The sequence below is a fragment of the Manis pentadactyla genome, chromosome 3 (genome assembly GCF_030020395.1).
Source record: "Manis pentadactyla isolate mManPen7 chromosome 3, mManPen7.hap1, whole genome shotgun sequence".
Lineage (NCBI taxonomy): Eukaryota > Metazoa > Chordata > Mammalia > Pholidota > Manidae > Manis > Manis pentadactyla.
Window position 1 is genome coordinate 148,450,046 of NC_080021.1, and position 144,179 is coordinate 148,594,224.

At 40.1% G+C, this 144,179-nt stretch overlaps 2 long non-coding RNA genes across 3 annotated transcripts; one reads left to right on the forward strand and one right to left on the reverse strand.

Moving 5' to 3' along the window:
* Positions 1-10,863: 10,863 nt before the first annotated feature.
* Positions 10,864-72,953, reverse strand: LOC130682980 (uncharacterized). Of its 2 annotated transcripts, XR_008996500.1 has the most exons (3): positions 72,122-72,953; positions 59,534-59,662; positions 10,864-13,141 (listed from the first exon to the last, which is right to left on the reverse strand). It is a non-coding gene; the product is annotated as an uncharacterized LOC130682980 (long non-coding RNA). The 2 variants fall into 2 exon arrangements; XR_008996499.1 differs by lacking the exon at positions 10,864-13,141 and having other exon boundaries at positions 59,416-59,662.
* Positions 72,954-73,728: 775 nt separating this feature from the next.
* LOC118916472 (uncharacterized) lies at positions 73,729-94,136 on the forward strand. Its single transcript, XR_008996501.1, has 4 exons — positions 73,729-74,075; positions 85,700-85,909; positions 89,223-89,356; positions 93,904-94,136. It is a non-coding gene; the product is annotated as an uncharacterized LOC118916472 (long non-coding RNA).
* Positions 94,137-144,179: the final 50,043 nt, after the last annotated feature.

Sequence of the window (144,179 nt, forward strand, 5' to 3'; positions counted from 1 at the left end):
TTTCCTGAACACATCTCTTCAGGCATGAAACAAAAGCAAAACTGAACAAATGGGACTACATCAAACTTAAAAGCTTCTGTATAGCAAAGGACACCATCAGTAGAAGAATAAAACATCCTACACACCTGATCATCTACATTTGCCCTCTTACAGCACTAAACTATGTTTTCTATCTTTATCTTGCATCTACCTACCACTTCATCATTTTATTAAAATAATAATAATAATAATAATAACAATAATAAGGGAGAATTGTGGGATTCACATATAAATCAAGTATAAAAATCGAATGAATAATCATATTTGACCTGATTGTTTATAGTTCATGATGCGTGATCAAAACCGAAAGTTTCTGTGATATGACTGCCCTTGCACTGTTCACCATATAGGAACTTATTCACTATGTAAAACTTGTTTACCATGTAAGAATTTGTTTGTTATGCTTTAGAAGATTGGAGACTGTTGAGAATTAGGCTTGGGGTTGATTAATGATTGTGCATTGAGTCCCCTATACAGAATTTTATTGTTGTTAACAACCATCTGATCAATAAATATGAGAGATGTCCTCTCAAAAAAAAAAAATCCTACAGTTTGGGAGAATATATTCACAAACAACATATCCGACAAGGGGTTAACATCCAAAATATGTGAAGAACTCACATGCCTCAACACCCAAAAAGCAAATAACCCAAATAAAAAATGGGTGGAGTATATGAAGAGACAGTTCTCCAAAGAAGAAATTCAGATGGCCTACAGGTACATGGAAAGATGCTCCACATCATTAATTATCAGGGAAGCGCAAATTAAAACCACAAATTAAAACCTCACACCAGTTAGGATGGCCAGCATCAAAAAGACGAAGAACAACAAATGCTGGTGAGGATGCAGATAAAGGGGAACCCTCCTACACTGCTGGTGAGAATGTAATCTAGTTCAACCATTGTGGAAAGCAATATGGAGGTTCCTCAAAAAACTAAAACTAGAAATACCATTTGACTGAGGAATTCCACTCTTAGGAATTTACTCAAAGAAAACAAGATCCCAGATTCAAAAAGATATATGCACCCTATGTTTATTGTAGCACTATTTACAATAGCCAAGACATGGAAGCAACCTAAGTGTCCTTCAGTAGATGAATGGATAAAGAAGATGTGGTACATACACACAGTGGAATAGTATTCAGCCATAAGAAGAAAACAAATCCTACAATTTGCAACAACATGGATGGAGTTAGAGGTATTACGCTCAATGAAATAAGCTAGGCAGAGAAAGACAAGTCCCAAATAATTTCCCTCATTTGTGGAGTTTAACAAGGAAGCAAAACTGAAGGAACAAAACAGCAGTAGACTCACATACTCCAAAAAGGGACTAGCGGATACCAAAGGAAAGGGGTGGAAGAGGATGGATAGGGAGGGAGAGAGAAGGGAATTGAGGGATATTATGATTAGTACACATAATGTGGGGGGTCATGGGGCAGACAGTGTAGCACAGAGAAGACAAGTAGTATCTCTGTGGCATCTTACTATGCTGATGGACAGTGACTACAATGGGGCATGGGGGGCACTTAATAATATGGGTGAATGTGAGAAACCACAATGTTTTTCATGTGAAACCTTCATAAGAGTGTATATGAATGATACCTTAAAAATAATAAGATAAAGCATCCTGGTTATAAGGAAGCTCACCCCACTCCTGCGAGTCTCTGGCTGCTCACAGGCACTCCAGTGACAGTCTCACCCAGGGGCTAATGGCTCAGGTAGGGAAATGCAGGAAGCTGCTCAACCTTTAGGGCACTCCTCCTGGCTTTACCCCTTCTCCCCACCAAGGGATTCCCAAACACAGGACTCTGGCCTTGGCTGGCCCAATCTAGACCACTGGGACACTTCAGGGAGGTTTACATGACCAAAAACACTTAGATCTTGTCATCTCATAATTGTGACCAAGCAGGCACCATGCAGATCCAGTTTCAGATCAGGACCTGCTTTTTCGCCCCAGCTCTACCCTTGCCTACTAATGGGAACTCAGACAATCACTCTGTCTCTTTGAACATTTCTTCTGTAAATTGGTAATGATACCACCAGTCTTGTCTACCTTATAAGGCTAAGATGCATTCCAGAAAAGTATTTTTTGTGATTCTATCTAACAGAAGAGCCTCTGGACATTCTTTGAAGCACAGGACATCCTTTGAAGTCTTCAATGCCATGTCTTCAATGACATCGTCCCAAGTTCTCCAGGCAGAATTCCTCTCCTTCCTGTGCACTCCCAAAGCATGTTAGTAGTGCTTCTAACACACACCATATCATACTCTAATGCATGGCATGTGGTGTCCCTCACTGAGGTCCTCAAAGTTCATAAGTCCAACATCTTCCATCTTTGAATCCCCAGGACCTGGCACTGACCCTGAACACAGGGTTTGCCAAGAAATACTCGGATGGACAAAAGCAAGCATTCTCAGACAGCGGTTTTATTCTGCACTTCCTTCTTGCCTATAGAACATCTAGGAGACAGGACCCCTTTTAGAAGCTTGGTAAAAGCTGGGTCTGAGACACCAGAAGGTAAACACAAGAATATTAGCATAGGATAGGGATAGCCGATTGCCATGTGGGTAATTTATGTTCAGTCTTTGTCCTCAGGGGTCTAAGGCAACAATGTCCTTATAAGCTTTTTCTTCTATCTTAGAACTGTGTCCTAAACATATCCCTAATAGAAACACTAGAATGAGGAATTAGACCACATAGGCATATTGATAGGTCCACTGCAGAAGAAATGTCAATCCATTACTCAATGGTACCACACTATTCCTTGTTCAAGCTCCATTAAATCTACCCAGAGATGCCAAGAGACATAAACAAGATAACTTCCAGTGTAAAGCAGAGGAATGTGAAGAAGCTAAACCAAAAATTTCACTAAAGTTTTTCCCCCTTCCTCAGTGTGATTTCAAGACAGAATGCAATCCAGCAGTTGAGAATGGAACGATTTAAGAGTGTTTGCTTCCAAAGTATGAAACATGCAAAAATGCAGACTGAACAATGTTGAACTGGGCTGGCAGTGAGATTCCCCAGCCATTCTTGGGTACTTTCTAAAGGGAAGTATTACAGAGATTCAACTGAACTAGGCAAAGTCCCAATCATATTAATATCACTTGCTCCATTGCTTTTTGCAGTAAGAAGAACACGACATAATAGTTGGCAATCATACTGCCAAATGTTGTGTCTAAAGACATGGTTTATTAAGGAGGAGATGGCCACTGATGTGTTTCTCTTGTACTAAAGCACTGATAACCAAAAACCACCAGAGCAAACAGAATATTAAAAATGATTCTGAATGCTATAGAGAGTTAAAACAAATTGGATATCTGTGCCTCCAGTTGGATTGACATTCTTTGTAATAAAATTGTCTCCTAAGAGGAATCCATGCTCTTTGAGGTTAGGAAGACATGCCTTTAAGCTTCTGCTCAACAAATCAGAATTCTTTTTTACCATGTTCAGTTGCCCCATTTCAAGAAATAACTTACGGCACCACTACAGAGAGGCAAGGTCTCCATTGTTGAGCACTTCGACTATGCTAACTTGCTATATATGCCTCATTTAATCTGTTCAACAATCTTATTATCAGAGACTATTATGTCCATTTTATTAATGAGTAAAATTGAGATTTAAAGAGGTTATGTAACTGCCTCAATGCCGCACAACTAGTAAGTAGCATAACTAATACCCTAACTCAGGTTCAATTAACTCCAAGTCCACCACACCCATTTTATGGATAAAGCACCAAGGCTGACAGAGTTTAATAACTAGACCACAACTAGTTGCACTGCAGAGCTGGGAAGCAAAGTCAAATGTGTTTGACTCCAAAGCCAAGTGCTTTCCCAGTCACGTGATCATGCTGCTTCGTGCATTTACCTGCATTTTCATAAGACCCTTTGGGTGCGTAGATGCAGATTGGTACCTCTCAGCTTTCTCCAAGCTTCAGCCTCTTGGGATACTTAGTGCCCTGTAAGCAGTTCAGCAGATCCTAACTGCTGAAAGAAGAGAGCCTCTGTCATTGCCGCAGAGCCATCCAGATGTGCCTCCGCTGGGGTCAAGGCCTTACTGCCTCCGCAAATTAGAGACAGCTTGAGTAAGTCTGCCCATTTTCAGTCACATGAATCTCACCAGTTAAGTCCATGACTGAGCCCTTACAGAGGGCTAAACTGTGACCTTCTCCCAAGTATTTAATAAAAATGTTTTGGCAGCTTCCTCTCTGCCAGCACGGAGGCAGGTTCTAGAGTATGTCATAAACCATAAAAAGGTATGGTCCTTGCCCTCAAGTATAAAATAATAGCTAACATTTGTTGAGCACCTAGTATGTGCAGGCTAGTGCTGCATCTGCATTAACTCATTTACTCCACACCACACACCACAAGGTCAGTATATCTCATGGTCCCATTTTATAGATTAGGACACTGAGGCTCCGGGAACTGGAGTGTAGCCTTCCCATCATCTAGTACGGGGCACAGGCCAGCCCTGCCGACCCAGTACATTAAATGCTGTGCCTGAGGGATCGCAGGCTGATGCGGGCTCCCACCTAGCCCGGGTTAGGAAAAGCTTCCCAGAGACAACGGGGTGAGCTGGAGCTGGCCAGTGAAGAGGTCAGGCAGGAGCACTTGGCAGAGAAGGGACAGTATGTGTGGATGGGAGGACAAGGCTCCTTCAAGTCCTGGAAAAGTTTACTGTGCCTGAAGCATAGGAAGGACAGAAGATGAAGCCAGAGAGGTGAACACAAAGGCCTTTTATGTCATCTGGCTCATTGCCAGGGGCCTGAAATCCTTTTCAAATGATCAGAACCAGAGACTCTTCAAAGTCACGAACATAATCTAGACGGCGGCAAATCAAACGTAGGAAAGCATGGTTAATGTCATGTTTCTCCACCATATTGTTTTTAAAGTGTGGCTTATTTTTTCTCCCTTCAACTCAGGGTCTTATTTTAACCTCCAGCTCTGATGATGAGAAGTTCTGGGGAAAATAATATTATTGTCTCCCTAAACACCATCCACGTAAGCTTCTCATGCAAGGCGGGACCCACCAGCCTCACCCCGGGCAGAAATGCCAAGTGGCACACACCTGCCCTCATGCATTAACCCCCAGCCCCACAGCCAAGAACTGGGGCTCGGAAAGGGAAAGTGGCCAAACCACTGTCTCCTGCTCACACAACAAGTCCCCCAGCTCTCTTCCTAAAAGGGGAAAGTAAAATATTATTACAAGATCATATGTACTTCATTTTTTAAAAGATACAGTGACCCACAAAGACATAGTCATTGAAAATTCAGAGTAAGAAAATCATGGCTTGATCTTTGGAATTCAACTATTTCAAGGCATTTGAAAACCAGCACTATTGCTTTATTATTTGCAGCAGCCAAGACACAGAAACAGCCTAAGTGTCCATCAACAGATGAATGAATAAAAAAAACGTGGTGTCTATATACAGTGGGATATTACTCAGCCATACAAAAGAAGAACATTTTGCCATTTGTGACAACATGGATGGGCCTTGAGAGCATTATGCTCGGTGTGACCTCATTTATATTTGGAATCTTAAAACACACATGTTCATAGATACACAGAGTAGTGGTTGCCCGAGTTGAAAGGATCAGGGTTGTGAGGAGGAGGGGGTCAGCAAAATGGGTGAAGGTGGGCAAAGGGCATGAACCTTAATAAGTCCTGGGGATGTAAATGTATAGCATGTTGACTGAAGTTAACCATACTGTATGGTACATTTGAAAGCTGCTAAGAGAGTAAATTTTAAGTCTCATAACAAGAAAAAGTTTTTTAAGTATGTGAGGTGATGGATGTTAACTAACCTTATATTGTGGTTATCATTTTGCAATACATGGATTTATCAAATCATCCTGTTGTACACCTAAAACTAATACAATGTTGCATGTCAATCACATCTCAATAAAACTGAAAAAAATTTTGAATAAAAGGTAAAAAGAAAAAGAATACTGGCACTGGGTGATGACAGCCACATGCAAATCAATGTGGCTTAAGGGACTGAACCAAACTCAGTCGTGTCCCTGGCCCTGGCTTTCCTTCCTTTGATTTGCTGCTGTCTAGATCATGTTCATGCCTTTGAAAAGTCTGGCTCTGCTCATCTGCAGAGGATTTCGGTTCCCGGTAACAAGCCACATGACATAAAAGGCCCTCAGCTCTTATTTCTCTGACTTCCTCTTGTGCCCTCTCTGCTTCTGACCCATAATCCTGCTTCACTGTCCTTGAGGAGGCCCAGAAGGACCTCTATAATTTCTCCTGACACAATAGTCCACTGTGCAAATAGTTAAGGCTCTGGTTTTTGCCCCCAAATAAGGACTAAAGTGTGAGGGAATAGGCAAGATAACAGCTATTTAGGGAGCCCTCCCAAAGGGACATCTCAAACATTCACCTCTGGTCACTTCATTCTAAGAACCCACTCTTTCCTCCAAATTTGAGGCTCATGGAGGAGGGCAACGGCTGTATGTGAGAGGACAGATGAAGGACAGTAGTGAATACTAAAAACCAAATAATTCCCACATTAAACTCCAAAGATCATTTTACTGGGTAAGTCCAAAATATAAATGGAAGCTGAATGAAGCTTTTAAGAAATAGTGAAATATTTTGAAGTCTCTTCCCACTTCCTCAATTCCTCAAAGCCATTATTCAGTAAAATCAAGTCAGTAAGTCAAATGGTTTTCAGAGCTTTATCCCCAAGGCCCCCCTCATTCCCCTCACATTTTCATTCAGCAGGTATCAGTTGAGCACCCACTGAGCACCAGCTGGTGTCCTAGGAGCTCCAAAGAAGGCATGGCTCTGTTCTCCGCCACTAGGAAGACCTCAGCCGTCTGGTATCGATCTGCTCTGGAGGCAGATACTAAAGCCAGCACCAAGGGTAGTGTGCGCAGGAGCCCCAGACACCCCTAATGAGCAGGGCCTTCTTCACTCATCCTCTAGATGAGGATGTTAGAAGGTAGAAACCTCAGAAGGAAACACAACGTGAGATTTGCTGAGTCAGAGATGTTTCCTTTGGTGCTTAACCTACATTCATTCCCAGGTATGTGTCCCCTACGCCAGTTCCTTACATTTGGATTTTCTCAGTCCCAAACTTGCTAAGAGTTGTTTCTTCTCCACTTTTTAAAATAAGATCTGAAAACAGCTGGCTTCACAAGTCCCCCTCATGACTGAATAATGCCTGTGACTGTGGTCCAAGGATCTTACAGCATACTGTTCTAAGAATGTCCTAGGGGAACTATTTCATTGTAAATAACTACCTCTGGAAAACAACCTGTGGTGCTCTATTATTTTCTAAGCATATCTCCTCTATACCTTCAATCTCTTATCTTTTCCTGTCTGATAGGTATTTCTGAAAATTTAGGGGAAAAAAAAACACAAAACAGTGCTTCTGCAGGCGTAAGAGTTTTTTAACCATGAAGACAACCTCAGCTGCAATTCATACTGTCTGCTTCTATGAACACCTCAAAAAATGGCTGAGGTGGACAGAATTCTTCAGAATCTAGGCCCCCTGAATCGTGGAGGGGACAGAGGAGGAAAGGGATTCCTTTCTCCTTTTATAACCTCAGACAGTTGAACACTGCCAGTGGAATTCTTGCAAGCTAGTTTCAGAGTTTGACCTCAGGCTGTTACAGAAACAATGTTTTCCATGAGGAGCTCTTGGTGGAGAAATTTCCTCTCACTCTGCTCAGCCAACAAAGCTTGGGTTATAAACCTCAGCCTCGGCTCCAACAGGCAAGGCTGGGCCAGCCAAGCCGGCAAGGATGATAATTTCCCAGTAGTTCTGCGCACTGTGCGCAGCTGTCAGTTTATAGTTGGGGGATCTTTGTTTTAAATAAAAATTACGCTTGGGTGAGAAGATGCTGCAAATTCCCTTTGGAGCACCCCGACAAGCTGTGGGGAAGGAATAGCTCGGAGGCATCAGAAGGCGTGTGTGAGGGAGCTCTCTCCATAAGGGGGAGGAGGAAGATGTGCCCGCTCTTTAAAAGAACTTTGAAAGAGGCTCCTGGTTCTTTTCTTGTTTACTCCCCGTCTGTCATTTTCTCCTGATGAGTTGAACTGCTGACTGGATATGACTGTTCCATCCCTAAGAAGAACCAAGAGAGGTCTCCATTCCTGGGCTGTTTTCAGAAGCAGCTGGGAAGCAGAGGGAGGGAAGGAAGAAAATGAGCAAGAAAAAGAAAAAATGTACAAGTACCTGGGTATAGAGATACACCTGTAAATAAAAGGTTCTAGCTCTGTCCCTAAAGACAAAAATCATTTGCTAAATCTGTGTTCACTGAAGAGCCATGTATTAAATTATAAAACAAGAGGGCATCCATCTGTTCATGAGGCTTTTCATTAAGAAGCATTCTATAACTGCACAATGCAATATCCTGATGAATCTGCAGCAAATAAATAACATGTACTATTTCAAGAAGTAATCACTGTGTCCCTTCCTTCCTGGTGCATTGAGCAGCTAAACTGAGAACCTGTCATATTCTTCCACGTGCCCTGCCAACTACAACTCAGACAGGCGTCACTACCTTCTGTTTAAGCACTTGTAGCTTTTTTTGACATATGCGGCGATCCCACCACCCACCTCAGGTCTGCTTTCCCAGGGCCAGTGTGCTGAGCCTTCAGGCCTTACCTGCTGCCAGTGTGAAGCCCTCAGTAGGAGCAGCTCTGGCTCCACGGGTGTTTATTATGCTATGGGGGATCTGACTCGGGCTGTCCTGGGTGTCCCCCTCAACTCAGGGCCAGAGGTTAACACCTGCTTTTCCCACCCACCGCCCGCCTCTGGTTTTGCTGTGGTGGTGGATCACCCATAACAACAGACTCCTGGGAAAATCCATCCTAGTTTGTACCTCACTGCTTACTGCCTTTTCCTGTGGATGCACCCACAGGATATGTCACACATGGGAAGTGTCCGCACAGGCCGAAGGCAGGGCTGCAGGAGGTGGAATCCGCCTTACTGGGCCAGTTAGCTCAGACAAGCTTTCCTTCTCCTCACAAAACTGAAGAATGCACTGTATTAGAAGGGCAAGTGGGGGTAAAACCCAACTGATCTTTTCTTAGTTTTTGTGTCTTTTCAAGCTTGAGGCACAGTGGAGGAAAGAAAGGCCTTGAGAAAAAGAGGTTGATCAATAATGATGATAGTAAACCTTCATTCAAAGCTGGTAAGTTTATCCAAGAAAGGTGAATAATTTGAAAACAGTCTAGAAGGTCCTACTGAAACAGCCCTGTTTCATGAGCCCAGTAAGGCGCCAGGCCTCCCTCTCAGCCTCTCTCTTCCCTGATAAGGCTGGAGAGCCCTTATGAAACCAAAAATCACTTTGTCAAAGCCACCTGGAATGGGTTTTTTTTTCCTCTTTGTTACTTGTGTGGGCTTTTTAGCCCCAGGATCTTTTAATCTGATACAACTCATTTAAAATAGATCAGAATGTTCTATCACCCATCTAATGCCTTTGGGAATAGAAGGGAGCTGTCATAACTGCAAACTGTATGATGAATACCAAAAGTTGTCACACACTGTTTGCATAGCCTGGGCTAGCCAGGATGAGGCGTGCATACAGTTCCCACATGCAGATGGTGCATGTAGACTAAAGAGCAAAAAGGCATGTTGGGGCCCACCAGGCCTGTCCTAGGAGACCCTCAGCAAGGCCCCAAGTTGAATCACTGCAGTGAAATCCAAATGCTCCCATCTAAGAATCTTCTCTGTTGAGTCATGACTCTGCTTCTGTTTTTTGGTCTCCTTGTCACTGGTGCTGTGTGTTCACTACCTACCGTTCTGCTCAGGTTCTGACCTGCCTGGCACTACCCCAGCTTTCCTGAATGTTTATCTGGGTTCCTCTTCTGCATTTAGAACACACAGATTTCCTAGTCCTGCCCTATGTGCCAGGTCTTTTCCTATATAAGCTTGCTCCTGAAGAACTGGCTATCCTGGTGTTTGACAACTTGCCTGGTTTTATCCCATTTCTTGGTCCCATAAGATATGTGACATAAGTCTGGACCGCTTATCTTATTTTTGACCTCAAGATCCACACAAACACCTGATGTGAGTACCTACTATTTGAGTACTTCCAAGGTAAATGGAACAACTATCTTTCCTATTTTTACAAGTCTTACAATCCAGTGATTAAGAAAGATACTAGTCCTAAATCCAAATAAACATATAATTACAAATTATGGTAAGTACCATGAAAAGAACAAATACTCTGAAATAGACTAACAGGAAAGGCCTTTCTGAGAAAGTGACATTTAAGCTAAAACATGAAACATTACTAGGAGTCAAACAAACAGCTTTCCAGGCAAGGAAAACAACATGCCTGAAGATCTGGCAGGAAAGAGGTTGGCAAACTCAAAGAAATTACAGTAAGTTAAAGTGACTGGAGAGTAGTGGGAAAAGGGGAGAGTGAAATGACAGAATTAGAAGGGACATGACAACACAAGGCCTTTCCAGTTGTAGTTAAGAATTCAGTGCTCTGACCTACGGTGATGGAGGCCATGCAAGATTTTAAGCAGGAGAATCATTGTGATTCCATTTATATTATTCAAAGCCCACGGGCAAGACCTGAAGCAAGGGAGCCAGCAAGAAAATTTTGTCACAGACTACGAGAACATTGGCTTCAACCCACTGGGAACCCATTGGTTCAGTTTGCTCCTGAGGAACCCTTCAGTCCTGAACTGCAGTCCTAAACTGCTCTTCTGGCTGTGCATCTTCTACTATGCTCAGGTCCTCTGGAAGCTCAAATGTCCCCATGGTTTGCCCTTCTTCAAAAGAAAAAGACAACTAGAGAAGAGATCAAGGCAACCACATATCACTTTGGGAAGGAATTACTTTATTTTCAACAATTGTTCTTTGGTCATAAGAAGGACTTTGGGGAGGGGGGGTCAGTCATTTTGTCTCTTTTTAACTGCCCACCCCTACCACCAATGCAGGGGCAGAAATTAGAAGAGCAAATATCTGGTCTTACTTCAGAGATTGCCCTGGTCATAGAGGTGACATAAACTTAAATGAAACATAGGATGAACACTATCAAAACTGACTACAAAAAAAGTAGTAATTGATTTTTGACAAAATGCAGAGATAGAATGTTTCCAATCCAGGCGCTATGTCAAAGGATAGAAATGTAAACCTCTGAGAGGTCAAATCCAGGCTTTGATCCAAGGGAATAAATTCTCAAATAGAGCAGAAAAACCAAATGACCTGAACTTCAGCACACCTATGAGAGATAATCCTAGGACAAGGTCTCTCATGAATTACTACCAACTCCTCCCAGATACCAGAAGGTCCTTGGGGTCGGAGGTGGTGAAAAGGAAACATTTATTTATTACAATTCCAGGTTTATGGAGGGGAAATTTCGTGGAAATCTTTTTCCACGGTAAGGAAATTGAATAGTGTTGGAATCAGAGTCAGAAGGCAAAGATTTTGAATAGAGGCCAGAGTAGTCTTGCAAGAAGCCCCGGGGCCCATTGGTAGTAAATATTGATAGAAGCCCATAGTGAATGTTGCTGAATTGTGTGGATGACATTTTACTGCCCATATGTCCCCTTAGTGTGCTGGGGGAGAGAAGAGGGGCTAACTAATAAAACATGTTTTGTGTGTGAATGTGTGTGTGCATATGTGTATCGAATCAAAAACATGCATGTTTGATTTCTCTGAAAGAAGGACAATAATATGCTTCAAAGCACAGAAAAGATATTTCGGAGTGACACCCCTTCCAAAACACTGCAATAACCACCTTAGAAACAGACAGATTCATTTTTTCATGCTGGAAGCCAATACATAATACTGGTTTAATTCATTTTGCAAGCTGGTTGTAAAAGCAGTTGAGTGTCTGGATATAATGGCAGTGAGGTGCTCACAGTAAGTTCCCCTTTTATGATCACTTAAACAAAGTTAAACCTAAGGGAGGAAAGAGACATCTTTATCTTCATGTTACCAATTCCTCTGTTTAATTCTTTGGTGGCATATCATGGATTGACTCTAAATCTGAATTCTTCTTGACTCCAGCAGGAAACTGGAAGAAAAGTGTTGAGGTTTCTGTAGGTGCTATGTTTAGCTCTGATATCAGGAAGGCATGATAAAATGAAAGCCCGGTGTTACCACCCTGAACCTAGGAGAAGCGAGAATGGAGCAAGGAAAGGCAGACTGGGCGAGTAGCATAGCTCAACCTGAGGCATGGCCTTGGTCCCAGAGTCCAGGGCATCTACTCAAAACTGAAAATAATTAATCATGAGACAGACCAGAAAAATGTTTCCAGCTCATCCCAGACAAGGACTTCATGCCTCAGCTTTATTATTCTCTTGTGATATGGTGGCTCCCCACAGTCAGACATGCCCATGGTAGCCATAAAAAAATGCCTTGTCATGCAAATAAGAATAATATATGATTCACCCATATGGTTATCACTTCATTACCCACAAAATTAAGACCAGTGTATTTACAAAGACATGTGGCAAACACCATTTGAGAGCTGAAATTACATCCAGGAAGGTGATCAGTTTGTTCCTTTATATGCTTGGCCTCGATGGCTCTGGTAGTTATCACATCATGAAACAGATTCAGAGTTCACTAAATGTCTCTCCTTTGAAGTTGCTATTCCCATTTTTTAAAAAGTTGATTTCCCAGTTAAGTATGATTGTGCTTCTTTTCTTAAGGTCAGGATAGCAAAAAAGTTATTAAATGGAAATTGCAGTGATAGGGTCCCTGGTCCTAGCCTAGCTCTGGTGGTAAGTGGCTTTATGACCTTGGGCATGTCACCAACTCAAGTCTCAGTCACATCATCTACAAATGGCGGGTGGCAGTCAGAGATCAAGTGATCAGATTTGAGAGCAGCCTCTGTCACTTAATTGAATGAAAACATGGAAAATCCTTGTGGTGATACCTGGCACATAGTAAGTGCTCAATAAATGTCAAACATGTGAGCATCACCACTTGTGTAACTTCAGGCAAATAACTGAACCTCCCTTGACCTTCAGCTTTACTTATTTATAAACTGAGTTAAGCAGTTATATAGATAGCAAATGAGAGAACACTTGTGAAGGAGTCAGGCACAGTGACAAGCAAATAACAAGTACACAGGAAATGTCTTCTTTCTTCTCCAAAGTTGCAGGGGATCTTTCCATAGCAAGATCTTTGGGGAAAGAAAAAGCAGTTACAGTACCCAGCTCACTGTTTTGTCTATTCATTTAAAAAATCCTTTTTTACCTGAACCAACTAAATTTCAAGAAGAAGCCAAAAAAACTTCAGAACTACCATCTCTCTTAGCAAGCTTTTGAATTGTGGTAAAAAACTCATAACCTGAAACCTACCATCTTAGCCATTTCTAAGTGCATAGTTAAGTACCGTTATGTCCACACACTGATGTGCAACCAAGCTCCAGGACTTCATCTTAAAAAGCTGAAATTCTATAGCCACTAAACAGTACCTCCTCATTCTTACTGCCCTCAGCCCATGACCACCTCCACTCTCCTTTCTGTCTCTGGGAATCTGACTACTCTAGAGACCTCATGTAAGTGGAATCATACAGTATTCACCTTTTTGTACTGGCTGATTTCACTTAGCATAAGATTCATCCATGTTGTCACATGTGTCGGGGTTTCCTTCCTTTCTAAGGCTGGATAATAGTCCATTGTATGCATATGCCACAGTCTCTTTATCCATTCATCCAGTTCTCTTAGGAGTTTTATCCAAAATCTTTTTTAAAAGTAAAACTTTCAGGTAGCAACAACTGTACCACGTTTTCCTCTCCCCCACCTCAATTTAGCAAATCTGGTTTGCTAAAAGGAATCAAAATGATGGTGAAATGACAGCTGGTTTGTGTCCCCTCTCCCAGTCTCACTTGTATGGATCACACATTGGCCAACAAGTTTCCCCAAACCTCAGCAGGCTCTCCCTCCTCAGCTCAACCCACACAGACTGAAATAATAAAACTCCCAGTTCCATTTCTTCACCGGCCAGATGAGTATTTCTGTACTCCACTCTCCCTACACACTCTTAGCCCTTCTTGGCCCCTGACCTTTTTTTCTGTATCAGAGGTTGGGGAGTGAGGGGAGATACAACAGTGATTCCTGCAGAAGGAGTTTACCAAAGGAGAGGAGGTGCAGAGATTGGGAGTCGTGGACACCCAACATCAGATTCCTCTTGGATCCATATTCTCTGTTGTCCGTCTGGTTGGCATTTCTTTGGGCTGTGCTCAAATAAAGCTTGGCCGTCATTAATGATTGCCTTCACATTGCGCAGAGGAAGAAGAAACTAAGCACCCAGACTACTAGCTCTATTCTTTTCTGAATATTTAAATCCTGTTCACCAAAAGGTCTGCTTAGCAGAGAGGGGAGTGTAAGAAATAAAAGAGGTCAGAGTCCTGGTCCGCCTCATCTTTCAACTTGTGTGTGTTACTCATTGCCAAAATGACTCCTATTCAGATGTATAAGCCCAAACTATTTTCTAAAAGAATTTCAAGTTCCTTAACTTATTAAATGGGTAATAGGGTTGTTATTTATAATTTCAGAGTAAACTAAATCTTCCTTTTCTTTTTTATTAAACCACAACATGGCATCCCAAACGTCCAGCTGCGAGCTCCTTTGAAAGTGTGTGGCGTCACCCTTGCTGGGTTGGAAGCAGCAAGACACTGTTTCTCGTAGATCCTTCTAACTCCCACAGCCTGGCCCTGGTGCACAGTCGGGAGCACTGCGTGGGTTGCATGGTCTCTTTTCCCTCTTAGCCCCTTCCCCCTCCCCCTTGCGGCCCCTTTCCATGATTATAACTCCTCCATAGTTGGCACTTGTCCTATGCCCTCTGTTTTGCCCTCTGTGATCAGTGCTGAAATCCTTAGAATGGGGGGCTCTGTGTGCTTCTCTCCAGGGACTACCAGAAAGATGATCCATGCTGCTACTAGTCTTGCAGGGAGCTAAGTGGCCCGGTGGAGGAGAAAAGCCAGGAAGGTCTGGGACAAAGAAATAACTCTGGAGGCTTAAACACGGAGCCTCCAGAGCTGTGCTGTCCCATATAGTAGCCACTAGTCACATGCAGCCATTATATTTAAAGTGAAATGAATGAATCCCATTAAAATTTTTAAATTAAATTTTAAATTCTGTTCCTCTGTCACACTAGCCACATTTCAACATTGCTTAGTAGCCCCATGCAGCTAGTGGATACAGTATTAGACAGCACAGGTTTAGAGCATTTCCATCATTGCAGAAAGTTCTACTGGACACACTTCTCTAGAGACTTCCAGATGAAGGTCTAGCTAGAAACTCTTATGAGAGGGATGAGTATGTATAATCCACATTATGGCAATATTGCCTAGTGTCCAAACAGAAACACTTTTGAGAGAGAAAAGAGGCATTAATAATTATCCTGGGACTAAAGAGAGTGCAAAGGGACACTATGAAAAATTATGCTGGGATGTATTCGTCAAGATTCTCCAGAGAAACAGAACCAATAGGCTATATATATAGATATATATGAGGAGATTTATTATAGGAATTGGTTCATGTGGTATTAGAGGCTGAAAAAGTCCTGGGATCTGCCATTTGCAAGCTGGAGAACGAGGTGAGCAGTGGTGTAATTCAGTCCAAGTCTGAAAGCCTGAGACTGGCGGAGCGAACGATGGTGTAAGTCCCAGTCTCAGAAAGAAAGCAGGAGAAGCAGGAGTGCCCACGGCTGCCGTCCAGAAGATGGACGTCTCAGTGGAAGCAGAGAGAGAGAATTCACCCTTCTTCTCCCTTTTTGTTCTACTCAGACCCTCAGTGGAATAATAGATGATGTCCACCTGCTTTGGTGAGGCTGAAGTTTATTCAGTCTGCTAATTCAAATGCTAATTCCAGACACACCCTTATCAGCACATCCAAAAATAATATGCTACCAGCTCTCTGGGCATCCCCCAGCCCAGTCAAGGTGACACAGCAGCCTAACCATCCCCAGGTTACAGGCAAACCTGGAAGCACTGTCACCCTGATCTATCTGAGCAGGGACCCTGGAGCTGCACAAGGGTGTCTATGGCTTTTATAGATAAAATTAGAACTCGAACTGAATTTTGAAAGGGCCATCACCTAGAAAAGTGGCCTTTTCCCAGAAATAGGCCCATTTATAGAATGAGCTGAATTCACTCACTCGCTCCCATATTCAGGTCTGTGCTCTCCCTGGGTCAGGCCTAGATGAGACTCGTCTCGTCCAAAGTGAGCTGAGAGCTGGAAAAATAGGATTGTTCTTCAGCGGTTTCTCTGACGTGAGAGACTGATATTAACAACTGTCACAAAGTCACTTTTTCTACCCCAGGCCACACACTCTTTGTAACATCAAATAGTGCTGCTGGAGGGGAAGGCATCGGAGTGGAAGTCCTGGAGAACTCTGGTTGCCTGATGGGAGAATCACTTTTCTGCTTCATTGCTTTTTGTACAGGACCCAAGAACACTGAAAAATCTTCATTTTTGAAGTATTACCAAAGGGTACTCAAACAGATATATCAAAACCTGTTGAAAGTCAAAGCAAAATCACAGGGCCTTGTGCCCACTTTGAATTCTCACACAGTCCCCTTGCCTGGAGTGAAGTGCTGAGGCCCCAGTTTGGGTCCTGCTCCGGGACAGACATAACCATGAAGGCTGGCCTTCTCCCTTGCCCAGGAGCAAGGCAGGCAGCCCAGTGGGATGGAATCTTTCTTCTCCAACAGCCATCAAAGAGAACTGAGCATTGTCACTGACCTTACAGTATACCCCTCCTAAAAACCATGATTTCCAAGATGCATCACAGTTATAGGATCAACCCTGGGAAACTAGGAAAGGAGATAATTTTGCTGCTCCAAGCCTTCCCGCTTTGGGTTGATAGACTTTTGTGTGGTGCAAACAGCGCCAGCATCATCATGGATTCAAAGATCTCACCATCTCGCCTACCCTCTCTGGGCTGGTTCTACTTCCAGTGGGCTTAAACATTTGAAAGGATTAGCTTATTTTCATTAATTGACACCCAGCACAGAAGCCACATAGGTCAAAGCCTGCCCTGTTTAGGGAGTGTGATCAGAGCCCTTGTTTAAGTCCACTGCTTGGCACTACAGAAATTAACCCGGCACCTACAATGTGTCAACACCTCTTATGGGCACAGGGGATACAGCTGTGCACAAGACAGGGAAGAGGTAGATAATAAACATTCATAATGGAATAAAGGTGGGTTCATCTTTTCATTTCAGTTGGTGCCTATAGAGGAATAAGGCAGCAGACAGGGAGTGGCTGCAGTGACCTGGGGGACACACGGTGGTCCTGTCGGTTAAAGCTTCTGAAAGAGAGGCCTTTGGACCCATGACCTGAAGATGAAGAAGGAAGCATCCAGGCAATAGAAGAGGAATGAAGAGCTTGAGGCCTCAAAGGGGAACAAAGAGCCCTACCTCCCAAGCGCAGCCTGGGCCAAGCCAGAGGGCCTGAGTCCTGTGAAAAAAGAGGAAGGGGCAGGAGATGACTAACTGGAAGTCAGCAGTGGGCAAGGACACAAGGCCTTGCAGGCACGGGAAAGCATCTGACTGGGTTTTAAGTACAGTGGGAAGACACTCAAAGCGTTTTAAGAAAGAAAATGACATGATCTCATTTATATGCCTAAAGATTACTCAGGATGCTGTGTGCAAATGGACTGGAGCAGTGGTTCTCATAGTGGGGGCCCCAGACCAGCAACAGTATCACCAGGAAACTAGTTATAAATGCAAATTCTAGGCCCCACCCAGAACTCCTGGATCAAAACTTGGGACCAGTAATCTGTGTTTTAACAAGCCTTCTAGGGGACTATGACCCACACTCATGTTTGAGGACCACTGGGCTAGATGAAGATGGGCATAGAGGACAATGGTTCTCTCCCTGCCCTGCTAACAGTGTCCAAGGAGGCTAAGAACATGGGTTTGCAAGACCTCTTTACAACTAGCCCCAAACAAATGGAAAGAAGAGGAAAACAGAAGCACCCAAACTTTAAGACTCAGAGGCCCACTTGATAACCTGCAGAAGCTCCAAAAGACTGTTTTCTGTCTCCCATCAATGGGACGGATTTTGTGGAGTTCTAAAAAAACCTTGGGCTACCCAGAGGTCAAAATTACACAAACTAAAACAACAACAAAAAGAAACAAAGTTTCTGTGACTTAACCAAACTCATGTAACAAGTTAGGGCAGCATCCCTGACCTTTCTGAGTCAACATCGAGTCTGTGCTTTTCCCAAACGGCATGACTGGGCCAGCCTAGCACACAGGACACAACGTTCCTCTTTGAAAAAATTGCACTTGGAAAGGGAGACTATCTTTAGAAGTTCTTACTGTGCTCCTGGGACCAAACACTGTATCACTGATTTGAAAATGCTTACTTTTCAGAAACAACTGCAAAATAGCATCATTCATGATGCCCCTCAGCAGCAGACTACCCCTGTCTTGCCACACTTGCAACTGGTATTTTATTGGTGGGGAGACATTCTCCCTCCTGTTGCCAGCCAACATTATTTGTAGCCTAATAATTTATTCACAAAATAACCCTACTTATTTGTGTTTCAGATATATCTTTCCTAGGAGACTCAATATTTTTAATGATAGCCCTGCAAATATGCCCAAGAAGATAGTGCAATTTGCAACTTAATAGAAAAAAGTATGTTAACAATACAATATTGTTTCCTTCCCCGTGAAGCACAAAAGAATTTCCTCCAAGCGTATTGGCCTTGAGACACAGGAGGGAGAGCGGCAAGACCCAGCTGCTCATCTGTCCACAAAGGTAATTTCCCAGCAAAAGTTGAGGGTACAGGTCATAACCCACGACCAGCACTGGTGCAGGGCAAGAAAAACTGACAGTAATAACATGTCCTGCTTCCCTCATCTGATCTGACTGCCAGACAGGCCAGAAAAATATTTTTTTCTTCCGGAAAATAAGAAGAACACAGACCAAAAACAAAACAAAACGGAACAATGTAACCTGAAATATGGGGCAAAAGGGAGAAAGAAGCAAACACTCACACAAATCCACATGACTGAAACGAGAGGCTGCACACTTTTAAAGTACAATTAGTATCACACACCTTTTCTGTTTTCCCTAAAGAAATCTGTCTTGAGACCCCGACGCCCAATTAGTAGAATATCTGCCTTTCTCCTTCTGTCACCCTCTTTAAAACCTCCCAAAGCCCTAGGAGATAGGTGAGGTGATTCTGACCTCCTCCTCTGAAGGAAAATGTCCCTGGAATCTGATGGACCCATAACCAACTCTGCTTTGCACCAGGACGTGGTGCTGGGCCTGTATTGTCACCCTGGCCTGCTGCTGAGCTGAGTCCCTATTGAGATCACACTGGATCTTCATACGGAAATGATCCTGCACCTTCAAAACCACTTTTGATCCAGAATGCTGTGTGTTCCCAGAATCATAGCTCGAGTGCTAAGCTTTTCCCTGCACAGCCAGCCCCTATTCCTAGCACCGTCAGACTGGTTCAAACTTCAGCCTAAAGAGAGCTCCTTGTGGGATCAGAGCTACTATCTCCTTTCCTTTTCTGGGATTCACTGTTTCTTTCCTCCCTAAGATCAGGCAGCTTTCCCCATTAATCCCCGAAACCAAAGCCTCAAATGTGTAAGCATGGTTACTCTCAAATAGTTACTCTCCAATATGTGTTATTAGTTCTTGCTCCATAAATTTTGTGCAAATGAGTAAGTAGGAAATGAAAACTGAAAATCAACATCCATATTGAAATGTGCTGGGCATTCAGTAGATGACTGTGCTTTCATGTACATCTACACCATTTATTTGAAGCCTCACCATAACCTTGTAAGATGTACTTTATTTTTAAAACAGTTTTATTGGAACAAAGTTGATATACAATATTATATTGGTTTCAGATGAACAACATAGAAACCTGATAATTATACACATTACTAGATGCATGCCATGGTAAGTGTAGTTCCTCCTGGTACCATAACAAGATTATTAAACTTATTTTGCTGATAAGAGAACTAAAGTGCAAACAGGTTGAAAAAACTCAGTATCAAATAGCAACTTGTGAAGCCAGAACTTGAATTCTCAGCTTCCTTTTCACTCCATATTCTGATGCTTGCAAAGGAGTCAAGAATGGCTTGGTTTCCTAGCTTCTAAAATAGGAGGGTCATACTGAGTTGGAAGAAAAAAATTTAGAAACATTTTTTTTTCTTAAGATTGCTGTGGAACGAGTTAACTTCCTCTGTACTAGGTCCCACAGTACCCTCTGGGGAGGATCCTGAGTACCGATCTGCCACCTCTAGACACTGTGCAGAAGTCCAGACCCTCTGTAACAAGTTGCTGCAGGAATCCCAAGATGAGGCAGAAGGCCACTTGTGCAAGAGAACATGCATCATGTCAACAGATCCATCCTGGGGTGATAGTCACAGGGGTAAACAGTAGGATTGCAGCCAGGAGGTAAGGATACATCTGCATGAAGAACTGATTTGTTGACGGGAAGAAAAATAAAAAGGATTCAAAGACTTCCCAGAATCTACTCCAACTTGAGAGCGTCTCATGATCTGGTTGTATGAGGCTACAAACAGAAGGATGCCCTGGCCCCAGAGGGAGCATCTGGCCTGGAAAACAAACGATGCTCCACTATCCAGGACTCTGCTGCTCCTCACTCCCTCCCCAACCCCAGCACCTGAACTCAGCTGCTGGAGGTAGAGAAAAACAGGCCACCAGAGTGGAAAATCCTAAATGCAAACAATGCTCAGAGGCCTGGCTTTCTTTGCTTGTCAAAGTCTACCTCACATTTGATTTTTGATTTCAATGTGCTACCCCCATCTTGTAAAAGAAGAAACTAAGATACAAAAAAGCTGAGTGACTGGTCCATGTGATGGGTAGTTATTGGGTTTCAGCACTAGAAATTAGCTCCCCTAATTCTCAGCTTTGTATTTCTGTTGGACAAATAGAGGAGAATAAAGAGGAAACTTCCTTCTTCAGAGAATTTTTTGTTTTACCTTCTCATCCTTACTGCCACACACACACACACACACACACACACACACACACACACACACACACACAATTATATAGGTACTTAAAGCAATGGTTCTGTAAAAAGAAATAAGAGCTGCTGGGAGGGGCCTGGAGTAAGGACATGGACAGTGTGGTGAACACTCACAGTGAAATTGGGTTGGTACCAGAGTCAACTGCATTCTAGAAGAACTCCTGGTCTTCTGTTACATTTTTTACCCAAGGGACAGATAAAGGGGAAATTCAGTCTGCTAACACCTTGGCCAATTAAAAGAGAAGGAAGTACCTGGAATCGTTCTGAAATTAAAGTATGAGAAAAGCATGTAATCTCTGTTATTATCTCTCTACTACTGCCATTCTATAACAAGAGACTAATGTGGTGGTATCCAGACCTTGGCCAGAGGCATCACTTTTTGGGTCTAATCCACTCAGGCATGCTCGTGTGATTTTTCTGTGTGGCTTCCCTACACATTGGTAATGGGTGATAGCTCCTAAAAACAAACTCTGTAGTTTCTCCAGTACCTCCCTTAAATCCAGAAAAATGGGGTCCTTGCCAGGGGCCATGTGCTTTAGAGGACCCTAAAGTCTGGACACCTGCAGGGCAAGAAAAAGGATCCATGGAGCCAAGGGTTTTGCTCATCTGGAACCCCTGCCCCTGATTCTAAGTCCAGCTCTGGGTACCTGGGACCTGGAATTCCCAAACAAATAGCCCAGAATACATCTGGGGGCTTGCACATACTCCTGTAAGTGAGCATCTTTCCAAGCACTTACAGTGTAGCCCATGTTCCCCCAGTCTAGCCATGACCAAGAATTAGCTGTTTGTGGGATGGGGAGGGGAAGAGAGATGGAGCTTGGACATGTGGCTATAGTCTTGTGAGTACAGGAGATGGGAAGGAAAGCAGGCAGGCCTTGGCAGAGTGGGCTCTTGGGAGTGGAGAGGGGCTCTCCATTCATAGGACTGCTCCAGGCCCTGCAAATGAAATGCTTGTTGGTGGGAGAGTGGTTCTATCACCTCCCAGGTGCAAAGCCTCATAACTAGAACCCATTGCCTCCTTCTTCGGTCTCAATTCATCCTGCACACTGAGACCAGGGTCTTCCTTTAAAACACAGATGTGATCTTATCAAGTCTCTGATTGAAAATACTTCATGGCTTCAGCTGCTTACAATATCATAACCAAACTCTGGGTTCTCAAAGGCCGTTATGACCTGGCTAGTCCCTAACTCATTGTTACTCCCACAAACCCCACCACCACTACTTGCTGTTGCTTATGCATGGACCACCTTTTGATCTTTAGCACAACCTGTTCACCCAAGCCCACACGCCCTTAATCTCCATGCTCCCTTTGTCTGGCTGGTATATAGAAAGTACAAAATGCATTTTTGTTGAATTGAAATTCACTGACTTACTGAGATGACAGACAATTTCTGGAGGTGTCTTATATGTGTTTGGCGTCCTTGTAAATGCAGAGCTGTCCCCCAACCCCCCTTCCTAAGCAGGTCACCAGCCCTTTGGTCATTACCTTGGGGATGTTTTTCAGTGTGAAAAACTTAGGCTGCTTTTTCAACTTAAAAGTTTTCTCATCTATAATAAAAGCCTAAACTCTCTCTAGAGATACGCTCCAGAGGGGAAGGATGCTCCAGTGGTGGCCATGGGAAGGTGCTTTTGTGGAGAGAAATATAGAGAAAAGACAAGAGATTGCCAGAGACCAAGAGGTAGTAAGTTCACACTGCCCTTTAGTCAATGGAAACATGCTAGAATGATATAACAGGCACTCCTGCTCAGAAAATGGGTGTGTAGCTCTAACAGTGAGGGTTATTTCTAGCCACTTTCACCAAACTGATGTGCTCCCTGGTCCCCACATTACCTAACGGAGGTTGAATGGCATTTCCTCAGGCTATGTCTATGAAGGAAATGTTTTCCTTTTGTATTACTCTGTTCCTTCATCCCATAGCCTTTGTTTTTCTACACAACTGATAGTGTGTGGCCGATAATGAAAAGTGAGCCCAGTAATTTCCCCAGAGCTGCTTCCACTGGATTAATGGAAGACATTCTCCGGTGGATACAAGCAAGAGCAACCTACCCCAAGGGCCACCCCCACCTAAATACCTCAGTGTCAGAAGTTCAAGAAGGTCTTATGTAGTTAGGATGAATGAGCATGGCTGTAGAGAACTATACTGTAGGTTTCCCAAAGACATGCAGCTTGAACACTAGAAATCAGTACAAAGGATGAGTGACTACAACCCAGTACAGGCATCTTCTGTCTTCTCCCGGGTCATTTTAAGTCTCCCAGGTTCTGCTGTTTTATCTTCATTGTCAAAAGCAGCTTACAGGTGTTGCAAAATGGGCATATCAGAAAGCAGCACAAGCTCTAAAACCCAACACATTATATCAGGACAGTTGCCTTGAACTCCTCCCTTGGGCACCTGAAGTCAGCTCAGAACAAGGTGAGCTGAAACTTGAGATCCACCTTCCTTTCTTCCCCACTTCAGATATTTAATTGAATTGGAGCATTTTGGCCTAACTGACAAACTGAGTCTGTCTGGATAGTCCACCAAATATCATTTTGGCACACACAAAAGAGATCTTCTTCCAATACACAGTAATATCCTGGAAGGCAGAAAAAGTTTGAAGGAAAGTTTAATGAAAGAGTAGGAAGGTTTAATAAAAGAGTCGGAAAGGTTAGAAGATTCTAGTATGAACATTAATGCTGATTTATAACTCATGGGTCTGTTACTCACCAAAGTGTCCCATGAACAATCTATATATTCAACCTTAGACACTTAGAAGAGAGCCAATGATAGGTAAACAGGTCCTTGGGCCATAAAATCAAAAGCGCTTAGCTGCTACCACTCCCTAGATGAATGCATATGTCACACCTAGAGTAGAGACCTGCATCAAAATTTCTCGGAGCTTCCTGTCTCAGCTTGAAACTGCATGAACACCAGTGGAGCTATCCATGCCACCTTGAGTCATCCTCTCTCCCTTCCTGGGAGGCCAGAACATGCCGCTTCCACTAGCATTCATCCTTGAGACAGACAGGTCCGAAATAATCAGCTACTTGGTAGGCTCCCCAATCCCTTGTCTCTGTTTTGGATTCCTCCTCAGCAAGAATCTGCCTCTCCTGCTCCAGCTCTTAAGCCTTCCATCTGCAAGGAGGCTCATTTAAATGCAAATCAAAATCAAATCACTTCTCCCAGACTGAAATGCTTACAGTTTAGTCAGAGGTACATTGTCCTATTGTGGCAAAGCTGAAACCATTCTTTTCAACTCAGTGAGTTCAGAAAATGTTATAAATGTTATAAACAGAAATATTGGAGAGAAATTAACATTTTAATACTATTTTGAAGTTTTGCCTATGTTGTTTCAGGTTCTTGTACAGTTTCTGGAAAGAGTCGTGCAGAATCCTCTACATCCAGCAGGGAAACTCAAATGTTTTTATTTAACTTTGAAAACTGTTGAACACTCTAAGAATTTGGTGTTTCTCCTGCATATGAGAAACTAACTGATGAGAGTCTCACTTTTGAGAACCTTGAAAAGTTATGAAACTCTTCTTTTATATATGTTTTTTAAGTGACTCTTTGGATAACCTGCTTTCCTAAATCATCTGTCTGTTGTTTTTCCAGGACTTGTCCAAACCATGGCAGATAAACAAGTTCCCCTATCTTTTGCAGGAGAGGAAGATTTGCCATTTGCAAGTTCAACAGCAAAGATAAGAATAAAAATGTGACAGACTGGACCTTCTGTATTTCAAGAAGTGCTGGACCATGTTGATATCTGTAAGTCAACCCTGAGAGCCAGATTATAGAATGTTTTTCATTTATGTAAGGAAATATGAGCCCAACTATTCTAGAAGGGAGGAAGGCTGTGGGGACATCGAGAGGGCCTGTGAGGACATGGAAGTTGGCCTTAGGTGCCCCTGTTGCGTGGAGCTTGCAGAGTGGACAAGTAGTAGGAACTTGGAGATACGTGACAGCCTCAGAGTGCTTGCCCCAGCTCACCTTGACAGAGTTGCCCCAGAGGGTCATCATCTGTATCTCCCATGCCACTGAGGGCTGCCACCTGTCTCTCAGGTTAGAAGAATCTCTAACTTGGATTATTTCAGCTTGGATAATATCACCCCTAGATTTCCCTCTCTCTGCTACTTTCTGCATGTTATTCCCACTTCCTAGAAAGTCCTCTATTATCATTACCTTAAAAGAAACCTATACATCCTGCCAGTCATTTCCTTCCTGAAGCATATCTCCACTCCAGATGAGACTCGGTCTGCTTCTGAATTGCCACCCACCCTACAGCTTCAACACCCATCACACATTAGCATTAATTAATTGAGTTGATCCCTTGTCTTGATTGTACACTTTTTTGCCCTTTCACCCACACTCCTCCAACAGCCAGCTCAGTACCTTGTACACATCAGCTGGCCAATAAATACTGAGTGGATGAATAAATACTTTAATAAATAAATACTTTAAAGACTCCCCAGAAGCCTGGGTTGATCTCAGAAAGAAATAATGAATGGCTTCAAGGAGGATTCAGCAAGTGAGGTGGTTATATTCAGCCCCAGCTCCAGAAGTTCCAATTAGGGAGGCAACTTTACAATGAGAATGTAAAATGGTATAATTTGTCACTAATAGGCCGCTTCTGCAGTAGCCCTTCTCCTCCCAGTGGGCATCTCTCTAACTAGCGAGGAGGAAAAAGATGCCCGCACAACTAGTTCTTGATACTAAAGAGGAGAACTGGATTATTCAGGCAGTTTGAACTTTCATGCTTTAGGAAGTCAAGAAGTAAAATGAAACATTTGTAGATCTTGGAAAAGGGGCTCATGAGTGTTCTAAAACTTTATGCAGTTTTTCATATTTAAATTTCTTTTCCTATAACTACATCAAAATCTCCCTAGAAAATGTAGACTTTATGTAGGGGGATGAAGGAGCAGGACATGTTTTTCCTCAGTATCCATTCTACTCTTTTTCCTTAATTTTGCTGGACACGTGGTTGCCCAGCTGAAGCCTAACTTCCCCAGCCTCCCAGTGACTTGTAGGCAGGTGACACGGTTCTGTACCAGGGGATGTGAGAAGTTACCTGTGCAACTTCCAGGTCAGGTTCTTGGATACAAACTGTGTCATCCACTTTCTCTCTGCCCTTCCCTCTCTGGCTTAGGCACAGACACAGACAGATGGTAGGGAGAAACATCTTCAGCCCACACTGATGAAGACAATTCCCTGAGGCATGCTAGACTCACAAAACAGAAAGGACTCCGGGTCCCTGAATAACCTTGCCCAGGGCTGCCCTTCCTCTGGACTCCCTGCCAACCTGGACTTTAACATATGAAAGAAAGAGACTTCTATCTGGTTTAAACCACTGTTATTATGTTTTCTGTTAAAGCAGCCAAACCCGTATCCTGACTAATAAAGCATGTCAACAAGGTACTATGTGGCATCTTTATTTTTAGAACATGGAAGTGAATTTAAGTGGAGTGTGTGTGTGTGCATGTGTGTGTGTGTGTGTGTGTGTGTGTGTGTGTGTGTGTGTGTGTGTGTGCCTAGTGACAACACAAGTCATGCAAACCATCAAAGCATTTGTTAAAGGCCCACTAGGTCTCTCGACTATCAGGAATCTTCATACCAAATTTTTACCTAACTGAAATCCAAGTCAAAGACACAAATGAGTAGGAAAATAAAAAATGGTCAAGGGTCATTGTTTGTCTTTTCTTTTTAATGTCTAGCGCCTCAAATAATTCTGGCACATTTTAAGTAGTTTATCAAGTAAATGGATGGGTGAATTCCTAAGTATACCCGTAACATATTGTAATATGTGCTAAATAGACATTTTCTTTAAAGAGTTTAAATTCAGATAGCATGAAATAAAACACTTCCTTGATCCATTATTAAAATGACAGCTAATTAAAGTGCTATATTCACTGTGACTTCTTTCTCACTTGGAAACCAAAGATAAGGTAAAGATGGGGTTTGTCCATCTTACTTGAGTTTTACAATATTTCAGACCAGAAACAAGTATGATGGTCATCACATAAAAATCCATCATGAAACCTGGAGTCAAATGATGTCATTATTAAACCTTGCACCTAAGGCTGAACTAATGTCTTTGGAGCCATAAAATCATCTACAGTAAATGCAATGAGACAGATTACAATGGGTATTTTATAAGTTTTGCTTAAATTGTCTGATGAATTGAGAATTTCAGAATTAAGTATATTAAATGGGCATAAGAAAAAGGAATCATTAACATTATAAAAGAATTCTGCTAAGTTTAGAAATTAGCATATAATTTACCATAAGAAAGGAAAATTGGGGCAGATATGAAATAAAGCATGACAAAAGTATGGAATGTTGATGTAATATCCAAAATCATAAAGATCTAAGAAATTAAATAATATAGATAACATCTGCTCTCTCAATTGAGTGGGATTCATTTACTTGAAAATTTGCCAAAGATGTATGTGGCCTAAAAATCTACATGTTATAAATGCTTTATGATCCTTTTGATTGGTTTGGCTTTTCTCAAACACTGGGATTTAAAAGGACAGACAATAAAATCCAAGCCGCTGTATTCACTGCCAATGAGCTCTCGGCTTCCAGTCATGTGTCCCTTCTTGTTGTGCCTGACTTTCCTTCTTTTCTTATTCCACCTTCAGATACAATTTTCCACTTAATAATGACAACACTTTAAACTTGTATAAATATCTGGCAGTTCCAAAGCACTAGTATGATTCTCCCATTTGCTCCTCACAACTCTTCCAAGGCATGAAGGGAGAGAGAGCATTGTGATTTTTGATTTTCTTCAATTTACCCGGGATAAAAACAGATTCAGAGAGGTTTGCCTCGCCTAAGGCCTGACAGATCTAGAATGGTTTCCCAGTGGGTTCTACACCGTTGCCTTCTCTACACACTAAACTGTGACCTCAAGGGAAATCCCTGAGTGTCTCTGGCTTTTACAGGTTACAGTGACAACTTGTAACAATGTGAATATTCATTCACTTTTCAAAGTTGCTTGAGCACCTACTATTGCCAAGCACTGTGCAAAAGCCTGAGACCCAGCCTTGATACCCATCTCTCCCTCACCCTCCATATCAAATCTTTACATTTTCACCCTCAATACATATTCAAACTGTTTATTTCTTTACCTTCACTGCTGTCATAGCCTAAGCCACCACTATCGTGCACAAGAGCCTTTTGTCTTGTCTCTACTATTTTGCCCTACTCCAGCTAATTCTCAACAAAGAAGTTGGAGGAAACTTTAAAAACTAAATTAGATTGTGTCTCCTTCTGGCTCCAGTAGTTTCTCATTGTACTCGGAGTAAAACCCAAATACCAACACGGCCTACAAAGGCCTGCACAGACTCACAAAACACTCCTCCTTCGTGCAGGAAAATGCAGCTACACTGGCTTTCTTCCGGTTTGGGTTTTAGTTCCTGCAAGGTGTCAGGCACTCAGAGCGTTTATACATGCTGCTCTTTTCCATAGGACACTTTCCCCCACTCTTCCCCCCCCTTGATTCCCTTTACTTTCCTGCTCGTCTCAGCTCAAATGCCTTCCCTGACACACATGCCCCCATGGGCGCGTGTGTGCCCACACACACACACACACACACACACTCGCATCCAAACAAATCCTCTCCTTTATTCTGTTAGAACACTCTGGGCTTTTCATTCACTGTGTGTAGACTGGAGTATATAAATGCATCTGTGTTTGTTAGTATATCTATTGAATAATTTGCTTCCTCAGTGTACAGTAAGATCCAGGAAGACAGGGAGCATGTCTGTTTTGTTCACTAATGAGCACTTGGTCTCTAGCAAAAGGAGCAGGACATGCACAGGAAGGCATGGGGTAATTTTAGCCAACTAAATGTTCTCCTTGCTGTCATATTCACAGCAAAACCCTCATGTACACATAACTGGAGATAATCAGATTCATGTTCCAGGCTTTATTGACATATCATTTCTAATTTTAGGCAGTAACAACCTGGTGGTTTTTTTAACAGGAATTTATCCTCCTCATATTCATATTGAGATTGTGTTTGAGCACATAAAGATATATTTATACATCTAAAAGTGTGAGGAAAAAAGAACTGGGTTTTTAACAACTTTCGGTGGAAAGGCACAGATGTGATTTTTGGTAGCTGCTGCACAGGAAGGAAGAAGGCATCCGCTCCATCCAAGGATGGAAACGAGTCTAATTCTTCCAACTCATGTAGTTCCTTTAAAAAATAAAGATGTTAATACTTGAAGGAAAACCAATTAAATGTAAAGTCCTTCTATGCTGAAAAAGCATTCGATAAAATTCAACATCCATTCATGATAAAAACTCTCAACAAAATGGGTATAGAGGGCAACTACCTCAACATAATAAAGGCCATCTATGATAAACCCACAGCCAACATCATACTGAACAGCGAAAAGCTGAAAGCTTTTCCTCTGCGATCGGTAACAAGACAGGGATGCCCACTCTCCCCACTGTTATTCAACATAGTACTGGAGGTCCTAGCCATGGCAATTAGACAAAACAAAGAAATACAAGGAATCCTGATTGGTAAAGAAGAAGTTAAACTGTCACGATTTGCAGATGACATGATATTGTACATAAAAAACCTTAAAGACTCCACTCCGAAACTACTAGAGCTAATATCGGAATTCAGCAAAGTTGCAGGATACAAAATTAACACACAGAAATCTGTGGCTTTCCTATACACTAACAATAAACTAATAGAAAGAGAAGTCAGGAAGACAATTCCATTCACAAAAGCATCAAAAAGAATAAAATAACTAGGAATAAACCTAACCAAGGAAGTGAAAGACCTATACTCCGAAAACTATAAGACGCTCTTAAGAGAAATTAAAGATGTCACTAACAAATGGAAACTCATCCCATGCTCTTGGCTAGGAAGAATTAATATCGTCAAAATGGCCATCCTGCCCAAAGCAATATACAGATTTGATGCAATCCCTATCAAATTACCAACAGCTTTCTTCAATGAACTGGAACAAATAGTTCAAAAATTCATGTGGAAACACCAAAGACCCCGAATAGCTAAAGCAATCCTGAGAAGGAAGAATAAAGTGGGGGGGATCTCACTCCCCAACTTCAAGCTCTACTACAAAGCCACAGTAATCAAGACAATTTGGTACTGGCACAAGAACAGAGCCACAGACCAATGGAACAGAATAGAGACTCCAGACATTAACCCAAACATATATGGTCAACTAATATTCGATAAAGGAGCCATGGACATACAATGGGGAAATGACAGTCTCTTCAACAGATGGTGCTGGCAAAACTGGACAGCTACATGTAAGAGAATGAAACTGGATCACTGTCTAACCCCATACACAAAAGTAAATTCGAAATGGATCAAAGACTTGAATGTAAGTCATGAAACCATAAAACTCTTAGAAAAAAACATAGGCAAAAATCTCTTAGACATAAACATGAGTGACCTGTTCTTGAACATAACTCCCTAGGCAAGGGAAACAAATGCAAAAATGATCAAATGGGACTATATCAAGCTGAAAAGCTTCTGTACAGCAAAGCACACCATCAATAGAACAAAAAGGTATCCTAAAGTATGGGAGAATATATTCATAAATGACAGATCCGATAAAGGGTTGACATCCAAAATATATAAAGAGCTCACACACCTCAACAAACAAAAAGCAAATAATCCAATTAAAAAATGGGCAGAGGAGCTGAATAGACAGTTCTCTAAAAAAGAAATCCAGATGGCCAACAGACACATGAAAAGATGCTCCACATCGCTTCTCATCAGAGAAATGCAAATTAAAACCACAATGAGATATCATCTCACACCAGTAAGGATCGCCAGCATCAAAAAGACAAACAACAACAAATGTTGGTGAGGTTGTGGAGAAAGGGGAACCCTCCTACACTGCTGGTGGGAATGTAAATTAGTTCAACCATTGTGGAAAGCAGTATGGAGGTTCCTCAAAATGCTCAAAATAGAAATACCATTTGACCTAGGAATTCCACTTGTAGGAATTTACCCTAAGAATGCAGCACTCCAGTTTGAAAAAGACAGATGCACCCCTATGTTTATCGCTGCACTATTTACAATAGCCAAGATATGGAAGCAACCTAAATGTCCATCAGTAGATAAGAAAAAAACAGATCCTACCATTTGCAACAACACAGATGGAGCTAGAGGGTATTATGCTCAGTGAAATAAGTCAGGCAGAGAAAGACAAGTACCAAATGATCTCACTCATATGTGGAGTATAAGAACAAAAGAAAACTGAAGGAACAAAACAGCAGCAGAATCACAGAACCCAAGAATGGACTAACAGTTACCAAAGGGAAAGGTACTGGGGAGGATGGGTGGGAAGGGAGGGACAAGGGCGGGGAAAAAGAAAGGGGGCATTACGATTAGCATGTATAATGTGGGGGGAGGGGCACGGGGAGGGCTGTGCAACACAGAGAAGACAAGTAGTGATTTCACAGCATCTTACTACGCTGATGGACAGTGACTATGAAGGGGTATGTTGGGGGGACTTGGTGAAGGGGGGAGCCTAGTAAACATAATGTTCTTCATGTAATTGTAGATTAATGACACCAAAATTTTTTTTAAAAATATATTAGCCATGAATTGCAGAGCTTATTTTCCACAGGCAGCACCTCCAGGAAAAGTTATCTTAATCAAAAAGTAAAATAGTTGATCAAAACTAAATATTGCCAAGTTGCAGCCCATGGGAGACAGACAGATAGGATATCAGAGACTAGAATAATAAATGAATAATTAGCACTTTCCCAAGCATCTCAGTGAATGTGCTCTCTTAGTATCAAAAGTGCTCATACCCTTCTTGAATCAACCCTTTTCTCTTCTGGATCTCTTTGTGAATTTAAGGGTGCCCATAATTCAAATAGCACCATCAGAGACCCAAGAAGGTTTTAACAGAGAGAGGCCTCTCAAAGAGGCTATTTGATTTGGGTAGTTATTTCCAGATTAAATTATTCCCTGACTGGCCCACAGATGTCTGGATAACCAGACAGACTGATGCTCTTAATTTTTTTTTAAAGACAGCCAGATGCCATTAGAAGTCTTTCAAAGTTAATAAGACTATCTCAAGGAGATCTCCAAAGAATCTACTCAGAAATTCATTAACTGCCAATCCTTTTATATACATAATAGATCAAAACTGATAGCAATAATTAAACTTTAATTAGGAAAATTCCTGATGATAGGTTTCACAGTATCTTTTAAATGTCATCTATGTATGCATATATGTATTCATTTATTCAACAAACATTTTGAGTGCTATGCCGTGCTCTGCATTAAGCATAAAATAAGCTCATGAAAATATACCTACAACCTACTGAATTTATTCACAGGACAAAATGTTGTTCCTAAGAAAATGTTTATAGAGTTTGCTATTCACAAAACACCTTGTGCCATTGGGTATTCTTCATCTGCTTTTCAAAGACTAGGACCTGGAAAATAATATCCGAGTTTGATCTCAACTCATAGACTGTGCAAATACATTCCCTGTCCAGAAAAACAGGTTCTGGCTTCCGACAGTCTGTGTGACTTGGAAGATTTTGAGTTGATTAGTAGGAACTGTGTTATTTTGAGGCTGAAACTATTTTTGTTTCAAATAGCATAAAGTTGTACCCCAGGAATGACCAAAATGCCAAAAGTAATTTTCAGCATTCCAGAAGATTCAGAACTTGAAGACCAAATATTTGGGGGTGAAAGCAAGTATATAATAAGTGTTTAGCCAAAATTTTATATAAGAATATATTGTCTGTACATGCCAACCCAAGATGTCTGGGTTTTATCCCATCTTTTCTTTTCTCATATAATCAAATGGTACATATAATGCCCAAAGCAAAACACACAGGAGCTGTTTTCTTCTTAGCCTCTTTATTATAGATACACTTTCTTTGGTCTACCTTTCCAGAAGCTCAAAACCCCATAAAGGGCAACTCCCTTTGGCCATTTGCTTTCTGCCATTTTACATGTGGAAGAAAAGGAATTTCAAAGGGGTCAAGACTTGCCCAGAGTCACCAGATCAGTGGCAGAGACGTGAACAGGCTAGACCTGCAACTTCAGACCCTGAGTCTCCACTCAGAGCTGTTTCTATGGCATCATACAATCAGGCTCAACAGGTAGCTATTGAGGTTAGAGCCTCACAAGAAGGATTGGCTCAGCTCTTCCCATGAAGGAGCACAAAAGACTATTGGGGAAGAGGTGTGTTATATAGCTTTCCTTTCAAGGCTTCCCTTTGCTTCTTTTGTTCCATAAACGTGTTTACTGAAATGTACTGATGCCCTGATTCAGGCTCCACAGTTCTCCTACAGCATGTTTTCCACATCAGCCTCCCTCAAGCATTACTAACAAAACCATGCTAAGTAGAGCACCCCAGAATCACAGGTTGCAGGCTTTCCTGAACTCTGCCTCTTCTTCCAGTACTTCTGGACTGTCTTTTATACTAAGTTGTAAAAAATGTATCTTAATCACCACCATCCCCTTTGGGGTTTCAAAGGAATCGCCTAGCAGTTCATCTTAGAGATGCAAACAGTTCCCTGACTTGCTCATTTATCTCAAGTCACATGCAGAAAGTTCCTTACAGCTGTTCAGGGGAACAAAGGTGAAACCTCCAGTTAAGAATGACTTACGTGCACCCTTCCAGCCGAGAGCTGCCCTGCCCTGTTGTTCTCCTTTGCCCTGCTGTAAGAGGTGGGACCCTCTATACGTAAAATTCGTTTATCCTGTTAAGGGTAATTATCTCAATTTTTGATGATGCCTCCAGCTATTGAAGAGTGATGACATGCCACTAAGATGTTTCCCTTTACTCGGGAAGAAAATATAAAGAACTATATGACACAGATTGGGTCTCAGTTCATAAACACAGCAAATTAATAAGCCTCTTTAAAGCACAAGATTTAAATTTCAAGTTCCCAACAGGCTATACATCTTTATGTCTTGACTGTGTTCTTTAAATCTACATGACAGGAAGGACATAAAGAACTATGAAGGCAAATTTACGGATATGAAGTATCAGCTTTATTAGAAGAGACAATTACACTGCTCTGGGTCAATGGGTAGCCTCTGAGGAAAGGTTCCATCCAATCTCTCTTTCCTGCCTTTTTCAGCTTTACTTCTTTAAAAATTATCACTGTCCCCGCTCACTTCTGAAGGAGCACACTGTCATTTGGCTTTGGTCCACACCGCTTCATTGAAAACACTCTGTCCGGGATCAGTAACATGATACTTGTGGCTACACCCCAATTTTTTATCTTTCACGCAATGCAGACATCATTTGGGATCTTCACTTAACCTTGAGCCCCGGAAGAAACTGCCTAAATTTCCCCTAATTCCATGACCGGTGGAAGCCCAAAGCCCACCCAAAGGGCTCTGTGAACATAGCCAATGTCTATTAAGATCTATTATGTGCCAGGCATATGTAGTAACAATCCCATGAATTAGGATGTACTATTGTCCTCATTTTTGCAGATAAGGAGACTGAGACTCAAGGTGGCTGCATGGTTGCTAAGTGGGGAGCCCAGACTCAAACCGTGACAGCTTAGTCCAGCCTTCGCCTGATGCTGCCTGCCTGGCCCCCGGCCTCCTTTGCACCCTCAGCTTCTTGTCTCACCTGCTCTCTCTGCTCCTTACCACACCTTCTCCAGCATGGAATTCAGCACCTCCTTCAGTTTTCCTCAATTAATAATCCCTACTTCAATTAAACGCACATTTATTAAGTTTTACAGAATTTCTGTGAGGTTGCGTGACATTGTCCCATCCCACAGAGATAGGGGGTCTCTGTTACCTCCCTGGCCCTTCCCCTTCCCTCTTCTTTCCTTGCCATTTCCTCCTAGAATTACTCCAAGACCTCCAAATTCTCCTTTTATCCTGAAGATCATCAACTTGTCCTTCTTTTGAAACCCTGACATAAGTGGTTTTATTACCAAGTGTTTGCCAAAAGTTCCTTTTTGTAAACAAGCCTATCTCTCTCTGCAATAAGCATTCTGGTGCCACCTGTCAGACAAGCAGTAACAGTAACTTTCCCTAACTTCTAAGAGGTCTTTGTCCCTAAGCAGCTTTTCTGCCTCTTTGCCCCCCTAGCCCTGAGGCGTTCTCTAGTCTTGGCCTCTGAGGTGCCTTACTTCCCTGGTTTTCATCTGCCCTCCTGATTCTCTTGAGGCTGCCTTTGGGGCTGTTTCTCCTCACTTAACTGCTAAATATTGGTGTTTTTCAGGATTTGTCCTCTTTTTTTATGACTCCACTGGGCTGCTTTAGGTGCCCCTGTGTATGCACTGGAGTTGCAGGTGGGAGAGGCCCTGCTCAAACGGATTCTTTTTTAAGAGAACTCACTGGCTTACATAACTGAAAAGTCTAGAGTCTGGTTGAATTCAAGTCCTCAAAGGATCTCATCAAAACTGTGTCTTTCTTCATCACTCAATTCCTTTCCTCTGCATTTAGGTTGATTTTATATAATTTCTCCACTTGTGATGAAAAGCAGCTCCAAGATTAAACTCTCACAGTTTAGCAGCCCCAGATGAGAGCACCTTTTCCAGCTAAGGTCCCAGGAATTCCTCTCACTAGACAGACCCAGATACAGGTTCTCTCCAGAAACTGAGGCAGACACACAGGCTGGCAGGGGAAGAGGGAGGGGTCCCCAAGGAGAATCGGGATGCTGCTTCCAGGAGAGAGAGGATGAGGTTAGACAGACCCTAAGCAGACAGATACAGAGATACAGAGATGCACAGGTAAGGGAGGTGTGTGCAGGGAGAAAGGAAATGTTTATTTCTTTAAATTATCTTCTATTAGATTTGTTGGTTATAAGAACATGGCTTTTTGTTTCCTTGTTGCCTCCAAACGACCTTATTGAGAAACACACAGCACAATCAGGAAAAAGGGAAAGAGGAGAATACTGCCAGCCTGTCAGTTCCTTCATGGGGTCTCTGCCCTGTCTTCCCTCTGTACCTACCTTAGCTTATGAGCTTCAAGAGCAATTGTTAAATACGTAAACTAGTGGGTTAACTTGGGAGTGGGCAGTCATTTCAGAGTGGAACCCTGAACATCCAACTCCGGGTAATGTATCTATTGCTTCCTGAGAGAAAGACACAGTAGCAGGAGGCAATAGCTTCTCAATGGGTAGCAGTCAGGCACACAGGCCTGGTCCACTAACACTAAACGAAATAACTCAGGTTTCTCCATGTGGATCTCCTCAGATTTAAAGAGCAGTTTTGAAAGAAATGCATGTCAAAAGAAAATTTGGTTTTAAAAGGTGACAAGGATGTGAAACTAAAAGTCTTTTTAGAGAAATATTTCCCAAGTTGTTTGGGGGTTTTCATTTGTTTGTTTCTAATCTTGTGATGGCTCCTGAGGAATATAAACTTAAACTAAGTGACTTGTACTATTGCAATTCCAAGCTGCTTACTGCTCAGCTTCTAATGATGATTAAACCCTAGAAAAATCATGGAAGGAGCTAACTTCAAAAATGATCCTGATGAAAACTATGTGAGATTTTACTATCTCAAATCGGTTCATGGGTCTCTGCTCCCTGATTCAGATGTAATTCTGTGGCTGGACTTTGTGAAAACCAGTTCTGCAAATCATGCTCATGATACGCTCATCATCGCCTATGTAAGTCACAGTGACACAATTCTATTTTGGGAAGGGAAAATGGCCTTTTGTAAAGTACAAAGTTCTGCTATTATGTTCACTCAATTACCTGTGGCTTCAAGAAATTTTTTGTGCCAGAAACTGTGTGAGGAACTAAGGATACAAAAATTGGAAGGCCTATACTTGCCCCTAGGAAGTCTCAGTCTACTGAGAGAAAGAGCTGTTTAAATACATCCTTGCAATCACTGCTTTGGGGTTGTGACCTAGACCAGTGGGGGAAGAAAGAAAGATGCTATCAATTTCACTACAGATTAACTGTAACAAGAAATCAGCTCTATATTTTAGTGGAAATAGTGCCAGCATTTCATGGTTTATTACAATGTTTGCTATTGGGTTTTGGTAAAAAGAATCTATCATATTTAAATAGTTTCCTTTATTTCTAAATTACTTGGAATTTTTATTAGGAATGGCTGTTGAATTTTATGATGCCTTTCAGGCATCTATTGATATAATCATTGACTTTCTTCATTTAGTTTGCTGATGTAATAAATTACATTGATAGATTTCCTAATATTGAACCATCCTACAGTCTTAGAATAAACTACTAGATCGTATTATACTGTTCTCATAATATGCAACTGGAATCAATTGCCATATGCTATACATAATTTTTATATCTGTATTCATATAGGAAAATCACAGTTTTTCCTTTTTATAATATATTGATCAACTTTTAGTGTTAAAGTTATGCTAGCATTATAAAAATAATCAAGAAAATTTTGCTTCTTTTCTATGGCCTGTACTAATTCAAATAACAGTGAATGTTTTTTAAAGAACAGATAACATTTTGAAAAATCTACACAAGTTCTTCCTTTCACAATCCATCTCTCCATTTGAAATAAAAGAAAATTTTGGATCCTATAAAATATATATATTATTTCTGGAATTGTTTGGTCATTCTGTAGATCGTGTCGTCACAGATGGATTCTGTGTGAAACACGTGCAATGGGGACCTGAGTGCTGGGAGCTCAGGAGAGAACACTCCTGGGTGCGCGGACCTGCAGAAGAACGGAGGAAGCAGGCCAGGGCCTGGGGAGAGAGGCTCAGGGAGGCAGAGGGAGAGGATGAAATCAATAGGAGCTTTGGCCTACTTCACCCAGAGCACTAGCGTGGGATGGCCTTTGCAGTAGTCAGTGTTCTCCAGATATATACATATATACGGTCCAGTCAAACAACACATAAAACTAACCATCACGTCCCCCACAGAGGTGGGGGGCAGTCCCTGTACCTTGCATCAACCACTCACTGGATGGGAACAGCCTCTGCGCAGGGACCCAGGACAGCCAGTGAGAGAGACTCAGTTGTGAGCTCTCCTCAGCCAACATGGAGGGAATGAGCAACCTGGGCCTGAATGGGTGGGTCTGCGTGCTGTGCCCTCACATCCACGGCCTGTGCTTTCATTGGAGTAAAACTTGCATTTCATACTCTTAGAAGAAATATTAGTATGCATCACTAATTTCCAGATGTACCAAAACTTCCTTATGCCCTTATGGAAACTAATTATTATTTCACAGCTCTCTCTGGAAATGTGGAAGTCCAATGGATGTCACCATGGTAGTGTTCATATAGGGCCACCAAAAGTACGTGAACAAGTTTTACATTTGGCAAATATAATCATTTTGCTTTCAGGAATAAGAAGCTTTGAGCTACTTGGATGAGAGTTTCCCACCTCACAAGTTTATCTTATCTCTTAAGTACAGAGGAGTCATTGAAAGATATCTACAATCAGTTACACTATTGCTTTAACATCCCTGTCTTCACTGGCCAAATCCTATTCTTAGGGTTACAGAAATACACATAGTACTTACTACCTAATGTGTCCTTTTTGAAAGGTAAATCTTAATGAAAAGTATTGGTAAATACAGCACATCTCTATGATATCTATGTTATTTCCCCAAGGGAATCATATTTCTTACACTATTATGAGAACATCACATCTTAGCAGAGGTTCAAGGTTCTCCAAGATCTGGCCACTTATTTCTTTGTGCATATGTTTCTCTGCCTCCAGAAATTACTTACGCTGTTTTCACCATGTGGGACATCCTTCTACCAGCCTTCATCGTCAATTGTGAACAGCCTGCCTATCCTGTTTATTCAGAGGCAGACCTGAAACTCTACCTTCAGGGACCCTTCTTCCTGTGTGATCCTCACTCGTCTTCTTGCCTTTCTCTGGGCCACTGTTAAGGCACATAGCCCTTTGTTTTATACTACAGTGCTTTAGGGCAGACCTGCTCTCTTTGCCATTTGATAAGGTATTAGAAAACACTGCAGTGTTTTGGTGTCTTTGCCCCACAGTCTCTGGCATGAGGTCTGTTACAAGGTTAGCCCCAATTTTTTGAAGGCCTGCTATGCAACTTCAACCCTGTCTAACAGGGACGAGTGACATTCCTGCCTCTCTGCTGCTCCTTTCTTCTGCCCTCACCCTGGTGCAGAGGGGAAGGGTGGCAGGGGTGCAAATGACAAGGAAGGTGGAAAAGCAAATGCTGAAAGAAAGGTCTGCCATCCTGCTCAGTGGAAAGGGGATAACAGAAGCAAGACAACAAAAACATCAAATGACCAAAATACTTTATGAATTTACTGTAGGACACACAGAAGATATTTGTTGAATGCAACAACCAGATGTCAGAACCTTAAATTGACTGTTCCAGGATTAGATCGCATATCATTTGAGTTGGACAGATATAAAGGGCCATGCTCTGCCAAAAATCTTCCTTTTGCAGTTAATTTGGGTCTCTGAATTATTCACATCGTAATTAAGGTCCCTTTGGCTCCTAATTGCATAAGATAGTGTTTTAAAGACAAAACCCTTTTCTCTTTATAATTCATGAGCTGCGGGGATTTTGTTCTCCCTGTTCAGTTCTTTGGAGTCTTATCCTAAAATACTTTCTTGAGTTAAAAAAAGAGAAGAAAATAAAACATCAAATGTAATGTTCTCTCTTGAACCACATCACTTTAAGATACAGGGTACTTAACAGATAGCTCTGAGGGAAAGATGGTTTTAGTTTGTTTTTAATGCAAAATGCTGTTTGCACTGTAGATTTGTACAACTTAATTATCATATGGCTAATTAAATGAATTTAATGACAAAAAGTAGGCATAGTGAAAAAAATACAAAGCTACAGTGAACTTCGGCAGCTCTCATCCTGGCTGTCCTCTATGTTCTCAATCTACCAATTTTGCAATCTCTCCCTCTCTTTTTCCATCTCTCCTTACCTGCCTCGACCTCTACTTCTAAAGGCATCTCTATCTCATTCCTTGTTTCCGATTGCCTACTCTTCTCCCCATCCTGTAATCCAACAGACTCAACTCATGGCTAGCTGATGGACTGAACCCTGTCATTTTTCAAGGTCACCTCTAGGGTCTGGGCTGCCTCGGGTCTGAAGCACACTTCAGATCCAATCAATACCTTTCCTGCACAAACAATTTAATACTGCTCCTCTGAGCTATAGGTTCTTGACAAAGCAGTTGAAACTAGAAAGGGACGCTGACTGAGTGACAAATTCAGCCAACACAATCATTCTTACCTTTCATTTTTTCATAATGGAAAATAGGAGCTGAAAACTTATAACAATGCTAGGCTTCAAAGATTTCTTATCAAACCGCAGAAATCAGGGTCTTTGGTTTATTTCACCAAGACATTAGGATGAGTCAAACCAATGGATACTTAGTAAACATCTTTTTTTCCCAGTAATTTGTCTTATGTTCTAACATACCTGTAAACATAACAGAACTCCACAACTGGACAAGAGCTTAGAATTCTTCCTCATGTTATAAATGGGAAAAACTGAGGCCCAGAAGATGCAGATATATTTGGAAGCCCTGGCTATTACCTTAGAGAACTTCTAGACCTAGTTCATGATACAAGACATAGTCCTTGACACAGCTTAAAATAAAACCAAAAACAAACCTGAGCACACTTTAATCGATTGCTGCATTGCCTAACACAGCCTTCAAATTCTATAGGAACTCAGGGAAGGGAAAATTACTAAAAGGTGGCCCAACTGAACCTGAGAGGAGAAAACTGGGAATAATGGGGAAAGTATGGCCTCCAGCCTTGAGGAAGATCTGCATGAGAAGATGGGTCAGGAGACCTAGAGAGGGCAGGGCTGGCTGGGTGGGGTCATTTGTTGAACAACTTTCTATGTCAGACCAAAGAGTTTGCAATTCATGCTAAAAATTCATGTATTAATCCTAAAACAAGTCATTATAGGTTTTGGAACAGGAGAGAAACATCATGAAAATAGCATTTCTAAAGGAGAGCCATCAGAGCACAGTGATTAGGGGCATGAGGTCCAGAGCCAGGCGGCCTGGGTTTGAATTCTGGCTCCATCACTTACTTGCTCTGTGACCTTGGGCATGTCACTTAACCTTAGTTGCCCTCATGTGTAAAAGAGAATAATAATAGCTGCCTCACAGGGCTACTTGAAAGATGGAGTTAATATTTATAGCATATTTAGAGTAATACTTGCCCTTTTTAACTGCATTACAACCCCAGATATCATTGGGGGGAAATTCTGCACACAGAGAGATTAATTAATTTGATGGCTTCTGGCATAAACTAGAGCAGAGGATGAGGTGTGAATTTAGGACCACGTGGTAAGGAATCCCAGGCCGTGCACCAAAAGAGGGATGAGGACATGATAACTGAGAAGAGGAGCTGAAATAGAGTGAAGAGTTGAAAGGGAGCCCACGATGCTGATAATACTGGGGTTCACCAACATCAGCAACTTTGGAGAAATACCATGAAAAAAATGTATGTTTTCACAACTTTGGAGTGAAAATATCCTTTGATATCATTTGTATGAGACACCCACCCCCATGAAGATTCACAGACCCGCCGCCCTTTGCTCTCCCTCACGGCCTCCCTCTCACAGTGCTGTTTGGCTCTTTCATTCCCCACTTACACAGCCAACAACACCTTCATCAAAAATTTCCCTGCATGTATTTTTTCCTCCCAACTTACCTTGCTTACTCCATCCCCCTGAAGTTCCCACTAGTTCCCTCTACACCTTGGAGAATCTGTATTACAGGTGTCAGAATAACCACTTAGTGTCACCACACTGGACTGCACCATGAGCCAGGGGAGATCCAAAGTCCCACATGAAGGCCCCCTTGTCCTGGCAAGACTGCAGCTTTTATGGACATAAGGTGAGTGTGAAGTAGGGGACTTTCTTACCTCCAAGCACAAGACTTGGAACATGAGCCACTACCCTGATCTTCTCTCCTGCTCACCCTTGTCTCCTCACAGAGGGACAAGTATCCCCTCTGAAGCTCTCCTTTCAAAGACATCAATGGGGAGATGAGACACAACCAGGGCTCTGTGAGGATCAAGAGAGAGTGTCCACTAAGAGATGGACTTTGTCTTCATCCCTTTCCTAGTTAAAGGGCCAGTCTCCCATAGGCTTTATTCTCTTCATATTTCTCTTTTCCTCTTTCCCTACTTGCTGAATTCTTTCCTATATACTTAGAAATAGACATATAAATCTAGAAAATGAAAAAGAAAATGAGAAACATCAAGCCTAGACTTTTTAATTTTTATGGTTCATGAAACATAGGTCCAAAGATACTTAAGCGACTTTCTGTGCTCTAAGAATTTTCCATATTCATCACAGATTTGAAAACAGCTTACTTATTATGCTCTGTCGTTCAGAATCTAGTGCATACTAGGCACCATAAACTTACTGCATACTTAGCATAAACTTACTGTAAGTCATCTCAGATTACCTCACAATAACCCCATGAATTAGATATTATTTCCTTTTTACAAATAATGTGTCTGAAGCTCAGAGAGGTAATCTATCTACCAATAATTACTCAACTAGTAAGTAGTGGATACAGGTTTTCAACCGAGGTCCTCCAACTCTCTCTTGACACTGTACTGAACTTCATGCCACTCACTGTGCCAAAACTTGGCCTGAATTGGATTCAATGTCTACACAGTAGTCTCCCCTTATTTACAACGGATATATATGTTCAGTGGATGCCTGAAACTGCAGAATACTGAACCCTATACATGCTATGTTCTTTCCTACATACATACATAACCAAAATAAATAAAGTTAGGTTTATAGATTAAGAATAGTAAGAAATTAATAACTAATAATAAAACAGAAAAATTATAACAATTGACTGTAATAAAAGTTATGTGAATGTGGTCTCTCTCTGTCTAAATCTTTTATGGTACTGTACTCACTCTTCCTTTTCTGGTGATGACATAAGAGGATAAAATGCCCACATGATGGGATGAAGTTGGTGAATGATGCAGACACTGTGACAGTGTTAGGCTATTATTCACGTTCTGATGACACATCAGAAGGAAGATCATCTGTGTCTGAACCACAGTGGACCATGGGTAAATGAAACCATCGATAAGGGGGGAATTACTGTATATTCTTTTCTCCCATATCTGTACATCATTCAGGACTCTTTTACATCCATGCAATTTTTCATTTGATTGTCATTGTCAGTGTATAAGATGAAACTGCCTGGACACTTGCCATCCCCTCAATGGCCTTTATCTCTTCTACAATCTAGCATTTGTTGGAATTTTTGTTGGCGTTCAGTAAGTACACTTTTGACCACAAGTAACAGATAACCCAGCCCTCAGAGGCTTAAACCATGAGGATATTTGAATTAGGCAAGATCACAAAGACTGATATGCATTCAAAGACTGGTAGGAACAATTCAGAATGGGCTAAAGCAACTTCATTTTGCCATGCTCTGTACTTACTGTCAAACTCTTAAAAATGAAAAACGATGCACATGAGCCCAGGGAAGCAAGTGAGTGATTCTCCAATGTGTTCCCTATTTTTAAGAATATGTCCAAATTTGGTGTCAAAGGATGATATCAGTACAAGGAATTCACTAATTCAGGGGAGCTTAGAACTGCCTGTTCACTGCCTTTGATGCCCTTTAGCTGGGAGAGAGGTTAGTCTCAGTGCAAACTGGTCTGCCCTACTATCTGTAAGGAAATGCTTGCTGCCCCAGTTAGTTATTTCCACGTTCTATTTCACACTGCATTGTCAAGCCTACAGAATCCATCCAAGACCAACCACTGAGCAAGTTAACATCTCAATGTCTTCCAAACTCAGGCTCCAAATTGAACAGGCTTTCTACAAAATTAAAGTCCATCAACCTCCACATGTAAGCTTTTTGTATTCTTGTTTGTCACCTCAAGGTCACAAATTGGTCAATACAGATCCAGTCAACACATCATTACACCACAATACCAAGCAGGGGAAAACAGGCAAGGGGAACTGATTTCCTCTTGTAAAACCTTGTATTTTCATTGGAACAGGGAAGTATTTCAAAAATGCTTCCTAGCAGACACCCTATTGCCAGGTTATTGATCAGCACTGGGTCACATGACTACTCCTGGCTGCAAGAATGGCTGGGAAAGTGAAAATCTGACAAAGGGGAAAGGGAGCTCCACGACTGACTTAGACCAAGGCTGACTGGGTCCTTAGGCTAGGGCACTTTGCCTCTGATCAAAATGCAAGTTTAGTTAACAAGAAAGTTAACCAGAATGGCCATTTGTTAGATACTAACAATGTCTACTATACAAGCACTCCATATAACATATCTGACAACATTTTTTCAAATGAATTATGACTTGGGAAGAAAACCTATGTGTTTATACCATCTTAAATTAAGCAAAAACTCCATCGTGTTTAATGTTTTCTCTTGATTCGGCTTTACAAAGCACCCAAACTCTTTAATTTTGTTGTGCATTTTATTTCTTTTAAAATCTCTAAGAGGTCTACAATTTTATTGCCCAATTTTGTACTTCATTGTGAGTCATTTTGCTGGTTACTACTATAAAAGACTTCGCAATCAAATTCCCAGAAAAAAATCATGAAACAAAAAACAAATAAAAAAATAACTTAAAAAAGTCCAGTTCCTGGTATCATCTCTTATCCCTTATTCTTAAGCTAAATAATTGATAGCTCTTCTACCAAGACTGCAGGTGACAAGTCTTCTGGGCAAATCCCTAATTCAAATCAGCACAACCACAACTAAGTCTGGAATCTATGCTTTCCACAAGGGCTTATATTTTTAAACTTTTCTTCTAACACTTTGACCTTCAGACCTTTATTTTTTCTGCCAACCCAAAGCAACCCAACATGAATTTTCAAATATTTCTTTGCTTCCTCTCTTTTTCCTTCTTCTCTAAATGAATCTGAAGAATACCTGATCTTTGTCATTTCTGACTTTCTAATCATATTATCTTTCCTCCTTTTCTCTCTTCCAAAAATATTTGGATTATTCCTGGGTACTCAATAAAATTCTTACCTGAGAACTCCTCTTATTTCAAATTCAATTATATACAGACTGTAAGTCATAAATTCAAAATTAGTGAACTTCTAATAGTCATCATGATTTGTAGCAAATACACATACAAAGCATCATGACTTTTTTTGTTATACCTCTACAAAAGTTTAATGCAAGTCATTAAAATTATGGAGGTGGATAGGAAGAAATCCTGAAAAATTTATAAGGAATGGAACCTGATAAATGTCAATTAATTATATAGAACTAATAATTAATAATTTAAGATGTAATGAAAATGGGATTTGTATCAGTTAGTGTTAGGTTCAGCTGTAGGTAATAGGCCTTCAAAATATAGTAGCATAATATAGACATTTATTTCTCTGCCATGGCATATAGCTTATTGGCCATAGATGGCCAAAGGTCATTTATAAGGAAGGTTAAGAAAAGTAGTGTTAGCTCAGTGTCATCGTGATCAGCTAGCCGAAGGGAAGGTGTCAGGGGAATCTAGGGAATATGTAGTCCTCTAGTCTGATGGTTGTGCTTAGTTAAAATTTTTTAATTGGTTACTTAAGAAGAGAAGAATGGGTATGCAAAATAACTGACAATTTCTGCCATTACTGCTCTCTATTAAATGAACATAAAACATATTTTAAGTGCTTCCAAAGTTTTTACTCTGATGTGCATCCTTCTAATCCATGCATTTTCCACAGAGCAATATTACTCCCACCGGGGGGTGGAATTAGTTTTTGGGTTGGGTTGGGAAGGGCAAAAAAAATCTCACTTTTATTACATATAAAACAAAGAAATACATAATATATATAACTATATATATAACTATAGTATTAGAATTTTGTGGGGGAGGCTTTGAGGAAAAAACATCTCAAAAGGCTCTTTATTGGTGGAGGGGGGATGGATACTGAAGAAAAGGTTGAGAAACGCTGTTTTAATGGAGTTTTCAGAAATATTATCTCAAGATTGGGCATGGAAACATGTGCCTTTTGGCAAAGTTTCTTTTTAGTATTTTATGGGTTATTAGATGCAATAAATAGAAAGCACATTATTTCAAATTGGACTGATGATTCATTCAACAATTATTTTTGAGTACATATAAGTGGAAAAACATGCTGGCTGCTGGGGAGACAACCAAAATGGAACATTCCTGCTTTCGCAGGGCTGACAGGCCTCTGGAGAAGGCAGACATTGGACCCTGGGCATCACACTGTCGGCAATCACGAGATCAAGTGTCCAAGGCATCTCACTCAGCTTCTGAACTTGAGCCCTCGTCACTACTTCCTTGCCAAATGACCTGGGTAAATTATTACCCTCACGATAGGCCACAGTTTACAGCACCCAGTATCCACCTAACATTTTTGTGAGAATTCAAGAAAGTGAGGCTGAATATATGGTGACGTATCTGGCACATACCAGATGCCTAAGAAAATGATATTATTTGTATTGTTCATATTATTATTTGATCATTTCCTCTTACATATTTTGGCTAAATCCATGCTTTTCTCCTATCTTAAATTACTTACATTGGACTAATTGTATCCACTCACTGTTTTCCCTTCCTTTACCCCTCAGCTCATCCTGTTACTATTTTCTGATGGCTCCAAGATTATATTTTTCAAACCATTTGGGATTAAACGTGGTCTGAAAGGCCTAATACCCAGAAAATCTAGGATATGTAAGCATTCATACTACCTCATTTATTCATTCTAAATGTTTACTGAGCACATACTACATGCCAGACTCTATCTTGAGTTAGGCGTTAAAGTGGCTAGAAAGAACAAGGTAGACACATCCCTGTAGGGGCCGGCCTATGGCAGAGGCTGAGTCCCACTATGGCTGAACACCGCCCTTCCACTGTAGCTGACCAACGCCCTAAGATGGTGCCCGCTTCCTGGGCGCCACCCTTCCTGGTTTGGTGGCATTAGCATAAGGAAGTTGCTCCTATAGGCTTGCCCCATGCTTCCACGCTCGTGCTCAACTCATGCAGAAGGCATGCTACCAATCAGCTTAAAGGTCACGCATGATCTTGATCACCATAGGCCAGCTTCCTTTATATAAGGCATAAGCAGGAAAGAGAAAGAGTCTCTCTCTCCTCTCATTCTTCCTCTCACTCGCTCTCTCCGGCTGTTGCTTCTTCTCACTCACCTTCTCCCGACCTTCCGAGTAACAATAAAGAACTGAAGTGAACCAGGTCTGTGTACGTATCACTGTCGTCACCGCCACAAGGAGCAAACGTGATATCTGGTGCCGAAACCCAGGAATTTTTCTCCAACCACCCAGAGGAGAAACTGGCAGACGCAGACACCATAGAGCTTCTTACCCTGAAGCAGTACCAGTGGACTCCATTCGGAAGGATCGTTCAGGAGGGCACCTCGAAAGAGGAGGGTGAGTGGATCAACAAGCAAAACGAAAGTAAGCAGCCGAGGTGGGGATTTCTATTCTGTCTGTTCGTCTTGTTCATCTTTGTGCTTATTATTGTGTTTGTTGTTGCTAAGTATGTTAGATGAAGTAACGGCGCCAGTGAAAGTTCACGGGATAGCGACAAAGCAAGGAAAGTTTGCGGTATAGCGACGAATGTAAATTAGTGATAAGAGTGCCCCCTACCTATAGACATCAGGAGTATATCTTAATCTCTTCACTATTAACATGGGGTTTGAAGGGTCTAGACTGAGAGCAGAAGAGTCTTTGAGAGCACTCCTAAGGGCCAACGGAACACCATTAAAAACAAAAACCGCAAGGGCTTTCCTCCACACGGTAGAGAAGCATGCTCCGTGGTTCCTAGATGAAGGAAGAATCACTACCCCCGTGTGGGAAAAGTTAGGCGAGGATCTGCGCAACACAGATCGCAGGGAGCCGCTCCCGGCTGGGACGTTCCCCATATGGGGGCTGGTTAGGAGCTGCCTAAAGGAGAATAAACCTAGTTGTAGAGAGGCCATAAGGGAAGGAGAGGAGGTTCTTGAGGAAGTGAAAGAAGAAAGAGCCTCTGCGAGAGCATCAGAAAGAGGATCTACACAGGGGGGGTCCTCTGATGAGGAAGAGGACCAAGAATTATCAGGAGAAGAGTTAGAGGCTAGGGCTTCTCAGAGAGGACATCGGCCCACATTGTACCCCTCACTGAGCCAACTGAGAATAAGCAGAGAGGGAGGAGAGACTAGTTCGGCCCCTCTCCCCAATAAGAGTACTAAGGTAGAAGAGTTGTGCCAACCACCCCAAATCATCCATTTTGCTCTCCAACCTATAGAGCAGAGCCACCCCCTTACTAGAGTTACTCATGTTGTGGTGGCCAGGGGTGCCAAGAACAATTGGGAATAGCTAACCATGGAGGGGAATGCAGCCTTCCCAGTAATAGAAGATCCAAACACCCAGCAAAGATACCATCAAGCCCTAGATTTTAAGCTTGTAAAAAGCCTAAAGGAAGCTGCCACCACCTATGGAGTGCAAGCAGCATTCACTGTGGCCATAGTGGAGTCATTAGCCACTCAGAATCTAACACCAGATGATTGGGCTAATGTAGCCAGAGCATGCCTTACTGGAGGTCAGTACCTGCTATTCAAAACTGCGTGGGCAGAGCTTTCTCAAGACACTGCCCGGCGCAATGCTGCCACAGGGAACAATCAGTGGAACCTAGAGATGCTGATGGGCACAGGACCTTACTTAGGACAGCATAATCAGATAAATTACCCGCCTGCAGTGTATATGCAAATAGCTACAGCAGCTGTCAAGGCCTGGAAAACACTCCAGAGCTCTGGTGATTTACAGGGTCAACTATCCAGAGTACTCCAAGGATCAAATGAGCCTTACGCAGATTTCTTGGCGAGACTGATGCAAACCGCAGGCCGTATATTTGGAGATGCTGATACAGCCATGCCCCTAGTAAAACAGTTGGCCTATGAGCAAGCAAATAAATGGTGTAAAGAAGCTATCAGGCCTTGGAAAAATAAAGATTTAAATGTGTACCTCAAAGTTTGCCGAGACATCAATGATAGTGTAGTGCAAGGACAAGTGATAGCCACAGCCATAACTCAGGGACTGCAACAGGCGCGTAGCAGGGGTACCCCTCCCGGGGCATGCTTCCATTGCAAGCAGATGGGTCATTTAAAGCGAGATTGCCCGAAATTAGGCGGAGGAGGAGCCAGTGTGACCAACATCAAACCACAACCGAGATTATGTCCCAGATGTAGAAAAGGAAACCATTGGGCAAGAGAGTGCAGATCAGTAGTAGATGTGGAGGGACGCCCACTACCCCCGCAGCAGGCAAAAAACGGGAGGCCGGGCCCCCCACCTCAGGGCCCTCAAATGTATGGGGTGATCCAACAAATTCCCAGAACACATTTTCATCTGACAGATCAAGGATCCAGCTTGGAGTTGAAGAACCAAGGAGAGCCACCACAGGGAGCACAGGAGTGGACATCCGTGCCACCACCAGACTCGTATTGACACCCGAGATGGGGTTGCAGTTAGTAGAGTCAGATTTTAAAGGTCCATTACCTAAGGATACAGTGGGACTCCTATTGGGCCGGAGTTCCACAACCAAAGCAGGATTGATAGTACACCCAGGAGTTATTGACCCAGATTATGAGGGAGTAGTAAAGATTATGGTCTCCTCCCCAAGAGGCGTTACAGCCATCAATTCTGGAGACCGCATTGCTCAAATTCTTATGCTTCCTAGTAAGCATAGACAATATGGACATAAAAACATGAAAAGAGGTCAATCAGGATTTGGATCATCTGGGACCCCTCTGACCTGTTTCACAATGGAGCTGGGAGACAGGCCTATGCTTGTCCTGAAGATTAGAGATAGGAACTTCTTAGGACTATTAGACACAGGGGCAGATCACAGCATTATAAGGGAAGCTGAGTGGCCTAAAGATTGGCCTCTAAACCGAGCTGCTCAGACTCTAAGAGGGCTGGGCATAGCTCAAGCCCCATTATGTAGTGCTGCCACACTCCCCTGGAAGGACCCGGAGGGACATGAGGGAGTGGTTCAACCTTATGTGCTGAACATACCTATGTCTCTCTGGGGAAGAGACATACTGACTCAAATGAACCTCAAATTAACAACAGAGACCTTTTATAGCGATCAGGCAAAATCCATAATGCGGAAGCAGGGCTATACAAGGACCGGAGGCATAGGAAAAAACCTGACTGGCAGAGAGACACCTATCCCACTCTCAGGAGTGATACCCAGTAGGTTCAGAGGTACAGGACTGGGTTTTTCTTCGGGGGCCATTGAGGGCAGATGACGATTAAAAATACAATGGCAATCAGAGGAGCCCGTGTGGGTTCCTCAGTGGCCCCTTACCAGAGAGAAAAAAGAAGCAGCCCACACATTAGTGCAAGAGCAAATTGCCACAGGGCATCTTCAAAGTTCTACTTCCCCATGGAATACACCCATATTTGTCATAAGAAAGAAATCAGGAAAATGGAGATTGCTGCATGATCTAAGAGCTGTAAATAAACAGATGATTCTCATGGGATCAGTACAATTAGGTTTACCATTACCTATGGCCCTGCCAAAAGATTGGAAGACCATTGTAATAGATATCAAAGATTGTTTCTTTTCCATCCCTCTTCATCCTGAGGATTGTAAAAGGTTCGCCTTCACGGTACCAGCCGTCAATCATGGTCACCCAGATGAGCGGTATGAATGGAAGGTGTTGCCACAAGGCATGGCGAATAGCCCTACTATGTGCCAATTGTTTGTACATAAGGCCCTGGCAGAAGTTAGAAAAAGGTTCCCTGAAGTGATTATCTATCATTATATGGATGATATTCTCTTATGTCATGAAAGGAACAGTGTAGTAGAAGAAGGCCTCTGCTTCTTGCAAGAACATTTTAAACAATGGGGCTTAGAACTAGCACCAGAAAAGGTGCAGGTAACTTGTACCAAACAGTATTTAGGAATAAAATTGGAAGATACTATTGTTAGACCATTAAAAGTGATCATAAGAACAGATCATCTAAGCACCCTCAATGATTTTCAAAAACTCCTTGGAGATATAAATTGGGTAAGGCCATTCCTAAAGCTTACAGATGAAGAGCTCAGTCCATTATATGAGACACTGAAGGGCGATTCTGATTTATCATCTCCGCGCTCTCTCAGTAAGCAAGCCAAGGAAGCCTTGAGCCTAGTCCAATCCCACTTGCAGCTTGCCCAGGTAGATAGAATAGACTATGGCAAATTTCTATTCCTTATAGTGATACCCAGTAATAATAGCCCAACAGGGGTACTTTGGCAGGAAGGGCCAATTCTCTGGGTATATCTGGCCCACTCTCCAGGAAAAACATTAAGATGGTATCCTCAGAGTATAGCTGATTTGATCATCAAGGGAATCAGGACAGCTATAAAAACATTTGGGATTCCCCCAAACATAATAATAACACCTTATGCTGCTGAGCAGATTGAATGTCTTACTGCATGCTGTGATGCATGGGCTGTTGCTTACACCATCACCAATGCTTCCTTTGACAACCACTACCCAAAACATCCTTGGCTACAGTTCTGCCTCTCTAATCCCGTCATCTTTCCTAAAAACACAAGATGTAATCCCATACCCAAGGCTAAGGTGGTGTTCACTGATGGGTCAAAGAATGGCATTGGGACTGTGGTCACTGGTGACCAGTCTTGGACATTCAGTTTTCCAACCACTTCAGCCCAACAAACAGAGCTGTTGGCTATAGCACAAGCCTTTACACTTTTCTCACAGGAACCTTTTAACCTTCTAGCAGATAGTCAGTATGTGAATGCTGTGTCCATCTTAGAGAATGTAAGTTATATTAGCCAATCTTCCCCCATTGCCAGTATTTTTAGAAAGCTACAACAACTGATCTGGGATCGATCAACACCTTTCTTTATTGGACAAGTAAGAGCCCACACTTCCCTCCCAGGACCCATTGCTGAGGGAAACAGATGTGCCGATGCCCTGACCCGTGAGTCTAACATCTCAGTGATATTTGACCCTGTAGAACAAGCCACACAATTTCACAAACAATTTCATGTTAATTCAAACACCCTTCGCTTAAAATATAATATTACTAGAGACCAAGCTAGAGCCATAGTAGTAAGTTGTAAATAGTGTGTTACACTCTTACCCACCATTTCAGAGGGAGTCAATCCAAAGGGACTACTACCCAATCACATTTGGCAAATGGATGTCACTCATATTCCAGAGTTTGGCAAGATGAAATATATTCATGTGTCTGTTGACACCTGCTCAGGCATCATTTTCGCCTCTTGCCATACAGGGGAAAACTAGAGATGTCATAACTCACTGCCTTCAGGCGTTTTCAGCCTGGGGAAAGCCCAAGCATGTAAAAACTGATAATGGACCAGTATATACATCCCAATCCTTTCTTAGATTTTTAAGGGTAATGGATATCACCCATACCACAGGTATTCCCTACAACCCTCAAGGGCAAGGCGTGGTAGAGCGCACCAACCTGACCCTTAAAAATGCTCTCTATAAACAAAAAGGGGGAATAGGGGCAGACTTCAGATCCCCCAGAGACAAACTTAACATCATATTATTCATTTTAAATTTTTTGACATTGGACAAAGATGGCCACAGTGCAGCAGAGCGGCATAATCGCCGTTCCAGGCCTAAAGACATGCCCGCAGTTATGTGGAAGGATGTATTGGAAGGATCATGGAAAGGCCCGGATCCAGTGTTAATCTGGAACCGAGGCTCTGTTTGTGTTTTCCCACAGGACCGAAACAATCCCATCTGGGTGCCTGAACGCCTGACACGGAGAGTGGCAAGACCAGAACCGGAAGTGCGAGATGCCGATGCCACTGATGCTGATCCTGCTACTGATCCTTCAGCAGGCGATAGGAGAACCCAGAGAACTATGGGGTCTGGTGAAGGCTTGGCCTCTACCACTCCCGGTGACTGAAACTGCACATACCTTTCCCGCCTTTCTCTCTACCAATAGTACACTTAATCTCCCATATCTGCCCTTTGACAGCTCTATGTGTTACTGGCATTCCTTTTCATAACCTCTCTAAAGCTGCCAATCTGTCCAGGGAATTGGGCAAGATGTTATCCACCAATTGGTCCAGTGAGTTTGACGTGCTCACCACTCAGCTACAGCTAGAAATATTGAATGTTAGTTCCCAAAAGGTAGAGGCGCTGTCTGTAGCTCAGTTTGCTGAAGCCATGCTAAATGCCACCAAAGCCTGGTCAGGCATGGGTGTTATGGGTATATTACTCCTTGTAGGTCTTCTCCTACTTGGGAGAAAAGTCTGTTCCATGCAACGGCAACATCGGGAAGTGCGGATGGCTCTGGTGCAGGCCATGGCAGCTGTAGAGGAAGGCATCTCCTCTAGGGTGTGGCTCAATATGTTGGACCAGTAGTCAAAGACGGGTAAGATCAGGAGGTACGCATACCAACCTAAGACAGGGCGCAGACCTTAGCTGTCTGTTGCCCTATGACGGGTAAGGATGCTGCGCCTCCCTGACAACCTAAGACAGGCATGGTCCCCGAGCCTCATTGTGTTAAAAAACAAAAAAGGGGGAGATGTAGGGGCCGGCCTATGGCCAAGGCTGAGTCCCACTATGGCTGAACACCGCCCTTCCACTGTAGCTGACCAATGCTCTAAGATGGTGCCCGCTTCCTGGGCGCCACCCTTCCTGGTTTGGTGGCATTAGCATAAGGAAGTTGCTCCTATAGGCTTGCCCCATGCTTCCGCGCTCGTGCTCAACTCATGCAGAAGGCATGCTACCAATCAGCTTAAAGGTCACGCATGATCTTGATCACCATAGGCCAGCTTCCTTTATATAAGGCATAAGCAGGAAAGAGAAAGAGTCTCTCTCTCCTCTCATTCTTCCTCTCACTCGCTCTCTCCGGCTGTTGCTTCTTCTCACTCACCTTCTCCCGACCTTCCGAGTAACAATAAAGAACTGAAGTGAACCAGGTCTGTGTACGTATCACTGTCGTCACCGCCACAAGGAGCGAATGCGATACATCCCTGTACTTAGAAAATGATGAACATTCATAAGTATGAAAGCAGTAATAAAAAGAAAACAGCTATATGCTGTGAAGATCTCACCTGATGAAAGAAGTGCCTCTGAAAGATGAAGAGGCCTGGTGAAGGCAGGGATAAAACCCTTCAGGAAGAGGGAATGGGGTATACACATCCATTACATGAGGAAGAACAGTGAAGGTTAGAAGGGATGTCTGGTAAAATGGAGCATAGACACTAATCATCTTGGGGTGCTGGCCTTATTCTCAAATTGCTACCATCACCCCACTCTTCCTCTCCTTCTTCCTATTTGTGTTCTCTCATTAAAATCCTAAAGCTGCACAGAAAGGAGTCAAATTTAGTCTCTGTCTGTCTCTTTCTCTGTCTCCCCCACTTTGACTCTCTCTCTGACACATACATGCCACACATACGTGTCTCCTTACATTCTCCCCAAATTTGCACATGTTTTCTCCACTGTCACCATTGTTTTCACAAGGGGTCTACCTGTGCTACTCGAAGTGAAGTCCATGGGCCAGAATCTCCTCCATCACCTGGTAACTTGTTAGAAATGCAGAACCTCAGGTCCTTCTCCCCACCTCCCTCCCCTGCCCCACACCACCCTAACCCCTACCCCCCACAGAATGAACCAGAACTCCACCACTGAGGGAATCAGAATCTGCATTTTAGAAAGGTCCTCTTGTGATTCATATGCAAAATAAAGCTGGAGATGCCAACTTGGTCTAAAGCAGAAGATCCAGGATTGTACCTCACCCTCCACTGTGTTATGACCACCTTGATCTCCCATGTTTTCTTATCATGACGTACATTCCTCTAAGAACTAGGCAAGCTGATCTTTTGATGAGATGCTTATCCAAGGAAGGTTCTAGTCTCCTAAGCAGTGAGTGGGGTGGTAAAGTCAAGTCACAGAGAAAAGCATCTCAGTGGCATCCCATCACATCTCCCAAACTTAAACAATGTTCCATTTTTACTTCCTATTTGTTAAATAGTTTTTCTTTTGGGTGTTTAGATTTTATCAAGTTAACATTCTCTCCCACTCTTCCTAAAAATGAACTTTCTAACTCCAGGGTGTTTTATGTAAGGCTAGACATCTTTATGCCTACATTCTTAAGTCAAATTTTGAAATAATTTATTTTGCATGTATTTTTGTGTGTCACCTCTCGGATCTCAACCTTCTTGGCAATGTGCTACACTATAACCTAAACATATTTTTTCCCCTAATATATGGGAAAGATCCTATAAGTCTTTAAGTAGATTTCCTTGTTCTCTACTAAGGTACCGTATCCAATCACCTTAATCTATTGAGGTTGGTAGTTTGCCTCTCCCCTACAGAAATCATCTCCATTCATCTTCCTACTGGAATTTCAAAGACCTTACACACCTGCAGGATACAATAAACATACAGAGGATAACAAACAAAGGATTTTTTTATTCAGGGATTGGAACAATTCTCCTTCCTGCCCCTACTCCCACCTGCCCAGCACTTCTGTTATGGAAATCTCATCCTATAGTTGGTATGCTGCAACCAGAGGGTAGGCTCCGACCCCCATTTTCAGGCACCCTCCTCTGTCCTTCAGGGCATTACATGCAGAGCTGTCACTGCTCTACAGACTTTTCTCAAAGTCAGCCTCCCTCAATCAAAGGCCTTAAATTTCTCTGCTGCCTTATTATGTAAAACCTGGGTTTATTTAGATCTTCTACTCCCGACTCAGGGTTCACTCTCCCATTTTAACTGTTCCCAGTTAAAATATCCTTATCCTCTATCTAATTTCACTGTGTTCCTTTGCTGTCTTCAACTGGTGTTTGTGGTCTTCAGAACGTCTCCCCTGTATTTGTAGCAGAGGGAGAGGAGTCAGTCATAAGCAAGAATGACTGGCACCCAAGGCACACTAAGTCTGGTTCAAGCACTATTTCGAGCACTCTACCCTTTTCCCTTTCATCCCCTTCACAACCCCTTGAGGAGGGAGATACGCCCCCAAGTGCCGGCTCTAGAGTCTAACTCCATGAGTTTGAACTCCAGCTCCACCCCTTAGTATCTATGAAACCTGGGGTGAAGCACCTGGCTTTTCTGTACATGAATTTCCTTTTCTATAAAATGAGGATAATGATAGTATCTACTTCATAGGATTGTTATTAAACATTAAAGCCTATGGCATGTAAAATGCTTAGAACAGGACCTGACCCCACCAATTTTAAATATTGGTACTACTAGCCCCATTCTACATTTGAGATAAATAAGGCACAAATAAATGGTATAGCTTGCCCAGGTTACCTGGGTGTTGGTTACTGGCAGAGCAGGCAGTCTGCTTTGTGACGTATGTTGCCAGAAGGAATTAAGGAACTAAACATATAACTTCAGAAAGGCAGTGAAAGAATCCCGCTGTGAAGGCAAGGCTAGACATTTAACAATATAGCGCAGCAAGTGCCCAGAGAGGGATTACACGTCCAAAACAGCAGGGAGCCTCTTTATGATACTCACTTCACAAGTTATCTTTTTCCTACCAAAAGAACCAGGGAAATAGAAAAACCCTCCCACAGAGGGGCACAGAGAGGAACACATTTTAAGAAGGTATTTGAAAGGACATGTTTAGAACAACATTGCACATCCAGATATCCTAATTTGCACAGGTTTGTGCAGTATCAAAGAGGAACAAAAACAGCTAAATCCTACAAATACATTCATCCATTCAACACATATTTGCTGAGGGCCAACTATGTGCCAAGTTAAGTTTCTAAGTGCTAGAGATACAGTAGGGAAATAAATGAGCAGCAGACACTCCCTGCTTTCGTGGGGCTTAAATTTAGGGGTGCACCGAATACAAAACAATCTGAGATATGAAAAGTTATGGATAAAATAAAAAGGATTAACATGACGTCATAAAACTTTTATTCTTTAAATGTCAAGAAATGTTAAGGTAGAGACTGAGAATTCACTGTGATGAATGAGTAGAGCTGTTCTGAGCCAAGGTAGTGACTAGTATTATGTGGACCAACATGTATTCGCAGAGAACCAAGAAACAAATCAAGAAGCCATGTGGAACCAGGACCTCCTGAAGAGGATCCAGACAAAAGGGGTATAAAGACATTTTCCTTAGCCTCACTTAATAAGAAGTTGTCAGTATATATATGCAAATGCTTCTACATTTTATATAAGAGCTTTCTCAACAAACCTTTTTGTGTCATTTTATAGAATCTGGATTTAGAATAGCCCCTCAGGTACTGTTTGATGGGGCTTGGACCGGACAGGGCTAACTGACAGCTGTGGCTGTGGTCCAGCCTAGAGACCGTGATAAAAGCCAGTAAGCAGCCCCTTCGATACAGTGGTGCCAAGCAGGAATGGACTTTGGCTCTGTCTTTCATGGTACCTTTGCAGGCTTCTCCTCCATTTTGTGACCTTCCGTACAGTCATTGGCCTATGATTTGCACAAAATACACTACAAAACTGGAAGCTCCTGTGTAGCTATAAGAATCCAGAGTGAACTTAGCTTATTGCTTCCTCTCCTGTAAGGCTACTTCCTGCTTCATAGCATGGCTACTGTGTCTTCATCCTTTAAACTCCTGAGGTTAGAATCATGTTTCATTTATCTAAGTTGCACAGAGTGCCGGACACAATGCCTTAAACAGAGCAAGTTACATCTGCAGAATGTAGTGCTTTGTCTCCTTTAAAAGAAGAACGCGACATAAATATAAGTTCAAAATGGATCAAAGACCTAAAAATAAGAGCTAAAACTGTAAGACTCTTAGCATAGGTGGAAGTTTCATGGCATTGCATTTGGCAATGTTTTCTTGACTATGACATTAAAAATACAGGCAACATAAGAAAAAAATAAGTAGGACTACATCAAGATTTAAAATTTTTGTGCCTGAAGGACATTATCAACAGAATGAATAGGCAGCCCACAGACTGGAAGGAAATATCTGTAAATAATATATTTGATAAAGGGTTAATAACCAGAATATATTTTTTAAAGTGCTACAATTCCACAACAAAACAAGTAAACCAATTTAAAAATGGTCAAAGGTCTTGAATAGACATTTCTCCAAAATAGATAAACAAATGGCCGATAACACGTACATGAAAACATACTCAACATCAATAATTACTAAGGAATCACCACCGTGAGATGGCACCCCACACCCTTATTTATTTGTTTTCTCTTCTCATACTCATTTTCATCAGCTTGTGGTACTGCTGCCAAAACTCTGGAATGGCTATTAATTTGGAAAGATACAGATGTTTCAGTTACCATGAATATAATATTCCGAGCCGAATATTTCCTCTCCCCCCACCCACCATACACACAGACACTTATGCTTAATATAACCCAGATAGGTAGATAATTTTGCTTATTTTGAATCCAATTAAATAATACCACCTTCCCCAAAAGTCTGAAGTAAATGGGATTAATCATACAACTATTACAAATTCCAGCTAGGAAGGACCAATTCAGTTACACTGTTAGTAGATGAAACCCCACACATACATAGTAATTCTATAAAAGAAAACAAAGGAGATGGCCAGTTTTTTGAGGAAAGATGCTTGAAGAAGGAACATAAGTTTGCTAGGGGAAAAAAACAGGGCCTCTCAGTTCTCTCCCCTGGGGCTTTCAAAACTCCAAGTATGTTGTATTTCTCAGACTGTTTCAGAAAGAACAGCTGATATCTCAACAATCTGGGTAAAAGCTGCATCCAATTATTTCTGTGGTCTTTTGTGGTTTGTTATGACATTCTCCAATCCACTTACCGTTTCATAAACTAACCAGACCGGGCTGTTCGTTGGGTTTTCTGGAGTGCCGTCCCTATGTGTCTCATGCACTCATTCAGACCGTTAAGGGGAGACGAGTTTCTCTGGCCCCTCTGGGCCGTCCCTGAAACGCTAAGGCCATGCCACTTTTCTCAGGGCCTTGTTGTAATTGAGCTGTGAGGCCGGCTTCCGCCCCGGCCTTTCATCTTACCTCAGCCATCCGGAGCCACAGTGGCTGATCACAGCCTGTCCAGGGTTTGATCAGATTGTACTGAATTCTTGCTTTGGTGTATGGCCAAAAGGGGTCAAACAAGGGTAACTTACTATTAGTTTAAATGTCCCACAGCCAACCACCTCCTGGGATCTGTTTTTAGATTCTGCTTCCATTTTCCTGGGTCACAGAAAAAAACCAGAGAGCCTTTCTCCATCCAGATCTGTCCTCAAAACAGCATCACGAGGAGGAAAAGTAATGTGGACTTAGGTATTGCCAGCCTCATTTTACAGATGAGAAGTTTGAGAATTGGAGCAATGAAGAGGCAGGCAACTCAGAAACCACTGGAGAGCCCAGATTTCAGACTCAGTCGTGACCGAGATGGAACTCCATCTCTGTCACTCACTAGTTGTGTAATCTTCGGCAAGTCACTTCAACTCCCTGTCTCAGTTTCCTCATCTATGAAATATATATTATATTAACAATACATATTGCACCAAGTAGCTGCAGAGAAGAAAGTACTCAACAGAATGCCTGGCACATGGCAAGTACCGATTGTTGTTGTTCACATAATCATCACAATCATTAAGACACCTACATTATTTCTCAGCTATTACAAAGCTAATATATTTCTGTATCAGTCAAGACACTCTCAGTTACGCCACAATAACAAAAAAACACCAGAAATCTCAGTTCTTACCACAAAGGATGTTTTTTCACCCTTGCGACCTGACTATCACAGCCAGCTGTGGCCCTTCTTTGCCTCATCTCCACTCTGCCACGCAGGTAAGTGAAGCAGCACCATCGGGACCACTGCCTGGAGTTGTGGCTGTGGGAAAAAGAACACAGTAAAGGACAAGCTGGCTTTTTAAAGCTTCTGCCCAGAAGCAGTGTATGTGCCACTTCATACCCCACTGGTCAAAGCAAGCCAACCTCAACAGCAGGTAGATGCATATAATCCCGCACTTTGGACGGAAGCAGACTGGTCAACAGCAACAGGCCCACCACGATGGAAGAGCCCAGATCAGCGCTCCAAGGCTCTTTCTGCTCCACCTCTCTGTCCTTCTGTAAATCAAGGTTTATGAGATTGTGTTTCCATAAAGTTAAATTTGTGATAATAAAATATAAAATCTTTTAAAGAGAGACAGTTAGCATGCTAGCTGTCTTCCTGAGCCCTAGCCTTTCCATAAATCTACAATGATGTCACTGTGCTGCCATGCAAAGAAGATGAAGTAACTGGAGGCAGGGACACCGTAAGCCTGCTGAAGCTTTGCTGCCCTCCACTTTGCCCTGCTGCTGGGTGAGTCCCACTTTCTTCACACCACAGACTGACAGGTGCTCACTGTCTGAGGCAGGTGTCAAAGGGACATTCGTTCATTAAACTCATCTTGCCATTTCACCTTTCAGGAACTTGAAGTTCTTTCATAAAGGGACTGGCAGGACCATCAGCCCTATACTTTGCATTTCTGTTTATGAACAAACTTAGGAAATAAGCTGAGTCAGGGTCTTTATGTCATGCCATAGCATCACAAAGGCATGAATAGGACCCTCAAGTTGATCTAACTCAACTCAACATCTGATACAGAAATACTTCCTTCATATTGCCGGTAGATTGAATGCTCGAGTACTTTTCAGCAATCCAATCTCAGCTTGAATGCTTTCAGCAATGGGAAACTCATTACCTCACAGGCAAGCAACTCCACTTTTGGAAGGTTAAGTCTTTTAGAATGATTTTCCTCATGTTGAGCTAAAATCTGACTAGGCACAGAGTCCAGTCTTTTGTCCTTACTCTGCATTCCAGTGGAGCAAAGAGAAGAGGCCACAGCATCCCAGGACAGACCTTTCAATACACAGAGCCCTCTCTTGGTCCTCTCTCCTGCCATTATTTTTCATATGACAAGGACTCCAGTGGCCTTCATACCCACTTTGCCAATCTGGCTTTAAGATAACCAGTGAAAAACTCAAACTTTTAATCAGAGGCAAATATATTCATAAACCACTGAAAGAGAGGCTTGAAATAGGGAGGTTAGAGAAACCCATAAAATTTGAGAATATCATTTATTGTTCTATCTTTATTTAACTAATAGAGATGAGATCCTTTCAGAAATACTGAAGTGGGGAGGGAAGAGTTGAAGGACCGAATTTTACATTACACATTCAGCAATTTGTTCTACAAAATGAAAAAGGATGGTGTGTTTTCCAGATTGCCTCACTGTAAATTCTCTCAAGAGGACCTGCCTTTGAATTGTCTGCCAAAAATAGATACAAACAAGAAAAAACACTTTCCCAGATTCCCCTAGGATCAAAAACCTGCAAAGGTGAACAGCTATATAGATCTTGGGATGGAGAACTGATTTTCTGCCCTGAACAGTGAAGCAAGTTGACTCGCATGCAGAATATAATTTTCACTAGGAACATCCACTGAACTTGCAAGCCACACATCACAAAACAAGGAACAAGGGTGAAGAGAATTAATTAGTTTTCTTTAAGATGAAGCATGTGCTGCAAAGGGTCTATGTTAAGCTACTTCTGCATGTAGAGCTCCCTCCCCACCAGACAGTTTCTGGGTTGCTTTCTCCCTTGCTTCAGGTCTCTGCTTCAAATGCCATCTCTTCAGTGAAGCTGTCCCTGACTCCATTTAAAACTGCATCCCCTCCAATTACAGCTTCCATCCTACTTCCCTGCTCAGTTTTTTCATAGTACTATCATCACCTAATATGTTCTTCTTACTATTACCCTTATCATATGCCTCCTCCCACTATAACATTAGAACCAGGAGGGTAGGGATTTTTATCTGTTTTCCTCATTGTCATATCCCCAGTATCTAGAACAGTACCTGTATCTCAGTATCTAGTTTCCTGGTTTATTTTAAAGACATATAAAAATATCTACTCCTCTAGGGCACACATTCTAGTGGAGGAGATGGACAACAGAACAAACCAATAATATCAGGAGGGCAATATGATAACAAATAAATGGATGATCAGGGAAGACTTCCTGAAAGTGGTTTTGTTTGAACAGTGATAGGAAGGATGAGATAGCCATGTGGACAGAGACGGTAGAAGAGCATTCAGGCAGAGGGAACCTCAAGCACGAAGACTCAAAGACAGAACAAGCTAGCTGAAGAACAGAAAGTGAAACAATATGCCAACAAACTGGACAACCTAGAAGAAATAAATGAAAAAGCATCCCATGCTCATGGATTACAGGAATTAATATTGTTAAAATGTCAATACTACAAAAAGCCATCTGTAGAGTCAATGCAAACCCTATTAAGATTCCAATGGCATTTTTTACAGAAGCAGAAAAAACACTCCTAAAAGTTATATGGAGACACAGAAAGCCCTGAATAGCCAAAGGAATCCTAAGAAAGAAGAACAAAGTAGAAGGAATCACACTTCTTGATTTCAAGCTATAATACAGTGCCCTAGGCATCACAACAGTATAGTACTGCAAGGGAACAGAATTAGGAGCCCAGAAGTAAAATCAAGCACCTACAGTCAATTACTATTTGACATGGGAGCCAAGAATAATGAAGAAAAGACAGCCTTTTCAATAAATGGTGCTAGGATAATTGGATATTCACATTAATAAATGAATTAAACTGGATCCATATTTTACACCACTTACAAAAATTAATTTCAAATGGATTAAGAACTTCAATGTAAGACCTAAAATCATGAAACTCCTAGGTGAAAACACAGGAACAAAGCCCCCTGACATGGATCTGGGTAATGATTTGTTGGAGAAGACACCTAAAGCATAAGCAACAAAATAAAAAACAAACAAGTAAGACTACATCACACTAAAAAGCTCCTACACAGCAAGAGAAACCATTAACGAAATGAAAAGACAACTTATGGAATGGGACAAAATATTTGAAAATCACATATCTGATGAGGGGTTAATATCTAAAATGTAAAAAGAACTCGTACAAGTCAAAGCAAAACACACAAACAGGCCAATGAAAAAATGGGCAAAGGACCTGAATAGACATTTCTCCAAAGAAGATATACAAAAGGCCAACAGGTACATGAGAAGATGTTCAACATCACTAATCATTAAGCAAATGTGAATTAAAAGCACAATGAGATAGCACCTTGAACCTGTTAGAATGGTCATCATCCGAAAGACCAAACAAACCAATAATATCAGGAGGGCAATATGATAACAAATAAATGGATGATCAGGGAAGACTTCCTGAAAGTGGTTTTGTTTGAACAGTGATAGGAAGGATGAGATAGCCATGTGGACAGAGACGGTAGAAGAGCATTCAGGCAGAGGGAACCCACCAGACAGTTTCTGGGTTGCTTTCTCCCTTGCTTCAGGTCTCTGCTTCAAATGCCATCTCTTCAGTGAAGCTGTTGGCATGGATGTGGAGAAAAGGGAACACTTGTGCCCTGTTGTTGAGACTGTAAATTGGTACAGCCACTATGAAAAACAGTATAGAGGATCCTCAAAAAAATAAAAATAGAACTACCATATGATCCATCAATTCTACTGCAGGGAATCTACCCAAAGGTTAACAAAAACACTAACGCAAGAAGATATAGGCACCCCCACATTCACTGCAGCATCATTTACAATAGCCAAGACATGGAAGCAATCTAAGTGTCCATCAATGGATGAATGAATAAAGAAGATGTGGTACATATATCTAATAGAATGTTATTCAGCCATAAAAAAATGATGGAATCCACCACATATGACAGCATGGCTAAATCTTGAAGGCATCATGCTAAGCAAAGTAAGTCAGAGAAACACAAACTATGTGAACTCAGTCATATGCGGAATATGAAAAAAAAAAGTGTGAGCCCAAGGGTCTGGGGCATAATACACGTAATAGAATGAGAGGAGCAGAAGTGGGCAGGGATGAGTTCATCTGTGACTCAGGTGCAACTGAGCGAGGATGGCCCCTTCAGGGATCCTCACAGTGGGGACACAATGGGGCTTGGCCTTGTAGTTCCACGTGGACCAGTCACTGCAAGAGGGCTGCCCCAGGGAAGGGTGGGAATTAATTTGGAGTGAGGCAACTCACTTCAGCCAGGACAAGGCCTGAAGAAGCCCTCCGCAGTGACCCACCAGCAGCCAACACTCAGGTCAAGTGGTGAATTAAAAGCCTCGGCTCTGAAAGGGGGTATCTGAGCAGCACATCATTTTACAACATTGTGTATAAAAAGTATACATATATACATAACCTTAAAATCATTCTATCCAGACTTTTTTATGTTTTCATGTCACAAATAGGTCTAGCCTATTTCTGTTACCCTGTTTTGTTGTAGCTCTTGAAAATGAAGACATTTCTTTTATAGGCACATCACAAACATTGTCATGATGACTTTAGAGTCAGGAAACAAACCTGTTTAAGGTTTTATCTCCATCAACAGAGAAAGCCCTATAGAGTTAATGAATTTCTTAGGTTTGTTTTTTATTCAGTGTCTCCTTATTACCTGGCTGCTTTCCTGCCTTTAGTTATAATGAAAATTCAAGTGATCATCTGGTTCCTCTGCTTTCTCTTAGAAACTGATTTGTGAATGTTTATATAGTATTCCTTCTGCTATGTGAAATGTTTGAAAGTAATCCTGAAATGAAGCAAGTCATCTGCTGAAAAATATGGCAGGCAAATATGGGGGTGATAATAAACATCATTTTACAAGAAATGTCCAGGTCTTGGGGAGCTAGATACAGGCCCACAGTTTGATCCCATGTTTTAGAACGGTGCTGTCATACCCAAGCTGGATGTGCTAATAGAGGCATGAATGACCAAGACAACCTCACATAGATCTCCTTCTTTCAAATCTTTTTTAAAAAATATCAGTGTGTAGCAGACTAACTGGAAAGCACAAGGAATTATTTTCATGTTCTAGTTGGGAAATCAGTCTCCCCACTGACATCTTCCTCCACTCCCACCAGATGACACCAGCTCCTGAGTTTCTGACTAGATAGAGACCCTGAAGTCATCCAAACATCAGACCAGGAACATGAGATCCATCTCAGCAAGTTACCAACAAACAGGAAGAGCAATTTCCTTAGTGTGAGGTCTCTTTTCCTGAACCAGCAAAGGCATTGTGCAAGGATGGCTTGGCCTGGTTTAAAACATCAAGAAACAGAGTATTGTTTTAACTGTATTGACTATAAAATTGAACACCTTGAATGTAAATTGGGGCAGCCACTATGAAAGAGTATGGAGGTTCCCCAAAAAATTAAAAATAGAACTACCATATGGTTCAAGCAATTCCGCTTCTCGGTATATATCCAAAGGAGATGAAATCACTATCTCAAAGAGATATCTGTACCACCATAATCACTGCGGCATTATTCACAACAGCCAAGACATGAAACTACTTAAGTGTCCACTGATGAAGGAATAAAGAAAATGTGACATAAACACACACACGTACACAAAATGGAATATTACTCAGCCTTAAAAATCTTGCCATTTACAACAACATGAATGAACTTTGAGGACATTATGCTAAGTGAAATCAGATAGAAAGACAAATACTGTATGATCTCACCTATATGCAGAATCTTAAATAAAATAATAAAGCCATAAAAAAGTGAGTTATCTAAAAAATAACAAAAACAGAAAAGACTGATGGTTGCTAGGAGTGGGGAGTAGGGCGTGGGGGAAATGAGTGAAGATGGTCAAAGGGTACCAACCTGTAGTTATAAGATTTATAAGTTATGGGAGTGTAATACTCAGCATGGTGACTATAGTTAATAATATAGTTAACAATGCTCTATTATGTATTTGAAAGTTACTAAGAGAATAAATTTAAAAGTAACCATGTGAGTTGATAGATGTGTTACCTAGCCTTACTGTGGTAATCATTTCACAATATAGATGTATATAAAATCACTACGGTGTAACCTAAAGCTTGCACAATGTTATGTGTCGATTATACCTCAATATGACTGGAAAATAAATAAGTAAATAAATACAGCCACCCTAAGATGACTAGAAAAAATGTAGCCTATGGTATGAACTATAATGACTAGTAAGTGGTAGGAGAGGAAATGGCTTACTTGTGGCTTTGGCTTAAGGGATGTACTTCTGTCAAGTTTTTATTCCCTGGGCAGACATGCAGCCTAGCTGACCTAGGTCTCAACACAATACCCTAACATCCTCAGGCCAGTGTTAAACTTCAATATGTTCATCCATCAATACGCCTGGATACCCAGTGAAATGAACTTTGTCCACAATCATTATGAGCAACTTTGTAAAATAAGAGAGACAAAAGTGGGAAATAAAATGTGCAGTGGGAAGGTGGAAGAAATTTGGGTAGATTTGATGAGTTTGGTAACACATAATTAACTTGGAATCAAGGAGCATTCCTAGCTCTGACACCTACATAAATATGGAAATTCTTTCAGACAAGCTTAACAGAGATGGGGTAGGTTACCTCCTGCACCATTTGTGTTTAAGGACATGGGAAAGCTCACTACTCTCTAAAATACTTTTTTATTCACTGAATAATGTCAGAAGTACCACATTTTGGGCTTTGTGCCCTTGGGGTGGTGGTAGATGAATGGGGAAGTTAGGTGACAGTGATAACTTTTTTCTTCCCTCACAAGTTTGTGTAGGACAAATCCTGCCTCCTTTTGATTGTAAGCTTATTTTATGGGTAGATGTGGGCTCCTGAGAGAAACCCTACTGATGAGCTGATATAATTTTCACATTCTCCAAATGCAGAATGGGGTAGGGGGAAGAACCAGTGAGATCAGATGATATGCTCAGGTTATTTGATGGGATGGAGACAGAGCTGGGTCTGGAATGAGGGTCTCCTGACACCACATTAAGGACTATCACCCCTTTGATCCTTCTGCAAGGTTCTCTTTCCCTGGGACCAATGTGTACAGATACGTGAAGGGACATAAGGTGACAGAATATCAAACTCAGTGCAGTATTTAAATGATTCTTAGTGGGTCATATCATGTATACTCAACTTGGCAGAAGTTGGATGTGGTGTGAAAAAAAATTGTAAAAGGGTTATATTTGGAAATTCTATTTTTTTATGTATTACAAACTACAGAAAGGACAACTGGACATCATCCTGGCTGGTAGGGGGATGGAAAATCTAAATTCCATTTTTTTTTACTTCTTATGCCGTAGCTTAATCCCTGAGACTTTATCATTGTAAATTTGTACCTTGCCTTCACCTACTTTTGCCCATCCCTCCACCCACTTCCCCCAGGGAAACCACCAGTCTGTTTTCTGTGTTTATGAGTCCATTTGTTTTGTTTATTCATTTTTTTTTAGATTCCACATATAATTGAAAGTATATGGTATTTGCCTTTCTCTTATTGACTTCCTTCACTTAGCATAATACCCTTTTGGTCTATCCATATTGTCACAAATGGCAAGGTTCCATTCTTTTTCATGGCTGAGTAATATTTCATATTTTGACTATCATAAGCAGCACCACAATAAACATAGGAGTGCATATCTTTTCAAATCGGTCATTTAGTTTCTTCAGGCAAATTCCCAGAACTAGGATTACTGGGTCATTTGGTATTTCTGTTTTTAGTTTTTTGAGAAAAATCCATACTGTGTCCAGAATGGCTGCACCAATTTACGCTGCCACCAACAAGATACAAGGATTGCCTTTTCTGTGCATCCTACAACACTTAGTTCTTGTTATTCTGATATGAGCCATTCTGACTGGTGTGGGAAAATATCTCATTGTGGTTTTGATTTGCATTTCCATGATGATTAGTGATGTTGAGCATCTTTTCATGTGTCTGTTGGCCACCTATGTGTCTTCTTTGGAAGTATGTCTATTTAGGTCCTCTGCCCAGTTTTTAATTAGATTTATTTTTTGGTGTTGAGTTGTGTGAGTTCTTTATCAACTCACCCTAATTCTGAAAACAGCTGGAGCTTGATTTGCCATACTCTGAACAGTGGACTTTCTAGAAAATACTCTAAGCCATTCTGGGGGAATATCAGTCCTTTACACTTCCTAATGCCATGAAAACAGAGATTTCATCTCAGTGCCTAATGTCTGCAATCATCTGAACTTTACCATGGAAAGCAAATATTTTTTTAACTCTTATTTGCCACTCTCTGCTGTGATCACCTCATTTTATAATAATGTACATCCCTGTCTAAACAACTCCTAGTGACACAAGGAAGAGAACTGGCTTTGAAGGGATAAAAAATAGAGGGAAAAAAACCAGAATCTAGCTTTTGTTTCTGAATTCTAGGGTTCTGCTTTGATAATGCAAACCAAGCAATCAACTTGAAAAGTTTTCTGAAAAATCCCTCCAGGTAAGGCTCTAACTCTTCAAACTTCCAAATCTTACTTCAAGACTTGGTTTTTCCCCATCTGGGATATAAGTTATTTTCAGACCGAGTAAAGGAATCAAGAGGTAGGTAATCTGTTTCCTCATCTTATTTTAAAGAGTGTGTTACTATTCATGGTTTTGAAACCTTTTTGAATTGAGATCTTCAACCAAGCTTATCGAAATACCAGGTTATGCCTGGGTGATGCACACATAAAGCTTCTCACTGGAGAAATTAAGCTGTCTCAAAGTCTCTTTGGAGGGAGTTACTCTTCTAAATGCTGCACTGAAGATCTGGGAGATTGGATTTTATGTTTATCAGAGCAAGTAAAAATAAAAATTCAGTCTCCTAATAAATTTAAAGGAAATCCTTGAACTACATTTTGTTTCCCTTTAAGCAGGCAGTCTGTGTGAAATGTTTTAATTGTCAAGTAAATCAATAAAGACCTTGAAGCAACCAAAGCAGTGTATATGCTTACATAATTCCCCTTAGTACTGAAACCTAGTTTTCTACATAAGTACAATTATTCCTAAAAATCAAATAAAAAGAACTCTGGCATACCATTAAAGACACCAACAAGTCCCAAATAAGTAACTGGAGGAATAGCCTAATTTTATTTGATAGTTCATAGAATGAGATACTGGATCAACTTCATTTCCAACCAGGATGGTTTTTATTAACCTGCAAACTCTGGTTAGTCTCAAAGGGAATCTCTCTTTAAGCTGACAAGTCGAATGTGTATGAAGTTCGACTTGAAGATGGTTAAAGACTTTTAGATTTAGAGTCATGGGCATAAGTATTATCTCACACCCATTCCCACAGTGATAAAGTGCTCTGACAAACAGGGACAGTAGATGCAACCAGATGAGGAGGGAAGGGATAGAGGGAGAAAGAAGGAAGCAGAGAAACAAAGAGAAGGAAGAAAGATGGCCTGTGCAGATGTTTGAATTTGAGGGTGTAAGGAAACACATACCACGCACTTCAGAAAACTGTATGTACAGCCTTGCTTATTTCTTTCAGACTTGAAATATCTCCACTGTCTTCCAAACAGTATCCAAATGGTCCTCAAGCTGTTTGGGATTGTCCTTGCTTCTGCTAATAGCTCAGAGCCTTGGTTGCAGCAAGTGGCTAAAAACCTAGATAACTCATCCTGTCCTCATTGCCTCAATGAAGTTAATAAAACTTCTGAGCCTAGATTCAGGGAAACATTACTACCATTAAAACTTAAACTAGTGTCTGCAAATAGTGTCCATAGAACATTAGACCCAGGTGATGTTAACCAGTTTTCTGGGGGAATGAGGTTGTTCAATCCATTCCACTTGAAAAGCTATGTTTCAATAAAAGCCAGATTCATTCACATGACTCTTCATGCAAGGAATATTTATGCCAAGTTTCCCAAACGTTTTGTGCAGAGCACATCCAGTGGCTAGTGTCCCATGAAATGTTCTTTAGGAAAGAAAAGCCTAGACCAGTTCCTACTCCACCTCCTTCACTGAACAATCTCTACTCTCTTTCAGGGGTAACCAGATGGCTATAAAATGAGGAGATACATTTTATCTTACTTGAAGTTAAATAATTTGAGAAGAAGCTAAAGTCTATTTTTAAAATTATTTTAACATTTTAACAACCTTTGAAGTTCTAGGAAGAGTTGAAATCATCTCCACCGTAGCAAAAAAATCAGACCCTGGGAAGGTTTCTGGCTGTCTTGCCTGAGGGTTTCAGCCCCAGGCATGTTCACTATGGATTCAGTGAAACAGAGAAACAACAACAGAACATTCTTGGGGGAAAAGGGTTTATGACTGGCTTTATTCTCCCTGCAGTAGGTCAAGCACTAGGATCACATCTGCATCCAGCAGTCTGCAGGTCCATAATCCACCTCCATCTCTGTCCCCACCCAGAGCCCTGGGCAGAGTTCTTTACATAGTGACTCAGTCAAAAATGGCTTATTGCCAGTGGGTGGAAGCAGTAGTCTAGCAGTAGGCCAGGTACATCATCAAGTAGTTTAGGGTCAGGTGAGGATCCTGGCTATAGGAACTTTCATTTTCCCCACTACTGACCTAACATTAAAATAAACATGGGCTTTAGCACCTACTTGCTGCATTGCCTCAGGGAAGATCTAATCATCTCTGAGCCTCTAACTGTCTGATTTAGTGTGAGAACAATGATGCAAACATCCTAACACTGTATGAGGTTTAAATGAAACAGCCCATGGAATCCAGAGCACCTTTCCTGGGGTTGGCCTCAGAGTGGATACACCAGTCAGTGAGTTTTTTGCCCCCAGTCTTGAGGCCCAAAGCAAGCATTGTAGGAAAACTGATGAAGTAAATGAACATCACCCCCATAGCTCAAAAGAAAAAAAAAACCCTGAGAAACTTTGGTATGCCTTCCTGGCTGGAGCAGACATTCAGGTTTGATTCCACTCACAGATGATGAAGCTCCTAGGCTATTCCTCCTGAGATTCCCTTTGGAAAGGCCTCCTGTCAAGAAACCTGGAGATCAATCTCATCCCAAAGGTCAACATGTCTGTCACCTCCTGTCTAAACTGTTGCAATGATCGTGACCTGGACCTCCCAGTGGGAGCCATCCACGGACAGCAGATGACCCAGACATGACAGCACGCCTTCTGGTTAGGTCAGCCCATGGCAAGCCCAGCACACCCAGGCAGACTCTCAGCCTTGGCTGCAGTTTTACATCCAGTCCAGTTTACGATCTGGGCTCTCAAATTAAATCACTAGGCAGTGATGAGACAGGCTTGCTGGAAGACCTTTTCATTCCACGTGGCCTGCTTATAACTTGTTGGACATGGAGGGAGGTAGGGGACATGACACAGCTATCTCTTCATTCAAGTCTGCTTCCAGTTCCAATAATTGGCCCCACGTGTGCTTCTAGTTAACGGGCTTTGTGGGCCAGAGCCAAGAGGAGGTGCGTGCAGTGCTGCCTCCCCAAGCCAGAGACTGAGGTTCAGGACATCTCAAAGGATTCAAGAAGTTAACTGAGCACAGAGATGCTTTGAAAAGAGAAGGGTGAGCCAGAGGTAGCTAAAATTATTGCTCCTATTCCAACCCTTTCCCCAGGTCATTGTCTTGAGTGGTTTAGAAATGTAAATGCATTTCTGCCTACAAATCCAGAAGGTGCCAGACTTAGATGTTTTTTCCAGTAGGGGTGGGATCATCACCATTCTCAAGCAGCTCCTCTTATGACCATTATATCTAGTTGGTTCACTTAAAAAGTCATTGGTAAGAAGGTGTGAGAAAGCACAATTATGTAACATAGCCCTGCCCTGCAGGAGATGCTGGGCTTAGATATGCAGCCTCACTCAGGGGGGCAAAGCAGCTCTCTTTGAAAAGAAAACTGGTTCTTTATGGGATTCAACTTCTCTCACCTTGACCAAGAATAAATAAGACTAATCAATCATCACTTGGTCTTTTGAAGACTGGAGACTGATCTTCTCACCACTTCCCAATTTGCCAAAAATGTTTACTTTTACTTAGATGTGCATGATTGCAAGCAACATCAGCAGAAGAAAAGAAAGTATGTGGAGAGTAAGAAAGAATCAGGAAGAAGAGATCAAACAGGAGCAGAAGGCCCTCTCTGGAAATGAGGGTGTGAAGAAAGTTTATACTTCTAGACTGGATTACCCAGTCCGCCACTGCCCTCTCCATCAACATGGCCATGTGAGAGGAGAGAGAGGTAGAAACCAGATCACACCCTCCAACCATGAACTACACAAGCCCAGGGTGCTCATAGGCTACATAGCTCAGAAGCTGCAGCAATGACTATTTTAAAGAGGCTCAAATTATGCTCCATTTTTATCAAATCAACTCCCCAGAGCTTCCTTAATTCAACACAGTTTTTTATAATCCTTTCCTTTACAGTTTTCCTCTTCTTCTTATGAAATACCCTCCCTCAACTCAGGATAAGATGAAACATTCTACAGAAAAATCTTTGAGTTTAAGATTCCACCTAAAGGTGTGCAGTCTCAATGAGATAAGACAAATTTACCTTGTAGTCCATGCACAGAACGTTCTCCATATCATGATTGTTAGCAGGAACGTGCACATTAATGCTTAGACTGTCTTTTGCCCTCTGGTTTCTCCTTGGAGGAGATTCAAGGGGGTTAGGAGGTTTCCACATAGTTCTCTTTCCGAGCAGTCTGTCATTCTTGGTGCATCACCCTCACTTTCCGAAAATGGCACAAAATCCAGCCAGACTCTTCCAAGAAGGAATTATGTCACTCCTCAGTTCTATGCTGCTGCTTCAGTAACCCAAACAAGCTCTCTTCCCACTGGAGAATGAATGCACCCCCAGTTCTCTCTATAGACCAGGGGCAGCACTGTGGGTCTCTTGGCTGGTTCCTTTACTGGTGCAATCACAAAAACAAACAAAAGTGATTTTTTTTCTAGAAGAACATTTTGTACTGACACCCTCTGATGGTGATCTACATCCTCTAAACTGTTGTCTGCTTAATATTTCTGTTTCTTTCAACGTTCCTTTCCCCTGTTGGCCTCATTGCTTCCTGACTGCTGCATAGTTCTGAGGCAGGCACTTGGACCAACGACATTAAAGGGACTGGAAGAAGAGTAACAGACCAATTGAACAATCACCTTAACTGACCAAAAAGCAGGACAGGTTGCATAAGCAAGTGCAAATTATATGCATCCCGTATATAAATCCCAGATCTCTGTTCTCTGGTTTCTCGCACTTCAGTTAGCCTTCAGAGCACTAAGGAAGTAAGAATCATTTCTTTCATAAGAAGTCTGATTTGCAAAAAAAAAAAAAGTTTTTTCTTCTTCTCTTTATTTGTGTAGGGGAGGAGAGGGGAGAGGAGCTTTTAGCTGAGGTACAAGAATGATGATATCTAAGTTTTCCAAGTTATAGAACTATAAATTGTAGGTGGAGACTTCTAGGAAATTTCCATACTGAAAAAAACGACTTTGTTAAAGAACTCAAGATACAATTCATTGCAGTTTAGTCAGACTGGATTATCAATGTTAACAGAATAACTACATAAAAGTAAACAGGTTGTTACAATTTTGACCAAATTTAGATTGAAGAGTGAAAGATCACCAAGAAGAAATCAATGTGTTTGTGGAAACACAAACTTAAAATAACTCCTGACATTCTTTTTTCAATGCAAGTTATTGTATTTTCAAAATTATTAATTCAACAGATATCTATTGAGTACCTGATACATACAAACCCAACACAAAAATTAATGAAACATAGTTCCTATATATGGAAATCTGATATGTAGTTAAGGAGATCAAAATATAAACTTAGATTTTAAAACTTATAGATATATCTTCCCATTTGATATTCAAAATAACCCTGTGAGTTACATAGAAGTGCTCATTCGTATTTAATGTGAGAGAAAATTGAGGCTAAGAGAGACTAAGTGATTTGCACCAAAATCACACACAGATAATAAAAGGCAGAACCCAGATCAAACCTAAGGTATCTGACACCAAATCTGCTACAACTCACTGCCTCTACAATTCAAAGGAAAATGTCCCAAGTGCCAAAAGGGAGGCATGGCATTCCTTCTTGCTGAGCGGATCAGAAAAGATTTCAAGGAGGGCAGATTTTGCCAGGCAACAATGGACACAGAGGAAATTATTAGCTGAAAGAAATCATTTAAAGAGAGCAAAAGGTACAGAGGCAGGAACTAGTGCATTCTTAAGAAACGGTAAGCAGCCCCGTTTGGCTGGAGTACAAGTTACGTAAAAGAAAGCAGTGGGTGATAAAGGCTGGAAATCTGGGTTGGGATCAGGTCGTGGAGTGCCTCAAATGCCTTGCAAAGGAATATGAATGCCTTGGCTGGCAATGGAGAATCATGAAGGTTCTGAACAGAGGAATGATGTAATCAGAATAGAGGTTTAAAAAGATCAATCTGGCAGTACGATGTGGAACAGTTTGGAGGAAGCCGAGGAGTTACGAGACTGGGGGCAATAATAAGGTAAGAAATGACAGAGGTCTGATCTACAATTGTGGGGGTAGAACTGGGAGGAAAATAAGGGATAAATATGAGGAATGAGGAATGTTAAAAAATACAAACTCAAAAGGACTCTTTGACTAAGTAGATGAGAGTTTGCAAATGGAAGGAGGAAGCTGATCTGAGTGACTGTAAAGGCAAAGACAGTTATTGAGATAAACAAGAACATGTTTGTAGAGAAATAAAAGGACTTCAGATTTGACCATGGCCGGTGTTCATCAGAGATACCTGTCACGAAAATGTGTAGCTATTGAAGGGCCCCCACCCATAAGATGGCGAACCTCCTGCTTCTCTTCCGGGTCCTCAGTTCCCGCCGGCGCCATCTGAACCCCAATCACCCCTCGCCCCCTAATCCCAGCACCTAGCCAATAGCCACCAGCCCCGTAGAAGTAACACCACAATCACCCCATGCCCCTTCCTATATAACCCAGCACCTTTCCCTAATAAAGCGGAATTCTCCGGTGAATTGCTGCTGTGTGTCGCTCCTTTCCTTTCAGCTTTAACAACAAAATGACCTCCCCTCCTTACCACACCCTCACCCCAACACACACAAACACCCAGACACCACAGTGGTTTGACTAAGACCTTAATCAGGCCTTATAAGCAGTCAGGTGTTGTGTGATTACTGAAGAAGCCTTTAAGAAGTACATGGTCCAAAAAGTGGGACTTGCTTATTTCAAGTAAAGGCAAGTGTGAGGGCAATACTAGCTGCCGTTAACATAAAATTGCTCAAAGCCTAATACCACAGAATTTATTTTTCATTCATCTGGGGCTAGCTGCCACTGGCAGGGGAAGTGGGGACTCCATGTAATTATTTAGGGACTCAGGATAACAGAATTCTTTCACCTTTAACACATGGCTTCCAAGGTCATGTTAGCATTGACATCCAGCTGGCAGTTGGGGAAAAAGAGAGAGAAAGGAGAGTTTCATGCAAGGCTTAAAATGGTTTCAATCACTTTTGCCCATGTTTCTTAGGCTAGAATTCATTCACATGGCCACAACTGTAAGAGAGGGTTGGAAATATAAAAATAATCCCTCATGGATGAGGAAATAAATTTGTTGAACAGATAGTCAGCCTCTGCTCCTAGGCCACAAAGTTCAAAGGTAAGGTGTAAGGGCTAAAAGTGAATTAAAAGGAACCACAATTCTCTCTATAAAAACATAAATTACTGCCATGTGGGAAGAAACAGTCTAACAAATTACAGGGCGGTTCACAAAGTTGAAAATATTCTTCCTTATGAGTTTGAACCTTATCACATCTGAGAATTAATCTTTCTTCTTAAAACCTGGGTGGTGTGTGCATGAGCATGTGTTTTCCAACAGTTATATGCTACACCTAGAAAAATAAAATGGCATACTTGCAACTCACACCGCCAAAGGAGTCCCAGGGGAACAGGAGGTGAAGTTTCCTCTCACCTTAGGCCCTTCCACAGCCTGGGACGGGCAGAGTCAATACAGGATCACCCTGCTCATGCCTTTCCTGATTATTGCCATTTCCCCTCATACTACAGTTAAGTGTTAGGCCAGATCTGAAAACTCACACTTAGGAAATGTATTATTGGGCAACAGTGCATCCCACAGAGAAGCTGATGGTGTAAGAAGATGGAACCAAATAAAGATGGGACAAAGTTCCCATGGATAGAATACAAGGTTTCCCAAAAAGAGACAAGATTTGCACCTTGGGGGTTTAAAGAAGAATTTCCCAGAAAAATGACAAGGACATGCAGACAAAGGAGCAGGTTTAGGAATGGGTTTCATGAGGACAGCTCTTAGGAATGGTTGAATTCTTGGGGGACTTTTTTTCTCTTTTTTTCCAGTTATATTGAGAATCACTGACATATAATATTACATTAATTTGGGGTGAATAACAATGATTTGTTGATATATGTATATGCATCATTGTGAAATGATTACCACAGTAAGTTAACACTTGATCATCTCACATAGCTATAACTTTGTCTTACAATGAAAACTTTTAAGACCTATTCTCTTAGCTACTTCCAAATATACAATACAGTACCATTAACTCTAGTCACCATGCTGTATATTACATCCCCAGGACTTACATATCTTATAACTGGAGGTCTGCTCCTTTGCTCCCCTCCACCCATTTCACCCACCTCACACCCAGCCCCCCACCTCTGGAAAACACCAATCTGTTCTCTGTCTTTATGAGTTTGTTTTTTTTAGATTTCACATATAGTTGATACCATACAGTATTTGTCCATGTTGTCACAAATGGCAGGATTTCCTCTTTTTGTGGCTGAATAATATTTGTGTGTGTGTGTGTGTGTTATACCACATTTTCTTTATCCATTCATCTGTCAACATATACTCAGGTTGTTTTATCCTTAATTATGAAAGAAGTTGTATATAATATGCAATCTTAACGTCTTTCCTATATTATAAAACTCCTGATTTTTTCCCAACCCTTTGTAAAGCTTCAAACTTAATGTGGTGTGTGTAGAGGCAAGCTGAGATGATGCCTAGAGACATGTGGCCCACCCTGTGTGGCCCAGCCTGCGTCTATCTGTCTGCAGTGTCCCAGCCAGGAAGACGCCGTCCCCAAGGTGAGGAGTGGCCCACAGCTGGGTGGGCGGCCGTGGACACAGGCCACCTGAGGAGCCACGATCAAGCAAGGGCTCAAGAAGCCACAGGACACACGCGCACCACCTCCCCCTCCCGAGGCGATCCTTAGCCAGGAGAGACATGTTGATACGGGGCCAACTTTTAATGTAAAAGGAATTATAAATTTTAGTAAGAGGCCAAGTCTGGAGACAAAGATTTAGAAATCCCCAGCCTCATTCTGATATAATCATGGACATGTTTAAAATAGAAAAACAAAACCATATAAAGGAGGTACAGAAGGAGAAGAGCACAGTACCACAAACCAGTGGGCACTCGGTGCTCTGCCCAGATTTCCTCCAATCCCAGTTACACACAGCTGCACCTTTGATGCTCTTCAGAGGACTGACCCATGGCCACTGGAGCTGCTTCCTCCATGTGCTCAGAAAACTGGAAGCATCTAGATGCTCGTGCCCCCACCCCACCGCACCCCCCAGAGCAGCCCACAGGCAATGACTGCCAGGGGCGGGACTATGAAAACCCAACTCCCTCTTGCCATGTGGGGACAAACTGTGACAGTCTGCTGTACCTTCAGGCTAACATTGAGACTTCACCTGAGTGTGAACCCATGCTTCACGTGTTCCTTCCCCACCTTGCCTCCCCTACTGGCTTGCCAGTCTCTCTTGGGAACACTCCGTCGGTAAACCACATGTGGCTGCAGTCTCATTTCCAAGTTTGCTTCTGGTGAGCCTGACCTAAAACACACACACTGAAGGATGCCATGACTACCACCTCCCCAAATGGCAGTAATCAAAATAAGATGTAATGTTTGAGATCAAGAAAGATAAGTGCTATGAGAAGATCACTGAATTTAGCAACTGGGATTACTGTTGGTTCTAATTCCTCCACTTGTCATACAAACTCAACAAGGAAAGAGGGTGTACCAATGCAAATGTCCTAGGCACTTGTCACTCACTGTCACCAACCATCAGTCACACTTCCCAAGCCTCAGAAACCACCTGTGCACAAGTCCCACAGTGCTGTCAAAACCATAAACAAAAATTAGAACTGGCAGAAGTTTTTAAATTCCCTTAAGAGGACACAGGATAAATTTGGTGGCTTCAAGGAGTTTAAATCAGTCACAGATCAACAATATCTCAGATGGCACCAGGGTTGACGTAGTGGGAAGGAGGGTACCTCAATTTCCACTTATCCTATCCACAGCACCCCAAACAGACACAATCAAAAGAATAGCTGAATGCTCAGAACTGAAAGGAATCTCGGAGAAGGGCCATTTTCTCCCCACAGCTTAATGCAAAGCCATGACAACAAAATACCTCTGCTAAAAGCTGAATTATCACACAAGTTCAAGTCCTTTGGCCTCTTGAATAATTATCTTTCCAGTAACCCACACAGCCTTTCAAGTTCTTATTCGTTTTGGTTACTCTTAAGAGTGTTAATATTACTGAATGCCAGGCACTTGGCTAAGTTTTTTACATTCAGCATCTTATTTAATATTCCCAAGAACCTACAAGATGAATTCCCTTATCCCTATTTTATGGATGAACAAATGAACTTAGAGGACATCAGCTTGATCAATGTAACACAGGTCACTGTGGCAGAGCTTCAGTCAGAAGCCCAAAAACAAAACTGGAATCCATAGCTCATGCTCTTCTTACCATGTAGACAACTGCTCTCATTCGTTGACTAGGTAAAGTCCTTCCTCCTCAGATCCTGTTCTAGAACAATTATAGAATTGCACAGGTTGTGACACACACACACCCATACACCATTCCCTTTTATACAGACAGATCGATGGATCAATCCAACCCATATTTGAGCCACTTACTTGAGGTTAGGAATTTTGCTTGGATTTTGCAGCTTCAGGATCAATTACTTTCTTCCTTTTTTTGTAGCTTCCATATCACCTCATTTGTAGGAAGCTTCTACTAGAAAGGGCACATCTCACACCATTCTTTCCACATGAACAAAGATATCACTGAAACACTGGATAGAGGGGAAGAGCGTGGGACAAAGAGCTAAGAAATCCAAGTATCAGTCCCAGCACAGGGTAGAGCCAGCTGGGCAAATGTCTGGACTTCTGCATCAGAGCAAATGATGCCTCCTTCAGGAGGGCTGCCTTACAGAACTTCACAACTAGCAGATACAACAACTGCCCAAGTTATTATTTCAGTAACACTGAAACTGCCTCTGAAAGATGAACACAGTCTCGTGAAGTCAGCTACTTTCCAGAATAAAGCCTTGTTTCTTATCCAAAATAACAGTCCTCATTTTTGCTCTTTAATGTGAGACCGTGAGCAAGAAAATGCACTGCTCTCCAAGACTTAGTTTCCCACCAAATGACAGGAAAATGGTAATGCCTGGAGGTGTGATGATAAAAGGAGGTAATGTTTATAAATGTGGCCTTGAAACATAAAATTCATTATTCAAATAAGACAGAAATGGAAAGTCAATCTTGGTCAATTTAAATGGGGCAAAATATCTAGTCTGTTCATCCCTCACTGGAAGAGAGAAATAGTTTAAGAGGTTATGGTGACATTGACCATTCCTTCTTTATTCCCAGAAATACAAATACCACATTCAAAGTTACTCAATACACCAGTCATTATGAGAAAGAGTTACCATCAACAAAAAACACTGTAGAGATACTGGGTGGGTTTATTCCTGCCTTAAGAGAGAGATCTTTTTGAGCCTTTGAGCCTCAGACAAATAAACCTCTGAGTCTAAAAACCCATAGGCTTTGCTTTTCTGTGAACAGCACTGAATATGCACAATGAAGAAGTTATGGCCCATGATGTGAGCCTGCTTCTTTGATAAGGGACCTAAATTTAATTTGCAAACATGTGGCTGTGACCTCCCTGAGCCAATGGCTGGAGACGCAGCAATGTGTGTGGGCCAGCTGTGGTATTTGGCTCAGCTCCTAGTTGAAGTCATCTCCCTTCTCTAAAAATTCTTTAAGTACTGGATGAGTTGTGTGTAAGTAGAAGTTGCAGGGGGAGAAGGCTGGGGAGTTGTTAGCAAAACACAACAGATGAGCTCATGAAAGTTTAACAAGCTGTTGGAGGATCATTCCACATGTGGGGTTTGCAGGCTATTCATGGTCCTCTGGTAAAAATACAAGCTTATGGAAAGGACAAGATTTGCAAAAACCAATTTTAGTTTCAGAGAGGGAAGGGCATAAGATGTATAGCCTTGCAATCCAGATCACTCTGAAGGTCCACCCAAGAAAACACTCAGGCTGGCTGACTTGACAAAACTGACTAGACATGCCATATTCAACCATGAGCACCGCACACGTGGACACAATTTACTGTAAAATCCAGGGGTTTTCCAAGAGCATGTGGTTCTTAGGTGGCTGTCCAGTTCCTAAACTTGTACCTGAACTTCCCTGGAATGTTTGTTTTATATCCACATACACAATCCCAGGCAAAGGTAAATGCAACATTTAGAGATGCCGATATGGAATATCATTGGCAATTTCTGAGTTTATATTCCAAGTATGACAGCATATATGAGTTCAGTCACAGAATTAAAGACCCATATTCTCATTTGGTCAAATCTTTGACCCAATTTTCCATCAAGGAAATATTTGCCTAAGACAAATCCTGTTTTATGCAATTCCGTGGTATCAACAATGTTGACTCCATGACATAGCATTAAAAATTTTGCTGACAGAGTATATTATACAGTTGTTCTATATTTCTATAAGAGAATGTTCCCATAATAAAAAAGTTTTTAAACAGAAAACTAGAGGGTTAGATTTCTTACAGAAAAATGCCTGTGATCTTTTGTGTATTTGCCCATTAAATTTTATCTAAATTCACTAATTGAATTGATAAAACACCATCATGCCTTTTCTTTAAGATATTCAAATAGCATGGAATGAGTTATTTTAAAACAAAAATCCTCAGAGCAAATAGCTCATAGTCCTTTTCAGAGCTTTATAAAATTTCCTTGTCTGGATGTTCTTCATTCTGAAATATTTTTTCCAGAATGACCTTAACGTGTCCCTATTAACTATTTGATTTTGGAAGTCACTTAGCCCCCAGATCTGTTTTCTCATCTCTATATGGGGAGGTATTCCAAATGGTTCTAAGTTCTCTTTTAGTCATAAATGTTCTTGAATAATATAATCCCATGGTCCCAAGTCATTTTATATAAATTTTCTCATAGCATTGTATTTAATTGTATATGGCACTGTAGCAAATAATTTATCGTGTTCTACAGGCCCAGAAAAATTGATGGAACATTTAGTAACTAATTTATGTCCCAGAAGTCTCTAAGTATAGGGAAAAGTAATAAAACAATTTTAAAAACTTAATGCATTAGCATAATAGATTCTATGAGCAAAGTTAAGGAAAAAAGTAAAGATGGAATTATTATCCTTATTCAAGAGAGCAGTAAATTCATACACAGACAGTTAAACAATCTGAGCAAGTATGCTAGCACTAGAAGAACCAGGCCAGAACACTGAGCCCCTACTATGCTACAGGCAGCAGGTTAGGTATTTTTCCACATATATTATCTCAACAATTCTCTAGGAAATGCATTTTTATCTCCATTTTTAATGATGAGATAACCAAGATCACAGAGACTGTGGTATCTGCTACTTCAAAATATTCTGATACTTTCAAGTATGGAATTGAAACAGGAATTACTTGTTTTGGCTGCAAGTAATGGAATATCTGATTGATGGTGACTTAATCAAATAGTGTTTCACATTTCTTAAATAACAAGAAGTCTAAGATTAAGTAATTCATGGATTTGCTCAACAGCTCAATGCTAAATCTGCTTCTCTGTGTTTCTTGTCACCTGACCCTCATGGTCACAAGGTGGCTGCAGATCTAGAATACTCAGAAGTAGTATAAGAACAAAGACTCAAAATCCTATGAGTGCATGTATATGTGTGTGGAAGCTGAATGACACTGACATAATTAATAACCTAAAAATATCAAAACGTAGAAGTTCCTGGAGAAACAGTCACCTTGTATCCCAAAAAGGCAACTACTGAAGCCAAAAGTAGGTACAGAACCACTTGAAAATATAGTCACCACAATGTGACCCATTTAGAGCCTTCACACATGAATCACCTGCACGCACATCCAGTAGAGACCAGCTTAGTGCAAACAAACAAGATACTCTTTTTCCCAAGGGAAGTCACTTTAAAGACATAATGTAGTTCTGTGACATGATGGTCTCTCCCTTCAACATCTCATGGATGGGATTTACCACCTATCCATGCTGGTAAGAAATGCTAATTCTGTGAATTTGTGTTCATAATCAGTTAAAAACAACAAAAGTTTACAGCAGTGCACCATGTCACCCATGGTCTGTTAAGCCTCAGGCATTCCTCGTACACAATAAACATGTGGGCCAGGACTGCAGAGCTCTGCACCCTGCCTCTCTGCTACACGATGCCATGTTTCCCATCCCTAGCAAATCATGCTGTAAAATCCATTTTCTGAAACCACCAAGCATCTTTCTCCAGGATCATCCTTTTTTTCTTCTTCATCATCTCCTCTCCCATATCAAAATTTCCTCTTTACCTTCTTTACCTTATACCTGGTGAAGGAAAAAAAACTCTTCTCCAGCTTGTAGAATCTATATTAGAAGTTACAGGCATACCAAATCTCTGGGAAGAAGTACTTCTTTACTTATATTCTGCTCAAGTATTTGCAGGTGCCCTGGGAATTCATACCCCCAGCACGTTTGGAGAATTAATTCCTTCTGGTCTTTCTGCTTCATGTTGTGCAAGTGGGTGATGTAGAATTGCTCATAGCATGTCATTTCCAAAAGGATTTGGTATACAGAGAGGGAAATTTCAAATACTGTATCTCATACAGTCATTGTCCCGTTATATGGGAAAAGCGCCATGAACATATATACTTCAACAAAAAACAATCACCTATGATTCCTGTGTACCTTTCAAATTTTTAAATTTTTAATAGGAATCTTCATCTTAAAACACTGGGTGAAAATGGGAGACCAAAAATAAATAATCTGTTTGATAACACCATTACTGTCAAAGCATGACCTTAGAAAACAACATCAGGACATATTTACAGTACCACTTCATAAGTGCTGCACGGTGTGTGAAGAGCAGCAAACTAGATGCAAAGACTGGATGTTAAGGACCCTTTCAACCTTTCTGAGGGATGAATATGTGACTGAGCAAGACATGGTGGTCAGATTTGGGTTTTTGTGTATTTTCCTCTTTCCGTGAGACTTTATCTAGTAATGGCACTATCCCAAGCACACAAAGCAATAGGCTGCTGCCCTCACCAGCAGCCATGTCCCAATGGCATATGAGGATATGCTTGAGAAACAGACAGAAAGGTCAGTGGGGCCTCCCCAAATGCAGGTCTAGTCTCAGACCTAACATTGTGGGTGGACCTTTCACAAATCACTTTTCCTCCCTAGATCTGTTCTCTCTTCCATAAAATGAGAAAGTTCTAAAAGTCAATATTAGAGCATCTCTGAGTTTGCTTCCAACTCCAAAATACTAGAGTTCAGCATTATGTGCTCTAAAATCTAAGCAGTGCATCTACAGAAGGGAGAGAAGAAACAAAACATTTGGCTACTTATTTTCATGCATCTTCTCGATTTCCCATTATAATGTTTTTGAGCTTCACATTAGCACTGAAAATTACATCTATGGATGACAAGGTAGAGTTTTCTTCTCCTCTAATCCCTTTCTTTCCTTCCTATTCTTCCCCCAGACCTGCTGACATTCATCTCTCTTCTCACAAAAGGGGTCTTTGGGTGTATGGAGGAAAGCAAAACAGCATCTAATTCTGGAAACATATCAAAGTTATACCCAGATAAAGTGTGTTTAATATTACAGAGAGAACGCTTCTTTTTTCTTATAGATGGAGGACCATGTAAAGGTTTTACATCCTTTATGTGGAACTGAATGAACATGTTACCTTCCCACCAGCTCAGAGTTCTCCAAGACTTTCTCAATCCAAGACACTTTAAATGTTAACCAAGGCCAAAATAAATACCTAATAGTCCCATTTGTAAAGTTATTAAATCCAAACCCTTAATAAGTACTTTAGGCCTAACAACTTAGAACAGCTTGAAAAATACTATGCATGAATTGAAAGGAAATTATATTTTTATTTTATTATTAAAATACAACAATCACTTAACTAATGGGATATGTGTGCCTGCTGGGCACCACACAACTTAAACCTTGGAATTAGACTGTACATCACCACCCTGATTTCCTATCGCACAGCAGTTTTCAAGGGTACTGGCTTCATCATATCAACCACCAAAAACCCAGCTTTGCTAAGACAAGACTTCATTAAAAGCAATGTAGTACTTGACGTTAAAACTGTAGTTCACATGGTGTCCAACAGAGGTTGAGCTGTTTTCCTGAAAAACAAAACATCCATGGCGACGGTATATTTATTGCTGTGTCCCGGGGCACCTTGGCAGAGTTTGGAGCCCACAGCCCTAGCTCCTTTCAGAGGAAAACAATTGTAATTAGAATCAATCTGGAAAATTCCAATCTGGAAAACCAACAGGAGGAAATATTGGTTTATATTTCTTCTGCATTTGAAAACATTACTGGTGTTTCATTTACAAGTTCTTGAGACAGGGTGTTTGTTTTTTGTTTGTTTGGGCTTTTTAAATCTGGTTACATCATTTTGATCACAATGGGTAAAAATATGGACAAGATCATCGGATGAAAGAGGGAAGGAAGCCAAAGAGAGACAAGGAACTCTTAATCGCCCATCCAAATGGACTTTATGAACAGATAGTGGACTTGATGGGAAAAGTAAAGTAAAATAGTCCACGTTACTATGCCTCAGATATTATGGACATAAGAGTTTACAGTTGTCTTGCCAATGGGTTTCAGCCCCGGGCAAGTTGGCTATGGATTCAATGTGGCCAAAGAAATTGACAGCAAAATGTTCTTTGGGGTGAAAGGGTTTATTGCCCGGCTTGTTCTCCGGTGGTAGGTCGAGCACTAGCGTCTCTGCCTCCGCCCAGAGCAATGGGCCGAGCCCTTTATGTAGTGTAATAATAGCTCATTGCCTAAGGATGTGGAAGCAGTAGCCCAGCAACAGGTCAGTTACATCATCAGGTGGTTTAAGTTCAGTGAGGATCCTGGGCATAAGGAACCCCAACTTCCCCACCCATGTGTATCTGTCTCCCTCACTAGATTAAGACCAAGCAAAAGGTTTTATTCATTTCACTGTGTCTCTAAATACCTAATTCAATACACATTGCTGTATTGAATTCCCTTACCTGGAACACTGCACTTAATTCTAATTGCAATAGAATGTGCTGATTAATTTCTTCTGATTTATTTTATACCTCTAGAGTTAGGGCTTCTTAGAATTCAATATACAGATTAATGGAGAGTATGAAGGTTTTTCTGTTTCTGTTGCTCTACTGCTAGGTAGGATCCCTTTCTGTCCTGATGGAAAGCTGAAAAGAGGATTGAATTTATGGTTTATTTTGTATTTCAGACTAAATACCTAAAGGGAAAACATGGATGGCAATGCATGAAGTCCAAAAGGGTACTCTCACTTCTTCTACCCCCAAAACTGACATTTGTGAGAGTTGATTCTATGGCTTTTTACTATGTGTTAAAGCAGATGAGAGAACTGCTCCCTAACTTCTGTTAGCTCTGATTTGCCAGTCTAATCAAAATGCCAACCGTGTCTGTATCATCATTTGCCAGAAAAACATGTCAAAACCACTGTTGCCAGGGAGATCAAAAGGATGTGGGGCTCTTTTTAAAAAGAAAAAAAAGTCTGTTGATAAAAGAGCTACAGATTAAGGAATGAAATTAACTGAATGTGGAGTGAAATGACTGGTTTCTATTTCATTTGCATTTGGAAACATTATCACTGTTTCATGTACAAGTTCTTGAGAGAGTGTGTTTGTTTTTTGTTTGTTTGGGCTTTTAAAATCTGGTTGCGTCATTTTGTTCACAGTCCCAGGGTTAATCATACTTTGCATTTGCCTCTCTCATCTTTCATCAGAAAACTGCTGAGCCACTGATAATCTGTGTGGCCACATTCTTCCCCGTGGTTGCACACATGATGTGCAAGCCAACTCCCTTAAAATCAAAGGGATAAAAGAATGCAGACTCCTAGAATCGGCAATCTAGACACCCCAGTGAGAAGGACACCTGACAGCGCACTTACTTCCCAGGTAAGGAAGGAATGGGATGGGATCAAATTTCTCAAACAGTAAGGAAAGTGAGCACTTAGCATGGGCCTAGAAACATGCTACAGGCTTTTCCAATTATCTCATTTAAAAGAAGAAGAAACTCAGGTCATCAGAGCAAACATAACTTGCCTTTGACCAGCTGCAGGGTAGAACCAAGATGTAAACTATGGATCAGCCATCAAGTCAATACTCTGTCACCACACAATTTTTTGACATAAAACTCAACTGTCCCCAGTGAAAAAATGGAGAAACAGTGCTGAGTTGGGGATGGGTGGGTTGGGGGGTACAGGTTGCCAGATGCAATAGCCCCAATTCCCTTTTCAACTTGAAGTCAGGAAAGTTCTTTCAGCATCACCCCACCTGTGGCTGGAGACAGCTGGCCTAGGGAGAAGGCCTGGCACAGCAGCACAGACTGACAACTGAGAGCTAAGGCCAGTTAGGGGTCAGTCACAACACAGCTGGCGGCAAATGCATTTCCAACTGAGCATCCCCACCTCCTCCCATAAATTTGATCCCCCTTGTCATTTCCATTATAAGTACACACACATCTCTTCCCTGCATGATTTTCAAGATTTGTTCACTTTACCTTATTAACTTTTTTAGTGGCTAAAATTTGGCTTGATCAGCTTCATATTTTCTTCCTGTTTTCAGTCAGAACTAAAAATGTTTAAAATTGGACAAAGCAGCTAATTTTTCCTCAAAATGTGTTTTGAACAAAACAGTCCTGCACACATCAAGTCCACAAATACTCTTTTAAAGTATTAAATATTTAATGACAGAGAAGCAACAACTAAGCAGAGAACAGATCCCAGAGAGCAGCTCTTATCTGAACCTACGAAGCTCCAAAGCAGATACACTGTCAGAGCAGCCCTAGAAATGAAAGTCTGTGTTTTGTCAACTATCTTAGGACAGAGATCCCTAGAAGCAGAAACAATGATGGAGTTAGGCATCAAAGATTTATTTAGGGTGTATTTTTTATGGATAAACTGCAAAAGAGTGAGGGAAATAGGATAGGGAAGGGGAAGCAGCCTTGGCCCCAGGTGGGCTGCAGATTGCATGGCAGAGTTGCTCTCTCTTAAGGTAAGGGACCAAGCTTGGTCTGCCCCTATCAGTCAATCGCTGACTGCTGGAGGCACTGGGGAGGAGGCTGGACACTTCCAGGCATCTCTGAAATCAGCTCCAACAGCCAAGGGCAATGTTCTGGAGAAGTCAGTCTGTTTATGCTGTTAACAACAGGGCGAGAGATGCACCAGCTGGGAAAGAGGATCTGAGTGGACAGTGAGAGCATCTACTCTGGCATCCCAAACCCAGTATGGTTTTCTGGGAACTTAGAAAAGCAAATTCCCACTCCCCACCTCAGACCCCCTGTATCAGAAACACAAAGGAGGGAGAAGGGATCTGTTTCAACACACCCTCCAGGTGATTCTGTTGCCCTCTCAAGTTGGGGGACCACTTCCCACCAAGTGTTATGTTATCACAACACTATTCACTAAAAAACTTCAGTTAATGTGAGGCACATTGAAACCAGGAATCCCTGGTTCAAAATATTCTGATCTATGTATGTACAAAAGACAACCCCACACATACTGTAGATGACTAGTTTCAATTAGCCACACACATTTTCACTTCCAGTTATTTTCTCTGCTTTTCCCCTAACTTTCTGGGCTCTTCCCATGACTCGAGAGATCTATGCAATCTCTTCCCTGGTGTATTTTTAAGAAGCCCTAATTAGTCATATACACTCACAGGTCATTAACTCACTGCACCTGTCCCCAAAGGAAGGGTTTATAGCCCAATAAAGACTTTTTGTTGCATTACATCCTCCTTTCTGAATTAAAATCTGTGAACACTAAGTTGACATTCTGCAGTCATTTTGCTCTTAGTAAATCTTATTGTTCTCTTAATTAAGCACGGTGAAAAATTTAAGCATCCTACAATCAAATATCTCTGTTGCAAGAAGTTACGACTTCAGACAGAAGTCTAGGTTATGTCTAGAACTAGCTAGGTTCATCATTTCTCATTTACGGTGGGAGAAGTGGTTTGGAGGACCTGTTTTTTTGCACAAACTTTCCTTTTAACTTTTTCTTCTCACCATTAAAAATGAATATTCAGAAACTATCTTAAATACTGGAAAATATTATTAATACTGGTTTAAAGAATCTGCTTTTCAGAATTACTGGTTTTATATTGATGCTACTTTCATGAGCTATTTCAAACATAAAAAGCATAACATCTGTAAACTCACCATACAGATTTTTAAATTATTCATATTTTGTCAAATTTTCTTCAGACTTTTCTTTTCAAAAAGAGAAGACAAAGCTTTACAGACACTGTCAAATTTTCTTGACCTGGTTGGAAGACATATAACTATCAATTGCATAACCACTAGATTTATTACCTGGCTACAGATAATTTTGCTCTATTTTTGTATTATATTTTGCAGTAAAAGTATTTTAAAAGACATGTCTTATCTCATTAAAGTATCCTATACATAAAAATGTAAGGTATAAGATACATACATTAACACAATTTAAGTTATAAAAGAGAATAGAAGTATGTGTTTAAAATTTAAGAAAAACAATTAGAAATAGAGTTTAAAATTGAAGAAACTGAAGATTAGAAAGTTAATAATAATTAAGCAACAAAAGAGCTAAAACAGAAGTTTTGTATTGTGGGAAGTAAGGAAAGCTTCTTAAGAAAATTATGAAAATTCAAAACTCTAAAGAAAATTTAAAAATTAAGAGCATCAGGATATCTAACTATGGCACACATTTGTTTGACAATGATACAGCAAACTGACTTTGCAAATAAGCAGATTAGGAGACAATACTCTCAATGTATCAGAAAAATTATATATAGAATACATAACAATCTCACAAAACAATATAAAAAAGATAGATAATACTCCCTCCATTCCCTCAAAGAAATTTTCTCATAAAGAAATTCTAGTGACTAATATAGGACTCCTAAAAAAAAAAAAGCAGATTGCATAGGGTATGAAGTAGCAATGCTTTTAGGTTAAAGAGATATATCTGGCATAAATATACACATATATTCATAAACATAAGTATATACATTATAACATAGTATATTAGTTTTCTATTACTACATAAAATCATCCCAAAATTTAGCAGCTCAAAATGACATTTACTATCTCACACAGATTATTGGTATTATTTAATCATTGTACTTCTCTTCACTAACATTTTAATCCCATGTACATTTATCTTCTGGCATTAATTTATAAGTTAATGATAAAATATATTCTACATAATTTAAAACATGAAAGTAGAACATAACTAATTTTCTGCATGTCCCTTACTTTCTTCTCAGAGAAGCCAACAGCTAACATTACTCCATGGTGAAAAGCTGAAAACCTGTTCTCTAAAATCAGGCACAAGATAAGGATGCCCACTCTCACTGTTTCTTTTTGACACAGTATTAGAATTCCTAGCCACAGCAATCAGGTAAGAAAAGAAAAGAAAAGCATCCCATTTGGAAAGGAAGAAATAAAACTGTCACCATATGCAGATGACATGATATTATATGTCATTATATATAGAAAACCTTAAGCCACTGTTAGAAATAACATACAAATTTGCTAAAGTTGTAGAATACAAAACGAATATACAAAAACCTGTTGCATTTCTATACAGTAACAACAAACTATCAGAAAGAGATGTTAAGTACACAATCTCATTTACAATGCATCAAAAAGAATAAAATACCTAGGAATAAATTTAACCAAGAAGGTGGGAGACCTGTATACTGAAATTATATGGCATTGATGAAAGAAATTGAAGAAGACACAAATAAGTGGAGAGATAGTTCATTTCATGGACTGGAAGAATTAACATTGTTCAAATAGCCTTACTGTCAAAAGCAATCTATAGATTCAAGGTAATTCTCATCAAAATTCCAATGGTATTTTTCACAGAAATAGGACAAATGACCCCAAATTTGTATGGAACCACAAAGACCCCAAATAACCAAAGCAATCTTGAAAAAGAAGAACAAAGCTAGAGGCAGTACTCTACCTGACTTCAAACTATGTTACAAAGCTATAGCAATCAAAACGGTATGGTACTGGCATAAAACCAGATACACAGATCAGTGGAATAGAATAGAAACCCCAGAAATAAACTCATCCAAATATGGTCAATTAATTTACAACAAAGGAACCAAGAATATACAGTGTGGAAAGGACAGTCTCTTCAAAAAATGGTTCTGGGAAAGTGGACAGCCACATGCAGAATGAAATGACTACTCTCTTACTCCATACACAAAAATTAACTCTAAATGGATTAAAGGACTTGGACTTGACTGTAAGACCTGAAACTGTAAGATCTCTAGAAGAAAACATAGACCATAAGCTCCTTGATATCAGTCTTGGAGATGATTTGTTGAATCTGAAACAAAGCAAAAACAACAAAAGCAAAAATAAACAAGTGGGACATCATCATACTAAAGCTTCTGTACACCAAAGGAAATCATCAATAAAATGCAAAGGCAACCTATTGAATGGGAGAAAATATTTTCAAATGATTTATCTAATAAGGGGATAATATTCAAAATATATAAAGAACTCATACAAGTCAATAGCAAAAAACAAACTGATTTAAATGATGGGCAGAGGATCTGAACAGACATACAGGTAAATGCAAAGGTACTCAATGTTATTAAATATCAGGGAAATGCAAATCAAAACCACAATGATATATCACCTCACACTTGTTGGAATGGCTATTATCAAAAGAGTAGGAAAAAACAAGTGTGGGCAAGAATGTGGAAAAAAGGTAACCCTTTTGCACTGTTGATGGGAATGTTAAATGGTACAGCCACTATGAAAACAGTATGGAGGATCCTTAAAAAATTTAAATAGAACTACCATATGCTTCAGCAACTCTACTTCTGGATATTTAACCAAAGAATATGAAAACACTAATTTGAAAAGATATATACACCCCATGGTCACTGCAGCATTACTTTCAATAGCCAACATATGGAAACAACCTAAGTGACCATCAATGGATGAATGCATAGAGAATATGTGGGAATTCACCTGAAGAAAACAAAATCACAAACTCAAAAAGATATATGCATTCCTATGTTTATCACATTATTTACAACAGCTAAGATATGGAAGCAATCTAAGTGTCCATCAATAGATGAGTGGATGAAGATGTAGTACATATATTTACAATGGAATGTTACTCAGCCATAGAAAAGAATGAAATATTGCTATTTGTGACAACATAGATGGACCTAGAAGGTATTATGCTAAGTGAAATAAGACAAAGACAAATACTGTATGATTTCACTTATACATGAAATCTCAAAAAAAAAATGAACAAAGAAAAAACCAAAACAGAAATAGACTCAAACACAGGAAACAGACTGGTGGTTGCCATAGGAGAGGAGGGTGGTGGGGATGGATGAGACAGGTGAAGGGGTAAAAAGCAGTGAGAATGTTAGACATCTTGAATTGGGTGATGGTTTTCAAGAGTGAATATTCATGTCACAATTCATCAAGCAGTAGACTAAGATTTGTGTGTCTTATTGTACATACTCCAATTTTAAAAATTAAAAAATAAAGAGTATGTGTTTTATACCCACACACACAATGGAATACTACTCAGTTATCAAAACAAGAATGAAATCTTGCCATCTATGACAACATGGATGGATTTTGAGGGCATTATGCTATGTGAAATAAGTCAGAGAAAGACAAAACAGTATGATCTCACTTATATGTGAAATCTAAAAAACAAAACCAAACGAAACAAAAATAAAGCTCAAAGATACAGAGAACAGACTGGTGGTTGCCAGAGTTGGGGGTGGCAGGAGAGTGAGCAAAATGGGTAAAAGGGGTCAAAAGATACAAACTTCCTGTTATAAAATAAATAAGTCATGGGGGATATAATGTACAACACGGCAACTACAATTAATAATACTGTACTACCTATTTGAAATTGCTAAGAGAGATCTTAAAAGTCCTCATCACAAGAAAAAAAAAACAGCTATGTCTGGGGATGGATGTTAACTAGACTTTTGTAGTAATCATTTCACAATGTTACAAATATCAAATTATTACATTGTACACTAAAACTAATATAATGTCCTATGCCAATTATACTTCAATTAAAGAAAAATTTTTTAACTGCTTCCAGTACTGTGCTTTACAAATATGATTGTGCTTTCCTCCCAAATCCTGGGAAATAATTATGAAAAAAGATAGCATTTCCTTAAAATTTTTCTCAGAAAAAAATACTGATTTAAAAAAGCCAGCATTATTTAAAACATGGAAGCAGACTCTAACTGTATTTCTGCATATCCTCTACCTTCTTCTCAGTGTAGGTGACTTTATTTAAGGATTATGCTGGGGATAAGGATGGGAAAGAGAAAGGTCACTATTTTTTTCTTGGTCATGTATACAAGGTAAGTTAGTTACTAAGCCTCCTCCACTAAGATTACATTCCCAGTTACTGCTACAGTAACATCTGATTTGAAGCCAATGGACAGAACGATATTATTTGTTTCCCGAATAAAAAATAAATATTTTATAAAAACTGAGACCCTAAATGTGTCTAAGTTGAAGAGTTTGTTAAAATAGCTTATTTGCTATTATACAATTTTTATATATTTTATATAACATTGCTATATACTGTCATATACTGGGCTTCCATTGCATTATAACTGTTAGAACTTTCCAGAGGAACAAGTTTATCTGCCCTTTTTATCAACACTATAGCCTGCTTCTTCAACATACTGTATATCCAGCTGTAGAAAAGATACTCCAGGCAGCATAATGGACAAGACAGCCAGAACAGAGTTCTGCTTATGACTCAGTCATTACCTACTTGAGGTGCCTCCTTAACAAGGTGCTTTATTTACACTTCAGTTTCCTCACCTGTGAACTGCAAGTCTTACACTAGATTCAGATTTCTTCAGTATATTTTGTGGAACTCTTTAAGAACTCAAGGACCATTCCAGAGGGCCAGAGCAGGGTTAGGAGACGTCAGAACAGGTAGGACTCAGGGACCTTGGTGTAGGCTTCATTCTGATTACTACTTTGGAATAGTCCATACATTTTTGTTTGAAAATGGACTTCTATTTTTTGTTATTGTTTGTGTCACCAATAACTCAAACTTGTCATGTCCTAAACTGAACTCAACATTTTATTATCTTCTCCATCAAACAATACCATTCCCCTCTCCCAGACTCCATCTATGGGGAATCCAAGGTGAGAAGACTCACCATCATCCTAACTCCTCCCTTTTCCTTACCAGATCCTCCCCACAACATCCAATCAACAACCAATCAGCCACCATGTCTTATCTAAAAGGAAACAAAGATACAGAAAGAAGAAACAGAAGCCTAAGGCTCCAGTACCTTTAACTGATCAAAGTCATAAAAATGGAAGTTACAATTATATTTGATGAAAATTCTGGAGACGAGTAATTCAGTACTTTGCTGCTTATCATTCCTCACAGTAAGATAAGGAGGAGAGAACTATAAGATAATTACATTCGATCACAGAAAAAAAATGGAGGGCACTTTTGGAAAATCAGTGTATGTCTCTATGTTCTCTAATTCTTGATATGATTAACTACAATTCCTCTTTTTAATGTTTATCAAAGTATTCTAAGACAGTCAACTGTTAACCATAAATAATTTTGTTTGTTTGTTTATTGTTTATTGGGCTTCCACGGACTATAATTTTTAAACTGTAAGTCTATAATGCACACAATGCTTCTCTGTATGGAAAATTAGCTTTGTTCTCTTCATCATAGGGTATATTCATATGGGAAACTTTGTTTTCATAATCTACAGAAATATGTTATAAAGAGCTATAATCTATATAATATATTTGTTGGAGGAAACAATTTTTTCACTATAAATGAATTAACCAACCATGGTGGTAATGAACTCAACTCTCTGCAAATAAATTTATGAGCCTTGTGATAACTAATCCTCCATTGTAATATGCTATGTACTTTCTCTTATTAAACAGAAAGCATTTTTCCTGGCTCTGCCCTACAGCTGCAAAATATAAAAATCCTCAGATCTTATCGAAAAAGTACACTGTTTGATTTCTTCCTCAAGTTTGCACAGCAGCTTAAACATACACATGCCTTGTGGACAGAAGACTGTCTAATAAAGAATATAAACTTTATGCCTTGTTTTTTCATACTGTCCCCTTTATTTAGAATGCCCTTCCTCTGACATTTATACCTGGCAAACTCCTACCAGTCATTAAATTGTGTGTGTGTGTGTGTGTGTGTGTATTTGATGTGTGTTTGTTTTCCTTTCTCTCTCTCTCCAGGAAGAACATATTGATATTTCTCTCATGTTCACCTTTCAACTATGGCACTTGGCAAATCATATGTTATTTATTTATATGTCTTTTTATCAGACTAACACAGGGCTTTTATGAAAGATTCCGTGTCTTATCGTCTTTGTAACCTCAGTGTAAAGTAGAGGAACTAGAGTATAACAGACATACAGCCAATAGGTACTGAATTGAAGAAAATTGGATAATTATGGTGAAGTCAAATTATAGAGAGATTTGAATTTCAGACAGAAGAATTGACTTGGTGGGGTAGGCTTTGGGAAACTATTATTGAAATGAAAATTCTGTAGGATACTAACTAATCTCCCAAACACCTCCATTGGATCTAACCAGTTTGAGAAATAAACACAAGGTGACTGAAACAAGGTATCCTATTTATGTTCTAAGCACTAGGATCCTTGATAAAACTGGAATGGCTAATGCAGCGCAGATCTGTGCCCCAAACTAGGCATGCTAGCCCTTCTCTGAATAGAATTTACCTACCCAGTCCTAAGAGGGGCAGAGAGAAAATTGTTGGAGGGTTGGAGGAAGTACATACACAGCAAGAAATCTACACCCAAGTGTGTTTACCACATGAGAGAGAAAAAAAGAGATAAGAAAGGATGTCATTTACAGACACACAATGTTTAAGATAAGCAAGAGCCAAGAATGACGGCTGTGCACGAAGGAACATTTAATATATTATTCCTGCTCAACAGAGAAATTTGGTCCAGTAGGTTTATCTGACTCTATTCAATTAGGTTATTATTCCATAAAGAAGACTGAGTGATGGATGTTGTTTGCCTGACAACCTAGAAGGCGGAGGGAAAAATCTTCATGAAAAGAATAGAAGAGGAAGAAGGGCTCCCTTCTGATATTAGTACCATCACCCTGGCAGAAGAAACTTCTATAGTAGCACGGTCCAAAATACTTTCTGCACTAATGATAAGTAAAGTTTATTTCATATCAGTGCTGCCCCATAATGCAGCCACTAAGCACATATAGCTACTGAGTAACTTAAGTGGCTAGATTGACCGAGAAATTAAATGTTTAACTTTCTTTAATTTTGATTAACTCAAATGTATTCAGCCACATATGGCTAATAGTCGAATGCCATTGAACACTGCAGTTTCTCCAAGAACCGTTAGGTTATTCTGACTATGGTAAGCAGAAACGAGTGAAGGCAGAGGCATTTAGCTTGGGGAATGGATTAGTAGGATCCACCAACCACTCAGCACTGCCTGTGTGCTGATCATTGTTCCTGTTGCTAATTAAGATGGATTAACTAATGTAATCTTCACAACAACCCAGTGAAGTCAATGAGTTTATTATTTCCTTCTTTCACAGATAAAGAAACAATGCCTGAGATCACAGTTGGCAAATGGCAGAAATGAGATACTAACCTTGGGAGTCTGGCATTGCCTGGAAGGGACACCACCTAGATTGTGGCAGTAATACAAATGCTGGGGGAGATAGAGAAGAGCTAAAGTCAAGATTTTGAAAGAATTAATAGGATACAGCAAATGAGAAAAAATGACAGGCCTAAAATCATACCATTGTCGATGACATTTCTCATTCCATATTAGGCTCTCAGCGAGATTAAGGTGACATTATAATCTATTGTCACATCTGAAAAATGCTTTGAGAACAAAGTCCTATTAGAGAACCAAGTCACTCTATCTCCAGAGGAGTAATAGATAATAATCTAATGATAGCACAATAGATAAGACTATTATAAACCAAAGAAAGAGAACATAGAAACAGTGCTCTGTGGAATTCACCAGTATATAATGAGATCATTACCTAAAAGTATTTCAAGACTTAAAATAGCAATGTTTGTCTTCATTTATTAGGTAGAATTAGAGGATAAATCTCAAATTTGAAAATGAAAGAGAACCCTAGACAAGATCTTGTCCAATCCCTTCATTTAACAGGTAAAAAGATTGCTAAAAAAGAAATTTTTGAGACAGCTTGAGCTCAGACTGGGCATTAGATAAAAATAAGGAATCATTGGTAATTTTAATATGTACTAAAGTGGTATTGCTAATGTGCTTTTTTAAGTTATATTTATTACAGTTACTGAAATTTTTATAGATGAAATAATATGATGTCTAGAATGGGAACATGAATTTATGGGGTGCTGGGGAAGTAATATTTGAAATAATGTTGATAAAATATTGACAATTGATTAAGCCATATGTTAAAAATATGGGGAGTCATTAAAAGGTCTACTTTTGTGCATGTTTGAAAATTCCATAATAATGTTTTTAATTACAACCTAAAAAGCCATGAAGAGATGGTTTAAAAATGACACATAAACATAAGAAAAAATATTCAACTTAAATAGAAATGCTAAGATACCACCTAGGACCTACATGGTTGGCAAATACTAAAAATTTGGGAATCCAGTCTTTTGGCAGGACTATGGGAAGTAGACACTCTTATACATTGCTGATGGTACCACAGATTAAACTGTTCTCCAAAAAGTATGTTCAAATCCTAAACATCACCCCACAACCCTATGCTTGCAAATGTGATCTTATTTGGAAACAGGGACTTTGCAGGTGTACATAAGTAAAGAAGAGGTCATACTGTCCTTCTCAAGAGGGAAACTTGGACACAGGCACACACACATGGAGGAAAGCACAGCATGTGAGACAAAAGCAGAGGTTGGAGTGTAACAACAAGCCGAGGAACACCAAGACTGCCAGCAACCACCAGGGCCTAGAGCAAGAAAAGGAGGGATCCCCTCTTACAGTCTTCAGAGACAGAATGACCCTGCTTACACCTTGGTTTAAGACTTCTCAAAAATTAGTGGGGAACTCCTGGGATGGTTGAGTGAGGAGCTCCACAGACTCACTGCCCAGCAAAACCAAGTAACAGCAGTGTCTGGAAATTGTCCTAAGGGTACAGAGCAAACAAAGAAATATTTATTCAAGAAAAACTATGATAACTTGGTAAAAACTGGGAGAGTCTGTGGCATTTAAAGTATGACCTGCTCCCTCTCTTCCTCCCAAGCCCCAGCCCAGCTTGACACTCACAGTGAGCATGGCCAAGGATGCAGGGTTCCCTCACCCTCAGCTAAAATCAAGACAGAATATCTCACCCATTCTTGGTCATCAGCATTTCCCAGTCCCTCCAACTCTTAATTTAGTCAAAGAAGCTAAATTCCCAGTGAATGCAGCCAAAAGGTCAATAGATTCTCTCCTCAACCCAGCATCCAGGACAGAGAGACCCCACATGCAGCAGGCCAAGAATACAAGGTCCCCAGTGACCCTCCCATCAGCTTATTCCAGGTTCCAAATCAGGGGAAGCAAATCGAGATCAGAAGCTAATGCCCCATGTAGTTCCCAAAATAGTGACTCAAGATTTTACCCAAAGGGAGAGACAATTCATAAGAACATAGCTTTCTAAAATTCTCCCCAAAGGAATTGACTTTATTTGAAACAGAGAAGTTCAAGCTTCAGAATGCTCTCAAAAATAATAGCTCCCCTTAATTAAGAGCAACAAACCATAGGCCAACTAGTTCACCAGAGAGAAACAGCAAAAAGCTAAGAGCTCTCCAGAGGTCAGAATAAACCTCAGAGATGGGCCTCAAAAACTACCCTACTCAAATTTAATTGGATCAGAGTGTGGAGCAATTTATGCCCCAGGGCATTGTCTAAAAGAATACAGCAATCATCTGGCAATTAGTGCGGCCCAATAGCTGGCTGTGATAACAAATGAGGCCAGCAGCTTAACAGAGAGATCAGGAAAATCAGTCCCAGATTGACTGCGTACACACCCAAGGCCGCACTCCTTGAGGGGCAAACCAAAAGCGTCCCACTTCGGAGAATTTGTGACTCACTAAAATAGTACAGCCAGGTAGTTAAACAAATAAACAAGCAAACAACAAAAACAAGACCCAGAGGCAGTGGACAGTCAATATCTAGAGTTGTTCAGTTTCAACAAAAATTCTGAGACATGCAAAAAAAACAGGAAACAGTGACCCATACACAGGGGGAATAAGCAGGCAACAAAAACAGTCTGTAGAAGGCTCAGATATCAAATTTAACCAAGGCATCAAAGTTGCCTTTGTAAATATGTTTGAAGAACAAAAGGCAGTTATACTTCAAGCTGTAAAGGAAGCTATGATGAAAATATACTGTTAAATAGCTCAATAAAGAGATAGAAATTATTCTTAAAAATTAAAAGTATCAAATGCAAATTTTGGCATTAAAAATATAATACTGTCATTGAAATGAAAAGTTCATTAAAGGGGCTCAACAGTATATATGAATGGCAGAAGAAAGAATCAGAAAACCTGAAGATAGGTAGATAGAGAATATACAATCTAAAGACAGAGAAAAAAGAATGAAGAAAAATGGACAGAGTTCATGATAAAAATACTCAATAAACAAGGAATAGAAGTAAACTACACCAACATAATAAAGGCTATCTATGAAAACCTCACAGCTAACATCATACTGAACAGTCAAAGACTGAAATCTTTTCCTCTAAGATCAGAACAAGACAAGGATGCCAGCTTTTCACACCTATAATGTAGTGGAAGTCCTAGCTAGAGCAATTACCGAAGAAAAGAAATAAAAAGCATCCAAATTGGAAAGGAAGAACTGAAATCATCTCTGTTCACAGATAACATGATCTTATATGTAGAAAACCCTAAATGTTCCACAAAAAATCTGTTGTGTTTCCATACAGTAACAATGAACCACCCAAAAAGGGAATTAAGAAAACTGTTCTATTTACAGTGGCATCAAAAAGAATAAATTTGGGAATAAACTTAACCAAGGAGGTGAAAGACTTGTACACTGGAAACTACACATCATTGCTGAAAGAAAATAAAGAAGACACAGATGGAAAGGCATCCCATGCTCATGGACTGGAAACCTTACATTGTTAAAATGTCAGTACTACCCAAAGCTATCTACAGAATTAATGCAATCCTCATCAAAATCCCAGTGGTCTTTTTTTTTTGCATAAATAGAAAAATCCATCCTAAAATTCATATGAGATCATGAGATCACAGGGACCTCATATAGCCAAAATAATCTTGAAAAAGAGCAAACAAAGTTGGTGGTCTCACAATTCCTGATTTCAAAATTTATCACAAAGCTGCAGCAACTGTGTTATTGTCATAAAGATAGAAATAGAGAATAATGGAGACCCCAGAAAGACACCCTCACATATACAGTCAAGTGACTTTTGACAAAAGTGGAGGACCATTCAATGGAGAAAGGAAACTCTTTTTCAACAAATGATGCCGAAGAAACTGAATATCCACACACAAAAGAATGAAATTGAGCCCTTACTTTACACCATATGTAAAACTTATCTGAAAATGGGTCAAAGACCTATTACTAAATGTAAGTCCTAAAACTCTTAGAAGGAAACACAGGGGAAAAACTTCATAACATCAGATCTGGCAATGATTTATTGGATATGACAACAAAAGCACAGGCAACAAACACAAAAGCAGGTAAACTGGAACACATAAAAATTAAAAATATCTGTGTATCAAAGGACAAAATCAACAAGTGAAAAGGCAACCCATATAACAGGAAAAAATATTTTCAAATTCTGTACCTGATAAGCGTTTCCTATCCACTATGCAGAAAGAACTCCTACAACAGGCAACCCAGTTCAGTGCTGGACAGAGGACTTGAACAGACACTTCTCCAAAGGTGAGATACCAATAGCCAACATGAACGTGAAAAGAATTTTAACATCTCTCATTAGGGAAAAGCAAATGAAAACCACAATGAGATACCACATCACACCCATTAGAATAGCTACTGTCAAAACACACACACACAGAGAAAATAATGTGTGTTACTGACAGATTTGAAGGGAAAAATAGACAATTCAGCAGTAAGAGAGACTTCCATACTCCACTTTCAATCATGGATAGAATATCACAATTTGTAAGCATCAATTTAATAACTGAATCAAGAAAGGATCATTCATGGATAATAAGCCATTGGATGAAATATGTTGGACAATAATGTACTTACATGATCTCAAAGACTGATCCCTATATTAATTATTAACTAACAAAGGGGAAAAAAAGTACCTTTTATACAAAAATCTGGTGAACACCACCTCAACCAACTGGTCACACTTAAAAACACCACCAAGACAAACTATTATCATGTCCCTCCTAACTGGATGCAATAAGAAGTTAATAATGTCATCGATGTAGTATCTTTGCCCAAAAAGTGATTAGCTTGAATTTACTATTCAGAAAATAATCAGATTAATTTCAAATTGAAATACTCTACAAAATTACTGGCTTAGACTCTTCAAAATTATCAATATTATAGAAGACAAAATACTACTCTAGATTAAAAGAAATGAAAGAGACATGACAACTAAATGCAACATATGATTCCTGTTTAGATTGTAGATAAGTAGGAAAAATCAAGGACATATTTGGAACAGTTGGAAATACTTGAATATAGGTAATATTTCTATATCAATGTTAAATATCTTGACAGATAAGGTAGGTAGTTGTAGAATGTTTTTGGGTGATACATGCCAGCATATGTAGGCATATTATGTCATTTTTTCAACTGGTTGAGAAAAATAATTGTAGACACACATAAATACATATGTATATAGATGATATATAGAGAAATGGAACAAATATGACAAAGTTATCTACTGGTGAAGCTAGAGTTATATGAGGATTTGTTGTATCTTTCTGACAAATACAGAAAAACACATCTGAAATTTTTCAATAAAGAAAGTAAGAAAGGGAGAGAAGAGGAAATGAAAGGTTAGAAAGTAGTGACTTTCCCTGAGACTCCAGTGTAAGGGGCAGTGTTAGAATAAATCCTTCTGCCTTCCAGCCCAGAAATGCAGCTACTGTACCACTAAGCTCCCTAAACACTGACATTTTACCTGCTATGGTTCTTTTAATCTGCTATGGTGTGCTCCACATTGTGAAGTTCCATCACAGATTGGCAGAATCAAATAAAATGGCAAATTTGCAAACTTTCTCATGTTTCCAGTGCAAGCCTAGGAGCTATACTTTAAAATTTCAAGCTAGCCTATAAACTTCCAGGCTCAAATATTCTGAATCAGTAAGATAAATGTTGATCTTACAACCCAAGTCCTATAACAAAATGACTCTTTTCATGCCAACTACTGATGTTTCCAAATAGGAATGAGTTGGCCACACAAATGAAGCATGGAGGAACAAAAGGTTTTCTTTAATGTTGGAATTCATATAAGTATCTAAAAATAAACACTAAACAGCAACATGTGAACTCCTGGAGAGAAATCATATCTTATCTCTTCATTCCCGTGTAGAACTTGGTACTGAACACTGTTAGATATACAGATCTCATTTCACTATTATTTGATCATGAATCCTGTATTTAGCTTCCATTATGTCAAGGTGGGACACAGGTAGATCTGTAATATATGTCATCACATTTTTGTATCATCATGAGCCTGTTTCTCCCATTATACCATCTTGCCTCTGCCTAGATAAGATTAGGACACAGACATCCATAGGGGGAAGACCTTGAAAAGACACAGAAGATGAAGGCCATCTATAAACCAAGGAGAGAAGCCTCAGAAAAACTAGTGCCAACACCTTGATCCCAGACTTCCAGCCTCCAGAACTATGAGAAAATAAATTTCTGTGGTTTAAGCCACACAGTCTGTGGTGCTTTGGCAGCCCTAGTAAACTAAAACCCTCCCCAATCCTAATCCACAAAAATCTCACCATCTGTCAGCACATGGCCTAACTGGCTCATGATCCTCTATCCCTGAATTGTTCAATTCTAGCATCACTTTTTTGTTATAGTCCTACAGTTCTCTGCCAAGATCATGAGTCCCAAGCCCATAGGATTGGGCATATATGTAATGCACTATGTATCTATCCAGTACCATTGGATGGGCACCAGAAATTCTTTCTCACCACCACCAATATTCTCCTCTAGTTCTGGGCTTCCTTCGTGGAAAAGCTTAAAAGTTGAGTTTAAATTCAAACATTGCCAATGACAGAACAAGTCATTTGGAACATTCTAGCTTGGCTAGAATTAGTCTATCACAGCATCAACAAAATACAGCCTGTGGACCAAATTCATCTGGCCACCTGTTTTATAAATAAAGTTTTATTAGAAACACAGCCACACTCATTCATGTACATATTATCTATGGCTGATTTCATACCACAATGGCAGAGTTGAGTCATTCCAAAAGCAACCCTATAGCCCACAGAGTCTACTATATTTATTATCTAGTCCTTTATAGAAAAGATTGCAGAACCCTCGTCTAGAAAAACTCCCATGGTCAGAGGATAGGGAACTTGTATGAGAATGCGTGACACACTGGTGGTATTGCCCCACAAGTGAACAAGATGAGGATTTCCCTAGGAGGGGAGCAGCAAGAGATCCACTGGAACTGTTAACATTTTGTACCAACTTTTGTGATCTTTTCATCTTCTTAATATAAAGTACTTCAGAAAGATTTCTTTCTGCCTTTCAACCTTAGTCCCTCCTTCTGCAAAATTAAAACTTGTCCATCCTCTCATACTTTGTACTTTCCAGCCTTACTGTCTGTGCCCACAATATTTCCCCTGCAGAATTACTTACCCTTCAGGCCCCATCTTGCTCAGTTCCTTGCCAGAATTATCCTGAGTGAACTGTGGAACCCCTTAGCAAGTTCTTTCTAGTTTACAAATGCTGACCCCCATTTTAATGTATATGCACTTCGCTTTAGCACTGGTTTGTGAGCTCTCGAGGGATGGAGGAAATGTCCTGTTCAACTTGGCATCTTCTGAAAGGGCTTTGTTGTTTTTCACATAGTAAATGTACTATAAATGTTCAATTTTTTACCACATTTTTGCACAGCAACTCGAAAATGCATGTTTCCAATTGCCCAGAGGGTGGTCTGGAAGTTCAATACATATTTAAAAATTAAACTGGACTGGAGACTTCAAAGATGGCAGCGTGAAAGGAGAGACAGAGGCTTCCTCCGAAAACTGGATACAATTAGAAAATTTAATTGGCCCAACTAATCCTGAGAGAGCAACAGGAAAGAGGATGTCATCAGACTGCACACACCGGGAGAAAAGAGCAGACATCAGCGAACGGGGTAACGTACCAGAGCTGTGACTCCAGGGACCTGAGCCCCTCCCCCACCCCAGCTCACTGGCAGGAGGAAGACAAACGGAGCAGGGAGGGAGTGGAAGGCTTCAGACTACTGAATACCTAGCTCTGGAGATCTGCTCTGGGAGCACAAACCTACATTTCATGGTGCTTTCATGAGACTCGCATGACTAGCAGGTTGGAAAGTTAATACAGGCAGAGTCCCTGGGGAGACTGGGATGCCAGCTGCTTGTGGAAAGCAAGGATCCATAACTGGCTGCTCTGGGACAAAAATTATACCTGTGTGACCAGCCCACTGGTTCAGGCAGTGGAGACAGGCATAGCAGCCAAGAGGCGGGGAAGAGCTCTTTCCTTCCCCCAGGCACCAGTACCGCTCCCCTGTGATCCCCGACATTGCTTAAGGGGCTCAGCAGCTCCAAAATAGAGCTTCTGGACACTAGAGGGTGCCATATACAAACATGAAACGCCAAAGGAACCTTGTCCAGAGTAAAATTGTTAATACAACTCCCAAGAAAGATTTAAATGATAGGGACCTCGTGACTCTTCCTGAAAGGGAGTTCAAAATAAAAATCATCAACATCCTAATGGAGGTACAGAAAGACATCCAAGAATTCAGGAATGAATTCAGGTCAGAGATCTAATCTTAAAGAACATGATGGAGGGTATTAAAAGCAGGTTGGATACAGTGGAGGAGACAATAAATGAAATAGAAACTAGAGAATAGGAATGCAAAGAAGCTGAGGCACAGAGATAAAAAAAGATCTCTAAAAATGAAAGAATATTGAGAGAACTGTGTGACCAATCCAAATGGAACAATATTTGCATTATAGGGATACCAGAAGAAGAAGAGAGAGAGAAAGGGATAGAAAGTGTCTTTGAGGAGGTAGTTGCTGAAAACTTCCCCAATCTTGGGAAGGAGATAGTCTCTTAGGCCATGGAGATCTGCAGATCCCCCTACACAAGGGACCCAAGGAAGACAACACCAAGACACATAGTAATTAAAATGGGAAAGATCATGGATAAGGACAGACTGTTAAAAGCAGCCAGAGGCAGAAATAAGATCACAAAGAAAGGAAAACCCATCAGACTAATATCAGACTTCTCAACAGACACCTTACAGGCCAGAAGGGAGTAGCATGATGTATTTAATGCCATGAAGCAGAAGGGCCTGGAACCAAGATTACTTTATCCGGCAAGATTATCATTTAAATTTGAAGGAGGGATTAAACAATTTCCAGATAAGCAAAAGCTGAGAGAGTTTACCTCCCACAAACCATCTCTGCAGTCTATTTTGGAGGGACTGCTGTAGATGGAAGTGATCCTAGGGTTGATAGCTGTCACCAGAGGTAGTCAAATCACGGTAGGGAGGGAGAAGCAGCTGATTGCGAGGCAAATGCAAAATTTAACTGACTACCCCCAAAGTCAATCAAGGGATAGACAAAAAGTACAGAATTTGACACCTAATATATAAAGAATGAAGGAGGAAGAAAAAGTAGGAGAAATAGAAAAGAACCATTAAATTGTCCTTGTAACAGCATACTAAGTGAGTTAAGTTAGACTCTTAGATAGTAACGAAAGTAACCTGCAACCTTTGGTAAGCACGAATCTAAAGCCTGAAATGACAATAAGTACATACCTGTCGATAAACACCCTAAATGCAAATGGACTGAATGCAACAATCAAAAGACACAGAGTCACTGAATGGATAAAAAAACAAGACCCATCTATATGCTGCTTACAAGAGACTCACCTCAAACCCAAAGACATGCACAGACTAAAAGTCAAGGGATGGAAAAACATATTTCAGGCAAACAATAGGGAGAAAAAAGCAGGTGTTGCAGTACTAGTATCAGACAAAATAGACTTCAAAACAAAGAAAGTAACAAGAGATAAAGAAAGTCATTACATAATGATAAAGGGCTCAGTCCAACAAGAGGATATAACCATTATAAATATATATACACCCAACACAGGAGCCCCACCATATGTGAAACAAATACTAACAGAACTAAAGGAGGAAACAGAATGCAATGCATTCATTTTAGGAGACTTTAACACACCACTCACTCCAAAGGACAGTTCCACCAGACAGAAAATAAGTAAGGACACAGAGGCACTGAACAACACACTAGAACATATGGACCTAATAGACATCTATAGAACTCTACACCCAAAAGCAACAGGATACACATTCTTCTCAAGTGCACATGGAACATTCTCCAGAATAGATCACATACTAGGCCACAAAAAGAGCCTCAGTAAATGCAAAAAGATTGAAATCCTACCAACCAACTTTTCAGACCACAAAGGTATAAAACTAGAAATAAATTGTACAAAGAAAGCAAAAAGGCTCACGTACACATGGAGGCTTAACAACACACTCCTAAATAGTCAATGGATCAAGGAACAAATTAAAATGGAGATCCAGCAATAGATGGAAATAAATAACAATAACACAAAGCCCCAACTTCTGTGGGACGCAGCGAAAGCACTCTTAAGAGGAAAGTATATAGCGATTCAGGCACACTTGAAGAAGCAAGAACAATCCCAAATGAATAAGCTAACATCACAATTATTGAAATTGGAAAAAGAAGAACAAATGAGGCCTAAAGTTAACAGAAGGAGGGACATAATAAAGATCAGAGAAGAAATAAATAAAATTGAGAAGAATAAAACAATAGCAAAAATCAATGAAACCAAGAGCTGGTTCTTTGAGAAAATAAACAAAATAGATAAGCCTCTAGCCAAACTTATTAAGAGAAAAAGAGAATCAACACAAATCAACAGAATCAGAAATGAGAACGGAAAAATCACGACAGACTCCACAGAAATACAAAGAATTATTAAAGACTACAATGAAAACCTATATGCTAACAAGTTGGAAGACCTAGAAGAAATGGACAACTTCCTAGAAAAATACAACCTTCCAAGACTGACCAAGGAAGAAACACAAAAGTTAAACAAACCAATTATGAGCAAAGAAATTGATACGGTAATCAAAAAAATATCCAAGAACAAAACACCCAGGCCGGACGGATTTACCTCGGAGTTTTATCAGACATACAGAGAAGATACAATACCCATTCTCCTTAAAGTTTTCCAAAAAATAGAAGAGGAGGGAATACTCCCAAACTCATTCTATGAAGCCAACATCACCCTAATACCAAAACCAGGCAAAGACCCCACCAAAAAAGAAAATTACAGACCAATATCCCTGATGAATGTAGATGCAAAAATACTCAATAAAATATTAGCAAACCGAATTCAAAAATATTTCAAAAGGATCATACTCCACGACCAAGTGGGTGCATCCCAGGGATGCAACAATGGTACAACATTCGATAATCCATCAACATCATCCACCACATCAACAAAAAGAAGGACAAAAACCACATGATCATCTCCATAGATGCTGAAAAAGTATTTGACAAAATTCAACATCCATTTATGATAAAAACTCTCAGCAAAATGGGTATAGAGGGCAAGTACCTCAACATAATAAAGGCCATGTATGATAAACCCACAGCCAACATCATACTGAACAGCGAGAAGCTGAAAGCTTTTCCTCTGAGATCGGGAACAAGGCAGGGATGCCCACTCTCCCCACTGTTATTTAACATAGTACTGGAGGTCCTAGCCATGGTAATTAGACAAAACAAAGAAATACAAGGAATACAGATTGGTAAAGAAGAAGTTAAACTGTCACTGTTTGCAGATGACATGATATTGTACATAAAAAACCCTAAAGACTCCACCCCAAAACTACTAGAACTGATATCGGAATACAGCAAAGTTGCAGGATACAAAATTAACACACCGAAATCTGTGGCTTTCCTATACACTAACAATGAGCCAATATAAAGAGAAATCAGGAAAACAATTCCATTCACAATCGCATCAAAAAGAATAAAATACCTAGGAATAAACCTAACCAAAGAAGTGAAAGACCTATACCCTGAAAACTATAAGACACTCTTAAGAGATATTAAAGAGGACACTAACAAATGGAAACTCATCCCATGCTCTTGGCTAGGAAGAATTAATATTGTCAAAATGGCCATCCTGCCCAAAGCAATATACAGATTTGATGCAATCCCTATGAAACTACTAGCAACATTCTTCAATGAACTGGAACAAATAGTTCAAAAATTCATATGGAAACACCAAAGACCACAAACAGCCAAAGCAATCCTGAGAAAGAAGAATAAAGTGGCCGGAATCTCACTCCCCAACTTCAAGCTCTACTACAAAGCCATAGTAATCAAGACAATTTGGTACTGGCACAAGAACAGAGCCACAGACCAGTGGAACAGATTGGAGACTCCAGACATTAACCCAAACATATATGGTCAATTAATATTTGATAAAGGAGCCATGGACATACAATGGGGAAATGACAGTCTCTTCAACAGATGGTGCTGGCAGAACTGGACAGGTACATGTAAGAGAATGAAACTGGATCACTGTCTAACCCCATACACAAAAGTAAACTCCAAATGGATCAAAGACCTGAATGTAAGCCATGAAACCATAAAACTCTTAGAAAAACACATAGGCAAAAATCTCTTGGACAGAAACATTAGCGACTTCTTCATGAATATATCTCCCTGGGCAAGGAAAACAAAAGCAAAAATGAACAAGTGGGACTGTATCAAGCTGAAAAGTTTCTGTACAGCAAAGGACACCATCAATAGAACAAAAAGGTACCCTACAGTATGGGAGAATATTTTCATAAATGACAGATCCGATAAAGGCTTGACATCCAAAATATATAAAGAGCTCACACAACTCAACAAACAAAAAGCAAATAATCCAATTAAAAAATGGGCAGAGGAGCTGGACACTTCTCCAAAGAAGAAATTCAGATGGCAAACAGACACATGAAAAGATGCTCCACATCGCTAGTTATCAGAGAAATGCAAATTAAAACCACAATGAGATATCACCTCACACCAGTAAGGATGGCTACCATCCAAAAGACAAACAATAACAAATGTTGGCGAGGTTGCAGAGAAAGGGGAATCCTCCTACACTGCTGGTGGGAATGTAAATTAGTTCAACCATTGTGGAAAGCAATATGGAGTTTCCTCAAAATGCTCAAAATAGACTTACCATTTGACCCAGGAATTCCACTTCTAGGAATTTACCCTAAGGATGCAGCAGCCCAGTTTGAAAAAGACAGATGCACCCCTATGTTTATCACAGCACTATTTACAATAGCCAAGAAATGGAAGCAACCTAAGTGTCCATCAGTAGATGAATGGATAAAGAATATGTGGTACATATACACAATGGAATATTATTCAGCCATAAGAAGAAAACAAATCCTACAATTAGCAAGAACATGGATGGAGCTAGAGGGTATTATGCTCAGTGAAATAAGCCAAGCGGAGAAAGAGAAATACCAAATGATTTCACTCATATGTGGAGTATAAGAACAATAGAAAAACTGAAGAATCAAAACAGCAGCAGAATCACAGAACCCAAGAATGGAATAACAGTTACCCAAGGGAAAGAGACTGGGGAGAATGGGAGGGTAGGGAGGGATAAGGGTGGGGAAGAAGAAAGGGGGTATTATGATTAGCATGTATAACGTGGGGGGTGGGGGAAAGGGGAGGGCTTTGCAACACAGAGAAGACAAGTAGTGATTCCACAACATCTTACTATGCTGATGGACAGTGACTGTAATGGGATTTGTGGGGGGGGGGGGGAGAGCATAGTAAACATAATGTTCTTCATGTAATTGTAGATTAATGATAACAAAATAAAAATTTTTTTAAATTAAACTGGAAGAATAGGAAAGTCGTTTAATAAAATAATATTTTTAGTCATATTTTTAGGATACAAGATAATTTTAAAACCCTATGTTTTAGGAAAGGAAATGACCTTTATTCCAACTTACTTTCATTGGAAAATAGAGTGCATGCTCCCTTGTTTAGAAATAGAGTCCAGAAGACTTGTATTTGTGAACTTCTGCGTCCTGTCTGTCTTGGTTTGGGTTGTCCAGAAGCAGACCCTGAGGCAAAGTTTTAGGTGCCAATGGATTACTGGGGAAATAATGGGAAAATAGGGAGTTGGGAAATGAAGCAAGGGAAGAATGGAGAGCAGCTAATAAAGGGTGTAGAGTCAAAGCAGCTCACACACTGAGTGACTTAAGCTTAATTCTGCTGCAGCAACTCCGGGAGCCCATGTAAAATGCTTCAGCCACCCCATCCAGGGAACAAGGGGGCTAAAGGATCTAAACACCAACTCCAATCAGGCCGTGGCTAAAGGCTGCTCCCAGGGGAATGCTCATTTCTAGGTTCTTACAACCTGCCGTGTGAGTGGGAAGCATAATCCAGTGGCACAGAAAAAAAAAATGCTCTCAAGTAATTAAAGGCAGGTACTGGCCGCTGAAGAGAGTCAGTGTGCCGGCAGCGGCGACGGCAAGGACAACCACGCAGAGCGTCAACAGCCCCTGCCCATCGGACGGTCCTTTCCCCATGAACGCGCACTCCCCTCTGCAGCCTCTGTGTCTGTTGCAGGACCAGGGGCCAGGGAAGGGTGGTGAGCACCGTTGGACACCACCACCGCAGGGGTGCTGCCTACATTCTAGCGGAGAAAGCACACAAACCACCAAGTAAGATGACTACAAACTGGGAGAGATGATTTAAAGGAAAGAACTAGGGTGCTATAATTAAGAATAATCAGAGTGGATTTAGATAGTGTGGTCAGAAAGACAGATTCCAAAATAAGGGGGCAGATCCTTTCTCTCCAGGTAAATAGAAGTTTACAGAGACTCAGTCAGACTCTGGGTGTTACCATCGAAAGCGAGTCATGATGCAGCCCCCCACCTCAGTCTGCTGGGGCAGCTCTGACAAAAATACAGAAACCAGGTGACTTAAACATGTATTTCTTACAGTTCTGGAGGTTGGAAAGTCCAAGATCAAGGCACAGGCAGACTCGGTGCCTGGCAAAAGGCTGATTCTTGGTCACAGACGGCCAGCTTCTCCCTGGGCCTTCAGGCGGCCAAAGCGGCTGGGGAGCTCTCTGGGGGCTCTTTCCTCAGGGCACGGATCCCATCCATAAGGGCTCCTCATGACCCGGTCAGCTCCCAAAGGCCCATCTCCAAATATCTTCACACTGGGCATTAGGTCTCAACATATGAATTTGCATGGGGCACATTTAGTCAAAAACATTGTCATTCCTCTAAGACATGGGCACCCAGTCCCAATCAAAGATGGCAATAGTAATATCAATGCAAATGACGAGGATATTGAATGGCAAGATTACTCAGTAAAGCTCCAGTAAGAAGATAGCATTATCCATCCAGCACAACCAGCTTCCTGTACACTTCCAACATCATACCTCTTCAAAAATCTTTTGAGCAGACCACAACCACCCTTCCTAACCCTAAGCGAAAGGTAGACTTCTGAATGTCTTAAAACCAAGAATCAGCTCTCAAAGTCTACACGCTGATCCCACGTGAATGAGCCTTGAAACCTGAAGTGAAGTTATGCTAGTTTAACACCCATTGTCATGTGCAGTTTTCTGAAGATAAACTATGACTGCACAGGACTTCAAATGGATAACCACTGTTGCCTGAAAGATATGTCTTCAGTGGCCAAGCAGTGACCCTTAAGCCAGATGAAACACTATCAATCAGGTTATTAAGAAAAGTTTTGCTTTCAAAAAAAATGCCAGCTGACATGCTTAATAAGCTTACTGGGAAAGAGGCAGTAGGGCTGCTGAAGAAAAAGAACCTCGGCCATGATCTCCTTCTGGATGAATAAAAATCAACTGTATTACCAAGACGGGCCAAGGTATGCTGAAAGCATCAAAATCTCCTCTTTCACAGAAAGAGATTTCATTGCTCTGTGGCTAAAACCCAATTTCTTCCTGTATCCTCAGAGGGTCCCTTTAACTTTCCCAGTAGTAGGATGACTCAGAAGGATGGAGATCAGCTTCAACATGTTTGTTCTTAAAACAGAAATAGACTCAGAGACACAGAGAAGAGATGGTGGTTTCCATGGGAGAGAAACATGAAGGGGTAGAGTAGGTAAAGGGGATAAAGAGGCACAAAAATATCAATTATAGTATAAATTAATCACAGGGATGAAAGTCCAGCATAGGAAATATAGTCAATAACATTGTAATGTGCTTCTGTGTTGACAGATAGTAACCACACTTACCATAATATAGATAACTGTTGAACCACTACACTCAACACTTGAAACCAATACAATGTTGTAGATCAACTATACTACAATGAAAAATATATTTTTTTATGGAGGTTCCTCAAAAAACTAAAAATAAAAATACCATTTGACCCTGGAATCCCACTCCTTGGAATATACTTAAAGAATACAACTTCTCAGGTTCAAAAAGACATATGCACCCCTATGTTTATTGCAGCACTTTTTACAATAGCCAAGATATGGAAGCAACCTAAGTGCCCATCTGTAGATGAATGGATAAAGATGTGGTACATATACACAATGGAATACTATTCAGCCATAAGAAAGAAACAAATCCTACCATTTGCAACAACATGGATGGAGCTGGAGGACATTATGCTCAGTGAAATAAGCCAGGCAGAGAAAGACAAATGCCAAATGATTTCCCTCATTGGTGGAGTAAAACAATGAAGCAAAACTGAAGGAACAAAATGGCAGCAGACTCAGAGACTCCAAGAATGAACTAGTGATTACCAAAGGGGAGGGGTGTGGGAGAGCGGGTGGAGAGGGAAGGAGAAGGGGACTGAGGGGTATTATGTTTAGTACACATGGTGTGGGGGATCACAGGGAGAACAGTGTATCACAGAGAAGGCACATATAGTGGATCTCTGGCATCTTGTGCACTGCTGGACAATGACTGCATTGGGGTATGGGTGGGGACTTCATAATATGGGTACATGTAGTAACCACATTGTTTTTTCATGTGAAACCCTCATAAGAGTGTATATCAATCATACCTTAATAAAAAAATTATTTCCCAATTGTTTGTTGCTAATATTTTTTAAAAAAAGAAAATATATATATATATGTATATATATATATATACATATATATATATATATTTTTTAAGTGTCTGTTCTCACTAAATATCAAGGACAAGGTTCAGCTCTGCATCTTTTCATCCCCCATGTGCAAATCTGGGACTCCTGGAACCTGTCTGCGAAAGCCTGTATGTGGTGAGAGACAACACAGAGCCGAGGAGTCTGGAAATGAGACTCAACTCTACCACTTCTAAGTAACCTCGGGCTTGTCACTTAATCCCTCTTAGGCTCAGTTTCTTCATCTGTAAATATAAATAATGCAAATATATTTGTAGAGATGGAGCAAATTTGCCTAGTTTGTTGTCTACTGTAAAAATTTACACTCTAAACATTTTATCAAATAAACATTAAGACTGGAAGACAACCATTTGGACAAACATTGCATTTATTTCTAAAAGAATTCTAACCATACTTCATTTTCTTTCTGCTATAAAATGAAGTCTTGGGGTTTCATATGGGTAGGGATCCACCTGTCTTTATTCAAGCTCACCACATGCAGCAGACCTTTAGTGCTCTCTATTGATTCCTGCCTCCACTGTCTGCCTGGATATTACATATCCCTGTGTGGTAACCAGCCTCTAAGCCAATCTCCAATGGTTCTTGTCTCCTGCTGTTCACGCCCTTCTGTATTCACCCCATGTGGACTAGCACTGACCTAGTCAATAGGCTATTGTGGAAATGATAGTGTGACTTACAGGGCTGGTTCACAGCAAACAGTGCACTTTCAGCCTTGCTCCCTCTTGGGTCACTCATTCTGGAGCAACAGAGACCATGTCAGAAGGACACCCAGCAGCCCCAGGTAGAAGTTCACATGCTGAGGAGCTGAGACCTCCTGACCAGCAATAATGTGCCAGCAATGTGAGTGAATCACCTTGAAAGCAGATTCTCCAGTCAGTCAAGCCTTCTGACAGCTACAACCAGGGCCATCTTCGTAACTGAAATCTCTCTGTGAGCCAGAAGTAGGAAAGCCACTCCAAAATTCCCAACCCACAGACACTGTAGAAATATAAAAGTTTATTGTTGTCTTAAGCTACCAACTTTTGAAGTGACTTGTCATTTGGCTAATGATAACTAGTATGGCATGAAAATTTCATTCCTTCAGATAGCCACCATCCAAAAGACAAACAAGAACAAATGTTGGCGAGGTTATGGAGAAAGGGGAACCCTCCTACACTGTTGGTGAGAATGTAAACTAGTTCAACCATTGTGGAAAGCAGTATGGAGGTTCCTCAAAATGCTCAAAATAGAAATACCATTTGACCCAGGAATTCCACTTCTAGGAATTTACCATAAGGATGCAGTAGCCCAGTTTGAAAAAGACAGATGCACCCCTATGTTTATCACAGCACTGTTTACAATAGCCAAGAAATGGAAGCAACCTAAGTGTCCATCAGTAGATGAATGGATAAAGAATATGTGGTACATATACACAATGGAATATTATTCAGCCATAAGAAGAAAACAAATCCTACCATTTGCAACAACATGGATGGAGCTAGAGGGTATTACACTCAGTGGCATAAGTCAGGTGGAGAAAGACAAGTACCAAATGATTTCACTCATATGTGGAGTATAAGAACAAAGAAAAAACTGAAGGAACAAAGCAGCAGCAGAATCACAGAACCCAAGAATAGACTAACAGTTACCAACGGGAAAGGAGCTGGGGAGGATGGGTGGGAAGGGAAGGATAAGGGGGTGGGGAAGAAAGGGGGCATTACGATTAGCATGTATAATGTGGGGGGAGGCATGCGGAGGGCTGTGCAACACAGAGAAGACAAGTAGTGATTCTACAGCATCTGACTATGCTGATGGACAGTGACTGTAATGGGATTTGTGGGGGGGACTTGGTGATTGAGGGAGTCTAGTAAACATAATGTTCCTTATGTAATTGTAGATTAATGATACCAAAAAAAAATTTCATTCCTTCAACCAATGAGATTAATGCTTGTTTTCTATCAGTAGTGAAGGATAAGTTTCAATGGTACAAAGCAGTTCATAATATACTTGGTATTTGAAGTGACATAAAAGTCATATAAGAGTGCAAAGGTCATGATTGCTCTATCCTGTTCTTCAAGGCTTTGTCAGAAGGCAGAAAGCATTAAATAGGATATTTATTTCCAAACATTCATAGCCCTATTAATATTTTTAGTACCAAAGAATAATACATTTTCCTATCTTTGCTACGATTTTGCACTAAATTCTGCCTCTGTCTGTAGAAGTAACACAACTACAAGTTCAAATACCAGATAAGTCATTTACTAGCTACATATCCTTGGAACAATTCCTTAGCATTTCTGAATCTCACATTCCTCTTCTGCAAAATTTAATTCAATTCCCACACTACACTGAATTGTGGAAATTAGGGATATAATTCATGACACAAATTATGTTTCTGGAGTAGAAGAGAATAACACCATCACCTCCAAAACCAACCTAAAAGTTCTTGAATTAGATAATGCCTTTGCTTTTGAAATTTGCAAAGATTAAATCAGTTGCTAATATTCATTGTAAGTGAGGCTTGAGAAATAGGTCTCTTTTACCCACAGTGGCTAAGAATATAATTGCTGTAACATTTCTGAAGGATAATGTGTCAAAAGCCATAAGAGATGATGCCCTTGACTCAGCAATTCTGTATCTAAAAATTCATCCTAAAGGAAATGGTTGAAAAGTGACCCAAAATGTAAAAGATATTCTTCACAGGACTGTCCAAATTAATGAAAACTAGAAATAACTTAAATTTCCACCAATAGGGAATTGGTTGATCTAACCAAAACTGAATCTAACTCTAAAGGGGAACCCTTAGTATTACATAGGCTGGCTGTCCGAGAAGATGAGTTAGACAGAGACTTCTGGTTAAAGTTTGCTGACGTGAACATGTGTTTTTCTTTTTTCTTCCTCAAAGACCCATTTAAATAATAGCCAAAAAATGAAAATGGTATAATACCATTACAGAAAGGAAAATAAGATGATGGCATAAGTGGATAAGGGATTTCAAGAGCTTTCTGATAGACATAAGCAGCGTGTTAAAGCTAGACTATAAAATGAATGAAAATTAGAAGTAAAGAGTAGAAAATCTCTGAAACTTTTGGGACTCAGAGACTAAAGGAATAATGAAGTGGGAAAGGAAGGCATGTAGATAAAAACAAGGGAGTAATTTAAAATCTCTATTCACTGTAAAAACCTTCTATATTCACAAACTACAATCTTAGCACCTGGCATATGATTACATTTCTTCTCCCAGATCCCTGACCACTCAACCCGAAGAGATTTCCTTGTTGACCACCTCCCAGATCACTCTATAGATCTCTCTTCCTTAAACATAAGACAAACTAGATTTTCAAGAAAAATATGCATCATTAAAAAAGATGATGAACACAAGTAAAAAGAAAAATTGATTCTAGATGAAAAGAGGTTTTAAGGAAGAAAAGATATCATTTAAAGTCCCTAATTGATATCCTATAAAAATTTCACGAAGTTATTACTTTCAAAAAATGATAACACAATATTGTGGAAAGGAAATATCATAGAACATGAAATAATTCTTCACTATTAAAACTATGGTTGCAAGTGCTAGAAGATTTTCTGAATTTTGTTCAAAACCCAAAGGCAGTCAAATGATAGATTAAATATTTGAATATATTAAAATGTTTAAACAGCTGCATGAAAAAATAAGTAAAATCAAAAGAAAAATTCTAAACTGGGAGAAAATATTTGCAACATATATCACAAATGAGAGCTAATCTCCCTGGAACCTGAACCACTTTTTACTCTCAAGAAGAAAAAGAATAAACCCAATAGAAAAAATGGGAATAAAGAGTTCAAAAAAGAGAAAGGCAGATAACTCTGACACACATGAAAAGAACTTCGATTTCACTGTGGTGAAGGAAACACAAATTAAAATAACACTGAAATGCCATTTTTTACTAATGGAGATGGCAAAAATCCAAAAAGTTGACATACTCAGTTGGCAAAACTGATGAGAAACAAACACTATCATACATTCCTGATAAAAATAGAAAATGGTACAGTCCCCTGGAGGAATATTTGGTAAAATTATAACAAAATTATATATTCATTTACCCTTGGACTCAGCAATCTCACTTCTAGGATTCCATGTGAAAATGCAATAACCCAACTACAAAACAATATACACGCAAAACTGATTCACTATAGCATTATTTGCAAAAACAAAATTCCAGAATCAATCCAAATGTACATCAGTCAAAGACTGGTACAACAAATACAGTGCATCTACCCAGTGGAGAACAGTCTCTAAGCATTGTAATGGAATGACTTCCAGGGGATATTATTTAGTGAACAAGCAAGGTACAGAACAGTATATATGTTATACTACCTTCTATAAAGAAGAGAGAGAGAAATTAAGAATGTCTGTGTCTGCATGCATGTATGTGTGTGTGTTTGATTAATTTTGTCAAACAACAGTCAAGAATATAAGGACTAATGAAATGATTGCCTTGAGGGGAAGATGGGAATGGAGTGGGATGGAAGAAAGATTTCTTTGAGTAATGATTGTTATGTGTGAACTATGTTTATCAGTTAAGGTTTAGTCAGGAGATAAAAGCACACACCAACTATATGAATAGAAGGAATTAACATAAAGAATTGTTAACTAATTGACTGAAAGGGTAAAAAGCACAAATATGTCAAGAGGAAAGTAACTGCAGGAAGCAGCTACCACCTTTAGGGCAAGGAGAACAATTAGAAGATGCTGGAATTATTAAACTTTAGAAATGATGTAACTTTAGAAGAGCTCTGCTAAGCTGAAATGGAGTGCTGGCGGCTCAGGTGGTGCTGGGGTCTGAGTTCAAAGACAGAACCAATGAGCTGGTCCTCTGGAGGAAGCTGGTTCTATAAGTATCTGAAAACTGCATACTGGATTCAACTGCTTGTATGGGAAAGAACTTGTGCTCAGGAGTGGAAAAGCATGTCTAGGGTGGTAAGCACAGGAACAAGAAGCAGACAAGGAGCCCCACAAGGTAAAAACACGAAGGACCAAGTTCCTTCTTCCTTATCCAGCACAAGGTCTCCCTCTAGCGCCCCCTTTGGAAGATCACAGCAGGGAGTCAGCTGGAAAAACATAAATGTGGTCTGCAGAGCCCCAGCCCAGCATCACAGAGCTGGCTGCAAAAGGCTGAGGGATAATAGCTTAATAACTGATGCACCATTAAATGTTTTATATATTTGAAGAGTTAAATTAAATCAAAAAGAAAAGCAAACCATAAAATTAAACACCAGAAATAAATGAACCTAACTATTTAAAATCAATAACCACACAGAGAAAGAATTATTCCAGATAAACTGTTCTTACTGTGATCTATTCCAAGGACAAAAAGAACTGCAAAGATATGTGAAACCTCACTCAGTATGGTTATTGTTGGGAGTACTTCAGAATATTGTACTTAAGAAATTATTTTATCATATTATAAGATAAAATAAATGAGTACATTAATGATATTAAGAACAAAGATTCTCAGTATTACAGAAAAATATAACAATATAAAAAAAGTTTTTTAAAAACTCTACAATGTTAAAGCTCTACTGGAAATAGCATGAATTTTTAAAAATATTTTTCCTAGTTCTACATATAGGGAAGGCAAATAACCAAAGACACATTGTAGCAATGAAGAAATCTAGCACCCAGATCTCAGCTTCTAAATACCATAGCCCACTAAAAAGAACCAGGGCTCCTTGGAGAAATGGTTGATTCTACACATAGGGCACAGAAAGCACTATGCAATGTAGGGCATGTGTCAAAAAATGAGAAAGTTCCCAAAGACCAACTGAGTCATGACAAAAGGACACAGGGAGCTAGCTTGAATCAGCTCTTAGTAGTCAAGTTTTGGACAATTTGGCCATTGAAAAGGACAGTAATTTTTTTAACTGACTATAACATTTTAAATAAAAATTCCTTAAGTCTACAATGAAACTCAAGAGGATTAAAGATGGCAGCATGAGAGGTTAGACAGAGGCCTCCTCCTAAAACCACATATAACACAAAAATATAATTAATGCAACTAATCCTGAAAGAACAACAGGAAAGAAGGCTGCACCAGGCTGCATACACCTGGAGAAAAGGACAGACCTCACAGAACAGGGTAATGTACCAGGAGGAAGAGAAATGGAAGGGGGAGGGAGTGGAGGCCTGGAACCACTGAACACCTAGCCCTGGAGATCTGCTCTGGGAGCACGAACCTGCATTGCATGGTGCACTGGTGATTAGTGGGGTTAGAAAGCTAAGACAGGTGGAATATCTGGAGAAACTGACATTTCAGCTGCTTGTGGAAAACAGGGATCCATATCTGGCTGATATGGGTAGGCAGTCTGAGAGACTTCCTAAAAGTGAGAGGGCTGCAATTGGCCTACTGCTAGCCTAATGCTTCCACACCTGTAAGCAATGAGCTATTATTAACTGAGTCACTATATTAAAAGCTCTGCCCAGTGCTCTGGGTGAATGCAGAGATGGAGGTGGATTGTGGACCTGCAGACTGCTGGATGCAGACATGATTCTAGTGTTTGATTTACCACTGTGAGAATAAACCCTTTTACCCCAGAAAAAAAAAAAGTGAGAGGGCTGCTAAAGGGGCAAGGATTGCACAGAGCTTACTACTCAGGATAAAGGACGGGTAAACAAAACTGTACAGGTGCACTCTTCCCAGCAGGTTGGGAACCTTCATGATCTTCAGGAGCTCCATCCCCCAGGCTGGCCAAGCAGCTCCAAGACCCCCCACTATGAAACACAGCCTGCTGACCTTCGTCCCGGCAAGCCAGCACCTGGCTCACAAACCGGCAAACCCTGCCCTGACATCAGGCCAGCCAGAGGGAAGCCCCACCTACAGCAGCTACAAAGGCAAAGCATAGAGGCTTACACCTGTGTGTTGGGTCTGTTGGTTCTGGCAGTGGAGAGAGGCATAGCATCCAGGAAGCAGGAAAGAGCTCTTTCCTCCCCCCTGGTACCAGCACAACTCCCCTGAAACCCCTGACATCACTCCAGGGCCTGAGCAGCTCCAGGGAGTACAGCTTCTGGGAACTAGAGACTGCCAATTACAAATATGAAATGTCAAAGGAACCTGGTTCAAAGCAAAATCTCAACAACATCAGAAAAAGGTTTGAGGGAGACTGATCTAATAAATCTTCCTGAAAGAGATTTCAAAATAAAAATCATAAACATGCTCCTGGAGGTACATAAAATATTCAAGAACTCAGGAACAAATTTAGGACAGACATCCAATAGTTGAGAAACACAGTGGAGGGTATTAAAGGAGATTATATACAAAAAGAGAGGATTAAAGATGGCAGCATGAGAGGTGAGACAGAGGCTTCCTACTAAAACTGCATATGCTATGAAAATATAATTAACACAACTACTCCTGAAAGAGCAACAGGAAAGAGGACCGCGTGAGATTGCATAAACCTGGAGAAAAGAGAAGACCTCACGGAAAACGGTAACATACCAAAGCTGTGGCCTGGCAGAACCCAAGCCCTTCCCCCACCCCAGCTCACTGGTGGGAGGAAGAGAAATGGAGCAGGGAGGAAGTGGAGGCCTGGGACTGCTGAATACCTAACTCTGGAAATCTGCTCTGGGAGCACAAACTACATTTCATGGTGCTTGAATGGTACTCTCATGATTAGGGCATTGGAAAGCTAAGACAGGCAGAATTCCTGGAGAAACGGAGATTCCAGACACTTATGGAAAGCAGGAATCCATATCTGGCTGCTCTGGGACAAAAGAAAGGTGGGCAGTCTGAGACACTTCCTAACAAGGAAGCCCTTAGCAAGGGGGCTGCTAAAGGGGCAAGGAGTGCACAGAACTTACTGCTCAGGAGAAAGGACAGGTAGACAAAATTGTCCAGCTGTACTTTGCCCAGCAGGTTGGGAGCTTTCAATATCTTCAGGTGCTCCATCTCCCTGGCTGCCTACACAGCTCCAAGGACCACCTACACACTACGCAGCCTACTGCACATTTCTCCCAGCCAGCCCCACCTGGCTCGCAAACCAGCAAACCCTACCCTGGTGATAGGCCAGCCAGAGGGAAGATCTGTCTACAGCAACTACAAACACAAAGCATAGAGGGTTCTACCTGTATACATGGCCTACTGGTTCAGGCAGTGAAGTTAGGCATAGCAGCCGGGAAGCAGGTAGCAGCTCTTTCCACCCCCAAGGCACCAACCAGTACCACACCCGTGTAACCTCCGACATTGCTTCAGGGGTTGAGCAGCTCCAGAGAATAGACCTGGGCAATACAGGGAGCCATATACAAATATGAAATGCCCAAGGAACCTGGTTCAAAGAAAAATTATAAATACAGCTCCTGAGAAAGATTTAAATGACATTGACCTCATGAATCTTCTTGAAAGGGAGTTCAAAATAAAAATCATTAACATGCTCATGGAGGTATGGAAAGATATTCAAGAACTCAGGAATGAATTCTGGTAGGAGATGCAATTGATAAAGAGCTCAATTGAGGATATTAAAAGCAGACTAGATATGGTGGAGGAGATGATAAATGAAATGGAAACTAGAGAAGAGGAAGACAAAGAAGCTGAGGCACACAGAGTAAAAAGGATCTCTAAGAATGAAAGAATATTGAGAGAACTGTGTGACCAATACAAATAAAACTATATTCACATAATATGGGCACCAGGAAAAGAAGAGAGAGAAAAAGGGATAGAAAGTGTCTTTGAGGAAGTAATTTCTGAAAACTTCCCCAATCTGGGGAAGGAGATAGTCTCTCAGGCCATGGAGGTGCACAGATCCCCCAACTCAAGGGACCCAAGGAGAACAACACCAAGACATATAGTGATTAAAATGGCAAAGATCAAGGATAAGGACAAACAACTAAAAGCAGCCAGAGAGAGAAAAAAGATCACGTACAAAGGAAAGCCCATCAGACTCTCATCAGGCTTCTCAGCAGAAACCTTACAGGCCAGAAGGGAGTGGCATAATATATTTAAAGCAATGAAGCAGACAGGCCTCGAACAAAGAATACTCTATCCAGCAAGATTATCATTTAAATTTGAAGGAGGAATTAAACTATTTCCAGGTAAGCAAAAGCTGAAAGAATTTACCTCCCACGCACCATCTCTACAGTGTATTTTGGAGGGACTGTTGTAGATACAAGTGTTCCTAATGTTTAATAGCTGTCATCAGAGGTAATAAAATCACAGCAAAGAAAGTAGAACAGCTAATTACTAAGCAAATGCAAAATTAAATTAACTATACCCAAAGTCAATCAAGGGACAGACAAAGAGTACATAATATGATACCTAATATATAAAGAATGGAGGAAGAAGGAAAAGGAGGAGAAAAAAAAGAAGCTTTAGATTGTGTTTGAAATAGCAGGTTAAGTGAGTTAAGTTAGACTCTTCAATAGTAAGAAAGTTAACCTTGAACCTTTGGTAACCACGAATCTAAAGCCTGCAATGGCATTAAGTGCATACCTATCAATAATCACCCTAAATGTAAATGGACTGAATGCACCAATCAAAAGACATAGAGTCACTGAATGGATAAAAATGCAAGATCCATCTATATGCCACCTACAAGAGACTCACTTTAAACCCAAAGACATACACAGACTAAAAGTGAAGGGATGGAAAAAGAAAACTAATAGGAAGAAAAAAGAAGGAGTTGCAGTACTTGTATCAGACAAAATAGACGTCAAAACAAAGAAAGTCATAAGAGACAAAGAAGAAAAATTACATAATGATAAAAGGGTCAATCCAACAAGAAGATATAACCATTATAAATATCTATGTGCCCAACACAGGAGCACCTACATATGTGAAACAAATACTAACTGAATTAAAAGGGGAAATAGAATGCAATGCATTCATTCTAGGAAACTTCAACACTCCACTCACTTGAAGGACAGATCAACCAGACAGAAAATAAGTAAGGAGACAGAGGTATTGACAACACATTAGAACAGATGGACCTAACAGACATCTACAGAACTCTCCACCCAAAAGCAGCAGGTTACACATTCTTCTCAAGTGCACATGGAACATTTTCAAGAATAGGTTATATACTAGGTGACAAAAAGAGCCTCAGTAAATTCAAAAGATTGAAACTGTATCAACCAGTTTCTCAGACCACAAAGGTATGAATCTAGAAATAAATTACACAAAGAAAATGAAAAACCCAACAAAAATGCTCCTAATAATCAATGGATCATTGACCAAATAAAAACAGAGAACAAGCAATATATGGAGACAAATGGCAACAATAATTCATAGAGCTTGAATTTGGGGACTGTAATCCTCACAGCTTTATTCTTCCTTCACAGGATTCCTTTGGCTATTCAGGGTCTTATGTGGTTCCATATGAATTTTTGAACTATTTCTCTAATAGAGAATGCTGTTGGTATTTTGATAGGGATTGCACTGAATCTGTAGATTGCTTTAGGCAGGATGACAATATTAATTCTTCCTAGCCAAGAGCATGGGATGAGTTTTTCCATTTGCTAGTGTCAAGCTCTATGACAAAGCCACAGTAATCAAGACAGTTTGGTACTGTCACAAGAACAGAACCATAGACCAATGGAACAGACTGGAGAGCCCTGATATAAACCCAAATATATACGGTCAATTAATATAAGATAAAGGAGCCATGGACATACAATGGAGAAATGACAGCCTCTTTAACAGCTGGTGTTGGCAAAACTGGACAGCTACATGCTAGAGAATGAAACTGGATTATTGTTTAACCCCATACACAAAAGTAAACTCGAAATGGATTAAAGACTTGGATGCAAGTCATGAAACCATAAAACTCTTACAAGACAACATAGGCAAACATCTCCTGAATATAAGCATGAGCAACTTCTTCCTGAACCCATCTCCTCAAGAAAGGGAAACAAAAGCAAAAATGAACTCATGGGACTACATCAAACTAAAAAGTTTTTGTACGGCAAAGGACATCATCAACAAAACAAAAAGGCATCCTACAGTATGGGAGAATATATTTGTAAATGACATAACTGACAAGGGGTTAACATCCAAAATATAGAAAGAACTTACACGCCTCAACACCCAAAAAGCAAATAACCTGATTAACAAATGGGCAGAGGGTATGAAGAGACAGTTCTCCAAAGAAGAAATTCAGATGGCCAACAGACACATGAAAAGATTCTCCACATCACTAATCATCAGGGAAATGCAAATTAAAACCACAATGAGATATCACCTCACACCAGTTAGGATGGCTGGCATTGAAAAGACTAAGAACAACAAATGCTGGTGAGGATGAGGAGAAAGGGGAACCCTCCTGCACTGCTGGTGGGAATGTAAGCTAGTTCAACCATTGTGGAAAGCAATATGGAGGTTCCTCAAAAAAAGAAAAACAGAAATACCATTGTCCCCAGAATCCCACTCCTTGGAATATACCAAAGAATACAACTTCTCAGATTCAAAAAGACATATGCACCCCTATGTTTACTGCAGCACTTTTTACAATAGCCAAGATATGGAAGCAACCTAAGTGTCCATCTGTAGATGAATGGATAAAAAAGATGTGGTACATATATACAATGGAATACTATTCAGCCATAAGAAAGAAACAAATCCTACCATTTGCAACAACATGGATGGAGCTGGAAGACATTATGCTCAGTGAAATAAGCCAGGCAGAGAAAGACAAATGCCAAATGATTTCCCTCATTGGTGGAGTATAACAATGAAGCAAAACTGAAGAAACAAAATGGCAGCAGACTCACAGACTCCAAGAATGAACTAGTGGTCACCAAAGGGGAGGGGTGTGGGAGGGCAGGTGGTGAGGGATGGAGAAGGGGACTGAGGGGTATTATGTTTAGTACACATGGTGTGGGGGTATCATGGGGAGAACAGTGTAGCACAGAGAAGGGACATAGTGGATCTCTGGCAACTTGCTGCACTGATGGACAGTGACTGCATTGGGGTATGGGTGAGGACTTGATAATATGGGTAAATGTAGTAACCACATTGTTTTTTCATGTGAAACCTTCATAAGAATGTATATCAATCATACTTTAATAAAAAAAATTTTTTTAAATGGGCAGAGGATATGAACAAACAACTCTCCAAAGAAATTCAGATAGCCAACAGGCACATGAAAAGATGCTCCACATTACTAATTATCAGGAAAATGCAAATTAAAACCACAATGAGATATCACCTCACACCAGTTAGGATGGCCACCATCCAAAAGACTAAGAACAACAAATGCTGGCAAGGATGTGGAGAAAGGGGAACCCTCCTACACTGCTGGTGGGAATGTAAGCTAGTTCAACCATTGTGGAAAGCAATATGGAAGTTCTTCAAAAAACTAAAAATAGAAATACCATTTGATCCAGGAATTCCACTCCCAGGAATTTACCCAAAGAATATAATTCCTCAGATTCAAAAAGACATATATACCCCAATGTTTATCACAGTACTATTTACAATAGCCAAGATATTGGAACAACCTATGTGTCCATCAGTAAATGAATGGATAAAGAAGATGTGGTACATATACACAATGGAATACTATTCAGCCATAAGAAAGAAACAAATCCTACCATTTGCAACAACATGGATGGAGCTGGAAGACATTATGCTCAGTGAAATAAGCCAGGCAGAGAAAGACAAATGCCAAATGATTTCCCTCATTGGTGGAGTATAACAACAAAGCAAAACTGAAGGAACAAAACAGCAACAGACTCACAGACTCCAAGAAGGGACTAGTAGTTACCAAAGGGGATGGGTGGGGGAGGGTGGGTTGGGAGGGAGAGTGAAGGGGTTTGAGGGGTTTTTTATTTAGTACACATGGTGTTGGGGGGATGATGTGGAAGACAGTATAGCACAGAGAAGACAAATAGTAACTCTGTGGCATCTTACTATACTGCTGGGCTATGACTGCAATGGGGTATCAGGGGGACTCGATAATATGGGTGACTGTAGTAACCACATTGTTTTTTCATGTGAAACCTCCATAAGAGTGTACATCAATAATACCTTTATAAGAAAAAAAGCTCAAAAAACTAGAGAGAAAGGAGATTTTGAAAAAGCTCTTCTCTGCAAAAGAATGGCTATTAATAAATGTACAATGAATTATAGAAGATCATCATTTTGCAACTCCTAATGTAAAAACTGACTTAGGTAAATATAATCAATCAATGCAATATCCACCAATTGAAAGCTCTTTGGAGAATCTAATCACTCCAGAGATAACTTACTGATAGTAAAGGGTGATATATACTATTTCAATGGAATATCTGATGGGCTTCACCTTAATAAAATGAGTAAACTTAGTAACATATTCCTAGGATAATCTGATATACCTTGCATCCTTATGTGACCCAGTATGAAGTACACAACTTAACTACAAAATTTTCACAGTAAAATATTTTACCTGAATGTAATCAACTCTCTGGACCCAGTTTAGAGGAAATACAGAGAACTGGGAAGCATATTTAATGATACCTTGAAGATACAATCAGACAAATCCAGAAAGTGGGATACTCTACAAGAAAAAAAAGTTGGTAGCAGTGTGGGGGTGGGAAGGCCAATATACTGTTCTAGGTCATAAAGAGTCAATCATAACAACTCAATGAAGTGCATGAATGTAGTATTTTTAATGTACAAAAGGATATCTATGGACCACTGATGAAACTGAATATGGGCAGAATAATATGATGTTATTAAAGAGCTGTGAATTTTATTAATTGTGATAATGGTACTGTCATATTAGAAACAAATGCCTTTAACCTATAGGATATACATTCTAAAATATTTAGGGTATTATGATATAAATGGGTATTATATCTGCAATTTACTTTCAAATGGTCCACAGCAAAGATATACATTTATGTATGAAGACGGGAGAAATGTGGCAATAAGTTAACACTTGTTGAAATTATGTAGAGTTTATTTGAATATTTGTTATATTATTCTTTCAACTCTTTAAGATGTTTAAATTTTCTGTAATAAAATGTTAGGGTGGGGCAATGTATTACTACAGAAAAAAAAAAGGGTTGCAAAAAAAAAAGGAACAATCAAAGAAACGTTAGAGCAAGCAGAATCTCAGAAAGTAGAGGGGAAATATAAGGACCAAGAGGAACAGACTAACAGTTTTAATATCTAACAGGTGCAGCAGAAATAGAGAAATGAAAAATGTTGAGTAAAAAATTATCAAAGAAATAAAGTTGAAAAATGTCTTCAAATTGAATAGTTCCATTGATTTATAAGTGGAAGGAACAAAGAGAAACTAACATATAGACAGAGCTCCAAGGACCAACTGGAAAGCCTAAAAGCTTCTGCAGAAAGGAACAATCAAAGAAACATCAGTCCTCTAATGAGCAACAGTGAATGCTGGAAGACCATGGAATGAGTCTTCTAAGTCCAATGTGAAATAATTTTGAGTGTAAGATTCTACAGCCAGCCAAGCTATCAGTTCAAATAATGCAAAGTAAAATCATTTCCATTTTGTGCAACTCAAACATTTATTTCCCATATACTCTTTCTTAGAAATTACTTGAAGATGTTCCTCAGTGAAATAATAATAATATCAGAAGCAAAAAGGACAAGTAATATCAAAGAAGAGAAGATATAGGATACAAGAAATAGCAATCAACATGACATTTAGTTTTTCACTACGAATCAGGCCTAAAAAGCAATCAGGAAATTAAAACAGGAAGTCACAGATCTCCAAGATAAGTGTCTTTAAAAAGAACAGAATGATTTTTAAGTAATAAATAAATTCATAAAAGATGGGAAGATCACACAAAGTTTAGTAAAAGAAAAAGGGATATGACAAAACAGCATATAATTTTTCCCCCATGCAGAACAATCAAAACGTGAAATTGAGAATATAATTTCTTTCACAATAGCATCATAAAGAACAAAATACATAGAAATAATTTTAAAGTGTAGTACCTATACAATAAAAACTATAAAACATAACTAAGAGAGACTAAAGAATATCAACACAGAAATGAAAAGATATCCCATGTTCATGGATTATAAGTAATATTGTTAAGATGAAAAATCTCCCCAAACTAATCTGTAGATTCAATCCCTATCAAAATGTCACAGACTTTTTGTAGAAATTGAAAAGCTGATACTGAAATGTATATAGTAATGCAAAGGCCCAAAACAGTTTTGAAAAAGAAGAACAATTACGGAGGAATTAGCATACTTGACTTCAAAAATTAACATAAAACTATAGAAGTCAAACAGCATGGTACTGACATAAGCATAAACTGACTATAGATCAATGAACAGTAAAGAAACTTTAGAAATAAGCCCCTACATTTATGGTTGACTGACATCTACAAAGGTACCAAAGCTATTCAATTGGGAAAAGATAGCCTATTTTTAACCATCTGGCTGGTATCCTGGTATCTGGGCAGGAAAGTGTTAATTCAGCAGGCTTAGGTTGCCCAGACTCTGTACATTTCAAAGATCTCAGGACTGACCCTTGACCAACTGCTTAAAAATAAACTCTGAGGGAGCCTTTGGAATACCTTGCCTGTAAAAGAGTCATTGCATATCTGAAAGCTTGGGCCATACCAGACAGTTTAGACTAACAGGTTTAGTGTGCAGTGCACATCTGTTTTTGTATGCCTGAGGCTTTGGGTTATGCTTATCAGTTGACCTCTAGAGGACTACAGACCAAGAAACTAAGGTCAGTCATACAAGGTGTTCCATGCCTATGTGAACTGACTCCCAAGAAAAATTCTGAACTTAAGTGAGCTTCTCAGGTTGGCAACATTTCGTATGTGTTGTCACACACTGTTGCAGAGAATTAATGCAAAACTAGGAGAGGACAACTGGAAGCTTGCACTTGGTTTTTCCTGGTATCTGCTCTAAGAATCCTTTTTCCTTTGCTGATTTTAAATTTGTAATCAGTCTTTCTGTAATAAACTAAAATTATGAGTATAACAGCTTTTCTGAAACTGTGAGTCCTTGAGCAAATCATCAAACCCAAGGGTGGTCAAAACTACCTTTGACAAGCAAAAAAAGAAAAAAGAAAAATAACTCAGACTGTCTTAGACTCACAAAAAAACTAATTTGAAATCGATCATAGACTTAAATACAAAGGGCAAAAGTATAAAATTTATGCATGAACATTAGAGAAAATCTTAAGTGACCTTGGCTTAGGCAAAGATTCCATAAAAATAACACTAAGTAATGATTTATAGAAGAAAAAGATGCTAATTTGAACTTCATTAACTTTAAAAACTTTAGCTCTTCAAAAGGTACCATTTAGAAAATAAAAAACCCATAGATTGTTTTATATGAAGATACGAAAATATGAAAGATATGAAAATGTCTACAAATCATATGCCTAATAAAAGCAAAACTTGTATCTAGAATATATAAAAAATCTCACACTGTTCAACAAGAAAACAGTCCAATTTTCAAAATGGATAAAAGATTTGAATAGATATTTCACCAATAGTACACAAATAACTAATAAATGAGAAGATGCTTGACACATCATCAGTCATTGGAATATGCAAATTAATACCATGAGATACCATTGCACACCCACTAGAAAAGCTTTAAACTGAAAGAGTGACAATATCAAGTATTGGTAAGAATCTGGAGAAAACTGCATTGCTAGTGGTAATATAAAATGTTACTACCGCTTTGGAAAATAGTTGCTGTTTCTTTCAGAAATTAAATATATACTTAGCATAGGACCCAGTGATTATACTTTTTAAGTCTCTATGCAAAAAAAAATGAAAACATATGTCCACAAAAGACTTGCATACAAATGTTACAGCATATTTTGTTACAGTATTATGTTACTCATAACAGCCCAAAACCAGAACAGTTCAAATGCCCCCTAACTGGTGGTGAATGGATAAACAAAATATGCTATAGTTATACAATGGAATACTACTCAGCAATAAAAAAAGGTTAAAGCTGTAACATGGGTGAACCTCAAATATATACTAAGTGAAAGAAGCCAGCCACAAAAGACTACATGTTGTGTGATTCCATGTATATGAAGTGTACAGAAAAGACAAGTCTATAGAAATAGAAAGCAGATTGATGCTTGCTTGGAGCTGAGGGTAGGAGCAGGGATTGGGAAGAAACAAGAAGGGCTTTTGGGAGCAGTGATGAAAATACTCTAAATATAAATATGAGGATGGTCTCATAACTCTAATAATCTGCTTTAGAAATCATTGAATGTTTGCTTACAATGGATGAATTTTATGTAATCTAAATTATATCCCAATAAGGCTATTTAAAAAAACAAACTCCAGAAAAGAAAAATTTCATATGAGAATGTCATAGACCATATGTGAAATAAATAAAAGGAGGCATGATTATGATTCATTGATGGAGTATACAAGACTGTTCACCTTGAGTAGAACAGGACTTATAATATTAAAATACAGGAAAGGAATTGTCATCAGAGCACTTTTGTTCAGCAATTAACAAATTTTACATATCATAAAAATGCAAACATTTACATTATTCTTCAATTTTTAGAATCAACCTGTAGACACAGCATGGGAGATTTTAATCAGTTATCAAAACCACATTAAATTTATCCTCTTTGTGACAGTAAACCATGTCTCTCAACTCTGGAGAGTTGAGAGAGGCTGGAGAAAGGGAAGGAATGTTAACAGACTCATCTCAATGATGAGTTTGGAGATGCAGTTGAAAGTTGACGAAGCCAGAGATAGTGGTTCTAATATTGGAAACTACAAAGGTAACTAACAGAGAAACTAAAAATGGTGATTCAACCATCAAATATGCAGGAATGATGTAAGTAAGGTTTACGCTCATGTATCATTATGAGATTCCAGAGAGCAATCAATTCCGAGAGTTGCCTCAATTCCTGCCCTTTGTAACCTAATAGTTGAGATTCTCCTGGATTTCTATAGACTCTTCTACTTCTTTAGTACCATCCTTTCTGTCACTGTTTACTTTTCACTAGATTTTAAGTGTTATATTCTATCCCAACAAAGAAATACACAGTAAAACACTATGTGAAAATGGAAATGTTGTATTACATGATCTAGTTAATTACAGTAAGTGTATCCAATAAGTCTCAGTATTATAAGTCCTCCTGACGGCAGCCAAAAAACACCATCTAATATTTTTTATTAAGATATCATTGATATGCAATCTTATGAAGGTTTCACATGAGCGACATTGTGGTTATTACATTCACCCATATTATCAAGTCCCCCACACACATCCCATTGCAATCACTGTCCCTCAACGTAGTAAGATGCTATGAAGTCACTACTTGTCTTCTCTGTGCTATACTGCCTTCCCCATGACCCCCATACATTAAGTGTGCTAATCAAAATGCCCCTAAATCCTCTTCTTCCTCCATCACCAGGCACCCTCCTTAACCCCTTCCCTTTGGTAACCGCTAGTCCCTTCTTGGAGTATGTGAGCCTGCTGCTGTTTTGTTTCTTCAGTTTTGCTTCATTATTATCCTCCACAAATGACAGAAATCATTTGGTACTTGTCTTTCTCCACCTGGCTTACTTCACCGAGCATAATACCCTCTAGCCCCATCTGTATTAATGCAAATGGTAGGATTTGTTTTCTTCTTGTGGCTGAATATTGTGTATATGCACCACAACTTCTTTATCCATTCATCTACTAATGGACACATAGGTTGCTTCCATATCTTGACTATTGTAAATATTACTGTAATAAACATAGGGGTACATATGTTTTTTTGAATCTGGGATCTTGTTTTATTTGGGTAAATTCCTAGGAGCAGAATTCCTGGGTCAAATGGTATTTCTGTTTTTAGTTTTTTGAGGAACCTCCATATTGCTTTCCACAATAGTTGAACTAATTTACATTCCCATCAACAATGTAGGAAGGTTCCCTTCTCTGCATCTTCACCAGCATTTGTTGTTTCTTGTCTCTTCAATGTTAGCCATCCTAACTGGTGTAAGGTGACATCTCATTGTGGTTTTAATTTGCATTTCCCTGATATCTTGCCATGTGCCTGTTGGCCATCCAAATTTCTTCTTTGGAGAATTGTCTATTCAGATCCTCTGCCCATTTTTTATTGTGTTACTCACCTTTTGGGTGTTGAGGCATTTGAGTTCTTTATATATTTTGGATGTTAACCCATTAGATATGTCATTTATGAATATATTCTCCCATACTATAGGATGCTGCTTTGTTCTACTAATGGTGTCCTTTGCTGTACAGAAGCTTTTTAGTTTGATGTAGTCCCATTTGTTCATTTTTGCTTTTGTTTCCCTTGCCTGAGGAGATGTATTCAGAAAAATGTTACTCACGTTTATATTCAAGAGATTTTTGCCTATGTTTTCTTCTAATAGGTTTATGGTTTCATGACTTACATTCAGGTCTTTGATCCATTTCAAGTTTACTTTTGTGTATGTATTAGAAAATAATCCAGTTTCATTCTCTTACATGCAGCTGTCCAGTTTTGCCAACACCAGTTGTTGAAGAGGCTGTCACTTCCCCATTGTATATCCATGGCTCCTTTATTGTATATTAATTAGGCATATATGGTTGGGTTTATATCAGAGCTCTCTATTCTGTTCCATTGATCTATGGGTCTGTTCTTTTGCTAGTACCAAACTTTTTTGATTACTGTGGCTCTGTAGCATAGCCTGAAGTTGGGAAGTGTGATCCCCCCAACTTTATTCTTTCTTCTCAGGATTGCTTTGGCTATTTGGGGTCTTTTGTGGTTCCATATGAGTTTTAGAACTATTTTTCCTAGTTTGTTGAAGAATGTCATTAGTATTTTGATAGGGATTGCACTGAATCTGTAGATTGCTTTAGGCAAGATGGCCATTTTGACAATATTAATTCTTCCTATCCATGAGCATGGGATGTGTTTCCATTTATTGGTGTTGTTTTTAATTACTCTAATGAGTGTCTTGTAGTTTTTAGGGTATAGGTCTCTCACCTCCTTGGTTAGGTTTTTTCCTAGGTATTTTATACTTTTTGATACAGTTGTGAATGGAATTGTTTTCCTGATTTCTCTTTCAGCTAGTTCATCATTAGTATATAGGAATGCCACAGATTTCTGTAAATTAATTTTGTATCCTGCAACTTCACTGAATTCAGTTATTAATTCTAGTAGTTTTGGGGTGTATTCTTTAGGGATTTTATGTACAATATAATGTCATCTGCAAACAGTGACAGTTTAACTTTTTCCTTACCAATCTGGATGCCTTGTATTTCTTTGTGTGATCTGATTGCCGTGGCTAGGACCTCCAGTACTATGTTGAATAGAAGTGGGGAGAGTGCGCATCCTTGTCTTGTTCCCCAACTTAGAGGAAAAGTTTTCTGCTTTTCGCTAGTAAGTACGATGTTGGCTGTACTTTTGTTGTATATGGCCTTTATTATGTTGAGGTATTTGGCCTCTATATCCATTTTGCTGAGAGTTATTATCATAGATGGATACTGAATTTTGTCAAATGCTTTTTCAGCATCTTTGGAGATGATCATGATCATGTGATTTTTGTCCTTTTTGTTGATGTGGTGTATGATGTTGATGGATTTTTAAATATTGTACCATCCTTGCATCCCTGGAATAAATCCTACTTGATCATGATAGATGATCTTTCTGATGTATTTTTGAATTTGGTTTGCTAATATTTTGTTGAGCATTTTTGCATCTATGTTCATCAGCAATATTGGTCTGTAATTTTCTGTTATTGTGGTGTCTTTGCCTGGTGTTGGTATCAGAGTGATGCCCACCTCCTAGAATGGGTTTGGAAGTAGTCCCTCCTCTTCTACTTTTTGGAAAATTTTAAGGAGGATGGCTGTTAGGTCTTCTCTAAATGTTTGATAAAATTCAACAGAAACACCATCCAATTTTAAGATTTAAGTAATAAATGTGATATTTTGATCTCCAGTTATTTTAAACCTTTGTTTTTCTAATTCTCAATTGATTCAAAATTAGTGGAGAAGACCAATAGCATTTATTTAGTTTACAGAAAGATCACATACTACCTATACTATGTTTCTGTTTTTGAAAAATATGCATATGTGAAAACACACACAAAAGAATGGAAATAGATATGTAATGCAAATAGTAATTATTGCTTATGACTGTAACAGAAGAAATTAATTTTCTTCCTTTACTTTCACAGGCTTCTTGAATTATTTTCCAAATACAATATGCATTAATTATTAAAGAAGAAGAAAAATTATTTACTTCCACTTTGGAAATTTTAAAACCTTGGGCCTCGTATCAGGAAAGGCATACCAGCCAAAAGAACAAAGAGAAGAAGCATTTGCTCATCAGCAACCAACTTAATCACACCTCTGAAATATTCCTGTAAGTATTTGGTAAGATCCTGTCTTAGGGCTGGCCAAAACACCTTATATGTTCAAAATGCTTATACCCAGCAACTCCTATGCCTGGATTAGTTTCATATACTTTTCTAGCCACGGTTAGAAACTTTGATAACATTTTAGTAGTAAAATCTTGAAAAATTTCAGAGCTGATCATCTCACTTTAATTCAGTATTTGGAGATCAAAAAAAAAAAGAAAAAGAAGAAGAACTAGAAATAGCACATAATATATCCTAGCAGAGTCTACCCTGCTGCTAAGTAAAGTTGCTTTCTCTTTTCATTGACCAACAGTATGGCTTGCACCCAACCAGTCACTGCTTGGGGCCAGAATCAGAAAATACTCTCTTCCTAATTTATGTTCCATTGACTTTTTATGGTGGCAGGTATTGATCTTGCTTTGTGCCATCAGATCAGATGCTGCAGCTCAATTCAGGGCCAGGATCATGACTGTAGGTGATCAGCCTTTAATGGGAAGGAGAAATCGAGGTGGAAAAATGATTTATTTTGCTTTTATATGGTCTTTTATTACAGACACAGATGTTGGAAGCTTTCCCAGTGATAATCAGCCATCGAGTGGGGCAGGTGAGCTGCCCTGCTTTCCAGGAGTGCCACAGCCATAAAACAAACCAAACATTCCAGGAGTGACTCATTTGATTAGAGGAGCCAAAAACAGCACTGAGAGCAAAAGAAGAAAAAGAACAAGGATTATTTTTCAATAGGGTTACTGATGGACTCTAGGCACAGACAATGAATGAATGGAAGAATGATTTTCTGCTTATTGTATAAAATTAGACTCAAACATCATTAATATCTTAATTCCTGACCTGAGAGCAAGAATGGCTTGACTTGGGCAACATCCTTCTGTCAAATACATTCCTTTACTTTTTTTCTCTGGTTATTTTCTAAAAAGACTGACTTCATTGTTAGAGCAGAACCATATTATATCAAATCCCACACAATGCATTCCAAGAAATTGACATTATTCTCTTGGGCTGGAATGCTTTTGCATAAGATACGTTAGCTGGAGAAAGTATGTGGACCACCTGAGTCCCGGAGATCTTAAGTCATAGGTAACTTCTTGTGTTATTGGAATTTCTAGAGTGAATTCACATTGCCTTTTTACACTAATGTGGATGCTAAAGACAAAATGTATGTTGTAGAAACTGTGCATCCCTGAAGAACAGGAATGATAAGGGGTAATTTAGGTTTCTTTGATTTCCATCTGGAACATGAGAAAATGGAAATATGGAAGACACCAATAATACTGGGTTAGGAATATATGTGTCTTTGTGACTTAAAAGCCCTAAATGACTCCATGAGGGATTCCAACCTAGAGCCAAAGCTGACAACCAGGGCTCAAGGTCCATCCCTTCCCAGATGGTCTGAAACGGACAGAGCAGCTGCTTTGAGGGCGATGATCACTGATGTATCAAACATTTAAATAGAAATATTTTGTCTCCCTACAGAGAAAATAAGTCCATGGAGAGCAAGGATCAGTTTCTTTCATTTGGATAATTTACTAGCACTTGGCTAAGTAAACAACAGGTCCTCCAGAAATATTTGTTGAAATAAATCACTAGTCTTTGCCTGAGAATGGAGTCATTCTGTGATTTAAAATATAAACAAGATTTTCTCAAATCACCAGTCCCCATAATATGGAAGGTCCACTGTCTTTACTATTATTTGTATAAGTGTCTAGGAGATTCACATTCCCAAAGTCCCCACCTCTGATGTTAGCCTCATGCCCCTACTGAATTTTTATTTCCCCAACCCCAAAGCATCAAAACACATGAGGAAATTTTCAGCAGGAAAGGAATTTGTTCTACATTACACAACATAAAATCCCATATTAGGCTTCCCTATTCTTCAAGTCCCTTCTGTCATCCTGATGCCAGAGATTTTTTTCACCCCAGGTAACCTGCTGTCTTATCATCTTGGTAGCTGAGGGCTCCTGTCCTCAGCTCCCCTAATTTATACCTCCTCAGCCCAACCTACTCCCCATTCCCAGGTCTTCCCACTCATGGAATAGGAATGTTCTCCCAGCCCTACTGCTAAATAGCTTCAAGCCAACTTTGGACCTACCCAGTTAGGTGCTCCACTTAATGTAATGAATATCGGAATCCTTTTGAGTAAAACCAGCCAAGCAGGAGGTAGATCTCAATTAGGGGTAATGCTGCCCCCTTGTGGTAAGAGGCTGAAGGCTGGAGATGTTTAATATTTATATTACAGATACATAAACAGATAAACTGTGGTTTCCCCAATATTACTCCTTCAGATTTTAAATATGTATAAAACACATAAGACCCAAAATTTGGTTGGAAACTCCAGTACTACTCCACTTTTAACTTGGGACTTAACATGGATTGCTAAGGTGCTTCTAAACTTTAAGACCAACGCTCATTAGATAAAAAGGAAACATTGGCCATGTGCTAACACTGATTGTGTGGTAATTTAAAATAGACTTTATGATATCTAGAGACATACATTTATTAGTTATAATTTATATATAAATTCATATATGTTTATACAGTATACATATATATTTATATATAAATTTGTTATTTAGTATTTGAAATATACCTATCAGGAATATTAACCTCCAGAGGATTTTAGTAGGAACTTCAAATATGGCTATCAAATCAACACCAGGTGGTTTGTTTATTAGCATAGGGATTGTAAGAAGTCATTTTTCTCTGGAAAAATAAATGAAAATGAGTGGAATTCAGAATACATGATAGGCTAGAAAGATTGTTAGAGCCTTACCAACCTTTTTTTGGACCAGGAGAATAAAATCAGCAATGCCAGTATCCTAACCCTTGGTACAATCTAGAGCTCTATTTGGTCTTATGTCCTTCCCACTTCACAAGAGGACTGACATTTGCCCCAATCAGAAAGGTAGCATCTAGTCACCATAATGTTGTATCAGCGCCAAAGAGAACCTCTCATTTAAGATGCCTGTAGAAACACCAGAAGTCAGAAAAATAAGGACCTCTCTGTGCTTACAATAGGTAGTATGGTCAATTTGGTGTCTTGTTGCTTATAAAAATGGGAAGGTTTGGCAAAATTCAGTCTAAGGTGTTTTGGTATAAAATACTACCTAGTAGAACTTTTGTGGGGGGAATGGACAAAAGGAATTTTGTGCATTTTAACAAATGGACTTGAATAACTGCTGATAGTCAAATTAGCTAAGATCAGTTAGTTCACAACACAGAGCCATCCTGTTTCTAAATAGGAAAACTTGAACAGTGTTTTGAAGACAGAACTGGCTCCTAATGTTAAGAATCACTGACTGTGCCAAACCTACAACCGGTAAGTGGTTTCCCCTTTCCCCGACTCATGCAGCCTTGTGGTGATCCTTTCAAGAAGTGGTTCTCAAATAACAGCCTACACAGAAGTCACCTAGGAAAAAGAGGGATACTTCCAAAAGTGATGCCTCCTCTATGAAGGCTACAAAAATAAGTAGCCTAAGAGAACCATGCCCGAGGACAGATAGAGCAAATTGAGCCATTTGGAGACCACATAGTACCCAAGACCTGGCCACCCACCACCACATCCCATCCCAGGAGCCAGTGAATGTCACCCTACAGAGAAAGTGTTCTCCATCAGAGTCACCTGGGGTTGCTGACAGGCAGATTCCAGGACATGCCCTAGATCTACTGAATAGGAATCCCTGGGGAACAAGCCCTCAGTATGCATTTTAACAAACATCTTGGGAGATTTTTATTGACATTAAAGTTTGAATGCAACCCCTGAAGGAGAACTTTGCAATTAGATTCATGTCATACTCAAAAATCTCTCAAAAAAAGTTCCTGCAATTGTACCTCTGTGCCTTTTTTTTTTTTTAAAGAGGTTTGGTACAGAGAAGTGACATTTAAGTAGAAAGAAATTAAACAAGAGTAAGTAGATGTGATACTGGGGGGAAATGCAGATATACTATAGGAGGTTCTGAGTCAGTAAGATTAAAAATAAACAAGTGGTTTATATCTAAGATAAGGTACTATGGATAAGAGCACTATCTTCTAACCAGTTATCTTAAAAAGATAATTACAGTGTTTAAAAAGTGCCAAGTGTAGTTCATTTTATATTATCTTGATGTGTATTTTTTAAGATAAAAATGATGCCATGAAAAATATAGATCCACGACAAGCAGAAGGAGTCAATATTCTGTCTGATGTGCAGAACCCAACCACAGGCTGTTTAACAGGAACATAGTTTCTAATCACCAAGTATAAAAGGCAGAAGGATAAATGCCCTGCTCTGCTGAAGGCCATGGACCAGAGCACAGAAACCCTCTTCTAAATCAAGCAAGATTTCCCATGAGGGAAGAGTCTGCAAAGCACAGCTTAGGCTGGTCTGACTGGAAAGAGAGTGTAGTAATCAGAACTGGGAGTGCAGAGGCACGAATCACAGGTTGGTCTCTCCAGCTGAGTTCACCCACATGTATTACAGGCAGAGCGCCACCGACAACAGCATAGATCATGGATGCTTGTGGGATGCTCCCGTTGAAAGAAACCTTAGATCATCAAGCTGAGCCTCCTCATTTTATAGATAAGAAACCCAGACAAATAATTTAGCCTCTCTGGGCTTTGGGTCACATTCAGTTATATTTGTGCCAAGGCAAGAGCACAGCCTAGACAATGAGACTTCTCATTCAATGCCCTATCTTCCATACAATTTCCCAAAATGTGACTGCTATGCTAAGTCACAGTAAACAACAGAATGTTTTATAATGTCTTTCTCAAAATCTTAAAATCAGATTATATAAATTATTCTTAATGTGAGCTTCAATTATTTATTGAATAACTCCTTTGTTTGAAAGACTTGTTAGATGTTGGCATTAAGCCTTTTCTCTAAACAGTTAGCAACGAAGTTTCATGCGAGTGCAGTTATTATGGTGTGTCTCCTATAAGGTATTTGTATATGTTGAACTGTTTTTGCATGTTAAGATGATAACATACTAGTAACGCTATATTTACATTTTACCTGCTGTCTACTGAGATTTTCACAAGAACCAGAAACACATTTCGAACGGACCTCCCTTAGCAACAATGCTAAAGTTTAAACAGATGAACTGTTATAAAATCGGGCAGATCTACTGGCCATTACCATTACTATTAAATAGAATAACGAGAGTTCAGAGACAAAGGAGCTGACTGACAGTTTACTCAGGGATGAAAATGGGTCCATTTTCACTCCAGAGAATTGTTCTATAAACTCTCCTCAATAGGGCAACAGTTTTGAAACTGTGCAGAGCTCAAGAGTTCCAGAAAGGGACTTCTAAATGGACAATGTGTGGGGACAGGGACCTGCAAAGCAGAGTCTGGGAAGAGCAATTTCTCAATGAACTGAAAGTTATTTTATGTATCTTATATCAGGGTCCCCTAGAAACTTTCATTCCTCCCCACCAAAAAAATGCCACTGCCACTAAAAATCATCTGAAAACACTGCATTCAGCTGCCACATACATCAAAAATTCTGATTTCCTAGAAGGGCATATACTACACTTTGCAACAAAGAAAAGCCTTGGTTTACAACTACAGTTGATCCTTGAGCAACAAGGGCTTGAACTGCATAGGTCTGGATGTTTCTCAATAAATATACAGGAAATTTTTTTGAAGATATGTAACAATTTGAAAAAAAACATTTTCTTTTCTCTAGCTTTATTATCAGAATACAGTATATAATACATATAACATACAAAATATGTGTTACTCAACCATTTATGTTATCAGTAAGGCTTCCAGTCAATGATAGGCTGTTAATAGTTAGGTTTATAGGGTCAAAAGTTCTATGCAGATTTTTTACTGCAAGGGGGTTGGGTCTAAAACCCCCATGTTACTCAAGGATCGGCTGAACATTTATTTCATAGTTATTTGCCTTCTTTCTCTACATATGAATGTATCTTAGATCAGGAGAATTTATAAAACTCTTTCAAGGATATCAAAACAAAAAGAACACAATATTTAAACAATCATTCTGTGGGTTATACAGGTAAACATGAAGTACTAGATACTGTCAGTCATTTTTTATTTCTCTTCTTAAAAAAAACTCAAATACTTTCCTGACTGCTGGTCCCTTTAAATCTATCTTAATTATGCCCTCACCAGTAAGTTTCCTACACAATGATAATCACAGATGTCTATAATACTTATCTATTGAAAATGTCACAGGAAACTGTGTGATTTCTATTAGCACCATACAATTAAAGGTCCTGATACATTCTGGAAGGGTCTCTGTGGGGACTTTAACCAGGGGCTCACTGGGAATGCAACTAGCTGAATAGATTGGCCCTTGCTAAAACTGCATACAACTCCATTGCCATTGAATGAATTAGTGGAACAATAATCAGCAATAAAATACCATGGGGATTTAGAAAGTTAAATACATGGTAATAGTCATCCCAGTAAAACTGTTCTAGCAATCACTAATGACTCACCTCAACTTAATTGTCACGCCCGGAAGGCTGCACATGAGAAGCTGCCTGAAGCCTTCGTGAACCGGTACCTTCTTGGGTTGCATCACACAAGTTCACTCAACAAATACTTACTGCACAGCCACCATGCGCCCTGCCCCCTGTGCCCCGGCTCTGTTGACAAAACGGTGAGGGGTTTTCTTTGCCTTGCTTCAATCAGTTCCCCGACCTCTGAGCCTGTATTACAGATTTTTCAAGGGTCACTGAAGTCAAAAGAGGGATAATGCTGGGCTCCATAGTTCTCCCCTTAACTCCCCAGATCTGCTGACCACTCGGACTTAAGAAACTTCCAAGAAAGCATCAGCTTGAGCCTTATCCACTACCGCACTGGCCAGCCACGAAGAGCTCGTTTAAACAGTAACTTTAAGAACCCAGAGAGGCAACGCTTTCGACATCGAATTAAGAAGATAGGAGAGAGAGCAGAAGAGCTTTTTCAATCTTTACTTACTGAAATAAAAAGAAAATTCTGTGAGCATCCACTATGTACAGGTGCCATGTCAGGTACAAAGTCAAAGAAATGAGTGAGCAGGGTTCTTGCCTGAGAGAACTCAACAGTCTAAGAACGCAGTGCTGTAAACATGGTGCTGCCTAAGAGGCAACAAAGTGCTTGCAAAGAAAGAAAAAGAAAACAATGCTTAACTCAGCTGAAGGGAGGAGCAGGGATTCCCGTAAGGGGGTATAGTCTGCCCTGAGCCCACATGAGGTGCTGCAAGGACGGCAAGCCAAGGCCCATCAGCCCCCTGTCCCCGTATGTGTTTTGTATACTAAAAACATAGAAAGCCAGAGGAAGCTTCCATGGGGTTTTCCCCTTCTCTGTCTGGCTTCATATTTTTTCACAATAGGAATCCTTGAGGGATTTTTCCACATGGGAATACCTTCCAAATGGGAATCTTATATACCACAAGATCACATTTCTGTTTTTCCCAGGTCCAGGAGATCAGGACTGACCTGAAAACTTGGGCATTTTCAGTCACTCTTAGGAAAAGCAGAAAAGCCACTTTGAGAAGACTGAGCTCTAGAGCTGGAAGGATGATCTCAGACTCCCACCTGAGAGTCAAAATCGAAACACAGATCTTATCTCCTAAGATCCTTCCAGATCTCCTACCTCTTATTCCCTCCAGCCTCCCTCTACTATAAGGGTTTTGGTTTCTTATTTGACTGCAACAGGATGATTTTTATTGAAACCCACAGTGTGTAATGGCCAAAGGCCAGGAGTCCAGGGTGGATGGAGGCTGACCCACAGTCACCCTCACAGCTCCTGCTGAAACACCAACTCTTCAGCGCTAGACTTGCTGTCCTCCCCGACTTTGAATTCCTGGGGCAGGGAAGGAAGGGAGCACAGATACCCACTATTTCCAAATCTAGCTGAGGGACCCCAAGAGCCAGCAGCAGAATGACGATGTGGCCACCTGCTGATGGAACATAGAATTGCTTCTCTGGCCAAGCACAGCAAAGGGACAGTTTCAGGCTGGTCTCCCAGTCAGTCAAGCACCAAGTATGCAGGTAAGGTGTGTAGCGCCCAGGGGCCTGCAGTACTTTTCTAACTCCCGACCACACCTGGGAACTTGCTAAAAATTCCAAAACCCAAGCCCCGTATCTGACCAATTCAGTAAGAACATTTGAAGAATGGTGCCAAGGTGTCATCGCTGTTGAAAAGCTTCCCAGGTTGCTCTAACTGAGCCACCATGAGCAGTGACCCACTGGGAATAGATACATCAACATCCCAGAGGTCATCAGGCTTGAGATGCTTGGCCCTCCTTCCTCATAAGTTTCTAACAGCCCCACACAAGTAATAAAGGCCATGAAATGAAATCCAGAAGAGATCATTTGCAGCTGAAATCACGAAGTCTTGTTCCTTTCTGAGAGGGCTCAGTGCCTGGCCAAGGCTGTGGCAGTGTAGCAGAGCAGGCATAACTTCGAAGTCAAGACTTACTGATCAAAAGGAGAATGAGAAAGCATGGATGCCATCAAAAGATATTCCCTTCTCTATTCTTTTAATTTTCTTCCCAGAGATTATGATTTGACTATGTTGGGATGGGGCTTCAGGCATGTATACTTTTTCAAAACTCCCAGGGTGATTTTAATGTGTACCAGAATTGAGAACCACCAGTGCAAGGTTCTCAAACTTTGCTGCTTATTAGAATCACTTGCAGAGTTTTAATTTAAAACTCCTAATGCCTCAGGCTACACTCTATACCAACTAAACAAAAACCTCTGGGGGATGGATCCAGGCATCAACGCTCTTTAAGCGGCCAGAGGGTTTCCAGTGTGTAAGTCCAAGTTGAAAGCAGTGCTTCAAGGTCCCCTGCAAAGGAGAGAACACCAAAGAAGGAGAAATAACTAGATTCGAGAATCTGCTTTGCCATTAATTTGCACATGACCCTGGACTTGTCACTTTGTGATGCCGGGTCTCAGTTTTCCCACTTACAGAATGATACCCAAGATTTACTCCAGCCTTAATGTACAATCTTCCATGCATGTTAAAAGGCTTTAACCAAGCAAATTCTACCACATGTTGCCACCCACGGCTCTGACTGTATCTATGGCTCTCTCTGCTGTTGAAAAGATGAGGCTACCTGCCTCAAGAATTAATAATCACTAAAATGAAAGCCAGGGAGATCATTTGCAACTAAAAAATCTGGCACTCTTTTGATAACCCACAATTGCAATGCTATGGTTGATTCTGAGGTTGTCAAAAGACCAGGGTTCAAGACCCAGCTCCCCTCTATGCTGGCTGCATGACTCTGAATAAATGAATCTCTGTTAATGAAGCCCTCAGTCTCCACATCTCTAAAACAAAGACCAGACATGTTATTTCTGAAAAGGGTGAGAATTGAATGAAGCAACATAAGAGCACTTTGTGAAACACTATTTTTCTACCTTTTTTCCCTCAGACTCCATTTGCTCACATTAAAATTTTCATATTTATAGATTTAAATTATCGCCTGCTCTGATATAACTCCCCCATAGACGGGTCCTGCTCGATATCCCAGACGCCAAGTTGCTGTGATCTAACATGTACAGAAGAAGCAGGCCACATAGAGATGTCACCAATTAACACAGGATTTAGGAGCAGGCAATAATGCAATTAATAAGGAAACAATCACCATTCTCATTTCCACTTCTGTATGAGTGTTAGATTTTATCACAGGGGCAAGTGAAATCATGCAACTAGGTGGACTCTAAATATAAGACTGAAAATACAAGGACCTGGGTTGTTGAAAAAAAGTGACTCTACTCTGTGAAACAAAGGCAACAACAGGAAGATGGGATATCCAGTGAGATGTAAAAAAGGTCTTTATCACTGTAACGAGGAGAGGCATGGCTCCTAGCTTCTTCTTTACTCCAGTTCTTCCAAGATGAGGGAGCACAAATGAATTCAGCTGCCAAGTGAATTGCTGGTCTATAAACCACCAGATTACAGAGCAATACTCTTCCCCATATTATAAAAGGGACCTATTTCTACATGTTAAATGTAGGATCTTGAAAAATGATGCAAAGGATAAGAATGAATGAACATACTGATAAGGAGGAAGATTTCTCCCAAATTACAAATAAAGAAACTGATATTTGGAGGTTAACCCTACACAGGGCCAGTACTTCTCATCCCAGACTCAGCTCTCCTTTCCACACCACACAGATGCTATGAAAGATGTATTTTCAAACAGATAAAAATGCTTGCACCATTTATCTGAAAGCCACATTACTGTCAACCTCACGATAGTCTAAACGCAGAAGTAATAATAGTAATAGTTCATCATGTGCTGAGTGCATCCTATTCCCCGGGCTCTCCCTAAAATATTGTCATATATTGACTCATTTAACTCCCAACAATCCTCAGAGTAAATGTCATTGTTTTCCCATTTTACAGATGAGGAAAAAGAGTCAGAAAAGATATAGCTGTCAAGGAGCACTCAGCTAAGAACTGCAGAGACAAGGGTCAAGCCCAAGCCACTGGCTCCAGGTCCCACATACACAACCACAGTTTGAAAATCACTGTTTGATAATGTAAGTGATCCAAA